This window comes from Gobius niger (genome assembly GCF_951799975.1).
Source record: "Gobius niger genome assembly, chromosome: 24".
Taxonomy (NCBI): Eukaryota; Metazoa; Chordata; class Actinopteri; order Gobiiformes; family Gobiidae; genus Gobius; species Gobius niger.
This window is the reverse complement of record NC_136875.1, coordinates 1,495,276-1,639,244: the sequence shown is the minus strand read 5'-3', so window position 1 is coordinate 1,639,244 and position 143,969 is coordinate 1,495,276. Positions and strand designations below refer to the sequence as shown.

The following is a 143,969-nucleotide window of genomic DNA, read 5'->3' as shown; positions in this document are numbered from 1 at the left end:
TTCACAGTTGTCTGTTACTTGTGTGTGAACGTTCAGTAAAAAAATCAAAATAAAATCTTTATGTTTAGGGTTGTAAACATGACAAAATGTGCAAAAGTTCAAGGTGTATGAATACTTTTGAGTATATAATCTTTACCTTCAGAGGCCTGCCCCGCACATGCAGACTGTGGTTGTGTCCTTGGGCAACACGCTCCACCTGCCGCCTGTGTTAGCGTGGCGCGTGAGTCGGTGAGTGGGCGTGGTCGACCTTTGTAGAGCATCACCGTCGAGGCTCCGCCCAGTGCTGGGAGTAAGAATCCATCCAGAATCTCCACAGAGACACAGTGAAAGCGCCACGCAGGCTAATCTGTGCTAACTCCTGATCCAAAGGGTGGAGATAAGAGAGAATATTGCTTGAAAAACGGCAACTTCATGGTTTATAAAGCTTTCCATAAATCTTCAGTTGAATTGTGTGTTGTATCTCCATGAGTTTCCACAGGCCGATCAGCTGCCATGGCGAGACTCGTCGTTTTGATGTGTTTGCTCCACCGACAAGGACCTGAGGCTGCAGTTGGACAACAAGCTGAGCTGGGCGGTTCAAGAAGGTTCTACTTTCTTACGGCTGGCCTCGTTCAGGCTCTGTTCTAAGTGACTGTATATTTTTTATCAGTCCGTTGTGTTCAGTGTCTTTTCTTACACGGTTGTTTGTTGGGGGGGGGGGGGGGGGCAGTAGCTACAAGGAAAAGGGACACTCAGAGGCTGAACCGGCTCATTAAACTGGGCCTGGATTCCGTGGAGAAGGAGGTGGAGCAAAGGACGCTGTCTAAGGTCAGGAATATGTGTGGGTGAATATGTATGCAGGTAGGTACAAAGGAGGGAATTCTTTTTCTTTTAATATGTATGTAATATCTGTATTGATATAACTTATCGTTGTAAACTCAACTTAATAAAATAATTGGATAAAAAAAATGTATTATATTGCTTTTTGATTTGATTATTAGCATTATTACTAGCAGTACAGACCCTTAAATTGTTGCTACGACGCCACCCTTGATTTTGTGGGCCAAGGGAGCCCAAGAATGAAACTAATCCCCACACATTTCAGTCACACAGGTTCGTTAACGAATAGGGACAGAGACAGTAAAGTTATAAAATATTATTTTGTTATTAAGTTAGAATAGTTGCCTTTTGTAATCGTTTGGGACAACAGCAGAGGGACATCACAAAACCGGCCCTCTTCCATTGAACCCCCCAGAGTCCCTCTAGTCCAACTGAAATAACAAAGAAAAGGGAAAAGTGTCTCTGTCCCTTTGCACATGCGCCCTGTGTATATTTCTCCTTTAGCTAGCTAAAATCTAAACATTGATCACCCGCTGAAAAATCTATGTTTTTGCCTTCAGCGCCCCCGCCTTAAATATTGGTGTCAGTAATCCACATGTTTGTATTTAGTCTGGTCTGACAAAGCCGTTTCTCTCTCTCTCTCTCTCTCTCTCTCAAAGCTGTGGCACGTTCATGGCCTGCAGGGTTTCCAGGCAACAGGTGCGGGGGGGGGGGGAGGTTCACCTGTGGCTGAGGGACGCACCTGCGCATGGCCACGCCCACTTCTGCGGCTGTGTCCCGAGAGACACAAAGGGGAGAGGAGAGACAAAGAAGGAAGGAAGGGATTATCCAGCTCGACCGCTAATAACACAACTGAACCGGTGCTTTGTGAGACAGAAACTGAAGTAAAAGCACTTAAAGGAGACTAAAACTAAAGTAAAAGCACTTAAAGGAGACTAAAACTAAAGTTCAAGCGCTTAAAGGAGACTAAAACTAAAGTAAAAGTGCTTAAAGGAGACTAAAACTAAAGTAAAAGCGCTTAAAGGAGACCAAAACTAAAGTAAAAGTGCTTAAAGGAGACTAAAACTAAAGTAAAAGTGCTTAAAGGAGACTAAAACTAAAGTAAAAGTGCTTAAAGGAGACTAAAAATAAAGTAAAAGTGCTTAAAGGAGATGAAAACTAAAGTAAAAGTGCTTAAAGGAGACTAAAACTAAAGTAAAAGCGCTTAAAGGAGACCAAAACTAAAGTAAAAGTGCTTAAAGGAGACTAAAACTAAAGTAAAAGTGCTTAAAGGAGACTAAAACTAAAGTAAAAGTGCGTAAAGGAGACTAAAACTAAAGTAAAAGCGCTTAAAGGAGACTAAAACTAAAGTAAAAGCGCTTAAAGGAGACTAAAACTAAAGTAAAAGTGCTTAAAGGAGACTAAAACTAAAGTAAAAGTGCTTAAAGGAGACTAAAACTAAAGTAAAAGCGCTTAAAGGAGACTAAAACTAAAGTTCAAGCGCTTAAAGGAGACTAAAACTAAAGTAAAAGTGCGTAAAGGAGACTAAAACTAAAGTAAAAGCGCTTAAAGGAGACTAAAACTAAAGTAAAAGCACTTAAAGGAGACTAAAACTAAAGTAAAAGCGCTTAAAGGAGACTAAAACTAAAGTTCAAGCGCTTAAAGGAGACTAAAACTAAAGTAAAAGTGCTTAAAGGAGACTAAAACTAAAGTAAAAGCGCTTAAAGGAGACCAAAACTAAAGTAAAAGTGCTTAAAGGAGACTAAAACTAAAGTAAAAGTGCTTAAAGGAGACTAAAACTAAAGTAAAAGTGCTTAAAGGAGACTAAAAATAAAGTAAAAGTGCTTAAAGGAGATGAAAACTAAAGTAAAAGTGCTTAAAGGAGACTAAAACTAAAGTAAAAGCGCTTAAAGGAGACCAAAACTAAAGTAAAAGTGCTTAAAGGAGACTAAAACTAAAGTAAAAGTGCTTAAAGGAGACTAAAACTAAAGTAAAAGTGCGTAAAGGAGACTAAAACTAAAGTAAAAGCGCTTAAAGGAGACTAAAACTAAAGTAAAAGCGCTTAAAGGAGACTAAAACTAAAGTAAAAGTGCTTAAAGGAGACTAAAACTAAAGTAAAAGTGCTTAAAGGAGACTAAAACTAAAGTAAAAGTGCTTAAAGGAGACTAAAACTAAAGTAAAAGCGCTTAAAGGAGACTAAAACTAAAGTAAAAGCGCTTAAAGGAGACTAAAACTAAAGTAAAAGTGCTTAAAGGAGACTAAAACTAAAGTAAAAGTGCTTAAAGGAGACTAAAAATAAAGTAAAAGTGCTTAAAGGAGATGAAAACTAAAGTAAAAGTGCTTAAAGGAGACTAAAACTAAAGTAAAAGTGCTTAATGGAGACTAAAACTAAAGTAAAAGCGCTTAAAGGAGACTAAAACTAAAGTAAAAGTGCTTAATGGAGACTAAAACTAAAGTAAAAGCACTTAAAGGAGACTAAAAATAAAGTAAAAGTGCTTAAAGGGGCTGGAAGCAAGTTCGCCATTTTATACTCACTACTGCCACCTCAGGCCATATGTGTAACTGCACCTTCTATATTAAGCTCGTGCATGACGGCAATTCGGGCCGAAGTGACACATTTTTGAGTGACAGTACAGGATTTTAGAGGCAGTTGTGGTGAACAGGTCTGAGCTCATTCTACACATCAGGACATGGCTGGAACATGTAGGGGGAGGAAAATACTTAATTTTAACATTTTTAAACTCCGTATAGTCCCTTTAAAGGAGACGAAAACTAAAGTAAAAGTGCTTAAAGGAGACTAAAACTAAAGTAAAAGTGCTTATAGGAGACTAAAAATAAAGTAAAAGTGCTCATAGGAGACAAAAACTAAGGTAAAAGAGCTTAAAGGAGAAGAAGACGAAAGTGAAAGTGCTTAAAGGATACGGAAACTAAAGTAAAAGCGCTTAAAGGAGACTAAAACTAAAGTAAAAGTGCTTATAGGAGACTAAAACTAAGGTAAAAGTGCTTAATGGAGATGAAAGCTAAAGTAAGTGCTTATAGGAGACGAAAACTGAAGTACAAGAGCTTAAAGGAGACTAAAACTAAAGTAAAAGAGCTTAAAGGAGACTAAAACTAAAGTAAAAGAACTTAAAGGAGACTAAAACTAAAGCAAAAGCACTTAAAGGAGACTAAAACTAAAGTTAAAGTGCTTAAAGGAGACGAAAACTAAAGCAAAAGAGCTTAAAGGAGACTAAAACTAAAGCAAAAGCACTTAAAGGAGACTAAAACTAAAGTAAAAGTGCTTAAAGGAGACTAAAACTAAAGTAAAAGAACTTAAAGGAGACTAAAACTAAAGCAAAAGCACTTAAAGGAGACTAAAACTAAAGTTAAAGTGCTTAAAGGAGACGAAAACTAAAGTAAAAGAGCTTAAAGGAGACTAAAACTAAAGTAAAAGTGCTTAAAGGAGACTAAAACTAAAGTAAAAGTGCTTAAAGGAGACGAAAACTAAAGCAAAAGCACTTAAAGGAGACTAAAACTAAAGTAAAAGTGCTTAAAGGAGACTAAAACTAAAGTAAAAGTGCTTAAAGGAGACTAAAACTAAAGTAAAAGTGCTTAAAGGAGACGAAAACTAAAGCAAAAGCACTTAAAGGAGACTAAAACTAAAGTAAAAGCGCTTAAAGGAGACTAAAACTAAAGTAAAAGTGCTTAAAGGAGACTAAAACTAAAGTAAAAGAGCTTAAAGGAGACTAAAACTAAAGTAAAAGCGCTTAAAGGAGACTAAAACTAAAGTAAAAGTGCTTAAAGGAGACTAAAACTAAAGTAAAAGTGCTTAAAGGAGACGAAAACTAAAGCAAAAGCACTTAAAGGAGACTAAAACTAAAGTAAAAGCGCTTAAAGGAGACTAAAACTAAAGTAAAAGTGCTTAAAGGAGACTAAAACTAAAGCAAAAGCACTTAAAGGAGACTAAAACTAAAGCAAAAGCACTTAAAGGAGACTAAAACTAAAGTAAAAGAACTTAAAGGAGACTAAAACTAAAGCAAAAGCACTTAAAGGAGACTAAAACTAAAGTTAAAGTGCTTAAAGGAGACGAAAACTAAAGTAAAAGAGCTTAAAGGAGACTAAAACTAAAGTCAAAGTGCTTAAAGGAGACTAAAACTAAAGTAAAAGTGCTTAAAGGAGACGAAAACTAAAGCAAAAGCACTTAAAGGAGACTAAAACTAAAGTAAAAGTGCTTAAAGGAGACTAAAACTAAAGTAAAAGTGCTTAAAGGAGACTAAAACTAAAGTAAAAGTGCTTAAAGGAGACGAAAACTAAAGCAAAAGCACTTAAAGGAGACTAAAACTAAAGTAAAAGCGCTTAAAGGAGACTAAAACTAAAGTAAAAGTGCTTAAAGGAGACTAAAACTAAAGTAAAAGAGCTTAAAGGAGACTAAAACTAAAGTAAAAGCGCTTAAAGGAGACTAAAACTAAAGTAAAAGTGCTTAAAGGAGACTAAAACTAAAGTAAAAGTGCTTAAAGGAGACGAAAACTAAAGCAAAAGCACTTAAAGGAGACTAAAACTAAAGTAAAAGCGCTTAAAGGAGACTAAAACTAAAGTAAAAGTGCTTAAAGGAGACTAAAACTAAAGTAAAAGTGCTTAAAGGAGACGAAAACTAAAGCAAAAGCACTTAAAGGAGACTAAAACTAAAGTAAAAGTGCTTAAAGGAGACTAAAACTAAAGCAAAAGCACTTAAAGGTGACGAAAACTAAAGCAAAAGCACTTAAAGGAGACTAAAACTAAAGTAAAAGTGCTTAAAGGAGACTAAAACTAAAGCAAAAGCACTTAAAGGAGACTAAAACTAAAGCAAAAGCACTTAAAGGAGACTAAAATTAAGGTAAAAGCGCTTAAAGGAGACTAAAACTGAACTACAAGAGCTTAAAGGAGACTAAAACTAAAGTAAAAGTGCTTAAAGGAGACTAAAACTAAAGCAAAAGCACTTAAAGGAGACTAAAACTAAAGTTAAAGTGCTTAAAGGAGACAAAAACTAAGGTAAAAGTGCTTGAAGGAGACAAAAACTAAAGTAAAAGAACTTAAAGGAGACTAAAACTAAAGTAAAAGTGCTTGAAGGAGACGAAAACTAAGGTAAAAATGCTTAAAGGAGACTTGAAAGAGACAAAAACGAAAGACTCTGTCGACTCCGCCTTCCTAAGCCACGCCCCCACGCGAGCACCGGAGTATGCAGAAGATGTCTCTCCTTCTGTGCTAACACTGTTGTTGATTGGGGCTGGTTGTCACACTTTTATTGTAGTGTCCACTGCTCATCAACACAACATCCCTCAGAGCCACAAAGACAGCTTTACCTGAACCGAGCACATTTTCTCCAGTTTGGCATTACCCATATCTAAAAGCTCCAAAAAAACAAAGCATCAAAGTTAGAAGCAGTGACAAAAAAGCGAGGAATAAGCAACAAAAACACCACACCAAGGGACAAAAAGAGCGACAAAAATGTGGAAAAAAAGCATCATTAAGCAACAAAAGAGCGACAAAAAAGAAACAAAAACGCGGTGACAAAAAAGTTACAATCAGTGTTGTAGGCCTTAGCTTTCAAATGAGGCATTACACTGTTGCTGTCCAGTCCAGAGGCTTTTAGATTGGGGTAAAGCCAAACTGGAGAAAATGTCGGGGGGTAAGAGGTGGCATCTCTTCCTTTTTTGTTTCTTTTTGCATGACATAGTTTTTAACCAACAAAGACAGAAAACACAGGGGGCAGGTCGTCACAGTGAGAGCGCTCGTCCATATTGTTGTTTCGTTATCAATGGTGTTTTATGGGTGAAATTATTATAATTAAAATACTCACTCAGCCTGATGTTCATCCCAGTGATTAGAAGTAATTTGTGATGAGTTTTCAAATACAGAAAACCAGCCGGTAATGCGGTAAACAAACGCTGAAGATCAAATCCTTAAAATGAATATGCTCATACAAAACATAGAGACACATCCATTCATTATTTCCATCATTATGAGGCTGTGTGACAACCAACCCCTGAGCCACCTGAGATGACCAGCAGCTGAGCGGCTGCTCTCAAATGACTTTAGCCTGAAATGATTGTTCAAATCAAAGTAAGATAAGATCATCTCACAATGGAGAAATTCACTTGTACAATTACAATGAGTGAAAAACGTTAAAGGACAAAAAGTATGAATGATAATAATACAAATGAGAACAGACTTCTAAAAATGTAGAATATCAAAATGTCAGAAATGTAGGAAATGAGCTTTTGTGGTGGTCTTTGAGTGTCTGTAATGGATTTGTGAGTTCTTATCATCGGTGTGCTTTGAAATGGAGTTGTCCTTTGTGAGTGTCCGTGAGTCTGACGGAGCGGAAGGAAGGAGCGGTTAATACCACCCGGCTGTGTTTACACTCACACACGCTGTAATCACGGCCAGAGGTGGTCAGTAACTAAGTACATTTAACTGCTACACTACTGTGTGTGTCACACTTTGTTTTCCTCGAGTTCACGGCTCAGCAACAGAAAATCCCACAAGACTCAGACCTGCATTAAATGAAAGCTTGAACCCTTTTCTTGAAGTAGACCTCACTTCCTTTTTCTGTTATATTGAGATAAATGTAACTGTCAAACTCAAGAACAGATGTGTTCATGACACTCATCTGAACTATCTGCCAAAGTGGCTTCTACAAAAGATAAAGTTCAAATCAAAACATATTAGACACAAAAGAAAAATATTCCCACCTCTACAATGACAGGACATTCTGAGTCATATACAGTGCCTCTCAAAAGTACTAATACACCTTGAACTTTTGCACATTTTGTCATGTTTACAACCCTAAACATAAAGATTTTATTTTGATTTTTTTTACTGAACGTTCACACACAAGTAACAGACAACTGTGAAGTGAAAGCAAAATGATACATGATTCTGTTATTTTTCAAAAAATAGAAAAGTGAAAAGTGGGGCGTGCATAAGTATTCATACAGCATGAATGAATACTTTGTGGAACCCCCTTTTACTGCAATAACAGCAGCAAGTCTTTTGGGATCTGACTCTACAAGATTTGCACATGTAGAGACTGACATTTTAGCCCATTACTCTTTACAAAACAACTCACGCTCTGTCACATTAGACGGAGAGCGTTTGTGAACAACAGTTTTCAGATCTTTCCACAGATTTTCAATAGGATTTAGGTCAGGACTTTGACTGGGCCATTCTAACACATAAATATGTTTGTTTTTGTAGATTTATCTTTGGGTTTAGGGTCATTGACTGGTGCTATGTGACTGAAAAAAGCAGAATACCCCATCTTTAAATAAATAACCATTTAAGCTGCCACTAGGGGGAAGCCTAAATGTAAAAAAGGAAAGAATACCCACCATGGGGGCTGAATTTCGGCCCTCGACCCAAATAACTTCAACACCCCTGACCGCGGTCAGAGAAGGAAAAGCCTTTATTAATGTACACTACAGGTTGTATCTATTTAAAGATTGTGTAAGGAGAGCTCATTTGCCCAAAGGTTTAGGAGGATCGTGTTTAGAGCGCGAGGCGTCGATGGCTGAGAATTTTTCTTTTGGGGTTTTGTTGGTTGTTATTATTAGTTTTGATTCATGTTTTGTCACTCATATGCTCCTCGGGGTGCCTTCTGCGTGCAGCACTTTTTTGTCCTTATATGGTGAATCAAAGGCGATGACATATGCTAATGATATATCATATATCATATGCTGTGAAGGATTTTCTTACTTAAAGGGATATTTCAGTATTTTGGACATAGGGCCTCATTTCCTAGTTATCCAGAGTGTTGCTGATTTCTGGAGATATTTTTTTGGGAATCCACTTCGTTATTTTATTTGAAGAGTTTCGTGGCGCTAGGCTAGTGCTAGTGCATTTCTATGGTATCAGCTAGCCTGCATTAAAAACAGTGTAACCAAATGTCTGTGTCCATAGAATACTTTTTGGAATATAACTGACCTGCATCACATGAATGATCGCATTTTGAGGGACTATTTTCTAGCAGATCACTCCGCCACCGCAGAGCTTATACAACCACGAAGCTGATGCTGCTCAAATATAACGTCTTATAAATGCAAAATGGTTCAAATGATTCTATGGACACAGACATTTATATGGTTAGTCTGGTGTTATAAGTGATTTGCCTCAGGTGCTCTGTGGAGCGGGTCGCACTGTTTTTAATGCAGGCTAGCTGATACCATAGAAATGCGCTAGCCTAGCATTAGCCTAGCGCCATGTAACTCTTCAAACATAAGAACTGCATGAATTACAAAAATAATAGCTCCAGAAATCAGCAACACTCTGGATAACTAGGAAATGAGGCCCTATGTCAAAAATCCTGAAACATCCCTTTAAGAACGTGTGGTGACTCTGCCGCAGTTTCCTGACTCTGTCTTCGCAAAAACGGACGTGAAGAAGTTTAAGAAGATGTTGATGAAGGAGGCCTGGTCTCCTCACGTCTTCAGTCCAAATGAGGAACAATACAAATACTCACAGAGCCCAGACCCGAGAGTGAATGGACCAGTTAAATGTTACATGGAAATATTTTATCATATCCTCCTCATCCTCCTCATCCTCCTCCTCATCATCATGCTCCTCATCTCCTCATTTTCCTCATCTTCCTCCTCCTCCTCCTCATCCTCCTCATCTTCCTTATATTCCTTATCTTCATCCTCCTCCTCATCCTCCTGTCTGATGGTGACCAAATGTGTTGTAATGTCCGACAGACGCTCTGCCTCCGGCTCAAAGTAGTGGGACGCAGACACACCAACTACAATACGAGAACTACTACTACTACTACTACTACTACTACTACTACTGCGAATGCGATTACTATTACTTCTCCTCTTCCTGTACGCCCGGGTGATGTCACAGTGATGTCACAGTGATGTCACAGTGAGCCGTTTGCTGGAAATGATCTCAGGCTTTTGAATGGAGTCACCACTTTCTCCTCTGAGTCATCCTATGTTTCCCCTTCCTCCTCCAGTCTCTCCTGCTCCTCCTCTGCTCCTCTAGTCTCTCCTGTTCCTCCTCTGCTCCTCTAGCCTCTCCTGTTCCTCCTCTGCTCCTCTAGTCTCTCCTGTTCTTCCTCTGCTCCTCTAGTCTCTCCTGTTCCTCCTCTGCTCCTCTAGTCTCTCCTGTTCTTCCTCTGCTCCTCTAGTCTCTCCTGTTCTTCCTCTGCTCCTCTAGTCTCTCCTGTTCCTCCTCTGCTCCTCTAGTCTCTCCTGTTCTTCCTCTGCTCCTCTAGTCTCTCCTGTTCTTCCTCTGCTCCTCTAGTCTCTCCTGTTCTTCCTCTGCTCCTGTAGTCTCTCCTGTTCTTCCTCTGCTCCTCTAGTCTCTCCTGTTCTTCCTCTGCTCCTCTAGTCTCTCCTGTTCTTCCTCTGCTCCTCTAGTCTCTCCTGTTCTTCCTCTGCTCCTCTAGTCTCTCCTGTTCTTCCTCTGCTCCTCTAGTCTCTCCTGTTCTTCCTCTGCTCCTCTAGTCTCTCCTGTTCCTCCTCTGCTCCTCTCGTCTCTCCTGTTCTTCCTCTGCTCCTCTAGTCTCTCCTGTTCTTCCTCTGCTCCTCTAGTCTCTCCTGTTCTTCCTCTGCTCCTCTAGTCTCTCCTGTTCTTCCTCTGCTCCTCTAGTCTCTCCTGTTCCTCCTCTGCTCCTCTAGTCTCTCCTTCTCCCTCCTCTGCTCCTCTAGTCTCTCCTGTTCCTCCTCTGCTCCTCTAGTCTCTCCTGTTCCTCCTCTGCTCCTCTAGTCTCTCCTGTTCCTCCTCTGCTCCTCTATCTCTCCTGTTCCTCCTCTGCTCCTCTAGTCTCTCCTGTTCCTCCTCTGCTCCTCTAGTCTCTCCTGTTCCTCCTCTGCTCCTCTAGTCTCTCCTGTTCCTCCTCTGCTCCTCTAGTCTCTCCTGTTCCTCCTCTGCTCCTCTAGTCTTTCCTGTTCCTCCTCTGCTCCTCTAGTCTTTCCTGTTCCTCCTCTGCTCCTCTTGTCTCTCCTGTTCCTCCTCTGCTCCTCTAGTCTCTCCTGTTCCTCCTCTGCTCCTCTAGTCTCTCCTGTTCCTCCTCTGCTCCTCTAGTCTCTCCTGTTCCTCCTCTGCTCCTCTAGTCTTTCCTGTTCTTCCTCTGCTCCTCTCGTCTCTCCTGTTCCTCCTCTGCTCCTCTAGTCTCTCCTGTTCCTCCTCTGCTCCTCTAGTCTCTCCTGTTCTTCCTCTGCTCCTCTAGTCTCCCTCTCCTCTGCTCCTCTAGTCTCTCCTGTTCTTCCTCTGCTCCTCTATCTCTCCTGTTCCTCCTCTGCTCCTCTAGTCTCCCCTGCTCCTCTAGTCTCTCCCTCCTCTGCTCCTCTAGTCTCCCCCTCCTCTGCTCCTTTAGTCTCTCCCTCCTCTGCTCCTTTAGTCTCTCCCTCCTCTGCTCCTCTAGTCTCTCCCTCCTCTGCTCCTCTAGTCTCTCCCTCCTCTGCTCCTTTAGTCTCTCCCTCCTCTGCTCCTTTAGTCTCTCCCTCCTCTGCTCCTTTAGTCTCTCCCTCCTCTGCTCCTCTAGTCTCCCCCTCCTCTGCTCCTCTAGTCTCCCCCTCCTCTGCTCCTTTAGTCTCCCCCTCCTCTGCTCCTCTAGTCTCTCCCTCCTCTGCTCCTTTAGTCTCTCCCTCCTCTGCTCCTTTAGTCTCTCCCTCCTCTGCTCCTCTAGTCTCTCCCTCCTCTGCTCCTCTAGTCTCTCCCTCCTCTGCTCCTTTAGTCTCTCCTGTTCCTCCTCTGCTCCTCTAGTCTCTCCTTCCTCTGCTCCTTTAGTCTCCCCCTCCTCTGCTCCTCTAGTCTCTCCCTCCTCTGCTCCTCTAGTCTCTCCCTCCTCTGCTCCTCTAGTCTCTCCCTCCTCTGCTCCTCTAGTCTCTCCCTCCTCTGCTCCTCTAGTCTCTCCCTCCTCTGCTCCTTTAGTCTCTCCCTCCTCTGCTCCTCTAGTCTCTCCCTCCTCTGCTCCTCTAGTCTCCCCCTCCTCTGCTCCTCTAGTCTCTCCCTCCTCTGCTCCTCTAGTCTCTCCCTCCTCTGCTCCTCTAATCTCTCCCTCCTCTGCTCCTTTAGTCTCTCCCTCCTCTGCTCCTCTAGTCTCTCCCTCCTCTGCTCCTCTAGTCTCTCCCTCCTCTGCTCCTCTAGTCTCTCCTCTGCTCCTCTAGTCTCTCCTCCTCTGCTCCTCTAGTCTCTCCCTCCTCTGCTCCTTTAGTCTCTCCTGTTCCTCCTCTGCTCCTCTAGTCTCCCCCTCCTCTGCTCCTCTAGTCTCTCCTGTTCCTCCTCTGCTCCTCTAGTCTCTCCTGTTCCTCCTCTGCTCCTCTAGTCTCCCTCTCCTCTGCTCCTCTAGTCTCCCCTGCTCCTCTAGTCTCTCCCTCCCCTGCTCCTCTAGTCTCCCCCTCCTCTGCTCCTCTAGTCTCCCCCTCCTCTGCTCCTCTAGTCTCCCCCTCCTCTGCTCCTCTAGTCTCTCCCTCCTCTGCTCCTTTAGTCTCTCCCTCCTCTGCTCCTCTAGTCTCTCCCTCCTCTGCTCCTCTAGTCTCCCCTCCTCTGCTCCTCTAGTCTCTCCCTCCTCTGCTCCTCTAGTCTCCCCTCCTCTGCTCCTCTAGTCTCCCCCTCCTCTGCTCCTCTAGTCTCCCCCTCCTCTGCTCCTCTAGTCTCCCCTCCTCTGCTCCTCTAGTCTCTCCCTCCTCTGCTCCTCTAGTCTCCCCCTCCTCTGCTCCTCTAGTCTCCCCTCCTCTGCTCCTCTAGTCTCTCCCTCCTCTGCTCCTCTAGTCTCCCCCTCCTCTGCTCCTCAGTAAAAGTATCCCTCTCTCTAATCCTTTTTCCATCTCTTCGTGGGTAAATATAGACCTGCACATGTCCCAGGGCAGGGGTTCTCAACACACCGGGACCCTTCGACGCTGGATCCGGACTTGGATAGTACCTCTGCTACTTTTACTCCGCTCCATTTGAAAGACATTTCTATAGTCCTATAGTCTTTTTGTCCAAAAGCCTAATAATGCACTTTCTGTGACCAGTAGGTGGTGCTGTGCATACACGTGTTTAAACGGATTTCTTTTTCCTTGATTTGTTTCGTATTTTTCCTTTTTTTCGTTCTTTTTTTTTGTTGCGTTTCGATCACACATTTTGGTCACTTTTTTGTTGCACTTTTGAGGCGTTTTTGTTACATTTTCATCAATCTTTTCTCAGATTTTTGTCACCCTTTTGTTGCATTTTCATTCTCGTTTTTATATCATTCTTGTTGCTCTTTTGACATTTTTGTCCAGATTTGGTTAAAGCCAAACAAATGTGCTCGGTTCAGGTGGGGGTTAAGAGGTTGAAGTGAATCCATTCTTCGTGCCCACAGACTGATATTTATGACATTGTCAGTTTTGCAGAAAGCGATATTTCAATAATGGATCAGTTGTGGATTAATGAACCATTTCATCTTCTTTATTATGAGATGCTTCAGCTGCAGCTCAGTGAAGCAGATCTGAGGATTATTACTGTCTCCTCAAAAAGAAAGGAGAGCACAGTTTTGTGTTTCTAAAACTGCGCTGGTTGAAAGGTCAGACCCTGTAGTTTAGTGTCACATGTGGCAGTACAAACCGAAACAGGCCTGTGGTAATCTGAGGTGTTTGTCTGGCAGAAACCGTCCTCATTGTGCCTTTATCTGCACAAGTGTGCTCTGAATCATCCACAAATCTCTTATCAGTGCGATGATTACACTTAATCTTTCATGAAATATCAAAGGTTTTCATACCTAGACCAAGGCATTCAACTATGTCACACTTTTCATCAGCAGAGAGACCCTTTTTCTTTCCCATATTGCTTGAAAATGATGATCTGCTTAATAAAGTGGAACCCCCTTTTTCTGTAGTTTTTCCCGTAATTGGGTTTAACCTGAAAACTAATCATCCCAGGTCTCTGAGATTAATGTCAGTGATTCATAGACCCCCGAGACACAATACCATCCATGAGTTTCATTATTATTATTATTATTTTTTTACCTTTTTGACACAAAAATACAATTTGCATAGTAATTCGGAACGCTGTGTATATAGGGAGATCACAGGCCACCTGATAAACTCCCCGAACCCACTCTTAACGTTTGGAGTAAACTACTATTTATTCTATTTTCTATCAAATGAATATTGCCTAACTAACACTATGAAACAAGGCTCACCTCTATTTTGGCCGTAGATAAAGATGCCGGGGAGTTGAGCTCAGAGCAGTTGTGTTTACAAACTAAAGCTAACCTTACCTTAGCCTTAAGTCCAAACTCTGTTTAGCTAGACAGAAAGACTCGTCCATGACGTGGTAGAAGTAAAGCCTCATATAGTTTCTGCTCCTCGTCTCCTGATAAGCCCATAAGTGATTTCAATGGTTCCTCAGCGGTGCAGTAAGCAGCACAACGAAGCATCAAGTGCGAGGCCTCGTTCTCCAGAGTAAACCTGTGGTCAGGGGCAGACCGGCCACATGTCCATTCTGGAAGAGCACAGAAGGGCCACTGGCTCTAGGGCCACCAGTCATGTTGAATAGACTGATAGAAGCCGCTTACTGTAGATTCGTCCCAAGAGTTATATATTGGTAATTCTGACCCCTTTTTAAATGTCAAAACAAATAACAAATGTATTAGAGAGCTCATAATAAGAGATTCCATAAGAAAGCCAGCATCTGTATTTGTATGGGACAATTTATTTAAGGATATTGAATGGAACTCTGTGTGGCTTTTACCTAAAAAAATCTTTGTTACCAATGAGATTTGTGAAGTATGCATCAAGATTTTGCACAGATGCTATCCTGTTAACAGTGTAATATCCAAATATCGTTTAAATGTTGACCCTTTTTGCTCATTTTGTCATAGTATTGAAGAATCGATTAGCCATCTTTTCTGGGAATGTTCTTACACACAAGTATTTTTGAAAGACATCAATCTGTTTGTGAATAGAAAACTTACCATATTTACAACTCAACCTTAAAGATATTTTATTTGGTATTTATCAAAAAAACCTACCCCCAAATAAACTTTTTAGTATGAATTTAATATTAATAATGGCAAAATATCATATCCATAGCTGTAAGTACCTTAACCAAAAACCAAAACTTGTTGTATTTGAATCACTAATGTCCTCTTATGTGACCTCCTTGAATTATTGCACAAATGCCAAAGCTCTGAAGACCAAAGTTCTATGTAACGAATTTGCACTGTAAAACTATTTATTTTTATATTTTAATGTATTTTTGTTTACACTGGAAACTGAATCCTTGCACACCTGAGCCTCGAGCCTTGTTTATGTTAATTTTGTATATTTTTCAAAAAAAAAAAAAAAACTCAAACGGGAGCGCGTCACGTGACCACAAGCAGGGGTGGACTGGGACTGAAAAACAGCCCTGGACTCTGACCAGCCTGGCCCAAATTAGCGTAATTGTGACACTTCCACAAATACATAGACACAGTCTGTCGGACCTGTTGGGACCGTCAGACTGGTCACGCCTCGGAAGTAAGAACAGCTGATAAGTGACACGTCACCGCACGCCGGTGATACTTCTGATGACGGCCTGCAGATGGCGGCTGAAACATGTAAAGGTAAAAGATCTTTAACATCTCTAACCTTAGTGTCTGACAAAACGAACAAAAACAGTGATACTAGAACACAAGTAGACACAATGAACGTTACGAAGTTTCCACAAATACATATTTTAACCTCTTAACGCCTTAACATTAACGAGTGCATTTTCCCCAGTTCGGCTTTTTATTATTTTATTTTTTTATTGGCATCATCAGCAAAAATAACTGGAAAGGTGGTCGTAGAAACAGAAGCAAAATCATTAATTTAAATAATAAATAATAATGGTCCCAAAATTAAGCCTTGTGGTACACCATACTCCACGGAATTCCTTTTAGATTCATGTTTTTTTATACTGGGCTTTACCCAAATCTAAAAGCTTCTCGACTGGAGATTAACAATGTAACGCCTCATTTGAAAGCTAAGACCTACAAAAGTGACGGAAACTTTTGGTCACGTCGCCACATTTTTGTCAAATTTTTGTTGTTTTTTGAGCTATTTTTTCTATCATTTTTTGTTGTGTTTTTCTCATGTTTTTGTTGACTTTTCATCCCCTTTTTCTCGCTATTTTGATGCTTTTCTTTTAGCTTTTAGATTTGGGTAAAGCTCGGTTGAGGCGGGACTGTTGGCCCTCGAGCCAGTGGCCCTTCTGTGCTCTTCCAGAATGGACATGTGGCCAGTCCGCCCCTGGGAGCGGGTCACACTGTTTTTAATGCAGGCTAGCTGATGCCGTAGAAATGCACTAGCCTTGCATTAGCCTAGCGCCATGAAACTCTTCAAATATAAGAACTGCATGAATTACAAAAAAAATATCTCCAGAAATCAGCAACACTCTGGATAACGAGGAAATGAGGCCCTATGTCAAAAATCCTGAAACATCCCTTTAAGTCGAGACGCTGCTGGTCGTTTTCATTATCTATAAAAGTTACAAAAATATTGTTCTTTTCTTGTACCTGAGCTGTATCCTGATCTTTCTGTTCTGTGTCTCCCCCCGGTGGAGCAGGAAGGCCAGTGCATGTCCCGCGAACTCTTCACCCTCATCAACCAGAACAGGTGCTCATCATATAATTAGAATATCATGAAAAACTGCATTTACTTCTGTTATTCAACTGAAACTAATACTACTACTATACTATAATACAGTGGTTCTCAACCTTTTGGAGCCGCGACCCCTTTATAACAGCTCGGGTCACACCGTGAGAAATAGGCCCACATCATTCTTGAAGAAACAAAGGAAAAAAAGATGAGAGATGAGAGAGAGGAGAGAGGGGAGAGAGAGGGGGGAGAGAGAGGGGGAGAGAGAGGGGGAGAGGAGGAGAGAGAAGGGGAGAGGAGAAGAAAGAGGGAGTGAGGGGAGAGGGAAAAGGGGGGAGAGAGGAGGAGAGAGAGAGGGAAGAGAGGAGGAGAAAGAGGGAAGAGAGGAGGAGAAAGAGGGAAGAGAGGAGGAGAAAGAGGAAAGAGAGGAGGAGAAAGAGGGAAGAGAGGAGGAGAAAGAGGGAGTGAGGGGAGAGAGAGGGAAGAGAGGAGGAGAGGAGGAGAGAGAGGGGGAGAGAGAGAAGGAAGAGAGGAGGAGAAAGAGGGAGCGAGGGGAGAGAGAGGGAAGAGAGGAGGAGAAAGCGGGAGCGAGGGGAGAGAGAGGGAAGAGAGGAGGAGAAAGAGGGAGCGAGGGGAGAGAGAGGGGGAGAGGACGAGAGAGGGGGAGAGAGAGAGAGAAGAGAGGAGGAGAAAGAGGGAGCGAGGGGAGAGAGAGGGAAGAGAGGGGGAGAGGAGGAGAGAGAGGGGGAGAGAGAGAAGGAAGAGAGGAGGAGAAAGAGGGAGCGAGGGGAGAGAGAGGGAAGAGAGGAGGAGAAAGAGGGAGCGAGGGGAGAGAGAGGGGGAGAGGACGAGAGAGGGGGAGAGAGAGAGAGAAGAGAGGAGGAGAAAGAGGGAGCGAGGGGAGAGAGAGGGAAGAGAGGGGGAGAGGAGGAGAGAGAGGGGGAGAGAGAGAAGGAAGAGAGGAGGAGAAAGAGGGAGCGAGGGGAGAGAGAGGGAAGAGAGGAGGAGAAAGAGGGAGCGAGGGGAGAGAGAGGGGGAGAGGACGAGAGAGGGGGAGAGAGAGAGAGAAGAGAGGAGGAGAAAGAGGGAGCGAGGGGAGAGAGATGGAAGAGAGGGAAGAGAGGAGGAGAAAGAGGGAGCGAGGGGAGAGAGGGGGAGAGGAGAGAGAGGGAGCGAGGGGAGAGCGAAAAGGGGGGAGAGAGGAGGAGACAGAGGCCATTCCACAGTGCCTCCACAATGTCTTCAACTCATTTTCTACTAGATTTGATTTTGCATTTGTCAATGAGGAACTCATTACATACACATATCATCATTACACCACATTAAGGCAAAACAATGTGTTCTTGTGTCACCAGGGGGAGAGGAGGAGTAAGAGGGAGCGAGGGGGGAGAGGAGGAGGAGAGAGAGGCCACTCAAGCAAGCCGTCCGTCTTGTATCTTCAGGGAACCATCTCAATAGGTTTCAAACACTGATGGTATATTTTGAATGGACATCGTGTTAGCCTAGAATCCATGTAACCATATATAATAGGAAGCGGACGGCGGTTCCTACGGTCTTACGTCCTATTGACGTTCCATTGAAACTTTTTCAACCCTCTCTAAGTCAATATTGAACAAAGTAGGGATGCACCGATACCACTTTTTCTCAAACCGATACGAGTACAAGTACTTTGATTTAAGTACTTGCTGATACTGAATACCTACGGTGTTTTTTCACTGATTGATCAACACGTGGTTACGGGGACAGGCTCTGACAGCGCTCTTTGTGTAAAAGTGGAGTTGAATCCACAGGGTTCTCATGATCACAGTAACTTACAGTAACTCTGGTTCTCTGAATGTGCACAGTCTAAAACGAGTTGGGCGACTCAGGCTAATTCTCAGTGGTCAGACAGAATTAACCGTCAGGTGCAGGTTTCAGTTAGTTTTAAATCAGCGGTTGCCAAACTGTGGGTCAGGGACCAGAGGTGAGAGAATGGGACCATTTGCATTTTACCATTTTAAAAAGTGGGGGAATAGACTAGCAGTCGTCCTAAATACCAGTCTCACTGTGGCTTAGAGGTTAGTGGTTCTCACACATGGGGGCGGGGCCTGAATTGAGGCCTGTATGTTCCACTTCTGCCCTGCACGACTGCACAGAGGAACTGTTTTTGACCGTAAATGGATTCGCTCTTTGTCGAATAGCCATGGGACGCGCACTGTACAAGGCATTTTCTTCAACAGACTTTTTGAAGTGAATAGACAGTTTATAGATTGACTTTTTCACAGCAGATTGGTTAGTAATTAGTTAATTTACTCATTTACATTTCCTTGAGTAAAGTAGGCGACACTCTTAAGAGAAGTTGTGTCAGAATTGAGCAGATGCCATTTTATTTTATTTTTTTATTCAATATTATTTTTATTGCACTGTCCATCATAGACAGAACAGCCCATGTCCAAAAGCTCCTCTGTGACTGTGCTTTACTAATTTGAGTCTTTTTACTTAACACTGATACTGACACATACATTAAAAATAAAATACAGTGTGTGATTATCAGTGTTAAACAGGGTTAGCCACATTATGCTAACTTTATTTACTTCTTTTATCAGAAAACCAGAGTCACACACCTGGGGGGAATGTGATATGCCCTTGCCTGAATACTAAATATGGAAGCTGGCTCCAACCAAATACAACAGAGCGGGCCCGCAACGGCGAGACGGCGAGCCTCGAATGCCTTCATTTTTACTATGGCTCCATCGGTCCAGCAATGGTTTCAATACATCAGTTCCTCAACTAGAATCATTTGTCATCATTTTTTTGGACAAGAATGAGACTGAAACTGCAAAGGTGTTTGTAGATTTTTTTTTAATTTACTAAATAGGATGATGTAAAAGGGATGGAGGAATTGAAAACTAATCTCAACATCTCTAAGCGCTGACTGGAGTTGGAAGTCGTGCTCTAAGTGTGCTCTTGTCGTAAAAGTATTATCTCTTCAAATATTTCTCCAAACGTGAACGTAGTCGACATATTTATATCAATATGAACTTGTGCAGAAGTGTTGAATGTAAATAATGAAAGTACAAGTCCTGAATGTTATATAACTCTACAGAAACTACTACAACCATGACTACTGCTGCAACTACCACTACTACTACTGCTACTACTACTACCACTACTACTACTGCTACTACTACTACTACTACTATTGCTACTTCACTCCCAGCACTACTGTAACATTTATACAGGGAGCTGCAAGTCAAATTGAATGCTTTGTAATACCATTTTATTGAACAAATGTTATATTTGCATTGCCACAAACATTTCTAAAGGTTTGGAAACAGAGGAACAAACTCGGGCTGAAGAAACTCATCAGTTATTGAAAAAGTTGCTCTGGTTTACACAGAAAATGGAAACATTGGCAGCAGCCCTAGATCATGCTCATAAGTGAATGTACTGCAGTAAAAGTACCCCATCCCACCTCCGGAGTAGCGAGTATTCCTGACAGTTTGCTTGAATGGCGCAACAACTCGACTTTTAATGTTCTTTATTTTGTCACTGGAGAAACGAGCCGACAAAGCCACACATTGTACAAAAAACATGTCTTTTAGTATTCTGTGAACTACTGTGAACTTTACTTTGAAGTACTTTTGAGTCCTGCATGTACAATGAGCTTAATGCAGGATAACTGTAGTATTCATGGGCAAATACTTTGGCCACACGTGTCTGTTGTCATCGCGAGAAACAGAAACTTTAAGTCTCTTTTTAACCAGCAGCGATATATGAACTCTTGTGTTCTTTCACTTGTTCTGAATGTGCTCCTTGTTTTTGTGTGGAATGGCCACAGTTTTAGGTCGTAGTAGATTTTAGTGGTGAATTCTGCACTTTGGTCGCGGATTCTGTCTCAAAGCTTTTGACTGTTCTTCATCCAAATGATTGTCACATTTTACAGATGAATGAAAAAAACAAACATGAAAGTGCATTTGAAAATAAAGTGCCCACATTTCTCACCAACATCTGAGTGTCTTTCTCCCATTTTAATGGACTCATAAACCATCAGATTACTAATACCCCTTGTGTTGCCTTCGCGGGTCATTTTGACCCGCTGTCATGTTCCGGGCATTTGGATGCAAGGTGACACAAGGGGGCGCCCTTCCAACCTTCTCAGTGTAAATGTGAGTTGACTTTCTTCAGAGTGAGACTTTAGGACAGTTCACAGAATGATATGTAAATTTTGCTACGCAATTGAGGGTAGGGGCCCCTTACGCTATGAATTTCTTCCCCCACACTGCGATTTCGCCCCATACGCTGTGTTTCAGCCAACGTACGGGGGATTTTCTGTTGTTCTTTCCTTTTTGAATCGATACCGTCGTAAAAATACCTGATTTAAATTTCACGAAAACAACATTTTCAAAAAATAGTGTTTTATTGTTTTAACATGGAATTATATTTAAAAAACAACATCCGTACAAAAAATATTTTAAGATTAAGATTATCCTTTTCTAGGATATACATTGTATTGCCTGCCTTTTTATTTTAAATTGAATTATGTAGGCTAATCTTACAGGGTATTATGCTTTTTTCAGTCACATAGCACCAGTCTATATCACACTACAATGATGACAAACCTTCTGTTGGTCTGTAAATGCAGTAAATTAGAATAACTGCCTTGTATAAAATGTCTCTCTTAAAATGGCTGTAGTGAATGTCTTGAAATCGGCCTCTGTCTCTTTAAGAACCTCTGAGCCTTTAGACACGCCCCCTCCACACGCTGTCTGTGGCATCAGTGGGGAGGGGGTTCTGCTGAGGAGCAGTGGTTGGTTACTCGGCTGGTGACGAAAGCTCGGAGGCGTCTCCAGGAGGTGGGGGCGTTCCTAGGAGGACTCAGGCAAACCTATCCCTAAAATGGCCGCCATCAGAGTTTTTACAGATTACTCCAAAATACGTGAATGTGCCAAGGCAACACTTGTTTGCATGTTTTTAATGAGGGAGTGACAGAATAACATGATGGAAAGCTTGAAAAAGTTGATTTTGCATAATACCCCCCCTCTAAAACATTAAAGATACTAAAGAGACAAAAAAACAAGTGAATAATTGTCTCCTTATGTAGTCCACAGAAATCGCACAAGTAGTCAATATTCAGATTAAACAGTTCCAGAACATGTTTTACGGGTATATTCTGTGAAGAATCTTGAAGAACACTTCCTTTATCTTGTTGGTTAGGCAGTATGTGTTTGTGACACACAGGCTCTTCCAATTGACAGTGCCATACAGACACCCACACATGTTGAGAGGAGTAGTGTTTCCATCCATCCATCCATCCATTTTCTTCCGCTTAATCCAGGGCCTGGTCATGGGGGCAGCAGTCTCAGCAGAGCCAAAACTTCCCAATCCACGCACGCCTCCTCCAGCTGTTCTGGGGGGACCCCGAGGCGTCACCAGGCCAGCTCGGAGTCCCACCAGCGTGCCCTGGGCCTTCCACAAAGCCTCCTCCCAATAAGACATACCTGGAACATCTCCCGCGGGAGGCGACCAGGGGGTATCCGGAGCAGATGCCCTAGCCACCTCAGCTGCTCCTTTCAACATGAAGGAGCAGCGACTCCCGGGTAACTGAGCTCCTCACTCAATCTCCGGGCCACCCTGCGAAGGAAACTCATTTTGTCCTTTCGGTCATTACCCAAATCTCATGACCATAGGTGAGGGTGGGAACGTAGATCGATCGGTAAATCGAGAGCTTTGCCCCGACTCAGCTCCCTCTTCACCACGACAGACCGATACAGCGACCGCATCACTGCTGACGCCGCACCGATCCGTCTATCAGTCTAAGGCTCCATCCGTCCCTCACTCGTGAACAAGGCCCCGAGATACTTGAACTCCTCCACTTGAGGTAAGGACTCCCCACCAACCTGTAGAGGGGAAGCCACCTTTTTCCGGTGGAGAACCATGGCCTCAGATTTGGAGGTGCTGATCCTCATCCCAGCCTCTTCACACTCGGCTGCAAACAATCCCAGAGTGTGCTGAAGGTCCTGATTTGATGACGCCAACAGAACAACATTGTCTGCAAGCAGCAGAGATGAGATCCTGAGGTTCCCAAACAGGACACATTAAGGCCCCTGGGCCTGGCTTCGCCTGGAAATTCTGCCCATAAAGGCAGAACTGGTGACAAAGGGCAGCCCTGGCGGAGACCAACACGCACCGGGAACAGGTCTGACTTACTGCCGACAATGTGAACCAAGCTCCTGCTGCAGTCATACAGGGAATCGATAGCCCTTAGCAGATGGCCCCAGACCCCATCCTCCCGGAGCACCCCCCACAGAGCATCACGAGGGATACAGTCTAACGCTTTCTCCAGATCCACAAAACACATGTGGACTGGTTGGGCGAACTCCCACGAACCTTCGAGCGCCCGATGAAGGGTATAGAGCTGGTCCAGTGTGTCATGACCGGGACGAAAATCGCATTGTTCCTCCTGGATCCAAGGTTCGACTATCGGCCGGATCCTCCTCTCCAGCACCCTGGAGTAGACCTTACCGGGGAGGCTGAGGAGTGTGATCCCTTTGTAATTGGAGCACAACCTCCAAGCCCCTTCTTAATGGCACTCTTTACATTTGTGTAATACAAAGTGTAGCGGCCAGCGGCCCTGTACCACTGTCTGCTAGGCTGGCAAAGTAAAAGGGTGTTTAGCACGCGTGAAAGAGCCCAGTACTCCTGTGTTAAGTGAAGAATCCTTTTTTATTTCCATATTTCAACAGCTTAACATCACGGTCAAAAACTGTTTGCCTTCACTCTGCAGCACTGAGGCCACTCCCTCCAGCCCTTAAATAGGCTCACCTGGACACGAACAGGAAGTGCAGTGCCACCTAGTGGCTGGTGGAACAAATACAGACAAAAGGCCTCTAAAATGGCTCCTACACACCGGCCCCTTAATTGTGTAGCACGGAGTGAAACACAATTACAATACCTTTGATTCAAGAGCCATTTTGATTTAAAGTTACATTTTCTTCACCAAAAGTTAGACATCCATTATCACAATCATATTTCAAAGGTACAAAAACATATGCCATAAATCAGTACACATCTTTATACAAATCTAAAATTACATTTCCATCTCGTATGTTTGAACATTTTCCTTGGTTTCAAATAGAACAGACATGGTGCTTTGTCATGAACTTCAGCAGTCAATGCATCGCTCTCCATTTGCAAAGAAAAGGCTGACCATATCGTAATTTCCAAAACTTGATTTTCAAAGCAAGCTGCATTTAACTTGACCAAACCACACTGAACAAATACAGAGATGACATTTTTATCACAGTCAAAATTCACAATAACCGGCTCATTAGTTTTACTGAGGTTTAACATACCCTCCTTGGTCTCAGTTTGGGGAAGCACGTCCTGTGGACTGTCCACCAACAGCTCTGAACTAGAGTCTGTTGGAGAGGCTTCCTCTGTCACAGTTGAAGTGATGTCTGCCTCTACGTGACACATACAGGTCCCTGCATCAGTACACGGAACCGCCACTGGGACATATATCGGTGGTCCCTCCCAGTCCACTTCTTCAAACGTATCCCCGGCCCCTGTTTCATCACAGGCAACACTCAGTGGAACGAATATCTCCGGCCCTTCCCAGTCCACCTCCTCAAAGCCATCACTGGCCCCTGGGTCTTCACAGGCATCCATTACAGGGACAAAGATTGCTGCGTTCTGCCGCGCCTGTAGTGAAGATCCTGGATGAACGCGGTGCTCCCCACCGCCGCGCTGATACCGTGTCCGCTCCTCGAGGTGCACAGCCCCGCCTTTGATCCTCGCGGTGCTCCTCTCCGCCTTCGCGCTGCAACTGCATCTGCTCCTCGGGCCGTACGATCCACCACCGCACGGTACCGGGTCTTCTTGCCGCGCTGCTATCGTACCTCCTCCTTGCAGTGCAGCGAATCTCCGCCGCACCGTTCCGTTCACGTCTGGGTCCTGCGTCCTCGCGAATCTCCAGCGTCTGGCCCTCCACCATGTGCATGGAGGCCTCGCAGTCCCACGCCCTCCCCGCAGCCGCGGTCAGGCTTCCTCCTTCCTACTTCGCGGGTTACACCCCAATGGCGCACCCGGTCGAAATGCAAAATGCCCAACAATACGCAAAGCCTACTTACAGCCAGGCGTTCCAACAAGTTCCTTGAGGCAAGTTTTTGACTAAATGTAGCGGCCAGCGGCCCTGTACCACTGTCTGCTAGGCTGGCAAAGTAAAAGGGTGTTTAGCACGCGTGAAAGAGCCCAGTACTCCTGTGTTAAGTGAAGAATCCTTTTTTATTTCAACAGCTTAACATCACGGTCAAAAATTGTTTGCCTTCACTCTGCAGCACTGAGGCCACTCCCTCCAGCCCTTAAATAGGCTCACCTGGACACGAACAGGAAGTGCAGTGCCACCTAGTGGCTGGTGGAACAAATACAGACAAAAGGCCTCTAAAATGGCTCCTACACAAAGGAAGGATGCAGGGGGGTTAAAATGCCCATGAAAAAATGCTGGTATTATATATATAGAACATACAACAAACGCAAGTTCCGGAAAAGGCAAAAAAAAAAACGCGTTCCAGAAGCTGCAACAAACGCACATTCCGAAACTGGCAACGAACACGCATTCCAGAACAGGCAACAAATGTGCGTTACGGAAAAAGCAACAAACGCACGTTCCAGAACATACAACAAACGCAAGTTCCGGAAAAGGCAACAAACGTGTGTTCCGGAAGCTGCAACAAACGTGATTTCCGAAACAGGCAACAAACACGCATTCCAGAACAGGCAACAAACGCGCGTTCTGGAAGCTGCAACAAACGCGCCTTACAGAACAGATAAACAAACATGCGTTCCGGAAGCTGCAACCAATGTGCGTTCCGGAAAATTGTAAAAATGCATGTTCTGGAACAGACAACAAAAACGCATTCCGGAACAGGCAACAAACGCGCGTTCCATAAGCTGCAACAAAGATGCGTTCCGGGAGCTGCAACAAACGCGCATTCCGGAACAGGTAACCAATGCGCTTTCCGGAACAGGCAACAAACGCGTGAGGTGGAACAGGCAACAAACGCGCATTCCGGAACTGGCAACAAACACGCGTTCCGGAAAAGGCAACAAACGCGCCTTCCAGAACAGATAAAAATACGCAAGTTCCAGAAAATGCAACAAACGCGCGATCCACAACAGGTAACAAACGCGCGTTCCGGAAAAGGCAACAAACGCGTGATCCACAACAGGCAACAAACGCGCCTTCCAGAACAAATAAAAATACGCAAGTTCCAGAAAATGCAACAAATGCGTGTTCCAGAACAGGCAACAAACGCGCCTTCCAGAACAGGTTAAAAAAATGCAAGTTCCAGAAAAGGCAACAAACGCAAGTTCCAGAAAAGGCAACAAATGCGCGTTTCGGAACAGGGAACAAACCCGCCTGCAACAAACATGCGTTGCTGCAAACAATGTGCGTTCCGGAAAATTGTAAAAATGCATGTTCTGGAACTGACAACAAACACGCATTCCGAAACAGGCAACAAAGGCATGGTGCGGAACAGGCAACAAACACACGGTCCGGAACAGGCAACAAAGCTGCAACAAACATGCGTTCCGGAACAGACAACAAGCGCGCGTTTTTCGGAAAAAGAGACAAAGGCGTGTTCCAGAAAAGGCAACAAACGCGCGTACCGGTGTAACAGGCCAGAGTATACCCCCATCTGGACTACACCCGGGGTTAAAGGGGCCTAGGCCATTTCATATCCCGGGTATAAAATGGCCTAGGCCATAATACACCCCGGGGTATATTATGGCCTAGGCCATTTCCTACCCCCCCAGGCCAGATTATACCCCCAATTATAACAGTATCTTAGGGTGATAGAGTGGGTTGTCCTTTAACCGGAAGGTTGGCAGTTCAAATCCATGCTCCTGCAGGTACAGGCTGTTGTTGTGTCCTTGGGCAAGACACTTTGCCTACCTGTGCATGAGTGAGTGAGTGAGTGAAGGTAGTGAATGAGTGAGTGAGTGAATGAGTGAAGGTAGTGAGTGAGTGAGTGAGTGAAGGTAGTGAATGAGTGAGTGAGTGAATGAGTGAAGGTAGTGAGTGAGTGAGTGAGTGAAGGTAGTGAATGAGTGAGTGAGTGAATGAGTGAAGGTAGTGAGTGAGTGAGTGAGTGAAGGTAGTGAATGAGTGAGTGAGTGAATGAGTGAAGGTAGTGAGTGAATGAGTGAATGAAGGTAGTGAGTGAGTGAGTGAGTGAATGAGTGAGTGAATGAGTGAAGGTAGTGAATGAGTGAGTGAATGAGTGAAAGTAGTGAGTGAATGAGTGAGTGAAAGTAGTGAGTGAGTGAATGAGTGTATGAATGAGTGAGTGAATGAGTGAAAGTAGTGAGTGAATGAGTGAGTGAAAGTAGTGAGTGAGTGAATGAGTGAGTGAGTGAATGAATGAGTGAAGGTAGTGAGTACTCACTCACTACCTTCACTCATTCACTCACTCATTCATTCACTACCTTCACTCACTCACTCACTCATGCACAGGTAGGCAAAGTGTCTTGCCCAAGGACACAACAACAGCCTGTACCTGCAGGAGCATGGATTTGAACGTCCAACCTTCCGGTTAAAGGACAACCCACTCTATCACCCTAAGATACTGTTATAATTGGGGGTATAATCTGGCCTGGGGGGGTAGGAAATGGCCTAGGCTATTTTATACCCGGGGTATGAAATGGCCTAGGCCCCTTTAACCCCGGGTGTAGTCCAGATGGGGGTATACTCTGGCCTGTTACACCGGAAGCTGCAACAAACGCGCCTTCCAGAACAGACAACAAACGCGCCTTCCAGAACAGGCAACAAACGCGCCTGCAACAAACATGCGTTCCGGAACAGACAACAAATGCTCATTCCGGAACAGGCAACAAGCGCACGTTCCAGAAATGGCAACAAATGCGCGTTTTTCGGAAAAAGAGACAAAGGCGTGTTCCAGAAAAGGCAACAAACGTGCGTTCCGGTACAGGCAACAAATGCGCCTTCCAGAACAGATAACAAACACGCGTTCCGGAAAAGGCAACAAACGCGATGCGGAACAGGCAACAAACGTAACTTCCAGAACAGATAAAAAAAAACGCAAGTTCCAGAAAAGGCAACAAACGCGCATTCCGGAACAGGCAACAAACGCGCGTTCCGAAAGCTGCAACAAACATTCTTTCCGGAACAGACAACAAAGGCTAATTCCGGAACAGGCAACAAACGCGCATTCCGGTAACAAACGCGCCTTCCAGAACAGATAACAAACGCGCGTTCCGGAAAAGGCAACAAACGCGCGTTCCGGAACAGGCAACAAAGGCGTGATGCGGAACAGGCAACAAACGCGTGAGGTGGAACATGCAACAAACGCGTGAGGTGGAACATGCAACAAACGCGCCTTCCGGAACAGATAACAAATGCAAGTTCCAGAAAAGGCAACAAACGCGTGTTCCTGAAAAGGCAGCAAATGCACGTTCCGGAAGCTGCAACAAACGTGCCTTCCAGAACAGATAAGATAAGATGATACTTTATTGATCTCACAGATGGAGAAATTGCGTTCGATGAGAGAGCATCCGGCAGCAGCACCCATTCAGTGCGCACCACTCTTTTTCCACTCTTTTTTTTCTTTGGTGAAAGATGGTTGTGTCGCGGCCGCCATCTTCACTGTTTTGGTCACAGGAGGAGGACTGGTTGATGGGAAATCCGTAGACGATGACCACGGCGGTGGAGCTCTTTCGCTTCAAAAAATCAATCAAAACTTTATTTATAAAGCGCTTTTCATACAAGGTTGTAACACAAAGTGCTTTACAGATTAAAAGCAGTTCCCGCCCACTCTTCCAAACAGACAACACTGCTCTCCCCACCCCCCTCCCCATAGCCACACACACGATGAGATAATGGACGTAATGCTGAGTCTGGGTACAGATGAACCAGGTAAGGAAATGCCATCAGAGGAGCCGTCTGCACCGGGAGCGGTACATCAGCCACAGCCACAGGGCACCACCACCGGACACCCCGCGGAGGTGCAGCAGAAGCACCACACCTCCATCCGGGCACCCAGAGGACAGCGCCCACACTGCCACAGCCGACCACCGCTCCCGGGGCAGAGGGCTCCCTCAGAGGAAACACTGGAAATTCTAAAAATGCAGAACTGCAATATGCAAATAATAACATTTGCAAAACATATATATAAAACTAAAAACTAGTATAATAAGATAATTATAAACATAAATAATAATAAAAATAACTGAATAAATAAGTAAGTAGAAATCAGCTAAAAGCTAAGCTAAAAAGGTGGGTCTTGAGCCTGCTCTTAAAAACTTGAACGTTCTCTGCAGCCCTGAGCTCCTCCGGCAGGTGGTTCCAGAGGCGAGGGCCGTAATACTGGAAAGACGCCTCGCCATAAGTCTTTTTGTTGACTTTAGGAATAACTAGGAGACCTCTGCCAGAGGAGCGAAGGGGCCGTGAAGGTTCATAGGGTAAAAGCAGTTCTGAAAGATAAGAAGGACCAAGACCATTAAGACATTTAAAAACCACAATGTTCTTGGCCACACAGGTGTAGTTGGCCGTGTGGGACAGACGCGCCTGCTTGATGATCAGGTTGTGTCCACGGTGATGTAGAAGTTCCTGTCCTCGGCCGGGTCCATGATCTCGTTGTCCTTCAGCCACTCCACCCGCATGACCTTGGAGGATGGAGAAACTGTAGCTGCCCTCTGTCTCCTCTGATCATCTGAAACGGTGCACCGCCTCCTGGGCTTGTCCCCGTCTCAGAGCGTGGTGTCCTGCACTGGTCAGCTCCACCTCGTCCTTCCTCTTCCTCCTGCACAGCTCCCTCCACACAGTCTATCACCACCTCCTCGTTGGTCCCTTTTGTTGTTTCCTGTAGCTCCTCTTGTGACGCCTCCTCCGTGCTGCAGGTGTGGGGGCTCTTGGTGCCTCTTCACTGTTCAGTGTCTCAGAAGAAGATGTTTGTAGATCTCAAATGGGTTTAGCTGATAAGCTAGCAGTTTGTTTACCTTCAAAAAGCTGCTTTCTTCAGGACCATTTTGGACTCTCAAAGTAAACAAATCCACCAAACCTCCACAAAAAAGACGTACAAAAGTATCCAGAAAAACAACGTGGTTCGCTGAAAAGGCAAACAATTCACTGAAAAAGGCAAACAATTCAGCTGCACCAGAAGAGAGGGAGGTCACTTCCTGTTTTCACGTCGCCATGACGATGATAAACAAACATTCGTTCCGGAAGCTGCAACCAATGTGCGTTCCGGAAAATTGTAAAAATGCATGTTCTGGAACAGACAACAAACGCGCATTCCGGAACTGGCAACAAACGCGCCTTCAAGAACAGACAACAAACGCAAGTTCCAGAAAAGGCAACAAACGCATTCCAAAAGCTGCAACAAACATGCGTTTCGGAACAGACAAACGCTCATTCCGGAACAAGCAACAAAGGCGCGTTCCGGGAGCTGCAACTAACGCGCGATCCGGAACAGACAACAAACGTGCGTTCCGGAAAAGGCAAAAGAACGCGCGTTCCAGAACAGACAACAAACACAAGTTCCAGAAAAGGCAACAAACGTGCGTTCCGGAAAAGGAAACAAACGCGATTTCCGAAATAGGCAACAAACACGCATTCCGAAACAGGCATCAAACACGCGTTCCGGAAAAGGCAACAAACGCGCGATGCGGAACAGGCAACAAACGCGCCTTCCAGAACAGATATAAAAAACGCAAGTTCCAGAAAAGGCAACAAACGCGCGTTCTGGAAAAGGCAACAAACGCGCGTTCCGGAACAGGCAACAAACGCAAGTTCCAGAAAAAGCAAAACACGCACGTTCTGGAAAAGGCTACAAACGCGTGTTCCGGAAAAGGCAACAAACGCGCCTTCTGAAACAGGCAACAAACGCGCGTTCCAGAACAGGCAACAAGCTCGCATTGAGAAACAGGCAACAAACGCGCGTTCCAGAACAGGCAACAAGCGCGCATTGAGAAACAGGCAACAAACGCGCGTTCCAGAACAGATAAAAAAACGCAAGTTCCAGAAAAGGCAACAAACACAAGTTCCAGAAAAGGCAACAAACGCGCCTTTCGGAACAGATAAAAAAACGCAAGTTCCAGAAAAGGCAACAAACGCGCGTTCCGGAAGCTGCAACAAGCGCGCCTGCAACAAACATGCGTTCCGGAAGCTGCAACCAATGTGCGTTCCGGAAAATGGTAAAAGTGCATGTTCTGGAACAGACAGCAAACGCGCATTCCGGAACAGGCAACAAACGCGCGTGCCGGAAAATTAAAAAAAATGCGCGTTCCAGAAGAGGCAAATAAACGCGCCTTCCAGAACAGACAACAAGCGCAAGTTCCAGAAAAGGCAACAAACGTGTGTTCCGGAAAAGACAAGTAACGCGCGATGCGGAACAGGCAACAAACGCGCGTTCCAGAACACACAACAGACGCGCGATGCGGAATAGGAAACAAACGTGCATTCCGGAAGCTGCAACAAACGCGCGTTCCGGAAATACATCTAACGCACGTTCCGGAAAAGGCAGCAGACGTGCATTCTGGATCGCGCGTCTGTTGCCTTTTCTGGAACTTATGTTTGTTATCTGTTCTGCAAGGCGCCTTTGTTGCCTGTTCTTGAACGCGCGTCTGTTGCCTGTTCCGGAACTTGCGTTTTTTTAATCTGTTCCGGAATGCGCGTTTGTTGCCTTTTCTGGAACTTGTGTTTGTTGCCAGTTCCGGATCGCGTTTGTTGCCTTTTCTGGAACTTGTGTTTGTTGCCAGTTCCGGATCGCGTTTGTTGCCTTTTCTGGGACGCACGTTTGTTGCCAGTTCCAGATCGCCTTTTTCTTGCAGCTTCCGGAACGCGCGTTTGTTGCCCGTTCTGGAACTTGCGTTTGTTGCCTGTTCTGGAACTTGCGTTTGTTATCTGTTCTGGAAGGCGCGTGTGTTGCCTGTTCCGCATTGCGTGTTTGTTGCCAGTTCCAGATCGCCTTTTTCTTGCAGCTTCCGGAACGCGCGTTTGTTGCTGCTTCCGGAACACGCGTTTGTTGCCTTTTCTAGAACTTGTGTTTTTGTCTGTTCTGGAAGGCGCGTTTGTTGCTTGTTGTGGAACGTGTGTTTGTTGCCTGCGCTGGAGCACAGGGGCCTACAGTCGACAAAGGTCTATCAGAATTCAATAACTAACCACAACAAAATACAATTTGTTGATATTCCTGTTGATCACTTTACATTTGTGGCGCAAGTTTACCAACCCCACTCTAGAGAGCTGAGCTAATGTCAAAGGGCCCATCAGAGCTTAAGCAGCCTAATAAAAAGCCATTTGTTTATTTATCCGTCAATCACATCATTGCAGCATCAGTTGACCAACCGCACAGCCATATAATAGACTATGGGCCCGATCTTGTGCATCAAAACGCAGACGATAGCGGGACATTTTGCGCTCAGTCGGAGCGCACTTTGTGATCTTGCCACTCCAGACTTAGCGCATTTACGTGGGTGGAGACGCACGCATTTTCCTCCAACCAGATCGACTCCGCGTCCAGGAGGGTGGTTGTGTGGGAGTGGGGGGCGAACATGTGCTTTTGTTTTGCTTCGCGTTCACGCCGAGCGCGGCCGATCCGCGCCACAGCGGACGCTGTAGCTCTTTTTCTCTCGAGACGTCAACATCGTTTAGCTCACGATGGGGTAAATAAAGTTTTTAGTTTGACCTGTGAGAGCCTAAGGCTTAAGAAAGAACGCAAGACAGCGCAATGTAAACCAGGAAGTGAATGTCAGCCGTGTTTCCATCAGTGCAGTCACCTCCTCTTGTGACGCCCCCTCGCAGGTGGCGGAGGCGAATGGCATATATACCGCAGCCACTCGGAAAATAATTCGCCAAGAGCCTGCGCCGCCCCGTGCGCCGCCACAAGATCTGGCCCTATGACAATTTACAGCCAGTTCCCATTTTGTTCGTATTGATTGTGGTAGTGGATGGCGATGAAGAGAAGGGGTAGGGGGGGGCCTATATTTTATGGTTAGCCCAGGGGCCTATGGGTAGGTTAAAGGAATAGGCCACCGTTTTTACATACTAAAATATGTTCTTACCTCACTTTAGTCGAGTTAATATATCCCCGTCTGGTCTTTGTCCGTGCGCTCTGCCAGGCAAACGGAGCACATACGCAGCCTCTCCCACATGTCACATAGCTCCAAAAAAGCTCACGATAGAAGCTACCAAGCTCTTCCACGTGTTCCCTATTTAAATAAAGTTACGTGAAGTGTTTTCATGCGAAGTATATTTACACAGAAATGTAACATGTCGATTTTATAAGCAAATAAAAAGGGGGACTATATTGTGAGGCGTAATGATACGAGGAGTAAAACGTCCGCGCAGTAACTCCTAAAGGTTATTGACGGAAGTGAGCGGGGGAAGTCTTTAGGAGTTACTACGCGGACGCTTTGCTCCTCGTATCATTACGCCTCACAATATAGTCCCCCTTTTTATTTGCTTATAAAATCGATATGTTTCATTTCTGTGTAAATATACTTCGCATGAAAACACTTCACGTAACTTTATTTAAATAGGGAACTCGTGGAAGAGCTTGGTAGCTTCTATCGTGAGCTTTTTCGGAGCTATGTGACATGTTGGAGAGGCTGCGTATGTGCTCCGTTTGCCTGACAGAGCGCACGGACAAAGACCAGACGGGGATATATTAACACGTCTAAAGTGAGGTAAGAAGATATCTTAGTATTTAAAAACGGTGGCCTATTCCTTTAAGGTGGCGCTGCAGGTAAGGTATGTGACAGTGAACCCAGATCGTGGCGCTGTATTTTCAGAGATTTTTGCAAACAAAAAGGCTCTGACTAACGTTCTTTACCATTCGGATGAATCGCATAAGCGTCTGACGGTGCCCTGTTACTGATGTATATCGCCTCTCATGTGTTCCGGTCCTGGTCCTGATGCTGAGCCGCTCGGAGGCTCCGCGCATGCGCACCGGCTCCGTATTGTGCTCGTCTTTGATAAGCGCCTGCGTCACATCCACAGCTGCATCTGCCCCGGACCAGGCCCAGACACGACAACACGACGGGAATCCCGCCTTTAAGCAGGTCATTCTCACGCTTGTTTACGTGTTCATTTCCGCGGCAGATTCTGTGGCGAAGTCGCAGCGTTTAGGACGTTTTTTCCCGCTTCGTATTTACGTTTTTTGGGGCAATTTGTCGAGGCCCACAACACGCACGGCTTTCCACACCGATAAACACATGTCTAAAGCTTCATTTCAGCCTTTCTTTTGTTCTCCTGTCAATCAAAACGGCGTCTTTCCACTGTATCTTCATCACAAATCTGTTCTCCCCGGTTTAGCTAGCCTGTATCATGTTATAGCCTATGTAGCTAGCTTATAACGGAGGAGAGCGGCTGCTTCGTGTTGTCGCTGACGCTCGTGTGTCTCGTGTTGAAGGTAAAATGGTGAAACTGGGCAGTAATCTGGTGGACAAGAGCAGCGGGAAGGGCGTGAGCGAGGACGGCTTCGACACCATCCCCCTCATCACCCCCCTGGACCCGGGGCAACTGCAGCTGCCCCTGGGAGACAAGGTACGATGACCTGCACAGGCCGAAGAGACGGCGAGGCACAAGGCAGACAGTGGCTATTTTATTGTAAATATGATGTTCTGTAGGTTATTGAAATCTCAATCATGGATTCAGGTAGGTTTAAACGTTTCATTACATTTCTTATTGGGAGCATGAACATTTGATTTGGACATAAATGATGTGAGAGATTTGATTTAACCCCTTAACCCCCACCTGAACCGAGCACATTTTCTCCAGTTTGTCTTTACCTAAATCGAGAAGCTTCTTGAAGAAAGTGTCAAAATGAGACGAAAAAGCAATGAAAATGCAACAAAAAAGCAAAATAATAGCAACAGGACAGTGGTGTAGTCTACGTGACACGCAGGTATACGCTTTATAACCACTAGAAGGCCTGCAGAATTTCAGTATAACCACTACAAAGTGGGAAAAGATACATATCACTCATTTGCACAGTGTTATTTTTGCGTTTTCTGTCCGTTTGGAGACCAGCACAAACTCCACCACAAACTATTTCCTCCCCTGAAAACGAGAGATCACAGGCTCATCCCTCTCTCTCTCTCTCTGTCTCTACCGACAGACCGACTGTTCCCTCTCAGCTCCGGTGCACATGAGCACAAAATAAAACCCGACCTGAGAATAGCTTATGATGATAGAGTCTTATTAACCGTCCTCACGGCGCTGGAGGAGTCGCGTACGTCTCAGCTCAGCGTCTCCCCATCAAAGACACTTTCCCTGTTCATCCCCGCTCTGGGAGTCGCTTAAAGCGCATTTCTCCCCCCCCCCCCCGCAGCAGCGCGTGAGAGCGGCCTCTGGCAAAGGCAGTGACAGGTGCAGGCGGGACACAATCTGTGTTACAAAGCGCTGAAGTCCACGGGAAAGACTGTTCCAAGTGTGCGTTTTACTCTCAGACACTGAGGCTGTCGCTTGACAGAGACTGAAAAGTGGATGTGCCCCGCCCACAGCGCTGACCGTGCGCTCCTGTTCATAAAAAAAAATGCCCTAAAAGAGTGGTTCTCCAGAAGCAGCGCATGGTTTTGTGTGTGGGGGAGTTTGCAGGCGCGAGAGCCCGGTGGTTGACTGGTGGAGGGGTTGGTGAAAGCAGACTGGGCTTTATTCATTGAAGTTTTCATTTTGGCTTCAGTCCCACAGCCTTATAGTCTAGCTACAGCCCTTGAATTTCAAGAACATTCCTATAGGTCTATTATTTGTTATTTCAATAACATTTATGTTCACAGTTTGGTTTAGAATCTATTTAGTTGTCTGTGATGCATTTATTATTATTACCAGTATGTGACGGGCTATTTTTTTCAGTGCCTATAATTGGCTATCACCCGTGCCTGCTGAAAATACAGTATACCCACTAGAAAACTGAAGACTACACCACTGCAACAGGAACTTGACAAAAGAGCGACAAAAATATGACAAAAATGTGACAAAAAAATGATGAAAAAGTGACAAAAAGGCGACAAAAAATTGACAAAAAGCAATGAAAATGTGGCAAAAATGTAATGAAATCCGACAAAAAGCGATGGGAAAAAAAGTGTCAAAAAAATGTCTAAAAAGTGACGACAACGCCAGGAAAAAGCTCCATTTAGATGTTTTGTAGATCTTTGCAATGAGGCGTTACACTGGCCTGTAGGCTGTGATCTCATGGATTTGGGTAAAGCTGCACTAGACCAAAGGCACTCGGTTAAGGCGGGGGTTAAGGAGTTAAACAAACATGAAAGCGATGGTTTTGTATTTGTATATTGTAAATACGGAAAAACAAAACAAAATTACAGACTGAAGTGAAGCGATTGTAAAGTAACAAAGGGACAGAATCATCAAACTGATCTTCTCTCCTGCTCCTTTTCATTCTAACTATGTCGGATTATAGGAAGTTTTGTTGCGGGGAGTGTCTTTATTTGTTACTTTTGAATGAAATAAATATTTGTGGGGGAAAAATAAGAAGTTGACCACAGTTTTCCCGTTTTGTCCAATTCTCTTTCCTCTGTTTGATGAAATGTTATCTGAAGAAAGGAAATATGCACATTTTTTCCTGTGTTTGTTTCCCAATATAAATTAAAATATGCTATTTTGGGCTTGCTTCTGCCGGTATAAAGCCTGTTCAACAATTTTGCTCAGAGAGATTTTGGATCTTAGAATCTGAAAAAATAAAAAAAAACCTCCATAAACCTAACAGGAATTGACTCTGTGCATAACTTCAAATCATAACAACGCCGCCCGAGATGTGACTTCCTGTTTCGATCCAGCACACCAAAATAAAAGCACAACCTTATTCATTAGTTCAACTTTCTTTTTAACTAACTATTAACAGACAAAACACTTAAAATGTGTGTATTTAATTTTATTCTTGTAATGTAACAAGTACCTGCTGAACTAATCAATGAGACGAGCCGTGTGCTTTATTTTGGCGTGCTGGAAGAAACAGGAAGTTGCTTCTTGGGTTGATATGACTTGAATTTATGCACAGTCAATTAGATTGGGAATATTCTGGGTGAGAAAACCTTCCAAATGCATTAAATTGAAAAGGGTTGGATTCAATTGGATTCAACTGGCTTCAATTCTGAATTTACTGGAAAACAACGACATTGCTTGACTCCTTTTGCTGGATTCATGGGAAATGCAGAAATTAGGCTCCAAAACACATTTTACACACTTTTATCTGACATTGTATTAACAATGGAATTATTGACTGTTTTCACCTGCAGCGTCTCCACTCCCTGGTCTTTTTCAGATGGTGGTGAAGACGAAGGCGGAGTACGACTTGGAGAAACAGAAAAAGTCTCGCTCCCCGAAGATCGCAGAGTTCTCCATCAGCGTCATCGAAGGAGTGTCTGAGCGGCTCAAGGTACGGAACCTCCCGCTGAAGGGGCCGCAGCTGTCGTCATGGCGATGATGCATGTGTCGTCACGGCAATGGCATTTGAAGCTCAGTACGTTTGTTAAGTGGTGACGTCACAGCTCTACTTCTGGGGTCGGCAGATGTGCGAGAAACTACAAAAAACTCTTTAATACCACAATCAATATTTCTGAAACTCAACAGAGAGTTACTGAACACACTTATATATCAGGCCAAAAACGCTGAACCTTCTGCTATAAAAGTAATATTCACCAAAATCAGTACTGCTGGGATAGTAGACATGTGGACAGTTAGCAAAGAAGCTACTCCGTTATGCTTTTCAGATTCCATTAGCCTGCTCAATGTATTTTGCCCAGTGTGAAATCATGAATAAATGTACAGATCTTTGGATACTTTAGATATAAATTAGCGTCTAAATGTGTCCTCTGAGCTAAAAGCTAAATGCTAAATCACGTTCAAGTTTCTGATTTTCATGGGTCAGATTCACACATGTAATGGACATTAAACGTAATCTTGTGATCCACATGATAGAGAAACCACAGAAAAGTGTCCAAGTACCGTGAAACCTGTCATTCTTGGCCGCACTGTTGCTTCTTCACTTTACTATGTAGTTAGCGGCCGTTAGCATTACTGTGGGGTTTGAAGCAGGAGCTTTACGGCTCACAACCCGAGCAAAGAATCCTGTGGAGTTTGAGGCTGTTTTAATCAAAGGACAGTCACTTCGAAACAGCAGGGAATTTAAAGTTTATTTAGTTATTTTGATTATTTGTCATCAGATTTGGGCAACTTTCGTTTGTCTAATCGTTAATGGCAGTTTGTGTCACTGGTATGTTAACTAATAATCAAAATTAGCCCATTAGGATATAGGAATAATTATTAACATAAAGCATTGGTTAACTTAAATATAACATGATTATATTTGAACAACACAACGCAAGTCATGTTGATGTGAAGGCTGCCATCTGCTGTTTGTATAGATCAATTACAGGTCAATTACAGCTTGTTTCATTAAAAACTTCACAAAATATATATGTATTTTTTAAATGTGGCAAAAAATATCACACTGTGTTTAGTAGCAATCCTTAATCCTTGTGATTATACTTGCATTTGTTGTTATGATGGGCTTCATCAGAAAAATGACCACAGTCATAATGCCAGTTCCATTACATTACATTGGCTGAGAGGGGCAAACAAAGCCGTTTTTCAGGCCGCGCAGAGAAACGCTGCAGTGTCGACATGTTGGTGCAAATGAACATTGGCCATTTTACACAAATCAATCGACTAAACATCAGATTTGAGCGGAGAATATTTTTCCTCGTTCTCCGTTTAAATTAACGGGCTTTGCGCTCGACCGGAAGCGTCTGTACAATGGAAGTGCCGAGAGAAAGCAAAAGTGGCAAAACCTGCCAACCAGCTCTTTAGAATGTTGTGATGTCACATGAGCGCAACCTTTTCAAAAGCGTCACAGTTCCATATTACAAGATGATAGACAAAAACAATCCATATATACACATATCTTCCTTTGGTAAGGTGTATGAGTGTGAGTGAGTGAGAATGTGTGGTTCCTCTTCTGTAGGTGACCCTGTTGGTGATCTGCGCCCTGGCCTTCCTCGTGTGTGTGGTTTTCCTGGTCGTGTACAAAGTGTATCAGTACGAGCAGCCCTGTCCAGAGAACTTTGTGTACACGGTGAGTACTGCATAACTACACTTGAAGAGAAACACCTTGGACTAAAAGCATAAGGCTGGGACAATATATGGTTTGTGTATATACAGTATTGTACAGTATCTGCTCAATACTCCTATATTTATATTACACGTAAGTCAAGACGCTGCGGGTCTTTTTCATTCCACTCTTTAATAACATCTCCACTTTAGTCGCTCCGACAGACTAATGAATAATATTGTTCTTTTCTTGTACCTGAGCTGTATCCTGATCTTTCTGTTCTGTCTCCCCCCCTGGTGGAGCAGCAGGGCCGGTGCATGCCTGCGGGGCTGTATGGGGCCTTCCCTCCCCAGGGGCCTCTCCCTCCCCAGGGGCCCCGCGGCCGACTCTTCACCCTCATCAACCACTACAACCTGAACCGGCAGAGCATCACGCGCTCAGTATCGCCCTGGATCAGCATCGTGTCTGAGGAGAGGGTCAGCGAGCAGGAGACGCACAAGCTGGAGTGAGAGGGGGAGGGAGAGGGAGAGAGAGGAGCGAGGGGAGAGAAGAGAGAGGGGGAGAGAGGAGGAGAGAGAGGCCATTCAAGCAAACTGTCTGAAGCAGATGCTGAGTTGCATCATGAGGGAGACGTCTCAGTAGGTTTCAACACAGCATTCCCTCAACTAGAATCATTTGTCATCATTTTTTGTGACACAAATTAGATTGAAACTTCATCCTTCAAAACTAATCTCAACATCTCTAAGCGCTGACTGGAGTTGGAAGTCGTGCTCTAAGTGTGCTCTTGTCGTAAAAGTATTATCTCTTCAAATATTTCTCCAAACGTGAACGTAGTCGACATATTTATATCAATATGAACTTGTGCAGAAGTGTTGAATGTAAATAATGAAAGTACAAGTCCTGAATGTTTTATAACTGTACAGAAACTACTACGACCACTACTACTACTGCTACTACTACTACTACTGCTACTACTACTACCACTACTACTACTGCTATTACTACTACTACTACTATTGCTACTTCACTCCCAGTACTACTGTAACATTTATACAGGGAGCTGCAAGTCAAATTGAATGCTTTGTAATACCATTTTATTGAACAAATGTTATATTTGCATTGCCACAAACATTTCTAAAGGTTTGGAAACAGACGAACAAACTCGGGCTGAAGAAACTCATCAGTTATTGAAAAAGTTGCTCTGGTTTACACAGAAAATAGAAACACTGGCAGCAGCCCTAGATCATGCTCATAAGTGAATGTACTGCAGTAAAAGTACCCCATCCCACCTCCGGAGTAGCGAGTATTCCTGACAGTTTGCTTGAATGGCGCAACAACTCGACTTTTAATGTTCTTTATTTTGTCACTGGAGAAACGAGCCGACAAAGCCACACATTGTACAAAAAACATGTCTTTTAGTATTCTGTGAACTACTGTGAACTTTACTTTGAAGTACTTTTGAGTCCTGCATGTACAGTGAGCTTAATGCAGGATAACTGTAGTATTCATGTGCAAATACTTTGGCCACACGTGTCTGTTGTCATCGCGAGAAACAGAAACTTTAAGTCTCTTTTTAACCAGCAGCGATATATGAACTCTTGTGTTCTTTCACTTGTTCTGAATGTGCTCCTTGTTTTTGTGTGGAATGGCCACAGTTTTAGGTCGTAGTAGATTTTAGTGGTGAATTCTGCACTTTGGTCGCGGATTCTGTCTCAAAGCTTTTGACTGTTCTTCATCCAAATGATTGTCACATTTTACAGATGAATGAAAAAAACAAACATGAAAGTGCATTTGAAAATAAAGTGCCCACATTTCTCACCGACACCTGAGTGTCTTTCTCCCATTTTTAATGGACTCATAAACCATCAGATTACTAATACTAATACTTTTTAAAACTTCAAATGTAAAAAATATGTATTTGCTGTAACTTTTGTACCACATAGTATATGATTTGCCTGTAAACAGCAGGAGGCGTTAGAGCTGCACGTTCTGAAGTGGAGACAGCGGGTTTTCAACATGTACTATTTTGTAGGACACGTATCTACGTCAGTAGTTTTAGCGTAAATTACTTTTACCTCTACTTGAGTTATATTATATTGAAGTATCTGCAGATGAGTAAAAAGACATTCATTCATTATTTGGATTTTCACTGCCACTGGGTGAGTTGAACCACACTTTATATTTTAAACATTTCTATTTTAATGAAATTGTTATTATTATTTATTTTTTTACTGCCTTAACTTACTTGCTGTCCCCCCGATCAGGGGGTTAGAGTTAGGGCAGGGGTGTCCAAACCTTTTTCATGGAGGGCCGCATATTGAAGCGTACACGGGGTGAAGGGCCGTAGATCAGTAGTTAGTGCCGCAAAACCTTCGACTAGCAGAGGTTTAAATTGTGCCCCATGCCTCTATTTAAGCTTAAAACCTTCATGCCAGCTCTGTCTCACAATAACATGTTAGTTGTTTGGTTAGAATTGTATAGAATTATTACATTTCAGATAAAAAGGTCCATCTCTGGTGATGTGTACCGATACAGCAAGAGGCCGAGGGCCACCATAAATTGGTCTGAGGGCCGCATTTGGCCCCAATTTTCACCTTTATCTGGTGGTTCAATTTAACCCGTAACCCCAACACGTGAGACACAAGAAAAGACAACATCGACTTTCAAAAGCAACGTCTGCAAAACCATATATTAGAATATTTTTAAAGATGCAAATAGAAAACATTGTAAAATGTATGTAAAATGTAACATTTTGTATTTATATGATTTTTTTATACTCAGTTTGCCCCTCTCTGCCTATGTTATGCTGCTGATAATAGGACTCAACCATTTCTTTTCTTTAGAGGCGCAGATATCTTTTAAAAATAATAACTGGTTGTATTTCGAACACGCTCGTACTTCCGCCTCAGATGGCGCAGTCACACCGGTGTCGTTTCCTCCGTAGCTGCGCGTGCAGTGGGCGGGGAACGCGCAAAATTTGAAAGTTTCCCGGAAGCGTCGTTTTCGTGTCAGAAACTCCAGAACACTGCTTCTCCCGCGACTCACGGCGATGGGAATATACGAGCGCGTAGAGCAGACACAGGACTTTTAGGTAAGTGTCATTTAAACCCTTTTATAAAGTATAAAACACGCACGAGCCTGAGCGGTCGTTCCTGTCTGTTAGCAGCGGTGTTATCGTTAGCACTGTTAGCTTTAGCCGCTCCACGCTTTGTTGACATTTCTCTCCTACTTCAGTGGCTTCAGTTCCTTGTGGCATGTGCTGTGTACGAGGTTTGACAATAATACAAGCCAGAGGTGAGTAGAGCAGCCACAATAGTTACTACAGTAAGAGGAACTTTAGTGAAAATAAATGTTACTCTAAGTTGAAAGTAGAGAGTAAGCAAAACAATAATGCATGATGGAGAAAATGCTGCCTGTACTAAATAACGGAGTTTAAGTTGTGACACATCCCACAGAATAACTCAACTTAAAATAAATATTATGTAAATATATATCAAATAAACCGTTCTCAAGATTTAATTTAAAGGAAAAGGCCACCGTTTTTGCATGTTTCTATCTTAGTTTAGACGAGTTGATGCGTACCTGTCTGGTCTTTATGCGTGCGCTCAGTCACGGCAAAACAGCAAACATGTTGTTAGAATTTAGCCTCTCCTTCTCTCCTCTATGGACCCAAACAGGGGTGAAGTTAGAAGCGACCAAGCTCTTCCACGTTTTGTCGAAGTGCTCCCAAGGTATTGTTACGCCCCTGGATCGTGTAGACGCTCATGTAACTGTATTTAAATGGGGAAAACGTGGAAGAGCTTGGTCACTTTTAACTTCACCCCCGTTTGGGTCCATAGAGGAGTAGAGGAGAGGCTAAATGCTAGCAACATCTTCAGTGTTCAGTGTTTCCCCTCGGGTTACTGTTTTGGCAGGGGGGCGGGGGTGGGGGGGGGGGTATGGTTACACGGCACGCTGCCGGGTAAAATAAAGTGTTTTTAGCAAATCTGTAAAGCATTTTTATGATGCATGAAGCAATACTAAGTTTGAGAAAGTTTGAGAATGTAGCATACTATTATTAGATTAGCCTAATGTAGGCGAGCATTATTTCATTCTTCCATGGGTGTTTGGATTTTCCTGACTGGATGAATGAGGCTGTTGCCAAAATCAAGGCCTTAAATGTCATTAAAAAGCAGTACATTGGATTCATTGACAACATTTTTTTTGCACATATTGAGAAATTAAATGTGTTCTTATTTTTTTTTCTGCATTTGTGACATTAAAATACAGTATTTGGCCAAAAGAGTGGCTTGCTTCTGCCTGTATAAGGCCTGATTTTGTACTTTCCTCTTTGGCCAGTAATTTTCACAAATCACGGTTTCAGATCTGTACAACAAAGTTTACTTTTACAGGTGACTGCAGTGGTAGGAAGAAGAAAATAAACGAGTTGACCTTTCAATGCAACAGAGAGCAGTGATAATATGTTTTTTTTTAACGTCTACATTGTGCATTTAGCCAGCAGTTAGCAACTCAATTTTAATATCGTCTCTTTTTCCACAAAAAAGAAACAATTTTTGATATGTTTTCCTGACAATTACTGTTTTTTCTAGAAGGGTTCATGACATCATTTAAATGTAAAGTTGGTTAAATTTATTTTAGATTTAATCAACTACATTTAAATGACGTTATTTTAAATTAAACAACTAAAAGTAGATGACATTTCTGTGAAAAGACCCAAAGTAAATGTGTTTTCTCCAGGTTTGGCTCCGTGCCTCTGAAGCGTCATGTTGAAGTTTAAATACATGAATCATGGCAGCAGCAGGTCGCTGTGTTCCCTCGCCGACCCCATCACGAGCCGCAGCTCCAGGCTCCACCAGCTCTTCCAGGTAACGCCTTCATTTTAGCCCACTTTTAACAGGAGAAACAGCAGAGGACGGTTATTGATTGACTGCGGAATTCTTCCGCAGTCAATTATTGGTTTTCATGTTCTTTATTATTATTCCTCTTCCATCTTTTTCCCGATTTTCTCCAGCTTTCAGCACCTTCATGCTTTGTGCAATTTATGCAAGTTATGCATCAAAACGTTCCGCATGTTGAGGAGAAGGTGCTATTACTTTTGGGACTTCTGCAATTTATGGTTTTTCCGCAATCGGCCGAAATGTCTGAGATTTTTCCCATTGACTTATAATGGGGCTGCCGCAAATCCATGCTTTTCTGCACTTTTTTCTGCATTTTATGCAATTTCTGCACTTTGTGCTTGTTCAGCTTCTGCAACTTGTGGGTTTTGAGAAAAAATTGTCCTTCTGCAGTTTTCCAGTTTTTTTATACGGGAGTTTGACATTTTTGCATTAGTGTGTATGTGCGAATCCAGCCAATCGGGAGACTCCAGGCCTTTCAGCCATTTGTGCAGCTTCTGCCAATCAAGCCCTGAGGCCATTTCAACAGTTTGACCAGTTTATGGAATGTAAAAAGTTTATGCAATATTAACAATTTATGCAAAGTAACCACTTTATGGGATTTAACCAGTTTATGCATTTTAAAGCGTTTATGCAACTTACATTATTTATGCAAATTAACCCATTCATGCATTTTACCACTTTATGCAGTTTATACAGTTCATGCAACATGACATTTTATGCATTTTACCAGTTTATGCAAATTTGATTATGCAATTTGAAAAGTTTATGCAATTTCTGCATTCGCTTCCTGCATTTCCGCAGTCAATCGCAATGGCGCAGCCATTGCATTTCTAGTTTCATCTGTCCTTGTGGCGGGAACCTCTGGGCACCGCACGATATAATGAGTGATACATGGCTCAAGATAACAATAACCTTTGTACAAAAATAGCCTACGATACATTACCATTTTTAAAGAATCATGCGATGTGTGACCTTTTATTAAACATACTACATATTATTGATACTTTACATTTGTTTTCAAATGCTGCTCTGACTGAATTCTTGATCATTATTGGCCTCTACTGACTGTGAAAACTAAGGAGCACTGCAGCCTCATTAATATGCACGACGTTTGACATTAATATGCATGACGTCGTTAAAAGTATTGATATTGAAATGCACGTATTGATATCTTAAAATGGCTATTAGAGGTGTGTATTGCCTAGTCTTTGGTGATGATTATTACGTTAATAACTAATCTATCAGCATCTATAAGCGTCTGTCTGTCTGTCTATATGACTTAAATGCTTTTCATTTAAGTGCATGTGACTGTGGTGTTGTATGGTGATTATGTAACTTTGAATGCAAAACAGATTTTTTCCCAACTTAGCTGGGGATACTCGTTTTCTAATATTTCTATAGTTGGGAGTCCTTGGTGATCAGTAATAACAGAACTGAGTCTGTTTTACATTCAAATTTAAAACCTGATCGTCACTCATCTCTGTGGCTCCTCTGTGCATTAGATCGGGAACATAACGACAACATGGGCATCACCGTGACTACAAAGTATAGAGCTCTCTCTCTCTTCGTTATCTTTATGTGTTAGCATAAAGCTGGACACACTTCTCCCTAGGGTTGGGCGATGTCCCTTAATTGGCGGTGGACGATGTTTGTTTCCTGTGAATCATCGATGATATCGTCCATCTCTCATTATAAGCATTTTTTAAAGACATTTACATAGCTTATGTATAGGCTGCATGTTATTTGTTTGTTTACTTTATTGTAGGGATGCACCGATACCACATGCTTGTACTCATACTCGTACTCATTCATGAGAAACCGATACCACTTGACGTGCGGCCAGACAGCTCACCTACGAGGCGCAGCTCTCAGCTGAGGAGAGAAGAAGCAACAAACTGGAGAATTCTTTAGTGTAAATAAATACAATATTCCACATAGAGCTGACTTTATTACAGACTGCGCTCTCTAAACCAGAGTCTAAATGTTGTTAGCGCTGCAGCGTCTGCAGTGTTTACAACATACAGGCTAATCTTGCTAACTCGCGGCTAGCAGTTTTGGCCATTCTGACGCCGTTTTATGCCCAGGGGTTTATTCATCTGAAAAACTAACCCAGCGACTAAAAAGTCCTCAGAAAATCCAAATTAAAGACATACAGCATGTTTATATTGAGGGAAAATGAGCTGCAGCAGAACAATGACAACTCGCTAAGTTACTACAAACACACGAGAGAGAGACCATTTAAATAACCATCTCAATACTATTGTTTAATAAAAATACATAAATGAATAAAGCTCAGGCATTGGGAGCTTTTGGACATGGGCTTTTCTGTCTGTGTAATAAAGTGCAATAAGAATTAAAAATGATATTGAATGAAAATAAAATAAATAAATAAATCAGCAGTCATCAGCACAATTCTAATATCACTGCTCTTAAATGTGTCGCCTACTTTACTTCAGGAAATGTACATGAGTAAATTAACTTTTACATTTACAAACCAATCTGCTGTGAAAAAAGTAAGAATGTTGAAGAAAATGCCTTGTACTCGTATCGGTATTCGGTATCGGCAAGTACTTAAATCAAAGTACTCGTATCGGTTTTAGAAAAAGTGGTATCGGTGCATCCCTACTTTATTGTCCCCGTAGGGAAATTTGTCCTCTGCATTTAACCCATCCTTCGATGCCGCTGGGGCGACCCGTAAGGAGCAGGGGTCGACAGCAGTGCCGCGCCCGGGGACCATCTCCATGATGTGGAACCAGGCTGATGGTCAGAATCACCTGGCTGGAGGATTCACCTATTGCACATGTTTTAAGTGGTAGGGGAAACCGGAGTACCCAGAGGAAACCTACGCAGACACGGGGAGAACATGCAAACTCCACACAGAAAGGCCCCGTCCTCATTTATGTTAGGAAAAATGTATGATTGCAGGATAAATGGATCTAAACTAAACATGATCTGAACAGAGTCATGGAGCACTAATTTTGCAACAGAAATGAGTTGAAACTTGTGCGTAAAAGTCTCAAAAAAAAGTGCAGGACCAAAGAGAGAATGCAATGAATATTTCCCCCATTGATGAGGGAATTGCACGATGTAATATCGCTATATATCGGCAAATCGATATTTTTCAACACATCTAATGGCTATTAATAATTGTCACAGCCCTAGTCTGTTCAGCGTCGCTGTTGTGTGTCCCCAGGGCCGTCTCCAGGTGAGCGGGACCCAGGCGGGAGGCTCTGTGTGCGGGGCCCAGGCAGGGGGCTGCTCCTTGGGCAGAGAGGAGCTGCTGGAAGCCTTCCTACTGCTGTACCAGGAGTGCTCCTCTCCAGAACTCATGAAGAACCAGTGCGTGGCCGACTTCGTCCACAAGTGTAAGAACCACTTACTCGGTGCTTCCATCTTAGCCTTGTTTTGCCTCGGCTTTCAGTGGTGGCGTTATGATTATAGATTAACTGTTTGCCACTGACTGTTTCTCATTTGCAACACGACAGCTTTTTCTCCACAAAAGAGAATGATTACACTCAATTTGATTGGGAATGGGAAAAGTGAACTGCTTAAAAATGAATAGTAATATTTTGCCCATTTCCCCCCTAATTTTTCCTCTTTTTTTAATAATGTTTTTGCCTAATTGAAAAGCTCATATAGAAAAAAAAGTCATACATAGAATAAGCAAACACATCTGAATAAATTAAGATTAACAAAGATTATAAATGAAGTGAATTAAAATTTGAATTAAAAAGAAGACAATAAAATACTGATACTTAGCATTTACACATACTGTACATGCATGCCCTGGGGCTTCACAATAAATCGTAACTCGCACCCGTTTTAATGTAAATTATACATTATTTGTACCTTCTGCTGCGGCATGGTCCTTGTTTGTCAATGACACTATTCAGTTTCATTGAGCACACCCTAAACGTGATCCAATCTCAATCAAATTTGGCCTATATTGTTTTCTCATAAAATAGAATAGATTAAAGGAGTGAAGTAAAGATGAAACAAGAACCACCCTTATGCACAGATTGTTTGCTTTTTGTGGCATTAAAATGTAGTATTTGTGCATTAAAATGGCATTACAATGATACTCACTCCTCCTCTCCCCAGTTACCGGAGTCATTGTGGCGCTGCAGACGCTGCAGCCGACTGCGCAGGACTTCGAGCATTGCACGGTGGTGGGACGCGGACACTTCGCCGAGGTCCGCGTGGTCCGAGAGCGCGCCACAGGAGACGTCTGCGCACTCAAGGTCATGAAGAAGGAGGTGCTACGCCGCCAGGAGCACGTAAGAACTTTTATTGACCTAAAGGGTCTGCTGATCTTTCATATGAAGAAAACTGCTCAGAATACAGCCATTTATGTTTAGATTCATTAAAATAGGTATTTCTGTAACAGTAAAACTTCATCTAAGCCATGGAGCGTTTTACTTTTTTTTTTTTCTTTTTTTTTTTTTTTTTATTGACATAAAACACAGCTTACAAATAGCACATAGACAAGGGGAAGACACATAAGGGTAGGGTACATATTTGATTATTCGTTCTTGGGTTCTGCATGGCGTGGATGTGTGGTGTGTGTGCTGAGTAGGTGTGCGATATGAGTAAGAGAGAAAACACAACAAAAAAGATGAAAGCAAATAATAAATCATGGGAAACAAAACGTGGAACATGAAAAATGATGATAGTAACAAATAATGATAGTAACAAATAATAGTAAGGACACAATAATAATGAGGTAAAGGTAAACTGAATGGGGTAATGGACATGAGGAAGGGTAAACATTCAAGATTGGAGGAAGAAAAGGGAGGGAACAAACAGGAAACTACAATATTAAGTTCTGCCCACCCCCACCTGCATCTCTGTCCTTGTGTGGTGCATTAAAAACTTTGTGGTATGTGGTGCAGTTAAAAACTCATAGGGTAGTACATGATGCAGGTGGGGGAGCCTTATTCCAGAGCTCCTTAATGTTTTATTTTATAAAATATAAAATAATTCATTTGTTTATTATTGTTATTATTATTCTTATTGACTGGCCTCCTTTCTTCCTCTTTTTATTTGTAAAATTATGATTCGGCCTATGATACTAATGATACTTAACATGATTTACCATGATTTTACCAACGTGGAATTTGTTATACAAGAAATAGTAGTAATAATAATAATAATATAAATAATAGTTGTAGTAATTGTGATAGTAATAATAATAATAATAATAATAGTAATAATCATAATAATATAATCACACTATAGTCATAGAGTAATGATACGAATATATGCAAACAAAATGATACAGATAACTCAATATAAAAATACAAACAAGACATATAAAATAAAATATATAAAATAAATAGAGGGATTTGAAGACAAGGAAGACAAAGTAACAAAAGGATAAATAATAATTATAATAAAAATAAATAAGTAAAACTAAATAAATAAATAAATAATGTATGTTCATAGGAAGAGATAATAACAGTTTACAATTTAGAGGAGTCGTGTAGTGATGTAGTAATCGATGACCAGAGGCAGACGGGTTCTATAGTGGGATGGTTGGGACAATTTTGTGGGTTCTCTAATGATATATGTTCACTCAACATGTTTTTCCACATTGCAATGTTTATTTTTAACCTTGATTTCCAATTCATGAGGATAGTTTTCTTGGCGATGGTTAGCGCTACCAGTAGGATGTTTTTATTTGGTTGTGTGGTACCTAGCTGAGTAAGCTCACCAAGTAAGCAAAGGGAGGGGGACATTGGGATGTGGCAGCCTAGAAGTGAAGAGATGGAAGATGTGACTGTTTTCCAGAATTGTAAAATGGGTGGGCAAAACCAAAGGGCATGGGTATAGGTGTCCGGTGTATTTTGAGTGCAATTGGTGCAAGTGTCCGATGAAAAACCCAGCGTTTTACTTTTATCGTGCTCATGCCTCGAGCTCTGCTGTGATTGACAGCCGTCTCCTTGGAGACGGGAAAAGGGACGGAGTCGGGACTCGTAATGGTTGATAATGGATTAACCGTTTAATTTTGAAATTGAACCCGTTTGTACTATCACCCAGGTGCCTGGTTGTGATTCAGGCACAAACCGCCTCACATGTCACTCCCGGAGTGCTCTAATGCTGAGCTGCAGTCAGCGGTTTGTCTAAACAGTCCGAGCTGAGTCCAGCTGATGTCAGCGTGCGCCCTGTTCCTCTCCAAACTCTCTTGTTAGTTCATGTGACATACTGGTCAGGTCGGCCCACAGTGGCAGTGCGGCTCAGTCGCAGCGGCTCAGGACCAACACCTGAACACAGTTTTGTTGTACAATGACAGCTAAAGCACTTACTTAGACGTAAAGTTATCACCGCGACTACGACGTATAAGGTCATTTCTTCGTTTATGTTTTTGTGCTTCTCGTGTTTATGGGCAGATCTAAAGACATCCTTTCTCCCCGATTTCTCTCTGTGTGACCAGCGCAGCACCCGACTGAACCTTGATGATCCATTAGGGCTGGGCATTTAATCTCAATCTCAATAATGGTCATGGGACTTTATAATGGACAGGTTTACAGTCATTTCTTGGCACAAACAGCACCTAGTTTGGGAGTTTGGACGACACCGGCTTTTTTGTGTTAAATGAAACTGGAGGAAAGCATTTGTTTTTGTTTGAGCTGATCAGTGTCAGGGAAAATAATCGTGATTCTTTTTTTTTCCAAAATGGCTCAGCCCTATGTTCCATGCTCTTTGTTTGTAAGGGCAGGTTTCTCGAACACCTCTTGTTTTGTTTCAGTGTGAGACATGTGTTCGGCTGCCTCATCACTGCTCGCTAAACGCCGTCATCATTACCCAGCCTTAAGTTTTACACGGGCTTGTTGCATTGTTGTTTTTTACTCTGCGTCATTTCAGGCATGCTTCTTGAGTGCCACATTGAGTGCCAAAAAAAAAAAAAGAAAAACTTGTTTTTGCTCTTTTTTTTTTAAATGTGTGTGTGTGATTTTGGTAGCTCTGTGATGAACAGAAGTGAAATGAATGATGATCAAAAACTTGATCACAATCTGGACATTTTATATATATTACGTTTCTTGTTTTTTTTTGTCTGAGGGGGCCTGGTGTTGTGTAGTGAACAGCTGTAAACCCGACACTTCTCTCTCGTTCTCTGGAGCATTTGACAAAGCAGAGCGGCTTCACATGGAGAGATCGGAACAGTTGAGATTTTACCGTTTTTTAAATGGTTGAAATCGGTCCAAGGACGACTCCTGCAATCGATAACACACAGTGTTTCAAAACGTGTCAACAATGTGGTTTTGACTTAAAATTGACTTGAAACAGCATTTGTCTCTTCCCAAAACGTTACTGTCCATGCAGAGAGGAGAGACGAGTCAATCAGAAAGGAGCGTGTTGCATAAAACACGCAATATCAGTGATTTTGATCAAAACTAGCCTCTGTTTAACTTACATACGGGACATAGAATAAAACTGTTTTCACCTACGGAGAGCTTCGAGTCTCACCTTTCTAACGAGCCATAGCATGTGTCCATAGCTATGACATAGAATACTTTGTGGTGCTACAAATATCATGAAAAGTGCTTTGGATTGTTGGCACTCCCAAAAACAGCGCAGCACTCAATGTGTTAAAAAAATGGCATGAAGATGAATTCAACACCATGTTAAATGAATCTGCATGTACCTTTGGGCCATGGCAGTGGAAGGACAGGAGAGAGTGCTCTGATGTGTGAGAAGCTGACTCAGACATACAAAAAACAAGATTTTAAGGAGAAAACTAGCGATGGCCAAAAAACTCCCCGCCCCGGAGCTTGTATCGCTCTTCCTGAAGCAGATGCTTCGAAACACTGCGCCGGAGCCTCTTTCAGTAACACCTGGTCACGTGACTGTCTCGAAAACTGCTTCATTCAGGTCATTGTGTTGGTGCCGCAGGTCATCTGCTCAGAGCGTCTCACTGAGCTGCCTTTAACGGCGAGGCCTAAACAGCGGAGGTTTCCTCGTCCATATAGTGATGTAAATCATTAGTGATAGATAAATAAATGTGCTGTGTTTCACCCATTTCCCATTGGCGAAATGATAAAAATTAATAAAACCTCATAGTCCTCTGACAAACAGCTGCTGAGCTGTTTCCTGCTAGTTTCCATCCCCGACTTGACCGTGGCCTGTGGGCTGCGTACTGCAGCAGGTGACGCTCCTTGGACCAGCGCGTGGAGACCGCGGGATGAGCGCGTGGAGGGCACCGAGTTGTTAATTAGTTTTTTCAATCAAATCACAGGCAGTATCTAGGCTATTTCTTTAAAGCCAAGAGTATTTATTTGCGATAATGATCATTTGTTTTTTATTAAAAAGTGATAATTATTGATTGTGGACGTCTGTCCTTTACGTCATAACTTGTAAATGTTCCCTTGAAGGCGCTCTGTCAGGAATAAGTCAGACAGAAGCTGGTCACTTCCCCGGAGCAGGGCCTGAGCTCAGGGTCTTGCTGAGCTTGATGCGTAAAAGCCGTGATGCGCTAATGCCTCCAGCAATGTGTGGGGCGGCCAACAACGCGCACCGCAGGCCCAGTTTATTTATTGATTTTTTTTTTCAACAAAAACGAACGCCAAGTCGCTCAACTAAACAGGCCCATTTTAATTTTACACCAGTGTCATTTGTAAACGCGCTGATCCGTCCGTGCCCGAAAATAAGTTCTCTCTTGTCCACAGCACTGTCCGCATTCAGTGTCTGTGGCCCGTGAACCACTCGCTCACCAGCCTCTCTCCAGCCGCTCACCATTTGCTTTCTTCCTTGCACCGCTCGCATTTGAACACCATCCAAATCAACCACATCTTGTCTCAGCCCGTGCTCTATTGTGATCGTGACTGCGATTTCTTAAAAGTTTACTTTGCGATCTTTGCGGCTGATGGCAACTTCAATTTTGGCGCAGAACAAATGGGGGACAAACTCGCTGCGGTCAATGTGCCAATTGTGACAGGCCCTTAACAATCTCTACATTGACCACTGCCACTGTACTGCCCCTGGGCTCGGGCCTGACTTTCTTCTGTCTGTGACGTTCACAGGTGGTTTTTCACGAAGACGAGCGGACGGTTCTGGCCCTGAACAGCGGTCCCTGGATCCCCCAGCTGCTCTACGCCTTCCAGGACACGGAGCATGTCTACCTGGTCAGAAATCACACTCAAATAACTCACACATGACTTTATGTAGCACAGGGCCGGGCAGGATGGCCCTTTGAAAATAAGAATTAGGAAATTGGGACAAAAATAAGAAAAAAATGGGACAAACATTAGTCAAAGAAAAGAGAAAACATCTGCATAATGGGGGGAAAATCATTTATTTTGAGCTGAAACAACCAAGTCACTTCCTTTAATCCTGTCCCTTGCCTTGACCAACAGCATCAAAACTTGGATCCAAAGATAGAAGATTTGTTTTTGTTCCTGCTTTCAATACTTTTTCGGTAGAACCAGTAGAACCTGAACTTTATTTCTGATACCAGACTGGTGTGGTTTAATGATGCCCGGCCCTAGTCCTCACAGCTACAGCCAAAATCAAACAAGTGTCTAATCTGATGGATAATTCTATATTTATTGCACATTTTGGTTTACATAAAATTTGTCCTGTTTCTTGAGTTCAAATCTCAAAAAATCAGACAGGAATTAGATATTGAAAAAACCTTCCAAATGTAGTTGAGTCCAAGCCTGTAAAGTTTGGAGTCTGTAGGAGCGACTAAAGTGGCATGTGTTTTTAAGACCAGCTGCCTTTAACAAGTTATTTCAAATGATTAAGGAGTTCTCTGTTTGTTTTATAACAAGTCGAGGGTCAGAGCCTGGTGCAGCTCTTGGAAACAGCTGTTCTCAGAGTGGTTAGCCACGATTAGCATCGCCTCGTCACTTTTAACTCCATCACATCCTTTTTAACTTTTGGTTAGTCAGAAGATCAGAAAGATGCGCTCCTGAAAACACCACAGGTCAGTGTGCAACGGCACGAGGCGGATCGGGTTGTCTACATCCTTAGCATCCCGCGGCACGGCTATGGCTTACTTATTATAACAATGACATGCTTCTTGTGCCTGTGTACAATCAAATCAAGGTGTGAACTCATAACCATTTATTTGTAATAATAAAAGATTGTTAATATCCACATGATCTGCATAAAATTGGAAATTGAGGCTATAGGAAAAAGAAAATGCCACCATCCCATAATACTTAGGCCTATTTCCATAATCCTTTTGTTAATTCATACTATTTCAGTTCCCCTTTTCTGTTCAAAATTATTATTATTTTAAAAAAAATGTTTGACCTTTATTTAACCAGGAAAGTCCCACTAAGATTAAGAATATCTTCTTCAAGGGTGTCCTGGCCCCAGAGTGGAACCTATTGTACATGTTTTAGTGGTAGGGGAAACCGGAGTACTCGGAGGAAACTATGCAGACACGGGTGAACATGCAAACTCCACACAGAAAGGCTCTGTCCCGGTGGGAATCGAACCCGTGACCATAAATTATAATTTATACAATCAAATTGTTGTTGTTTTTGAATTTCAAATATAAGTTTGACTTAAATTTCTATGAAATGCGACTCATCCTCAGTTGTCTTACATTTTGTGATTCCAGGACTTGAAAAGGTCTTAAAATGTCACATTGTGCAGGAACCCTGTTTGTTGCAAGAGTGGAATGACAACCTCATTTAGGAGAAAATGGCCCTAAAGTTTTGTAACGTCTGCACTTGTTTCCTCTGATGAACCTGATACTCTCACCCACAAATGGCTTTTACATCAATGTTAATAGAAGGAATCTGACCCAAATTCCATTCAGCACATTCAGGTCTACATTTGAACTCAAATAAAGATTGTTCCTGCCACCCGTCTGTCTGCAGCTGGTGCCTCCTCCATCGCCTTGATCTGTGACCAAGTGTGGACCGACATACAAAACACCTCTCTCCCCTCCCTCCCTCCCTCCTTCTCCCCCCTCTCTGTTGCTAGGAAACAGGGGAGAATGCTTGTTTCATTCATGCGGCTAAAGCTCAGACCGATAATACCCTCCTTCCGCCACGATTGTTCACAATAAACACAAAGCTTCAGGAAGAAAACAGTGGACGTGATTTAAATGAGCAGACAAATCTAACGTCCTCTGTCCCTGTGTCTCCACCAGGTCTTATTGTGCTAACGCTGTAGTTTGCAGCTCTACAAACATGCTCTGAAAGTCTGAAAATCCCTGCCCCAGGAGAGCGTCAGTGACCGTTTCAAACACGAGGAGTTAGTGCTGTATTTTTATCCCTTCTAAAGTCATTCATCTGGCCGATAGGGCCCCGGCTCTGACAGATACAGACGGCCTGACATTTCATGGTTAAAATTAGCCCCGCCACTGTCTCATAATAAAACCGCTTTTCCACTGGCACTTCCTGCTAGGGCTGGGTACAGATACATGATGCCAGTCTGGTATCAAAAAAAAGGTTTAGGTTTGGGTAGAGCGGGTAGTCTCGTGATTGGAAGGTCAAAGGTTTGAATCCCGCCTCTAGCACAGACATTGCCAAACATGAACTCTGCTTTAGTCTAGCGTTTTTTCCACCTTCATTAGGCACTCAAAGAGCTTTCCAGCAAGGATCCACTCACCCATTCACACACTCATTCATACACCAATGTACGCAGACACTGGGGGCAAGGCAGGTGAAGTGTCTTGCCCAAGGACACAACGACAGTGTGCCCCTGCAGTATTCGAACTCTACTATCTGTGCCACTGTCAATAGAGCTCATGTTTGGCAGTGTCTTTGCTGGATAAGGCGTCTGAAATCAGTCTGTGTGCATGAAGAAAGATTAACCAATGAGCTTACAGCAGCGGCCTCAAGACCCACCCCCTGATTTGCAAACATTAAGAGAAATACAGAAATATATACAAAAATAAATAAACATATAAATACAGAAATAAATACAAAAGAAATATATAAATAAATACATACATAAGTAAATATATAAATAAATAAATGCAGTTATTATAATAAATGCATGCATTTCTTTGCACAATTGATCTTTATTTTATTTATTTATTTATTTATTTATAGATATATTTATTGTTTCGGCAGCCACGGTCCTCCATAGTGATTTGCCTCAGGTGCACTGTGGAGAGGGTCAGACTGACTGAGGGTCAGACTGTTTAATGCAGGCTAGCTGATACCATGGCACTAGCCTAGCACCACGTAGCTCTTCAAATATGAATTGCCAAAAAAATATCTCCAGAAATCAACAACACTCCGGATAACTAGGAAATGAGGCCCTATGTTAAAAACCTGAAATATCCCTTTAAAAGAAAGGCTTCTCATGCTACCTTAAAAACACATTATAAGCGGGGAGTATATCATTCATAAACGCAATGTGAAACACGTCTTCAAAGGTCCTGGCAAAGGATTTTCCCGCTTGTAGTGCGATCTATGCATCTGTCCCTGCAGCACAGAGGGAGGAGACGATGAGTGCGGTGAAGCAGGGGCGGAGCAGAGAAAGTCGGGGGTCGGGAGCATGGATGTATTATAATAATGGTGGGGGGGACAAAATACGGTGTCCTATTTACAGTGTTAAAATATAATGAGTTTTGTAGATTGCAATATCAATGCAAACGGCTGAAATAATACATCTAAAATGCAACAGAATGCTGGAAGTTGCATGGATGTTTTAATTCCCTGCTTCCCTGTTATAGGCTTCCCTGTTTTTTTTTTGGACTGTGCTCCTAAATTTCAGAATTAGGAGCACAAGCGCTACCAAGAAAAAAAGTTAATTTCGAGCCCTGCAAGCCGAGTTTTTCCATGGACCAGACCAGGGTCAAAGGGACTGGCAGGTACACGAGCAGACACTACACACAGGCGAGCTTTTTTACTGCCAAGGCCAGGGCCAAACCGGTCTGACCAGGTATAAGTTTAGGACTGACCTCTGGCTGTGGCCAACGTGACCAGACGCTGGCCTCTTATTGGCCAACGAGACAGAGAGGACCGCCCTCACTATTAACACGCATGATTCCATAAGCCCCATCAGAAGGCAGCATTGTTCCAAATTTGTTCTCATCGTGGCTTACAAAACCTTTAATGACTTTCTGTTCAGTGGGCACATATGTGGGGGCGCCGCAGCTGAAAGACAATTATCCAGTGGGAGGCACGGACATATTTGCCTAGTTCACTTACTTTTTATTATTTTGGTGTGTATTATTGACAGTGTATTTCAATTCTTATATGGGCTTGGCCTCCAAGATGAGACGCAAGTCAGGTATAAAAAATGTCCTTCTTTCAGCGGCGTCCCCTGCCCTGATCCTTCTCTGATGTATTTTTAGCTGCTGTTTCCAGTGAGAGCGTCGTCGGCGCCGCAGGATCAGATAAATCAGAGGATCTCTGTGTGTTACGTAACAGCGTATAACTATCGGCTCCCTAACGATCCAGTCTCTATAGGCGTCTGCTGCTGCTGCCGAGGCTTTGAACAGAGACCACCACAGCCTCCATATAAACCACAATGCACTGGGAAAGTGGGCGAAGTCTTTGAACTAAACACACTAAAACATCCGTGAAAACGGATGTTTTAATCACGTGTGGTGTATTTTTCATGAATAAACCACTTAAATATATATTGTTACGGTGAATTTACATATATTTACATGTATATATGTATATATTATGTAAATGTGTTTCTTTTTTTTAAGAAGTTAGTTAAGCCCGTTGGTGTTTAGGCAGCCTCCTTAACAGGAAAGCACTGTGGGAAACCCTGGATGATCTACTCAAGCAAAAGAAAGGCCTACTCAGTCATGTTTAAGCTGCACAGAGCGCAGCTAAACGTAGCATTAGCTGATAGGACAGGGCGATATGGCCTAAAATCTATATCACAATATAATAAAAGAAATATCATGACATTTGACAATATAATTGACAATGGACAAATGACTTCAAAATCCCAGCCTTTTGCCAATTGGGAAGATTAATTCAGTGATATTTTATTTTTTAACAGTATACTACGTAATTTCCTTGCAAATATGATGTACTCAAGCAGTTTACATCCATGATTTCATTTGACTTTTTAGCACCTGTCCCGTGTTCTACAGTCAGTGCTTATGCTGCTCTGATGGAGCTGAGCGTAAAATAAATGATATCGTGTCCACAACGATGTAAAATGTTGATGATTGAACAATGATATCAAAAAAATTATATTGAGTTAACGATATGCCATACAAAATGGCCCACCCCTTTTAGCACTGCTAACTGCTCAATATGCTATGGCCCAGCCCTAGTGAGAGACTATAGATTACATTGCGGTGCTGTACAGTAGAATAGCAGTTAGGGGCGAGGGACAGGATACATACAGCCTATATTTTAGTCTTCTCTCCGATGGTAAAGCTCCTTTGTTTTTCACATGTGCTCTGTAAACTGCATTTCAAAATAAACGTCAATCATAGTTTCAGCTTAATACTTCTTAGAAAATCTGCCAAAATTTGCGGTTAATTAATGATTCATCCAAAATGATGGGTTCCTAATGAGATGTTGTGTTGCAGTGATGAGCTTTGACAGCCAGAGCCTGAGTGTCTCTTTGGAAACTAAATGTTTGGAGATGCGTTGGTGAATGGTGTGATTTGGGAGCTCTTCAGTGAAAGGGGCTGTTCAGACCAAGGGGAAAGGCTCCACACACTCCGAGATAGAATAAAAAAAAACAAATTACCAAAAAAAATAACATGTGGTGGTGCTTGGTGGATCAGCTGGGTTTGATCAAATGTGCTCCCGTTCCATGTACTTTTTTTTTTTTACTGTACTAGCAATACGTAGATATTGGTACTGTCAATCGATTAAAATATTGAATCGTGATTAATCTTCTGAATGTCATAGTTAGCTCGCGATTAATCGCAAATCAATTCTATATATCCAGTGAATTATCATTTTAATGCTCTTATTGCTCTTATCGGGTACCTCACATATACGGCAAACTTCAAGTGTGGGAGGGTCGGGTTAGAAAGCCCTGACAATATAAACTGCTCTCTTATCAATAAATGCCAGCTTCAGATACCTGTATGTTGCTTTGTAGCAGCTTTTCTCGTATTCTGATGTGTTTGTCTGGCAGAAACCGTCCTCATTGTGCCTTTATCTGCACAAACCCGAGTGTGCTCTGAATCAGCCACAAATCTCGATGATTGAGCTTAATCTTTCATGAAATATCGAAGGTTTTCATAGACCAAGGCATTCAACTATTTCACGCTTTTCATCAGCAGAGAGACCCTTTTTCTTTCCCATATTGCTTGAAAATGATGATCTGCTTAATAAAGTGGAAGGTCCTTTTTCAGTAGTTTTTCCCTTAACTGGGCTTAACCTGAAAACTAATCATCCCAGGTCTCTGAGATTAATGTCAGTGATTCAGAGCCCTGAGACACGACACCATCCATGAGTTTCATTGAAAACCTTTTTTTTTTTTTTTTTTACCTTTTTGACACTGAATATGGTTATTTCCTTTGTGGGGGACAGCTGCGGCTAAAGACAGGAGAAATATATACAGGTCGAATGTGCAGACAAAGAGACAAAACTTTAGGGCTTTTTTCATTCCACTCTTTAACAACATCTTCACTTTAGTCGCTCCAGAAGACTCCACACTTGCAGTACATTTTATCGTCATAGTTATGTCAGCAATCTATGGCAAAAGTTTCAAATTGATACCTTCTATCTGTGTGTAGGCGATGGAGTACCTTCCCGGAGGAGACCTATTCTCTCTGATGAACAGGTACGAGGGGCACCTGGACGAGAACATGGCTCAGTTTTATTTGGCTGAACTCACCGAGGCCATAAACGCCGTCCACCAGCTCGGATATGTGCACAGGTAACCACCAGGGGGGCGCCGTGACGCGATGAGCTCAGGAGCGTCACTCCACGTCTGATCCCGTGTCTGTTTCAGAGACGTCAAACCGGAGAACGTCCTCATCGACCGTACGGGACACCTCAAACTGACCGACTTCGGATCTGCCGCCAAACTCTCTGCCGACAAAACCGTGAGTTATATTTTCATTCAAAGGGATAAATGTCACCGATAATGTTTCTTGTGTTCTTTTGTAACAAGTGAATTTCCACAGTGGTATTGGCATAAAAACGTGACTAGTCGGCACAAATCAGGCGCGCAGAAAAGAAAAGAAAAAGAGAGTCAGATTTTAGGAGGAGAACGGGAGTTTATGAGGAAGTCCAAGGAGCTGGGGAGTCTGTGGAGTCTGATGATGGCATTGGCGTGGAGTAAACAAATTACAGCCGCTAACACTGCAGGAGTTTACCAGAGCTGTGCAATTAATCGAAATTCGATTACGATTTCGATTACAACAGTAAACGATTACAAAATTAGCATAATCGCAAAAAATCGCTTATACATTTTTTTTTTTTTTTTTTTTTAATGTATTTTTATTATTTTAATAAATTTTTTAAGTTTTTTTTTTTCAAATTTTTAATTTTGGGATTTTTGTCACTTTATTGCTGGATTTTTGTCTTTTTTTTAATGGATTTTTGTCACTTTTTTGATGGATTTTTGTCACTTTTTTGATGGATTTTTGTCTTTTTTTGCTGGATTTTTGTCACTTTTTTGGGGGATTTTTGTCACTTTTTTTATGGATTTTTGTCATATTTTAATGGATTTTTGTCACTTTTTTGCTGGATTTTTGTCTTTTTTAATGGATTTATGTCACTTTTTTGCTGGATTTTTGTCTTCTTTTTTTTTTATTTTTGTCACTTTTTTGCTGGATTTTTGTCATTTTTTTAATGGATTTTTGTCATTTTTTTATGGATTTTTGTCACTTTTTTGCTGGATTTTTCCATTTTTTGCTGGATTTTTGTCACTTTTTTGCTGGATTTTTGTCTTTTTTTTAATGGATTTTTGTCACTTTTTTGCTGGATTTTTGTCATTTTTTTTATGGATTTTTGTCATTTTTTTAATGGATTTTTGTCACTTTTGCTGGATTTTTGCCATTTTTTTGCTGGATTTATGTCACTTTTTTGCTGGATTTTTGTCTTCTTTTTTTTTTGGTCACTTCAAATCAGGCGCGCAGAAAAGAAAAGAAAAAGAGAGTCAGATTTTAGGAGGAGAACGGGAGTTTATGAGGAAGTCCAAGGAGCTGGGGAGTCTGTGGAGTCTGATGATGGCATTGGCGTGGAGTAAACAAATTACAGCCGCTAACACTGCAGGAGTTTACCAGAGCTGTGCAATTAATCGAAATTCGATTACGATTTCGATTACAACAGTAAACGATTACAAAATTAGCATAATCGCAAAAAATCGCTTATACATTTTTTTTTATTATTTTTTTTAATGTATTTTTATTATTTTAATAAATTTTTTAAGTTTTTTTTTTTCAAATTTTTAATTTTGGGATTTTTGTCACTTTATTGCTGGATTTTTGTCTTTTTTTTTTATGGATTTTTGTCACTTTTTTGATGGATTTTTGTCACTTTTTTGATGGATTTTTGTCTTTTTTTGCTGGATTTTTGTCACTTTTTTGGGGGATTTTTGTCACTTTTTTTATGGATTTTTGTCATATTTTAATGGATTTTTGTCACTTTTTTGCTGGATTTTTGTCTTTTTTAATGGATTTATGTCACTTTTTTGCTGGATTTTTGTCTTCTTTTTTTTTTATTTTTGTCACTTTTTTGCTGGATTTTTGTCATTTTTTTAATGGATTTTTGTCATTTTTTTATGGATTTTTGTCACTTTTTTGCTGGATTTTTCCATTTTTTGCTGGATTTTTGTCACTTTTTTGCTGGATTTTTGTCTTTTTTTTAATGGATTTTTGTCACTTTTTTGCTGGATTTTTGTCATTTTTTTTATGGATTTTTGTCATTTTTTTAATGGATTTTTGTCACTTTTGCTGGATTTTTGCCATTTTTTTGCTGGATTTATGTCACTTTTTTGCTGGATTTTTGTCTTCTTCTTTTTTTGGTCACTTTTTTGCTGGATTTTTGTCTTTTTTTTTTATGGATTTTTGTCATTTTTTTATGGATTTTTGTCACTTTTTTTGCTGGATTTTTGTCACTTTTTTGCTGGATTTTTGTCTTTTTTTAATGGATTTTTGTCACTTTTTTGCTGGATTTTTATCATTTTTTTAATGGATTTTTGTCATTTTTTTATGGATTTTTGTCACTTTTTTGCTGGATTGTTGTCTTTTTTTGCTGGATTTTTGTCACTTTTTTGATGTTTTTTTTTAAAGGCAACAAATAATCGTTTGAATAATCGTGATTTCAATTATGACAAAAATAATCGTGATTATTATTTTTTCAATAATCGAGCAGCCCTACCAACTCGTCAGATATTGGCCCGAATATAGCTGTGCGGTGAGCGGTCACATTCACGTGCTGCCCGCAGAGGGGAGGGAGGTCTAGGTTTGAGTCCGAGTCTCCGCCTTCACAGCAAAGTTTTATAACCTACTAGGCTTTGTAATGTATTGAGTTGAAAAAGCCTGCAATATATCCATCAATGAAAAAGCTCAGAAGCAGCAAACAGTAGAGGTACTTGTCAGGGAGGGAGAGGAAGATGCAGCTAAGGAAGGAGGCGCGTCCCACACAGCGCAACAGCCTCAGCGTCAGCCTGTTGTTGTAATGTAAGCCTTATCTTTTACAGAAAAAAGGGAAATTGTAGTTTAGGAGACAACAGTGGGTTTGAGTGTAGGTTAGCTGTATGTCCGGTTTGTCATTGCGGGATCATACGCTCGTGTCCATGTGTGTCTTACATACTGTTGAATATTTAACAAATGTGCAGGAGGCGGGACTCGGCGTGTTTTGGTCTGGCCGCCTGCTCCCAACGGTGGCTGTGTGAATCCTGACCGATACCACGAGATTAGTGTCTGGTCCTGCAAGTCCCTCGGGATTTTTTTTATTTCAAACCCAACAATAAAAGAATAGTAATTATAATCATACTTGCACCATGATGCATCAAATCGTGGGTCCTGCACCGTGAGCCGAACTGAACTGTGAGATAGCCGAACCGTTGCACCCCTACTAACCATCCATACAGCCGCTGGGTCACTGAAAGGTGAAATACACACTACTGTAATATCTTTTTTTTTACATAAAAAGTTGCACCTTCCAATTGTAACTGGCGCTTTAATAACTAAACGAAATGACACATTATCTATCTACACTAAACTGCCATAGCTTTCTATTCGGAGATAAGGCCATGGTCACGTTGACGATGTTCTAGAACGTCATGTGATAATGTGAATTGGAGCAGGGGCAAATACAACTCAGTGGGACAGACAGTTTTGGAAAGAAATGTCCAGATGTTTTCCCTGGTCATTATTTGGAAGTGACTGGATTCACAAACCTGCCACATTCAGTCCTTGAATTATTTGGAAAATTGTCTCCTCTTTTGGGTGCCTTTTATTAGACGGTCATGTGACCTCGGTACATATGTGCTGCGGGAGAAGACGCAGGACTTTGGGACAGTTGTTTCATGGATAGGTCCAGCTGAGATATTAACCAGAAACCAACACTGTTACCATAGTTACCACAATAGGATTCTTAGCTCTCCCGATCTGTCCCTCAGGTGTGCTCATCAGCCGTGCTGCCCGTGGGGACGCAGGACTTCCTTTCCCCAGAGGTTCTGTCCTCTGCTCTGGGCTCTGGCAGCTCGTACGGAGCAGAGTGTGACTGGTGGTCCCTGGGCGTCGTGGCGTATGAGATGATCTATGGGAAATCGCCCTTTTCTGACACCACCAACGCCAAGACCATCAGCAACATCCTCAACCACCAGGTAAACCGGTTAGCATCTGTGAGTCGCTGCTTTTTCTGCCCCTGAGTCTGGAGGGGTTTCTCTGCAAATTAATGCAAAAAAACCCAAACAATATTCAGAAAACTTTATTGATCCCAAAGGGCAATTCATTTGTAGCAAACATTTCACAAACACATCACAGTCTTAGGACATTACTGTAGAAGCAAACGCTATCAATCAGAAATGTAAAATGATGACATTTGATAACGTAAAACACATACTTAATCTTAATGGTCTTGTTCACGCTGTAATATGTCAGTTGGTACAAAAATATACCTAGACCTGAGACTTTTCTCACAGAAGCTGAAGCTCTGGCTAAAGGACCATCAATGGTGTGAGACTGAGCTGTTGGATGTACTTGGGAAATGAACTGGTCAGATACTGTATGTTTTACTGTTGTGTGATGCTTTTTACTGATTTTCCGTCTTTTTTTTATTGGCAAATTGGCCTCTGTTAGACACGCCTTATGTACATAACATCGGCCACCTAGTTGGCAATGTTTTCGTACTGTCCCTGTCAAATAAACTAGTAAATAAAATAAACAATAGTTCGATAACGATAATAAAATTGAGCACATTTCAAATCGTCTTTCTTAATAAACACGCTCCATTCAGAATTCAACAGTTCAGTGGCAGAGAGGACATGATGTCCAGAAGGCATGAGTGAAATCTCTCAGACAGTGTAGGCCTTTGTTTAACTCCAATGATTTTAGAACAGGTTTGGACAATGTTTTGCAGTTTGTTTTTAACACAAACTACAGGGCCATGATTCATTTCCGATCCTGAAAGTAAAGAAAGGATCAGACAACGACAGAACATCACATTACAGCAGCTTGACATCATGAGAGGGACGTGTTACTCTTATTTATTAAAATTGTTTCTTCTTCAGTGTGTAATTGAAGTTATATTTTATTATAAAAAACAAATCGTGATCAAATTGAAATTGTGTTTTTATAATAAAAAAAAAATCAGTCATTTTAGCCTGCTACAATTGCAAGACTGGGACTGAAGGGGACTGAAGGGGACTGAAGGGGACTGAGGGGACTGAAGGGACTGAAGGGGACTGAGGGGACTGAGGGGACTGAAGGGACTGAAGGGGACTGAGGGGACTGAGGGGACTGAAGGGACTGAAGGGGACTGAGGGGACTGAAGGGGACTGAAGGGGACTGAGGGGACTGAGGGGACTGAAGGGACTGAAGGGGACTGAAGGGACTGAAGGGGACTGAAGGGGACTGAGGGGACTGAAGGGACTGAAGGGGACTGAAGGGGACTGAAGGGGACTGAAGGGGACTGAGGGGACTGAAGGGGACTGAGGGGACTGAAGGGGACTGAGGGGACTGAAGGGGACTGAAGGAACTGAAGGGGACTGAAGGAACTGAAGGGGACTGAAGGAACTGAAGGGGACTGAAGGAACTGAAGGGGACTGAAGGAACTGAAGGGGACTGAGGGGACTGAAGGGGACTGAGGGGACTGAAGGGGACTGAGGGGACTGAAGGGGACTGAAGGAACTGAAGGGGACTGAAGGAACTGAAGGGGACTGAAGGAACTGAAGGGGACTGAAGGAACTGAAGGGGACTGAAGGAACTGAAGGGGACTGAGGGGACTGAAGGAACTGAAGGGGACTGAGGGGACTGAAGGAACTGAAGGGGACTGAGGGGACTGAAGGAACTGAAGGGGACTGAAGGGACTGAAGGGGACTGAAGGGGACTGAAGGGACTGAAGGGGACTGAAGGGACTGAAGGGGACTGAGGGGACTGAAGGGACTGAGGGGACTGAGGGGACTGAAGGGGACTGAGGGGACTGAGGGGACTGAAGGGGACTGAAGGGACTGAGGGGACTGAAGGGACTGAGGGGACTGAGGGGACTGAAGGGGACTGAGGGGACTGAAGGGACTGAAGGGGACTGAAGGAACTGAAGGGGACTGAAGGGACTGAAGGGGACTGAAGGGACTGAAGGAACTGAAGGGGACTGAAGGGACTGAAGGGGACTGAGGGGACTGAAGGGACTGAAGGGGACTGAAGGGGACTGAGGGGACTGAAGGGGACTGAAGGGACTGAGGGGACTGAAGGGACTGAGGGGACTGAAGGGGACTGAAGGGGACTGAAGGGACTGAGGGGACTGAAGGGACTGAGGGGACTGAAGGGAGTGAAGGGGACTGAAGGGGACTGAAGGGACTGAAGGAAGTGAAGGGGACTGAAGGGAGTGAAGGGGACTGAAGGGACTGAAGGGACTGAGGGGACTGAGGGGACTGAAGGGAGTGAAGGTACTGAAGGGACTGAAGGGGACTGAGGGGACTGAAGGGACTGAAGGAACTGAAGGGACTGAAGGGACTGAAGGGGACTGAAGGGACTGAAGGGACTGAAGGGGACTGAGGGGACTGAGGGGACTGAAGGGACTGAAGGGGACTGAAGGGACTGAAGGGACTGAAGGGGACTGAAGGGACTGAAGGGACTGAAGGGGACTGAAGGGGACTGAAGGGACTGGAGGAGACTGAAGGGACTGAAGGGGACTGAAGGGACTGAAGGGGACTGAGGGGACTGAGGGGACTGAAGGGACTGGAGGGGACTGAAGGGACTGGAGGGGACTGAAGGGACTGGAGGGGACTGAGGGGACTGAAGGGGACTGAAGGGGACTGAAGGGACTGAAGGGGACTGAGGGGACTGAAGGGGACTGAAGGGACTGGAGGGGACTGAAGGGACTGGAGGAGACTGAAGGGACTGAAGGGACTGAAGGGACTGAGGGGACTGAAGGGACTGAAGGGACTGGAGGGGACTGAAGGGACTGGAGGAGACTGAAGGGGACTGAAGGGGACTGAAGGGACTGAAGGGACTGAAGGGGACTGAAGGGAAGATGGTCTTAAGACCCTCTGTCTGTGGTGTGTTTCCTGCAGCGCCCCCTGGCGTTCCCCGCTCAGCCGCGGGTCTCAGACGCCTTCATGGAGCTGGTGAACGGCCTTCTGTGTGGAGCGTCTCAAAGACTAAGCCACGAGGGCCTGCGCTGCCACCGGTTCTTCAGCGACGTCGACTGGACCCACCTCCGCAAAGGTCTGCACCGCTTTAGAGAGAAGCCGATTTTGATACGATTTCAAACTTTTTCAAATATGTTTAATTTGTCTCTGATCCAGTCTGTGTCAAAAGTCCTGTTTTCTGTTTAACAGAAGCCACATGGAGGCCTCTGTTAAACAGAAAACAGGACTTCTTATGGTTTTCTTTCAAAAATGCCACTCTGTCATAAAGGCCAGATTTGTGCAGTGTGCGAGTAATAGTTGTTCTGTGGACAGTTTCCCCCACCTGAGCTGTAGCTCTCTGCAGTTCATCCAGGGTCATCATAGGCTTCTTGGTAACAGCTCTGGTCAGTGCTGTCCTTGTTCGGTCAGTAAGTTTAGGAGGACGGCCGGGTCTTAGTAGGTTTGCAGTGATGTCATACTCTGTCCATTCCTGATTAACTGTACACCGAGATGTTCAAAGCTTTGTAAATCTTTTTATAACCTAACCCAGCTTTATACTTCTCAATAACTTTATTCCGGACCTGTCTGGTGTGTTCTTGGACACCATGATGCTTCTGCTCCACAATAGTCTCTTCACAGACCTCTGAGACCATCAAAATTCATTTCCCTTCATGATTGGGTGTCACTTAGTGTGTGTCTTTCACATAAAATATCAATTCTATATTTCTGTTTGTGATCCATAGCATGGAAAAAGGTCGAACAGTTAATGGGGTATGGATAATTATGCAGCCCACTGTATATTGTCATGTGCGTGTTGTTGCACAGCATTGAGGAAATATCTGTTAAACATGTTAAGACCCTAGGAAGAATAGCTACTGCTTAGTTTCAGTGGCTAATGGGAATCTAAATAAAGAAACAACCATGAGTCATGCACAGTGAACTGAGCTAAGCAATGAGAACCATTACACTCTTATTTTTTACTGAAACTGACTAAAACTAAGCTTAAACCTGTTGCCTTTTAAAGAAAATACGTCCCGCCCACGGAACATGCACCATCAAATGCAAACCTATACTCACCACACTCACATTGCCCGACATGTTACTAGTCAAAATGATAGATTTGGGTAAGACAAAGATCTCCCTATAAAACGCATGGACATATCCATGTCAAAATTGATTGACTTGGTAGTATTTTTATAGGCTCAGAGTGTGTTTTGGTTGGTCTATTGCAGCTGTGGACCTTTTTTTCCATCAAAAAATTCTGATGTCATACTGATTGTTGTGGCTACAATTATGTAGATTCCATAAGGGACATTAACAGCAATCGTTTTAATTTGGAGACGTCATTTTACAAGGGAGTGAATCAAAATGACCTACTTCAGTAAAGGGTTAAAGTTTTCATTAGGGCTGGGTACCGCTACAATTTTTTTGATGCCAGTACTTTAACAATACCGATACCTGAACAATACTTTTGTCGTTGCCTATATTTACATATTTATCGTCTAGAACTATAAAACAGAACAATAATGTACAATTATTCCAGAAGACTATTTGTATCATTTGTTTTGAACTAAAACAACAAAGTCACTTTCTGGACCAACAGGCGTCAAAACTTGGTCTCTAATGATTTTATTCAGTACCTGCTTTCGATACTTTTAGTTTTTCTGTACCAGCCCAGCCTTTATTTTCCTCGACTAAAACTGGATTCAAACTATCACATATAGAAAATGCGACTAAGACTAAAAAGCATTTTCAGCCAAAAGGCTAAAACTAAGAGGGCTGCCGAAAACAACACTTTCGCTATTTGTCACAAACGTGACAATTCATGAAAGTTTTCACTTTCATAACACTTGGAACAATAAAACATACAAGAGACAGACCTATTTTCACATTATTTCACTTAAAAATAAAATACAATTACAACAAATAAATAGCCTAGGTTTGTTATTACAATAAAGATAGCACTAAAATAGGTATAAAGGATTTATCAATGTTCCAGCAAAATTTAGATTTAAGCTTCACAAGTGTGTCCCTGTTCTTCACAAAATGTAGAGTGTGGGGATATTTACCTAAAAACTGGCAATTGCAACCAATGGTTTAGATAGAACCACCATATCATCTTATCATGCTCTTGTGGCTCTTTAAATATTTTGAGAATTGATTGATTAAAGTAATGTGGAAACGTTCTGGTTTCCTCCTGGTCTAATGTGGAGTCAGTCCTCAGTTAGACCTAACGCCATTCTGGTTTACATTAGACATTTTGTAGAAGAATTTGAATACAAAATGTTGCAAACCTCTAGCCTCAATGAACACTTATTTACCAAACGTTTCATGAGTTGTAAAGTGAAGTTAAAGTTAAAATTGTAATAATGCAATTTCAAATGGTAAATTGGCTGCAACACAGCCACAAATAGAAAAACGCCGTTTCCCAGCTTCCACTATGTTATGATAGTGGGACTGACAAAGTTACTTACCAAAGGCTCTTTGACAAGGGCAGTGGCGTCCTCATTCTGGTTGGTCCATGGGCCTTTGATGACACAGTCTCTCAAGGTTTTAATGCTAGCATTACTCTGCAAGCAAACGTGGCTTTAATGACATGGTTAAAGGATGCATTAGCCCGAATGTGGCCATACTGTGGTTTAAGGAACACATGCACATCCTGTTTAGCTTTTAAATCCTCCTGACCCACAACTTGGATCAGTACTGAGAATAAGAACTTGTGATTCTGCTGCTGAGTGGAGCGCAGGCTATAACTCCCTTGAAACTGTCAGCTTTATGCTAGCTCTCTGCTAAAACAAGTGACTTATTAACAACAAGGAAATCAAAGCAAACTTAGGAAGAAACAAAAATCGCTGAACTGTTTTCTGCACCTGTTTCCTCCTCCCAAGTTGTTCCGTTTAGGCTCCAGTCCTCGTCCTGGTGATTTCCCCAGGGTCTTAAAACCCACACATTTAACCACATAAAAAAAAAAAAAAGACACTGCAATTGCCATGTTAACAAGCAACATTTGAGTTATGCGGCAGATGCTGTTTGCAGCAGACCATGAGTAAAATGGGCATTTAAAATCGGACGTATGTCTGGGCATGATGCATGTTCGGTGCCAGCGGTGCAGCTTGTCCAGCCTCTTACTGTTGTCACCATTTTCCCCCAAACTTGATGTGTTAAAACATGGCAGAAGTCAACAGTGTATTTCTATATAAGGCTAAATGTTGAGATTACGCCACAAGCATCACTACACATTTCTAGAAAACTCTGACGTTCATCTTAACAAAACATCAGCGAGCCTGGGGAAGCCTTGACATTTAGCTAAATCATCTCTCAAATCTCTCAACATTCACTTGCAAGTCACAGCAGCTAAAACAGAGTCGTCATTTACCATAAACATATAAATATTTTCTTGTTAGTTTATTATATGATGATGAAAGACTTACTCTACATGTAGTGATGCAAAGTCTACACTGCGTTCCAATTCTGCAAATTACATTTTTCTAAGATTGTCTGTCAACTCAAATGAGAGTCAGCATAATTTTCAAGTCTTTAACTGGTAGAGGATCATTTAAATGTGGTTGAAATCTCCCAGTGAGAACAGTATTTTTTTCAAAAATAAATATAGTTTAAACCTCAAAATCCACTGTTCCAAATTATTATGCAACTCATCGTTTCAATACATTTTAAAGCTTGTAATTAACTGAAAATGGTCATATGTTGAATTTGTAGCATTAGGAGGTCATATTTACTGAGCTAAAAAAAGCTATTTTAATCAAAAAAATCTTAGCAGGTCAAGTATTTTACCATAGGAGCCCTTGTGTGATAGCAGCTTACCTGCATGCTGCTTTGTAGCATCTGTTCTCTTAATCTGATGTATTTGTCTGGCAGAAACCGTCCATATTGTGCCTTTATCTGCGCAAACCCGAGTGTGCTCTGAATCATCCACAAATCTCTTATCTGTATGATAATTGCGCTTCATCTTTTATGAAATATCGAAGGTTTTCATACCTAGACCAAGGCATTCAACTATTTCACGCTTTTCATCAGCAGAGAGATCCTTTTTCTTTCCCATATTGCTTGAAAATTATGATCTGTTTAATAAAGTGGAACATCCTTTTTCAGTAGTTTTTCTCTTAACTGGGCTTAACCTGAAAACTAATCATCCCAGGTCTCTGAGATTAATGTCAGTGATTCATAGAGCCCCGAGACATGATACCATCCATGAGTTTCATAAATTATTATTATTATTATTATTATTATTTTTCCTTTTTGACACAAAAATACAATTTGCATAATAATTTGGAACTTGGTGTTACTCCCTGCTGCCCTCTATCGTCCTGGAGAAAGTTACTATGTTTTATTGAACTTGGTGCTAATAATACACATTCACATAGACTTTATTTAGATAATTAGTTAATTCACTTTTTGCATTTTTTATCGTTTAAATAACTCAAGAATGACTTTTTTAAGCGCACCAGACTCGGTAAATGAGCCCAGACGCGAGGCCATTGTTGATGTTAAACATTAGCCTTCCAGATTTTTCAGTGAAGCCAATGTGGACAGAAAGGATGATCCCAGTGAAATGTGTGACAATGCATCAGGTATTACCTAGTGTAGTCACGTCGTATAGGGATCGTCATGTGGCTGCGATCACATGACGTCATCGAGGATGGGTCAAATGCGGAGAAGGATTTTCCCTGCGGGAATTAATCAAATATACCATAACAATTTAGGGAAAGCATTTGGACATTTCGTTCCAAAACTGTGTTTTCCCATTTAGGCCTCTACTCCAACTCAAATTATGATGTGACAATTTAGAATGGTGTCAAAGCAACCAAGTCCTTGCTCAGCGCTGGCGGGAAACACTGGTGTGTGGAGTTGTGTTTGAACAGAGGCTTCTGCTGCAGCAATGGGAGAGAGAGGTAGAGGAGAGGGAGGAGAGAGAGAGAGAGGTAGAGGAGAGAGAGAGGTAGAGGGGCAATAGAGGAGAGAGAGGTAGAGGAGAGGGAGAAGAGAGAGAGAGTAAACGGAGGAGAGAGGGAGAGGTAGAGGAGAGAGAGAGGTAGAGGGGCAATAGAGGAGAGAGGTAGAGGGGCAATAGAGGAGAAAGTGGTAGAGGAGAGGGAGGAGAGAGAGAGAGGTAGAGGGGCAATAGAGGAGAGAGAGAGAGAGGTAGAGGGGCAATAGAGGAGAGAGTGGTAGAGGAGAGGGAGGAGAGAGAGAAAGAGAGAGGTAGAGTAAACTGAGGAGAGAGAGAGAGGTAGAGGAGCAATAGAGGAGAGAGTGGTAGAGGAGAGAGAAGGAGAGAGGTAGAGGAGAGAGGGAGTGGAGGGAGAGAAAGAGAGAGGTAGAGTAGACGGAGGAGAGGTAGAGGAGAGAGAGGTAGAGGGGCAAAAGAGGAGAGAGGTAGAGTAGACGGAGGAGAGGTAGAGGAGAGAGAGGTAGAGGGGCAAAAGAGGAGAGAGGGAGAGAAAGAGAGAGAGGTAGAGGGGCAATAGAGGAGAGAGGGAGTGGAGGGAGAGAAAGAGAGAGAGGTAGTGCCGAGGGGGGAGAGAGAGAAAGAGAGAGGTAGAGTAGACGGAGGAGAGGTAGAGGAGAGAGGTAGAGGAGAGGGAGGAGAGAGGGAGAGAAAGAGAGAGAGGTAAGGCCAAGGGGGAGAGAGGTAGAAGAAAGAGAGAGCAGAGGGGAGAGTGAGGTAGAGCAGAGGGAGAATGAGGAAGAGCAGAGGGGAGAGAGAGTGAGGTAGAGGAGAGTGTGAGGAGAAAGAGAAAGGAGAGGCAGAATAATAGAGAGAGGGACAGAGGTAGAGAGAGTGAGGAGAGAAAGAGGAGAAGCAGAATATTAGAAAGAGAGAGATAGAGGAGAGAGAGGTAGAGAGGTAGAGGAGAGAGAGAAAGAGGTAGAGGAGAGAGAAAGAGGAGAGGCAGAATAATGGAGAGAGAGAGGTAGTGGAGATAGAGATACAAGAGGGATAAGGAGAGAGAGGAGCGAGGCAGAAGTAGAGGAGAGAGAGTGAGAGGTAGAGGAGAGAGAAGGAGATAGGTAGAGGAGAGGGAGGAGAGAGGGAGAGGAGGGAGAGAAAAAGAGAGAGGTAAGGCCGAGGGGGGAGAGAGGTAGAGGAGAGAGAGGTAGAAGAAAGAGAGGGGAGAGTGAGGTAGAGCAGAGGGAGAACGAGGTAGAGGAGAGAGAGAAAGAGGTAGAGGAGAGAGAGAGAGGAGAGGCAGAATAATAGAGAGAGGTAGAGGAGAGAGAGAAAGAGGTAGAGGAGTGAGAGAGAGGAGAGGCAGAATAATAGAGAGAGAGGTGGAGGAGATAGAGATACGAGAGAGATAAGGAGAGAGAGGAGCAAGGCAGGGATAGAGGAGAGAGAGTGAGAGGTAGTGGAGAGAGCTGGAGGAGCAAGAGAGAAAGAGGAGAGGCAGAGTAGAGAGAGAGGTAGAGGACAGATGGAGAGAAGAGAGAGACCTAGAGGACAGAGTGATGTAGAGGAGAGATAGAGAGAGGTAGAGAAGAGAGAGAGAGGTGTAGAGGAGAGAGAGGTAGAGAAGAGAGAGAGAGGTGTAGAGGAGAGAGAGGGAGAGAAAGAGGAGAGAGAGGTAGTGAAGAGGGAGGAGGGGGAGCATTCCGCGTGTCTCCCTCTGCTCACACTGCGCTCGCCGCTGCACCGCGCTCTTCCTCATTGTCTCCCTTTATTCACCCGTCTGCTTTTCTTTTTTGTTTTGCCTTTCCCCCTCTCCTCTCCTTCTCCCCCCCCCGCAGCCGTCCCTCCGTTCGTGCCCGTGCTCCGCTCCGACGATGACACGTCTAATTTCGAGGAGCCCGAGCCGGACCGGGAGGGAGGCCCCCTGCGCGGCGCCCAGCGGGGACCTCCGCCGTCGGGCTTCGAGGGGCGCGACCTGCCCTTTCTAGGCTGGTTCTTCTGCCGCGCGCTGACGACGCTGGCCAAGGCCGAGTAAGTGCAACACGTCTCTGCGTCGCCGCCGCCGCCGCCGCGCTGTGGCGTTCCCAGCAGCCAAATGGGAGACCCCTGCGCACACACACACACACACATGCACACACACACACACACACACACACACACACACACACCTCCACAACAGTCTGCTGCTACAGGGGACACTATTTACCCAACCCTACCATCATTTTGACATAATCCGTAATACAAGGTCTTTTAACCCTCATGGGCATTTCATCATTGATTCCAGCACCATCTCCTTGTTACATCAGCTGATATTTTCACCATGTCTTACCTTTATTTTCACGTAAGTCCATCAAAAGAATGTAACGTCACCCTTATGGATATTTTACCATTGACTCCACGCAAAATGACACAGTGTACCAGCAGCCAGGCCAAATCTGACCATCAGGAAAATCGGCTTTTTTCGGCATAAGGCGAGACGCTGCAGGGGAAAAATTGTGAGATATAAATGTGGAGCTGCTTTTTCATTTTTTTTTCATTTTCGGATAAAAATTAGGCATTTTATGCATGAAAATGGCCAAAATGTTTGATATTTTCATCAATGATAATGACAGAGATGGGTTTAAATGCATGGATTTATTTTGTGACATATTAGTTACAAAGATTTGCTCATTGGGATTTTGATCTTCGTTTTGGAATAAACTAGTGAAATAATATGTAAAAAAAAAAAGAAATCTGTAAATTCAAATTTCTCCGTTTTTTTTCTCAATAATAATACAAGCAGAAATTGGATATGGAAAAATGAAAAAATCTTCCAAATGTATTTGAGTGGAGCCTGTAAAGTGTGTGTCTTATGGAGCGACTAAAGTGCAGATATTGTTAAAGAAATGAAAACGGCCCTAAAGTTTAGCCCTGTGTATATTTCTCCTGTCTTTAGCCGCCGCTGTCTCCCACAAATGAAATGACCATGATTGGATTACAGCGTCAGCTCGGTCACAGCCGTTACTGCTACACGTGGATACCAAACATGTCAGTATTTGTGAATGAACAAGCGTGGGAAAGACCACGTTTTTGTGGTAAAAACGATGCAGATTGTTCACATTAGTCTTCACTCTTCTGGCCGATGCATCATAAAATCACTAACTTGTTTACATGGCATATTTGGTATATATATTGGTTAATACGCTTGTCAATCACGTCCATATGGAATTTGAAGAAATCAACCCTTATCCCAGATACACGTCTTTGTAAAGAATAGGAAAGACGTTTATTCTGGCTGAACAGACTAGCAAGTTTAGGTTCTTTTGTTTGTTTTTAAAGTATTCATTTTATACTTTGTTTATGTCATTAGTTTAAAGCTGCCCTCAGCTTTATTCCTGGATATTTTTTTGCCAGTAGGTGTCAGTAGTGAACCCTGCTCTGCTCCCCCCCTCACCAGGCTCTCAACCTCACCCCCCACTCCCCCTCTACACGCTGCTCTTGTGATGTGTTCAAAGACCCAAGGGAAGTATCAATCATCTTTATCAGCAGAATGTAGCAAAGTAAACATGTGGAGACTAACATCAGAGTTGCAGTTCAGCAGATAAATAGCAGTCTGTTTTTTGAGATTTCGAATGTTAATGTTACATTTAGAACTAAGTTTACAGTGCAGAGCTTTTCTTTCCCACAACCCTCAAACACCTCATACACTTTCCGGTGTGTGCTTCATAAAAAGACTTCCCTGTAGATGTTGGATTACTAAACAAACATCTTTTTGTAAACTTCTGTCATAATGATGAGGTTGCAGCTTCTGCTGTGATCCCTGCATGTGTTTGTGTTTACATGGAGCGGGGCGAGTGTGGGGAGCTGAGCGTAACATCGTTTATATATCTACATAAAAAAATCCTATCGGTGTAACAATATGCGATACAATCTGGCCCACCCCTAGTGCATGAAAACGTTATTTTTTCCGAAAAAATGTTGCCACATAAAGCTTAAGTGGCGACGCTTTAGGGCATGTTGATGGAGTAAACAACTTTCTGATTGGATGAGAGTCACAGACGGATATCTATGAAATTTACAATGTTCAACACTACATACTCTAACTTTAAAAACATGTAGGTTTTCATCAAAATACAAAATAGTCATGCCATTTTTGCTTTATTTGAATAATAATAATTCATCGGTTTTAAATAGCGCTTTTCTGGACACTCAAAGAGGCTTTACATGGCATTATTCATTCACTCCATACTTGGGGGTGGTAAGCTACTATTGTAGCCACAGCTGCCCTGGCACGAGCCAGACTGATCCTCCATGTTCAGAGATACATGGGGATACAGTCTGGAATTGTGCGATTTGAATCTCGCTGACTCCGGCAAAACCAGGCAGAGCCAATCATAGCGCGGGAGGCGGGAGTTAATGGTTCGTCATCTTCCGTGCTAGGATTTCCCATCAACCAGTGCTCCTCAGGGCTTTATCAAAAACAGTGAAGATGGCGGCTGCGACACAACGATCTTTTCCCAGTGCCCTTCCTTCTGTTGTAAATGAGCTGGACTTACCTTAAAGCCACAGCAGAAGCTGCTCTGAGGACTTTCACCCGAACGTTTACTCCACTGCACGTGTTGACTATAAACAATCATGGCGGAGGACGTGAACGCAAAGCGTAAGTCACTTTGTGTTTGATTGGTTCACTCTCGTTCAAACTGCGATCATTAGCCCCGCCTCCAGTCTCCATTTGGAAATTGCGTCCTATCACCACAATTCCACTGTCTTTTGTATGTATTTATAAATACATAAATAAAGTCAGTCTGGCTTTAGGCCAGGCTAAGCCACAGCTGCCCTGGGGTAGACAGAGGCAAGGCAAACAGTCTGTGCCATCAGCCCCTCCGACCACCACCAACCACTCACTCACTCACTCACTCACTCACTCACTCACTCACTCACTCACTCACTCACTCACTCACTCACTCACTCACTCACTCACTCACTCACTCACTCCTTTCACCAGGCTTCCTGGTGTTACCAAACGGTCTCCCATCCAAGTCCATTACATTTGACGGGCTGCTCCTGCCTGTATAAACCCTATGACCCGAGAACATTACCACCAACAAGTCCAGTCTTTACCTCAGCTCGTATCCACAAAACACCTCTTACAGCAAACCAAGTCTCACTTTAAACCCGCTTTATTATTGTAGAGTAACTGTAATCCAGTACAGTCTTCTTCATCATGATCTAAGTCTTCCTTCTTTGTTCATACAGAGTTCATAGCTTCTCTAAAATAACATCACGTGACGTTCCGTTTGAACAGTTCACGTCGTGTCTTTTAGATTTGTTTTCAAATAACGGTGTGCTCCTCATTCGGCTGCTGTTGCTCTCCTGTGACATCACTGGCCTTCCCTCTGGGCCTTTTTGTTAGCCTTTAGTCACAAAATTACCTCAACTTACATTATTTATCTGAATTTATCCGAAGCGAATTGTGGTCAAATCAAGGCCTTAAACTCTATTCCTTTGGATCATAAATGTTGTTAAAAAGCATTCAATTTGGTTCCAACACACTTTTATCTTTAAATTAATGTCTTATTTTACCTTATTTTTACCAAAAGATCATAAGCATGATCTATGCACATCTAAACAATGGCATGTTTTACTGAAGGACCCAGACCAAACAGTCCCTTTACGGCGCTTATTTATGACGCTTTGTCGACTTGGGACTTTTGTTTCCCAGACTTATCCATTCACAAATACTGACATGTTTGGTGTCCACGCGAGGCACGGAATCCCCACGACAACACTGTATTTGGAATTGGAACTGATTTATCAAACCCAAAAAACAAGGAGGGATTTTTGTTTTACAGATTTTTTTTAACTAGATCCAAAGATCCAAAATCCCTCTGGGGAAATCTTTGGAACTAATGAAAGCACACATCTAAACCTGGCTCTGTCCATCCATTATTTATATTCCCTCTCAAAACATCAGCACATTTGGCCATGTTTACACATAAAATGCCATTGTTTTTCGCGTGCCTTAACTGTCCAATGAACCGTACACGTTATACCATTCTATTTCATTTCCGTCTTCTGTCTCTGGACCAAACCTCCCCGTCTGCGTTTCTATTCACCGCACCTTCATTTGAACCTTAGAAACGACCGAAACAGCAGCTTCTCCCCGTCGCAGCTCGCCTCTGGTGCGGTTTTGGCGATCCTGCAGCACAGAACGTGTTGGTTTTGTCGCCGCGTATGGAACGGAGACTCGTTAGTATGCGGCGTGTGGCTGTTCCCTAAAGCACACACGCCCTCCCCGCTCCAGCCGCTGTTACCCCCCCTCCCTCCCTCACCCTGCCGCTGCGTTTCGTGGGGTCGTAATTACGGCTAATGGACGCGGCCTGGCCAACCTCCGCGTCGTAAACAGCGAGCGGTGGATTTCGGCGTAGAAAGGGATGGAGAGGGGTTTTTTGGCAGCGCTGGCGCAGGTTAGAGAGAGGCTCTGGAGACTGCGGATCATTCACGAGGCGGAGGAGGGGAGAGGGTTGCGGAGAGAGGGGGAGGAGAGGGGAGGGGAGGGGGAGAGAGCGAGGGGAAGGAGAGGTGCTAAGAGAAGTCCTGTTCATTACCTACCATTGAAATTTCAGTGAGAGAGGGACGGGGAAGAGAGAGGAAGAGGGAGGAAGGGGAGAGTGTGGTTAAAGGAGAAGGGGGAGAGAGAAAGAGGGGACAAGGGAGAGAGGGGGAGGAAAAAGAGGGGGTGAGGAGAAAGAAGAGACGAGGGAGATAAAGAGAAGGGAAGAGAAAGAGGTGACAAGGGAAGGAGAGAGAGAGAGAAAGGGGGAAGAGAGAAAAGAGAAAGGAGGGGAGAGAGAAAAGGGAGAGAGGGAGAAATAGGTAGAGGGGGGAAGATAGGTGAGAGAGGGAGAGCAGGAGGGAAAGAGTAAGACGGAATGAGTGACAGAATGCTCAATGTGGGAAGGGGTACGAGGGGGAGGAGAGGAGAAAGTAGAGAGGGGGAGGATCTGGAGGGACGAGGGGGAGGAAAAGGAGGGGATGTGGGAGAGAAAGAGAACATGTAGAGAGGGAGAAAGGAAGAGGGAACTATGCAGAGAGAGGGTGAGGAGAAAGAAGGGATGAGGGAGAGAAAGAGAAGGGAAGAGAAGAAGGGGAGAAAGAGAGAAAGGTGGAGGTGAAAGAAGGGATGAGGAAGAGGGAGAAAAGGTGAAAAGGGAGGAGGCAGGGAGAGAAACAAGAGAGAGAAAGGAGAAATAAGTAGAGGGGGAGTGAGTATAGGGGAGAGAATGGGGAGACAGAGAAGGATTGAAAGAGTGAGACGGAATGAGTGACAGAATGCTCTATGTGGGGAGGGGGCGGAGAGGAGAAAGTAGAGAGGGGAGGGATTGTTGTCAATGAAAATAGTGGTAGGACGAGCTCGTCTAGAGTTCTGTGACTGACTCATTCTTAAAGGGAGGGTCTGCAGCTCGACAAAGCGCTGTCTGTTCTGCAAACGGCGCAAGATCTCACTGCGATAAATGCGCCACACCGAACCCGAGAGACTTTTGCACGGGAAAATATCCGGGAAAAGCGTGCGATGAGGGAGTGCAGGCGACCGGAAGGGCATCCGGAGTTTGTCCGTGGGCTGCGTCTGGTCGGGTATTTTTATCTCTGACTCACTGTAACCGCGCTCTCTGTGGCTCATTCATGTCCTCCATTCACAGATCTGCGGCGGGAAACTCTGACGCCGTTTGGATCACCGGACATTTTAGCATTCATTAATTAAAGATCAGTAAGGAATATGGCCTCTGCAGAGAGCTAAACATCCCTGAGTATCAGTGCTCTTACCGTGTTCAGCACTTCATTTTTCAGTCTCCTCTCAGATGTTACTGCTCCTGGACCTGTTTAAATGTGCACTGTGATTCCTTTTGGCTTTACATCTTATCCACTCATAAAGTTTTTCAACCCTGAAACTGGATGTGGGTGTTTGTGCTGCACAATATGAGCACTGAGCTGTCCCTGGGCATTAAAAGTGCTGTGAACTCTAGGTGGGGCAGTTGCACGCGGTGTTGGGTTTACATTTTTCACCATCAGACCTACTTCAATGCATTTACTGCTGTCAGACTGAAAATAAGTATTTCATCATATCAGCAAATACTCACAGAAGTTAAACTAACGTTGCAGACAACTCTCATGGATCCGGGGCTGGACTGGCCATCGGGAGATTCGGGATAAGGCCCGTTATACCTTACACCGGCCCACTATTAGCGGGAAAAGCCATTAGAATCTCTATCATTACATAGATGCAATTATACCACTCCTCCAACAGAGGGATGTGACGCCTTTTATACCCCTCTGGTGGCGCTTTCTTGAGTCATGGTTCACAGATAATCTCGTATAATGAGCCATGGGCCTCTGGGACATAACACTCATGCCCCTCACATTGCGAATATAAGAGGAAATAGTTTATTGTAACTCCCTCCAGGACCCACAGAACCTTAGACCTCTATTTTTTATACATTTTAGACAAATGTTTGCAAAGAAGTGCATGCTGGGAGTTGTCAGGTGACTCCGTCTTGCCCCTCGTCGTCAGTGCAGTTTGTAAATCTTCTAGTTTCCATTGAAAGGATTTACAATGTTTGGCCCTTTTTGGGACTTCTATTCTCACTCCACACCTCTCTAACTCCGCGGTGAGATTTACCATTTCATCTTCATCTACAGTGGGATCACTTGGTTGGTTTTGAGAAGTTTATTTGTGTTGCAGTCGCGAGAGGAACTTCATTAACGGAACGCACATTTTAAGATTGTTAAGTCATTTTACAAAAGTTCCTTCAAGTTGTAAATGACAAGATTAAAGTGTTGAGTCTCTGAGGTGTGAGCTTGAATTCGGCAGAAACAACATGCAACTATTGTCCTCGATTCGTAGCTTATACTGTTTTAGTTCAAGCCAAGGGCTTATTGTTTTGCTCATCACCTCGACTATTGCATTGAATATGAGTTAGTGCAGCCCTGCATGGATCAAACATGTAACCACAAAGACACAAGACAAAAGTTTTCACTATGAACTGTGAACAAACTGTTATATAATGTCATTTAAAGCTGCAGAAAGATGTGGAATACAGAGTAAACATTAACCCACTGCACTCCCCACAAACCTGTCTCGTCCTGACATCTGTTCTTTCAAACTCCACAAACGTCTTCTTTTGTCGCCTATTTCAAAGTAGTCGAAATAAAAGTAGAATATTGACGTAATACCGGTATTGGCAAGTTTCTCCACAGTGTTTAGAGAGACCGCGTGCAAGGGAATGTGCTATATTAGGAGCCTCTGCGCAGGCCTCAGCCTGCTTTTGGAGATCATTTTTGGATAGAAAGCTAAAGGTGAAATGAATATTGTTTTTGTCTTGATGCGTTGAAGGTGGGTCCCGAAGCTGTAGTCCAGTTGCCGGTCCGGCACCGTTGCATTCCCATTAAGCACTGCTAGATGCGCCACCATGTGCGCCACACTCGCTAACCCGCGCCGCACCTCCCTCACCTCACAGCACACCCCACATGACCCCCGCACCATGTAAACACCAACACGTGAACAAGAGAAGCGGAAGACGCAGCAACAGTTAGCGGCTAACAGTTTAGCATTATGATAGAAGTTTACAAAAAGCATCTGACCGACCTGCTCTGATGCAGCTGAAATCCATTATCTACAGGAGCTGTCAGGTCTTTTTCCTCCTCACAAAGCAAAGCAGCACCGGAGCATGAGGCGTTCAAGGGTTGCGTGAAAAAAAAGTTCTGCGCTGTCAACTTAGTTCTCTGAAAGTTGCAGTTTAGCAAACAATTTTGAGTCTCAAAATGTGTACTTTGCTATATATCTTATTTATGCTGATGAGGCAGTTTTAAAATGCTGCAAATTAGCTTGAACTACGATGTAAAAGTTTGTCTATGTTTTTGTATCTTAAGTAAATTGTTGTTTTCTGGCAACCTAATGTTGGACTACTATGGTTAGCAAACCAAAGCTAACTTAGCAACACTCTTTCCCGTTTTTACACTTGCATCGAGGATCAAAACAATGCACCGTCTTGTTTGGAAACATTTAGTTCACCTCATAACCCCCACTTTAACCAAGCACATCTTCTTCAGTTTGGCTATACCCAAATCTAAATGCGTTTTTATTACTTTTTTTGTTGCTTTTTTGTCACGTTTTCATCCTTGTTTGCGTGTCGTTTTGCCGCTATTTTGAAAATGTGCTCTGTTAAGGTGGGGTTGTATTTTGAGTTGCTAAATGTATTCCAAAAGGGCACAAAAGCATTCTTGAGGGTATTCGTAACATATTCTTAATGAGTATTCTTAACCTCATGCATAGTTTTCTGCTCAGTGCTGTTGGCGGGAGTCACAGTATGTTAAAGTTTGTATAATCCTTGCTGTGCCCAGGTCGGTGTCAGCGGGGCTCAACTCTCCGGCCAAAACCAACTCTATGGAAAAGAAGCTGCACCTGAAATCCAAAGAGCTGTTGGAGACACAAGACAAATGCCACAAGGTCAGTCCTCACGTTTCTGCTTTTGTTGGGAGATACATGAGGTGCTCCATGAAGGGTTAGGTAGGAGGAGGTCCTGCCTCAGGCCCATAGTCGCTGCCTGTGTTTCAGATGGAGCAGGAGATCTCGCGGTTCCAGCGTAAGATGACGGACCTGGAGTCAGTTTTGCAGCAGAAGGACGTGGAGCTGAAGGCGTCGGAGACTCAGAGGAGCATCTTAGAGCAGGACCTGGCTACGTATATCACAGAGTGCAGCGTGAGTAGTACTAATACTACTACTACTACTACTACAACCACGTATATCACAGAGTGCAGCGTGAGTAATACTAATACTACTACTACTACAACCACATACATCACAGAGTGCAGCGTGAGTACTGTAAATACGACTCCTACTGCTAATACTACTACTATTGCTACAACTACATAAGTGAGTGCAGCGTGACAAGGCAAAAGGATCAGCCGAAAGTATTAGCAATTCTTCAAGACTTTTCGATCAATGTCTAGATTTTTGACAGCCCGTCACATATAAACACGCTCTTAAAGACACCGTTCATTTCACCAAAGGAATTCTGGATCAGGATTCAAGTTTTTTACTCTCACTCCTGCGTGAGCTACCCCGAGTTTCTCTCCCCTGCTGCCCTGTGACCTCTCTGTGACCTCTCTGTGACCTCTCTGTGACCTCTCTGTGACCTCTGCCCTCAGAGCCTGAAACGCAGTCTGGAGGAGGCCCGAGTGGAGGTCTCCAAAGAAGACGACAAGGCCATGCAACTGCTGCACGACATCCGCGAGCAGAGCAACAAGCTGCAGGAGATCAAGGAGCAGGTACCGACATGAGACTTCCTGAAATCAACTCATACAAATCCACCGTGTTATTTGAAGTATACTTTTCATCGACCAACATGACGCTAAAACTGAGACATAGACCTGCAGATGTTTTGGTTGACTCCTATAAACAAAATGGAAAGACCCTCATGTCATTTAAATTCAAATGAACCGGTGTGTGCTCTGACCATGTGGTTGAACAAACATGAAGCACAATGTCATTACGTACGTTCGTATTCAACCACAGACGTGGAGAGGCCTCTGTAGGACATTTACATTTAGTCCAATACATTAACAGGAACATCTTGTTGTCTTAAACTAAATTGTTTTGACTTAATGTGTCAAAAAGGACACCGCTGTTCCCACTGAGTTTGAATCTTGACTGAGAGTGTTATTTTATTTTTAAAGTAAGGTTTCCTTTGCAGCTGTGCAGATACGAATCCAAAGTACCTCATCAAAGCTCCAGCTCCCCTGTTCTCAAGCAGAGGTTGAAGTTAAGGCTTCTAAAAACATCGAAACCCAGGGGCCGGTACCTGAAATATACCTTTTTCGGTACCTGTACAACATTATTCATTTGCTAGAACCATAATATGATAAGATAATGTTGTTTAAACCGAGCGCATTTCCTCCAGTTCAGCTTTACCCAAATCTAAAAGCTTCTGGCCAGAGTAACGCCTCATTTGAAAGCTCAGACCCACAAAACTGATATCAAGTCAAATCAAACTGGAGCAGCAGTCCAGCACAGCTACAGGGCACTGACTCACGAGAGACACCACACCTCCACCTGAGCACCCACAGGACAGCACCCACACAGCCACAGCCTGTCACTGCTCCCGAGCCAGAGGGCCCCTAGAGGAGACACTGGGAGAGCCAAAAAAATGTAAGAAACCATCTAAAAACCCTATATAATACAAACAGATCTTTGTTTTTTCACATTCTTTTTCATCTCAGTTTTTGTCACTTTTTAGTTGCTCATATTGTTGCTTTTTGTCACATTTTTGCCACCTTTTAGTTGAGTTTTTATCTCTTATTTGCTGCACTTTTTTGTTGACATTTGACATTTTTGTTGCTCTTTTATTACTTTTTCGTTACTCTTTTTTTACTCGTTTTCTTCTTGTTTTTGTCATTATTTTGACGCTTCTTTTCAAGAAGCTTTTAGTTTTGGGAAAATGTGCTCAGTTCAGGTGTAGGTTAAGAGGTTATTGTGTGTTTCTTTTCATGCTTTAATCATTATCAGTCAATACAAAATGCAGTTTCAAAAGGATTATCACATTTATTAGGGGAAAGAAAAAGTGAAAAAGTAAATACCCCCTCTGTGATTGTCTGTGACTAACCACATTTTTGGAATAGCTGAGTACACTTTTTTTTTGGCCACTTCCAAGCCTGATTACCTCCAAGTTAGTTGAATCAAGAAAATGTCACATTTAGACTGTTCAGACAAATAGACAAAGAAAGAAGCTACAAAATCTCATAAGAAAACCTATAACTCCACCAAATGAGTCCAAAAGTGCAACGACGACCCATCCAGGAGGTCACCAAAGAACCCAGAAGGACGTCTGAAGATCTGCAGCTTCACTGAGCTCAGTCAAAGTCCATAACTGTTAGCTAGACACGGAGCAAAAATGGCCTCCACGAAGAGTTCTGAGGTGAAAACCACTGCTGACAAATAAGAACCCAACAGCTCGTCTCTCATTTGTCAAAAAGCATCTGGATGATTCCCAAGACTTTTAGAGAAATGATCTGTGGACCGACGAGACCAAAGTTGAACTTTTTTTTCATGTCTGCGTCAAAAAGAACGCCATGCCACAAGTGAAACATGGAGGTGTCAGTGCGACGGTCTGGGGCTTCGCTGCTTCAGGGCCTGGACAACCTGCCGTCATTGATGGAATAATTAATTCTACCAGGAACTCCTGGAGGAGAACGTCCAGCCATCAGTTTAAGCCCTCAAGCTCACGCGCTCTTTGGCCATCAGAAGGACAATGATCCCAAACATACCAACAAATCCACCTTTGAACGGCTCAAAAACAAATGAAAGTTTTGGAGTGTCCAGGTCCAAGTCCAGACTTAAATCCATTTGAGATGTTGTGGTGTGACCTCAAAACGGCAGCTCATGCACAAGAACCCTCCAATATGGCTGAGTTAGACTCATTCTGCAAAGAACAGTTTGCTAAAATCCATCCTCAGCGATGTGACAAACTCAGCAGTTATCGCAAACACGTGACCTCAGTTTCTGCTGTAAAGAGCGGCTCAACCAGTCATTCAGTTCAGGAGGCATTTACTTTTTCACACACGGCCAGAGAGGTTTGGGTTTTTCTTTCCCTTAATTGATGTGCTAATCATTTTGAAACTGCTTTTTGTATTCACTGATAATGTCCTTGTGTGATATAAAAATGGACTTGATGATCGGAAACATTTAAGTGTGGTAAATATAAACAAATGACAGAAATCAGGAATGGGGCAAATACTTTTTCACGGCACTGTATCTCAGCTAGAACCACCAAGTCACTTCTTCTGGTGCTGTTTCGGGACCACCAGCCATCAAAGCTGTGACTCCTAAAGAGAAATCATTTTTTCGGTCCAAAACATTCATTCCAAAACTCTCACCCATTGAGTTGTATTGGTCCCTGATCATATTCTACAATGTGAGCTTCGGACCCAAACCAAGGCGGATTTTTTTTTTTTACAGATGTTTTCACCAATAACTAATTATTCAAAAGGTAAACTAAGATCCAACATCAGTGTGTTATTTTTCACCCATGGACAAAGCTTTGACACAAGCCGCTCTTCATTCATCGGCGCTGTTTTGGTGTTTTGGCAGGAGTACCATGCTCAGCTGGAGGAGATGCAGGTGTCCATCCGGCAGCTGGAGGAGGACCTGTCGGCAGCGCGGCGCCGCAGCGACCTGTACGAATCCGAGCTGAGGGAGTCGAGGCAGACCGGCGAGGAGCTGAAGAGGAAGGCCGTGGAATACCAGCAACGCATTCAGAAGGTACGGCTTTGAGACGCTGAGGAATGTCATTCAGACACTTTGGATTGGATTGAAAATGAAGCTAAAATAAAGACATTGATCAACTATTCGGTCTTTCCCTCATTCCTCTGTTGGAATGTTCCTGCAGTGACAGGCTCTGCTCTCACCGTGTCGTCTCGTTTTCAGGCCAAAGAACAGGGTAAAGCTGAGGTGGAGGAGCTTCTGTCCAAACTGGAGAAGGTACCAACCCCACACCCACTCACTCCAAAGGTATTCATCATCAGCAATGTAAACTGTGCTCTCTCCTTCATCAGACCAACGCTGAGCAACAGGTGAAGATCCAGGAGCTGCAGGACAAACTCTCCAAGGTATGTCTCCTCTGTGTCCACAGCTCAGCACACACTACACGGTTTTTATGGCTGATTTTGCTGTAATTCTCAGTCGTGGTGAGTTTTCCCGAGTCGTAAGGAGATGTGAATCATGTGTCATATGAGAGACGTGTCACTCTCGTTCGATAGAGTATAGAAACTAAAGATTTATTGCTTATTACCATAATCATTTCGGAGGAAAACAAATAAGAAATGAATAGCCCCAAACTTGATTTTCTCAAACTGACCTCCTCTTGCGTTTCTGAAAAGTGCGGACTACGTACGACAGGTACAGACCTAGTGCGGCGGTGCGTAATGTTTTGATTTCTATAAATACCACGTTTGGCGCAGAGCTGTTCGTACGGACGGTTTTGGCCTTCTTTTGTCCTGTTTTCTCAGTTTAGCCGCGTAAAGGGATACTTCAGAATTTTTGACATAGGGCCTCATTTCCTAGTTATCCAGAGTGTTGCTGATTTCTGGAGATATTTTTTTTGTACTTCAAGCAGTTCTTATGTTTGAAGAGTTACGTGGCGCTAGGCTAATGCAAGGCTAGCGCATTTCTACGATATCAGCTAGCCTGCATTAAAAACAGTGTGACCCGCTCCACAGTGCACCTGAGGCAAATAACACCAGACTAACCATATAAATGTCTGTGTCAATTGAATAATTTTAACCGTTTTGCATTTAAAATACCTTTATATTTAGTAGGGATGCACCGATACCACTTTTTCTAAAACCGATACGAGTAAGAGTACTTTGATTTAAGTGCTTGCCGATACCGAATACCGATACGAGTACAAGGCATTTTCTTCATTCTTACTTTTTTCACAGCAGATTGGTTTGAATTGTGCTGATGACATTTTTTTTTTTTTTATTGCACTGTCCATCAGACAGAAAAGCCCATGTCCAAAAGCTCCCAGTGCCTGTGCTTTATTCATTTATGTGTTTTTATTTAACAATAGTATTGAGATTTTCGTCTTTACTTCAGCTCCGTGTGTTTTCTTGTGTGTTTTGTAGCATCTTAGCGAGCAGCTACAGCGTTTTCATTGTTCTGCTGCAGCTCATTTTGGCTCAATATAAACATGCTGTATCTCTTTAATTTGGTTAGTTTTTCAGATGAATAAACCCCTGGGCATAAAACGGCGTCAGAATGGCCAAAACTGCTAGCCGCGAGTTAGCAACGTTAGCCTGTATGTTGTAAACACTGCAGACGCTGCAGCTCTAACAACATTAAGCTCTGGTTAAATCCAGCACAGACTCTGGTTTAGAGAGCGCAGTCTGTAATAAAGTCAGCTCTATGTGGATTATTGTATTTGCACTAAAGAATTCTCCAGTTTTTTGCTATCGTCTCTCCTCAGCTGAGAGGTGCGCCTCGTAGCTGCGCCTCGTAGGTGCGTTGAGTATGACTACAAGCATGTGGTATCGGCCTGATACCCGATACTGGTATCGGTATCGGTGCATCCCTAATATTTAGGCAGCATGAGCTTTGTGGTTGTATAAGCTACGCAGCGGCGGAGTGATCTGCTAGAAAATAGTCCCTCAAAATGCGATCATTCATGTGATGCAAGGTCAGTTATATTCCAAAAAATATTCTATCGACACAGACATGTATATGGTTAGTCTGGTGTTATAAGTGATTTGCCTCAGGTGCTCTGTGGAGCGGGTCACACTGTTTTTAATGCAGGCTAGCTGTTACCATAGAAATGTGCTAGCCTTGCACTAGCCTAGCGCCACGGAACTCTTCAAATATAAGAACTGCATGAATAACACAAAAAAAAATCTCCAGAAATCAGCAACACTCTGGATAACTAGGAAATGAGGCCCTATGTCAAAAATCCCGAAATATCCCTTTCACACCGTTTTACAGAGCCATCTTTCCTTTTGAGCCAGCGCTATAGGAGATGATGGTAGCGAAGCCGGCGCAGGCTATTGAAAATGAGGGGCGCGCCGTTTATTGAGGAGGCTCGGTTCATAGATTACACACAGGTAGTCTCTATTTAGTCATTGGGTCAACATGTGATTATTCAGAAATCATCAGGCAACTTCTGAAGGTAATTGTTTGCACTAAAAGGAAAGAGGTTTTCATTTGCATATCCCGCTTTTCAGATTTGATTCATGAAAAAAGTTCAAAATCATGTATTAAGTAAATTTCACTTTACGATTGTAAACTTAATGTGTGTCTTTCATGTAAAGTTTCAACTACATATATTTGTGTTTGTAGACCATAGCGTGACAAAATGTCGAAATGTTAATAAAATGACTCCTTGTTTTTTGGATTCAAAGCTCAAAAATTAGGCAGGAATTAGGTATTGAAAAATCCCTGTGGAAAGCACTTCCAAATGTTGTTTAAAGTTTGGCCCATAGTCGCCCTCTGTCATTAGCCCCTCCCTGTGTCATTAGCCCCGCCCTCTCTTATTAGCTCCTCCCTCTCTGTGCAGGCGGTGAAGGCGAGCACCGAGGCCACGGAGCTGCTGCAGAATGTGCGTCAGGCCAAAGAGCGTCTGGAGAGAGACCTGGAGCGGCTGCGCGGGAAGAGCGACTGCAGCGACACACTCAAGAGGAGGCTGAGAGAGACCGAGGTACTCCGGATGCCCTCCCTCCATCATGCACTGCTCTATTAGCGTGGTGTATGTTTTGTAGAAACTTCCTGTGCTGTATTTCATTGTAAGAAGGGGGCCTGAACTGTATGACCTTTGCGCTTTTTACTTGTACTGCAGGTTGTGTAATAATGTTGTGTACTTGTACTGTGGGTAGTGTTGTCATTGTAGTAACGTTGTGTTTTGTATTGTGATGTAAGCAGGAGGGCAGGAAGACGCTGGAGAACCAGGTGAAGAGGCTGGAGATGGTGGAGCGACGAGAAAACAAGCTCAAAGACGACATTCAGACCAAATCCCAGCAGATCCAGCACATGGCAGACAAAATCCTGGTGAGAATCACTTCTACTACTTCTACTACCACTACTGCTATTATTACTACCACTAGTACTATTACAACGGCTATTACTTTTATTACTGCTAAGGCCATCCCGCCTTTGCTGTGCCCGATCCCGTCAGATCTCAAAGCTAAGCAGGAAGGGCCTGGTTCGTACTTGGATTGGAGACCGTTTGGAAACACCAGGAAGCCTGGGTGAATGTAGTCAGTAAGTGAGTGAGTGACTGGGTGGTGGTGGGAGGGGCCAACGGCACAGACTGGTTGCCTCGCTTCCGTCAGTCTACTCCAGGGCAGCTGTGGCTACAATAGTAGCTTACCACCACTAAGTATGGAGTGAATGAATAATGCAATGTATAGAGTCTTCGAGTGTCCAGAAAGGCACTATGTAAAACCAGTGCATTATCACAGGGTTCCCGCTGGGACTTAAAAAGTCTTAAATTTGCTGAAAATGTGGGTCTAGGTCTTAAATTTGAAGTGTGTGTTTTTAAGACCAGCCCCTCTAACGAGTTATTTATAGAATTAATAACTCAACAGGTTTCTGTTTGTTTTATAACGAGGGTCAGAGCCTAGTGCAGCGCTTAGAAACAGTTTTCAGAGCAGCTAACGCTGTTAGCCACATTAGCATCGCCGCGTCACTTTTACACTGTAGATCGTGGGGTAAAAGTTTGAGTGTGTGATTGAGAGATCTGTATATATTTGGGGGATGGGAGGCTGTGCCAGGCGTATTGTTTTAAATGTTGTAATGCTCTGTAAAGCACTGTGATACCTTTCAGTATGAAAAGCACTATAAATAAAGTTTGATTTGATTTCATTACTATTCCTGCTACTATTATTGCTATTACTATTACAACTATTACTATTATTAATATTACAAGTAGTAGGGGACTGCTATTACTACTACTATTACTTGTACTACTACCACCACTACTCCCACTACTATTACTATTACTACTACTACTACTTGTTATCAGTGGCATGCTTCGGAAGAGCACGCTGCTGCTGTACGGTCATGGCAACGTGTAAACAGGCGGCAACCTCCCTCTCTCTGCCTTTTCTGCGAACTGCATCTGTGGTTTGTGTGCTCCACATTGATTTACTGGATACTTTGTACGTCTGTGCCATGTTTTTGTGGGGATTGGTGGATTTTTTTTACTGCAAAGAGTCCATAATGGTTCTGAAGAAAGCAGCTTTTGTCTTCTTCTGACACACTAAAGAGGCACCAGGAGCCTCCCACCCCACAGCAGCACAGTGGAGGCGTCACAAGAGGAGCTACAGGAAACAAGGAAGGGACAAAGGAGGAGGTATCCGGGCGAGACTCACAGCTAAGCCACACATGCCTTCGATTGTTCTGACTAATGGACATCACTGGAGAATGAAACAGATTAATTGCTAAGCTCTTCCCAGAAGATGATAAAAGACTGTGGAGCAGAGGGAGCTGCGCAGGAGGAAGCGGAAGGAGGGGGTGGAGGAGCTGACCATCAATCAATCAATCAAACCTTATTTATAAAGTGCTTTTCATACCGAAAGGTATCACAAAGTGCTTTACAGATTACAACATTTAAAACAATGCGCCTGGGACAACCTCCCATATACATTTTATATATTAGGATTAAATAAATAGATTAGACAGTTAAAGGCTAAGCTAAAAAGGTGGATCTTAAAAACATGAACGTTCTCTGCAGCCCTGAGCTCCTCCTCAGCCCTGAGCTCCTCCTCAGGTGGTTCCAGAGGCGAGGGCCGTAATATTGAGTCTTTTTGTTGACTTTAGGAATAACTAGGAGACCCCTGAGGAGGAGCGAAGGGGCCGTGAAGGTTCGTGAGGTAAAAGCAGTTCTGAAAGATAAGAAGGACCAAGACCATTAAGACATTTAAAAACCATCAAAAGAACTTTAAAATCGATCCTGAAACACACGGGGCCAATGCAGCGATTCTAAAACCGGTGTAATGTGGTCCCGCCTCCGGGTCTTTGTCAGGACACGAGCTGCTGAAGTTTGTAAAAGTTCTTTTTGGGAAGACCAGAAAGCAGGGCATTACTGTAGTGGATACGACTGGTGATAAAAGCATGCATGAGCGTCTCCGTGTTGGCCCGAGAGAGAATGGGGCGACTCTGGCTATGTTCTTTAGATGGTAAAAACCTATCTTTGTGATATTCTTAATGTGTGGAATAAACGCCAGCTCAGAGTCAAAGATCACACCCAGGTTCTTCACCTGTGAGGAAGGATTCAGAGACAGTGACTGTAGTTTGGGTAAAAGTCTCTCTCTCAGGGCCGATGATTAACATTTCAGTTTTGTCCTGGTTAAGCTGGAGAAAGTTTTCTGCCATCTAGAATTTGATATCTATACCAGTGCAGGATAGGGCTGGGTACCGCTTTTCTTTTTAACAATACCTGCTTTTCTGTACCGGTGCCTAAACTGTACATTTTGCAATACCTATCGTTCAGGATGTCATGAAACCACACAGAAAGAACACAGGCCGCAGCAACGTCACCTGTAAATTTGCTTTTTGAACAGAATTCCCATTTGAGCAGTGATACAAAGAGAGAAAGGACTTCATTACCTCATGAGCTGCAGGGACAGATCAGATTTACATCGTGACACGGTTACATGTCACTCCTCTCCTCTGTGGACCCACGGGGGTGAAGCTCTTTCCATATTTAAATACGGTTACGTGAGTAAATTTAGTTACACGATCCAAGTATAGTCACTAGGGCTGTCACGGTCTGAAAATTTTTCCTCACGGTTATTGTGACGGTTTTCGGTATTATCGCTTTGTTTTGTTTTTATGTGCGTTATTATACGGCTCTTCACAACGTAAGTAGAAGCTCCGTTGATTTGAATGTGATTTCCCAACGTTCTACCGGTCATTATTTTCTGATAAAGGACCTCTGAAAAAAATAATGACGCTGCCAATGGCAACGGAGTTCATGCTTTCATATCACTCTGCGCGTACGTAGTAGCGACACTATCTGTCCCGTCACTGAGAGAGAAGTTGGGGGAATTGCTCGTGAAGTTAGCGTGAGTCTGACTTTCAGACTCACCTTCAGGCCGAAACAAGACCCCTCCGCTTCGCATCGGGGTCCGGTTCGCCCTGTCGGTGCTTATTTTCCCGATAATGACCAGCGTTCTATACATTATCCCTTACTTAATATGTTCAGAGAGCATTGACAGTTCTACACAAACTGAAATAGTTTCTATAAAGTTTAACAGTGCTTGTTACATAAAAAAAAATACAGACAAAGCCTTCACATCAAAGTAAAGGAACGATGTGTTGTTGATGTTTCGAGGATATTACATGTACTATTTATAGCGTCAGAAACGTCTATATCAGGAAAATTGTTGTTGTCCTTCCAGTGAGCTTTCGCTTTGCAGTTTGGGAAAATACCATCATTATTAAATTCATAAAACTGCAACGAGAGTGAATCTATTAGAATCTGCCACCAGGAGCCCCGTAACGCATTGTGCCATCGTGCGGAGGTATCCGGACACGGCTTATGCTGGCGGTGGCGCTGCAGCCGCACTATGAGGCGACTCATTACATTCTCCCTCAGCCCAAAGTCCCACATCAGCATTTCAGCTAAAACGCTAACGTTAGCTTACTGCTATAGAGGGAGACGGTCACGCTGGAGAGTCAGGAGGTTCGAAGTATTGCTGCATTTGGAGACACTTTTTCCTGCACGCTCCGCAAACAGGAAAACTGTCTCTATCAACTGTCCTTCAGTTGGCTGCGGTAAAATATTTTTTCAAAAACAAGACGGTAATTATTATTGTCAACATTTTTACCGGGGTTTACCGCTACACCGGTAACCGTGACATCCCTGATAGTCACACAAAATTCAACGTGTCGATTTTCTAAGCGGATAAAAAAGGGTCCAAATAATGATCAGGGAAAAATGTTTGAATTTTTCAGTTTGGACAGAGATAATTAAGCGATGTGTTGGCTGTGATTGGCTGACAGATTGACTCCAGCCTCATTAGCGCTGAGACTGAATCTGCTAGCGAGCTCCTGGTGAGAGAAGAGGATTAATGGCATTATGCAGTTAATACCACTACTACTGCTAATGCTCTTGCTAATACTCCTACTGTTACTGCACTGTCTGAGTGAGGGGAAGACACTGTGGGAATGTACACTTTGGAGACTTGAAAATGATCAGGACCCGCAGTTTTGGACTTGTGGACTTCCAGCTGTTTCATGCAAGTGTCATGTACTAGTTTTAGTAGTGGAAGTACTTGTAGTAATTGTATCATTAGCGGTTCTCATTAAGGTTAGTAGCTTCAGCTGTGCTGTACTTGTGCCCATCAGTGACCCAGGGCTCTTAGTCTCAGTCAGTGCAATATGTGCAGTGTACTTGACAGTACTAGTCAGAAGATTGAAGGTTTTGTTGCTCTTATCTCTGTAACCATGATGTAACAATAATTTGACTATTTTCAGTTATTATTTGAATACTAAAATATTGGCATTTCTTGTGGAGAGAGATTCTACATAAGGTTTCCATTCATGTTTAAACTGAAAAAAAGAGTTGTTTGCCTTTAAGAGACAGTATTTATGTTACAAATTGCTTTGTTCTGTTTAGCAAACTTGTATTTGTTTGTTCTCCACACTCGAGCGGTAGTTTCTTTAATGTATGCCAATATAAAAGAGAAATATCATGAGGACAATGTGTTGTTAGCGCGTGTATACTACAGTGTATACTACAGTGTATACTACAGTGTATACTACAGTGTATACTACAGTGTATACTACAGTGTATACTGTACTTGTGTTCTTTTAAATGTGTCTAAAAGCCTCCTATGGACAAGTGTTGCAAATTAGTACTTTTGCTATAGCACTAAAAGCAATGCTATTGTAACAGCTAGAAGCCGACCGATTTATCGGGCCGATATTTGAGGATTTTGCAATATCAGCTATTGGCCGATCTAGCGCCGAAATAAGACGATATTTCCAGGACCAAAAATGAAAGAGACTTCTCTGCCTCAGGGGAGGTGAGAATCATCGCAATGAAAATTGGTTAGTTTAGTTTGATAAACACAAGTTTGACTAAACCTTCATCAATATGGAAGTGGTGCATGTCATGAAGTGCAGAATCTGGAGAATTCAATCGCTGAGTTAGTTTAAGCATCCACTATTGTATTTTTGTTCGCTTCGCAAAATGCTGCAGCTAGTAGCAATGGGACAAAAACTATGATTGAATCACCTAAAGTTATCGATAAACCTTGCTGCCCTGGTGTGCATCCAGATTATATCACGTCCACCGCGGTTCTACAATTTACACCGGTGTCTAAACATTGCACTGGTGAACCAGTGAACCATATGATATTTGCCAGCCCCAGATTTTACTCAATTACCTCAGACTTTCAGGGTTTGGAAAACAGAAGAATAAAGAAGGAAAAGTGATGTTTTACAGAAAGTTTGCAGGTTCTTCTATAGTTGCATGGATTCCATGTGGTCACAAGAGGTAGAAATAGTATCCGAGCATTTGCAGATTTCGCAGTTGTCATGAAGAAACAACATTGGAATTGTGTGTGTTCAGGAGCTGGAGGAGAACCTTCGCGATGCCCAGTCCACGGCTCAGAGGATGGAGACGCAGCTGGTGCAGAAAGAGCGGCTGTTTGAGGACAAGATCAAGGTGAATGTTAGCTCGCTTTATGGACTGTTTATTGACAGGGACAGGTCACCAGTGGATTCCATTGAAGTGGTTTTGTTGCTGATATTTTGATGTGAACGTGTGCAGGTGTTGGAGGCCCAGATGAAGGTAGACCTCGCTGATAAAGAGACTCTGGAGGCTCGACGAGCTCAACAGGAGGAGGAGACCAGAGAAAACTGCAAAGTGCTGAGCGAGCAGAAGGCTGTGAGTACTACACCACTACTACTACTTTGCCTGGCCTGCCAAACGACATACTTCTTCATAGATATTTCAAAGACATGTAGGGAGCAATCATGATCTCAATCTTTTCCACGCTTCTTCATTCACAAATGCTGACTGAATATTTGGTATCCACGTGTAATCCACTGTAATCCAAAAACTTTAGGGCTGTTTTCGGTCGACCGATACATTGGCCGGCCGATATCAGTTAGAGCCCTTCCACAACTTCCTAGGCTTCAGGGGAAAGGAGAAACATTGCAATGAAAATGGGTTACAAGTTTGTGCATCTCAGGTCATATATTTATTTTATGTCTTGGATAAATCGCCCAATGCCCCTAATAAAGCGCCCCCTGCTGTCACAGTTCAATACTGATGTATTTTAAACGTTTAGAAGCTTTATACACAGGATTATAGCTAAGACATTTGACCTAAAATGACAGAAAATGTGCAATCCATTTTTCCCCATATCCAATTGACTCTAAATGCAGTTCTTTTCCAATTCACCCACCTTAATATGTCTTTAAAAAGCTTTAAACTGGTTCCAGCAGGAATTAAATCTAATAATGTCCCTCATTAACTCGATGTTCAATGAAATCCAAAATTTCTGCCCAAAACTCCTTCAATTGCAGGTTTTGCTGCATTTTTCTGTACATTTTGCTCAAAGTCAACCTGCTGTGTCCAGACCATGTAAGATAGAAGAGATAACTGGTGTTCCATTCAGCCCCATTCATAGCAATGCTCCTGAGTGGTCTGTGAAATGAACATGGCTGCTCAATCTCCTCTTACGAAGCATGTTCCTTAAAAGGGCCAAAAGGCGGGAAGCCCCCTGGCCACCAGGGGGTGGTATTACAGCTCCCACCATGAGGACCAAAGGGCTTTCTTTGCACATTGGTCCAGTCTTTTTATTCTAACTCATCCAGTGAGTCCCTAGCAGCTAGCACATCTGCTTTATCAGTGTGCTGTAGAGTGATGATTATATTGAAGTAGTAGATACTGCAGTACTAAAGTACAAATCCTTAAATCCTAATCCTGTTAATGTGGAGCTGAGGATAAGGAGCTTTATTCTCAGGAGAATCCGCCACACCTCAGCTCAGCCTCAGCTTTTCCTTCAAATGAACAAGTCTCTTCTTCAGTCAGCGGCTAAGTGCCAAGTACAAGTATACATGAGTACACGCCACAGAGTACTGAAGGCTCAGAATGCAGCTTTTGAATTGGTGATAAGGCATTGATGGAGAAACTGATGCAGTGGTGATATGTGAGAGTTCACAGCTGCTGGTCAACGTCATGTTCCACATTTTAAATGGAATATTGTGCCAAAGAAAAAACCTCTTCTGCGGCTTTTATCCACCAATAATTATCAATGATTGCTGTTGTGCTCTGAACTTAACCCTGGGTATGTTCAGGACCCACAATAACCCACAAAAGCCATGACCCCAATTAGAATAGAAATTCTTCATTTAATGTACTATACTGTATTACACATTTTTGACAAATTCAGATGTGTACTTAGATGTGTACTTAGAAACTAAACAGAAATTATAGAAGGTACGATTACGAATATGAAAACTTAATAATTTGTCTTTGGCATGGGCTTGAAAAACATACACATCAATATGCAGCAGCAAAAATGCGGTGCATCACGTGGCATGTCTTGTATTGGCCTGCCAAAGTCATTTGTCACTTAATTAGGCTCCAAAAGTGAATAAAATAAAAGATTACACATTAAGCATTATTTTTATTTGTTAGCAGCAGTTTTTGCAGCTTTTTTTTGTTGGTTTCTTGACAATTTGAAAAAATCTTCCAAACAACAATTTCAAAGTTTACTTCTACTCTAATTATCACCCACCTCGACATATGGCACACCATTCCCAGTTTAAGTTGAAGCCAAGGCGACGGTAGTTAGAGCACAATAGCACAATATTAATCGTCCTATTGTCCGTCGTGTCCTCAGACCATTAACGCCATGGACTCCAAGATGAAGAACCTGGAGCAGCGCATCGCCGAGCTGTCGGAGGCCAACAAGCTGGCAGCCAACAGCAGCATCTACACTCAGAAGAACATGTGAGTGACCACAGGCATACGTGTGCACATCACCACTGTCCTCAGAGATCACCTTCAACAGAAACACAGTAGAAATAATCCCAGCTTGGTCCATGTTGTGCATGTGCAAGCTGGGACGTGAATATGAACATGGTTCCCACAGGGTGTTAAATTGTCTCAAAAAGTCTACATTTGTTGTGTCTTCCTGCATTGCGTAGGCTTGTCGTCTCCTGGCAATCCATCTCGTGCAATTTACCGCCGTCGCTGGCGGAGATGTATTCTTCACTGCAAAGGAAAGCCTTCGAAGCACCCGTTTCGGGAAATGACAATGTATTAAAGCCAGATCAAGTATCGATACTACAGCTTTCATATCAATACTTGTATTGTCAAGAAGCCCGCAACTAGAGCTGGAAATCTTTGCCCGAACCCGACGGGACCCGTCGGGACCCGACGGGTTCGGGCCGGTTCGGGCATAATTTTTACCATTTTAGTCGGGCCCGGGCCGGTCTCGGGCTTGCGCTATGACTTTCGCGGTAAATAAGCGGTCATATGATGCGTTACAATCAGCGTGAGAAAGGTGCCAAAATGGATGCTGAGGAGGTGAAACGGAGGCTAGCCTCTGGTGACTACATTTTGGCTGACCCAGCAACGAAAGCAAGATCTGAGGTGTGGAAGAATTTTGACCATATACACGATGAAAATAATAAGCCAGTGGGTTACGTTAAATGCAAAAAATGCGACGCTTTGTTAAAGTATGACAGCAAAAAAACAGGAAATTCATCGCTGACAAGACATGTTGATCGGAGCTGTTCAACTTCAAAACTTGCCCAGGATCATCAACCCACAATAAAAGCATTTGTTACAGCATCGACAAGACCCATACCTTTAAAAGTAAAACAAACGGTGACAGAGAAGTGTGTCAGCTTTTGCTGTAAGGACATTAGGCCTTTTAATGTCGTAAATGGCGAAGGTTTTGCAGAGATTGCGCAAGAACTAATTAATGTCGGGGCTGCGTACGGGAGAGTTCCCGTAGATGGTGTTATTCCCTGCCATAAGACAATTGCGAGCAGGTGCATTGACATGGCAGAAGAAAAGAGGGCAGCTTTAGTGCAGACACTTAATACTCTGCTGAAGGATTTCACCGTAGCAATGACCACAGACATGTGGACAGATGATTACCGGAAGATTAGTTATTTGACAATCACATGCCATTTCATTAACGAAGATATGGAACTGGTGAATAAAACCCTGACGACTGCAATGTTCCCTTTGGAGGAGGCAAAAACAGGAGAAAATATCAGACGGGAGATATTGAAACTGCTGGTGACTAAGTTTGGACTTCACGCCTCCTCTCTCAACAAAATTGTATGGGTAACTGATGAGGGAGCAAACATTAAATTAGCTCTGCGGCCATATCAGAGATTGAACTGCATTGACCATGTCCTCAATACGGTGCTGCGCCATGGACTCGACATCGCTGAGTTATCCAAAGCCGATGGTGCTCCAGACATAGGAGACACACTTACCGCTGCTAAAGCGTTAGTAAAGTACGTGAAACAGTCGGGGCTGGCTGCACAACTTACAACAACGTTGCTGCAAATGGGAGACACCCGTTTCAGTACAGTGTACCTCACGCTGACTTCTATCCAGGCCGTTTATCAGGAGCTCCATGAGAAGCTGGAGATGCGCGGGGAGAGCGCACGCTTGGACAAAATAGCACCTGACACACTGAGCTTTTTGATAGACTTTCTGAAGCCATTCTATGAAGCCCAGCGGGAGCTTGAGGGAGACAAATATCCAACACTTAATCGTGTGTGTCTCTGGAGTGAGAAATTGAAACGCCACTGTCAACCTAATGCGCTTGACTCCCCTCAGCAAGCTTTCGTGCGTAAACGGCACGAAGACTGGCTCATGCGTAAAGTGGTGCTCCAGGACCTCCACAAGATCGCCACTTTCCTCTGGCCAAAATTTAACCAGATGAGAATGCTGTCACCCTCAGACAGGAATGCATTATATGCTCATGTCCGCACTCTTCTGCGTGCCATGGATGAAGATAGGGGGCCTACAGATGTGGACTTTGTGGCGCTCCCTGAGCCTGAGGTCGAAGCGGAACCTCCACCTCCTCCAGCAAAAAAAGCGCATTTTGCCGAATGGGAAAATGTACAGCAAGCTGACTGGGAAGATGACGAGGTCAATTGCTACACCGAAATGGCTGTCATGGAAAATGATATGGATGTTCTTGACTGGTGGAAGATCAACAAAGCATCCTTCCCAAAATTGACAAAGTTAGCCCGATCAGTGCTATGCATCCCGGCCAGTAGCAGCAGCAGCGAAAGGGTGTTCAGTGCTGCTGGACGCACCATCAGTCAGCGCAGAACCGCGCTGAAGCCGTCAACAGTGGATTCAATAATTTTCCTCCACAAAAACTTGTAGCCTTGGTGAGTAAAGGTTTTTGAAAGTATAATTTAAAAGTATAATGTAGAGATCAAGTTTGTAGGCTTATGATGACACTGTTCTTTTATTAACTTTCAGCTGCATGTGCACCTGCACCGTCACGTTGAGGCTGGACTGTGGAGAGAGAAGTGCCGAGGCAAATGAGCCTTTGTCTATAATTTCGTTATTGCCAAACACCCATCTTAATTTAGAATTGGTGTTAATTTCATTTAATTTCGTTTGAAATACTTTTTATTGGCATGTTGGGAATAGCCTATTCGAATTCAGTGATTGTGGAGCAATCACTGAAAAGTATTATCCTTTTGTTCTCTTTCTGTTCACAATTTAATACACCTTAGACACAAAACGAAAGTGTAGATATGTTGTGGACATTTTAACATTAACTAGGCCGAAATTTCACGCACGCACGCACGCGCCATGTAAAGGGAAACACTATCGACGTTGTGAATCGTGGATATAATGTCAGTTTTGTGTAACTTTTTGTGTTATTTCGTTATTGCGATGTATAATAATCTTAATCTAGAATTGTTCTGGGTTTAATTTGGTAAACAAAGACTCGTTTTTATAGGCGCATATGCCTGTTTGTGCACACCGAGGCAAGGTGTAGGCTATTAGATGCCTTTTGTACCCGATACGATGTTAACGGAGAACTTATTTTACGTGTGTGTTCAAAGTTCAAACATGGCCTTTTTGTCGTGAATAAAACAAATCTAAAAATGTTTATCTCAAAATGTCTCATTCTTGACAAAAGTATAGGAAGAAGAGCTGCGCTGAGCGCTCCTCTCCTGGCGCTTCTGCTGCTGAAATGAATGCATTGCGCAGGGGCTCTAACCAGGCATTAAATAAATAATTATTTACGTCGGGTTTTTCTCGGGCTCGGGCCAACAATTCAAGTTAATTGTTCGGGCTCGGGTCGGGATCGGGTTTTATGCCTACGGGCTCGAGTCGGGTCGGGCTTGATTTTTTGAGCCCGTTTCCAGCTCTACCCGCAACAATATATTTCTGTATCGATTTTCGAATTCGAATTTTCGAATGGATGGATGGATGGATGGATGGATGGATGGATGGATGGATGGATGGATGGATGGATGGATGGATGGATGGATGGATGGATGGATGGATGGATGGATGGATGGAGGAATAGATGGATGGATGGATGGACGGATGGACGGATGGACGGATGGATGGACGGATGGAGGAATAGATGGATGGATGGATGGACGGATGGATGGACGGATGGATGGACGGATGGATGGATGGATGGATGGACGGATGGATGGACGGATGGATGGACGGATGGACGGATGGAGGAATAGATGGATGGATGGATGGATGGATGGAGGAATGGATGGATGGATGGAGGAATAGATGGATGGAGGAATGGATGGAGGAATGGATGGATGGATGGATGGATGGATGGATGGATGGATGGATGGATGGATGGATGGATGGATGGACAGATAGATGAATAGATGGATGGATTGAGGCTGCAGTGGTGGATTAGCTGGACTTCTAACAGTGAACAGTTTCATTGTCTTTTTTACTAATAAATGTGCTGTTTAATCATGTCTTCATGAACATATTAAGTTGTTAGCGCTTCACTCCGTGATGTCGTAGCCTTTGAGCTCCGCACACAAACATGCGCTCATTGTCTGCTTCTGACATTCTTCAAACATTCCAATTTTTCGCGTCTCCTTTGCAGATGTTTGTGTGTTGCAGATGTTTGTGTGTTGCAGATGTTTGTGTGTTGCTTGGCCAGGTGAAGGGGTGACATGGGGAGCCTGTACTGCTAGATGCTAGAAATGAGGAGTTTGTTTTTGCTGATGGGTTAGCTGTAGTTTACAGTTTGGATGGATGGATAGCTGAATAATGGATGGATGATCAGGACTTTACAGATGTTTATTGTTTTTGTAGGAAAGCCCAGGAGGAGATGATCTCGGAGCTCCGGCAGCAGAAGTTCTACCTGGAGTCTCAGGCCGGGAAACTAGAGGCTCAGAACGCCAAACTGGAGGAACATCTGGAGAAGATCAGCCAACAGGAGCAGAGCAAGAGGAGCAGGCTGATGGAGCTGGAGAGCCGGCTGCGAGAGGTGGGTCCCAACCAAGCTGCCTTTTGTTATGCTGTCAGTTGTTATGGCTGAGTGTAGCATTAGCTGCAAAATCAGTCCTGACTCCAGTCAAAATCATAGTGGGTGTGCAGACTATATCACGTCAGCGGTATTACTATAGTCCCTATCAAAAGCCAAAATACCAACTATCTGCATCGTCATGCACGAGCTTAAAGGGATATTTCAAGGTTTTTGACATAGGGCCTCATTTCCTAGTTATCCAGAGTGTTGTTTATTCTGGAGATTTGTTTTTTTTTGTAATTCATTCAGTTGTTATATTTCAAGAGTTTTGTGGCGCTAGGCTAGTGCAAGGCTTGCGCAAAAATCCTGAAATATCCCTTTAACATAGAGACTGCAGTTACGGAAGGAACAGGCCACAGTTTTTCCATACTGAGATGTGTTCTTTGTGCGTGCGCTCAGTCACGCAAAAACACCAAAGATGTTGTTAGCATTTGGCCTCTCCCAACATATTCCTTTAGCTCAAACGAGAGTGAAGTTGGAAGCTACCACGCTCTTCCACGGGCATGGACAAAGACAAGACAGGTGCGTGTAAACTCGTCTAAGCTCAGGTAAGAACATATCTCAGTATGGAAAAACTGTGGCCTGTTCCTTTAAGATCCAATCATGCAAACCTGCTGCTGAGCTGCAGGTTCACAGACTGTTATTATCTGCGGTGGAGGTAGGAGTGAAAAGCCTCAGAGAATCTAAATACATACAATAACAGCTTTATTTATAGCGGCCTCTTATGGACTGGTGCTGTGTAATTGAAGCTCTCAGTCTTCCAGGTGTTCTCTGTGCTCCGCCCTCAGCTTCATCTGCCCCTCTCCTCTGTGTTTGCCTCTGAATGCAGGCAAACATGAAGATATTGCATTCCTTTGAGTGTGTTTTAATCTCTTCATAGCTGGATCGGTGTCAGTTCTGTCTGACTGTCGAAAGAGCCGGTGCTGGAGCGAGTTTTGAGATCGGTGCCAGTTTGTAAACGGGGGTGACAGTAATGAGCGTGTTCCATCTGTTCTGGAGACTGTTGGCTAAACAAATGTAGCGATGGACAATCAGGCGCTTCCTTTTTGTTTAAACATAAGGTACAGTGCTGTTTTCAAGACAGCACTGAGGCAAAGTGTGGTCATTTGTCTTACTGTTGTGAACTTGAAATGCGTTTATTACAGAGCCTCTAATTATTTTCTAACATGTAGTTTTCTATTTAAGACAGACAATTCCCAAGAGAAGCCACAATCTTGCAAAATCCTTCTTCTAATTGAGATTCACACTATGAAACCTACTGCAGTTTTAACTTTTTAAGTGTTTTTCTCACATTGACGTCACATTACTGTTAGTTTAAAAGAAGAACACGTGTTACAAATGTGTTTCTGTTCTTTTTAAAATAGCTTCTTGTTAAAGCCATTTTACAAAGAATGAAAGAATTTACTGTATCTGTAAAATGCAGAGTTTCAGCATAAGATGAATGTGGCAGCTTTGATTTCCTCTGTCCTGACTGACTTTTTTCTGATATTATTTTCTGGCTTATTCTTGCACGTGTTTGGTAGATGGGGCTGCAGCACGAGGAGGAGAAGCTGGAGATCAAGCGGCAGGTGTCGGAGCTGAACCTGTCGCTGCAGGAGCGGGAGTCCCAGATCAGCAGTCTGCAGGCGGCACGCATGGCCCTGGAGAGTCAGCTCCAACAGGCCAAAACAGAGCTGGAGGAGACGACCGCCGAGGCTGAGGAGGAGATCACTGCGCTGCGGGTGAGAGGGGGAGGAGCCTGGGGGCGGCACACAGTCAGGGAGTGGAGGCGGTTTGGGCGTTTTCATGTCCACAAGGTCAGATTTAGGCACTATCAGAGCCACATGTCACTTTGAGTGATGGGATTCATGGCTTGAGTAGTAAAGCATCCAGCATATGTCCAATTAACTTTTTAGCACATCCTCATGCCTGAAATAGCTGTGCCAGGTTTTGAGGAAATCGGCCAATAGTGACAGTCTCATGTATAGGTAGAGGGTGCTATTCTGGGCATTCCAGTATTCCATATGTTTGGCCAGGATAATGCAAACAGTGTTTTACATTTGGGTTTCTGATGTCTAAAGTGCTCAAAGATGTTAAACGTAGGGCATCTCTAAATTCATTGTGTACAAATTCATTTATGTAGTACATTTAATAGATATACAATATATTACTTCATTAGTATATTTCTCATTACCGAAATATGACTCTGTCATCACAGCAGGTTCTCAGTTGTTGCGGAGGATGACAATGGTCTTGTGGAGGATGAGTGGTGCAACATTTTTGGCTAATTATGCTAGCTAGGGATGTATTGATCCACTTTTTTGAGCTCCCGATCCGATATTTTGACACTTCATCTGTCCGATACTGATTCGATACTGATCCGATACAGTCTTTTTGTATTATTATAGTTTTATATATTATATATATTATAGCCTATGGATATTACAGTAGTTTAACCTTTTCTTTTCTTTTTTATAAGCATGTAAGAGGTTTTGGCTTTTGCTTTGAATTTTAGTTTAGAAGCAGGTCTTAGCAGCAGGTTAACGTTAGTAGACAAATGAATTTATATCCTCCTGTGTGATGTGGATGTTGTTCTGTTATGATTGATTGTACAGTTTGTGTGGTTTTATTTTGGCAGCATCTGAATTCTGTTTTGAAATGTGTCTTGTAAGCCCATGGGGGCTGGGCACTTGCTTATGTGCAAGACATAATAATAAGAATAAATCCAATCAAGTAAATCAAATCAGTATCCTAGCTTAGCGATAGCATGAAGGCCGTGAATCTGTGGTCCTGGATCTGCAGCGGCTCCAGTCTGCAGGTACCATTCTGCTGCATAAACCTCAAAGCGCTGCGGTGCAGTAAACTGGCAGGAGCCGCTGCAGATCCATGACCACAGATTAACGGCCGTCTTGTTTCGGACCCGTCCACTCATCAAATCTAATCAAATCCAATACTCTCAAACTACCCCGATCGGCTACGAAACCGATACTGAAAATCCGATCAGTCTTTCTGGAAAATATAGTGCAATATTTTGTATTATTGATATAAGATTATGATTATATTTTTAGAAACATTTTTAGAGAGGGCGGCGCCCCCTATTGATCAGCTGCCGTTGGTTCCCTATATCTTAAAACAATGACCAAAAATAGTTGCGAAGAATGAGAAATGTGTGTTTTGTTATTTTCCCTTCTGTTTCACTAATACAGACCTAATGCAATAGGTGTATTAATTGTAAGAATTTACACATTTATATGGATTATTAAAAAGACAACCGTTCTCTATGACCAGTAGCAGCGCTCGACAGAGCAGATAATGTTTGTGGCTGTGCGTAATAATTCGGGACATTAATTGTCACGTCGTTGTTGTTATGTGTAAAACCTACCATTCATTTTAAAAAAACCTGTTCAAAAGACGGCAAACAGAAAACCGGGAGAAATATACACGCTCATATGCCGACGATAATGAACCGTTTTCCACTTTATTCGCTCCTCCACACTCCAAACTTTGGACTCAACAACATTTGGAATTTTTTTTCAAAGGGATTTTTCAATATCTAACTCCTGTCTGATTTATCAAGACTCACCTTAGCCTGGACTTCACTTAAACGTGGCACAAAGAACGCTGTAGTTACAAAATCGTAGCTTTATCTTTGTGCTGCTTTATTCCAAATGTCCCTCAGGAGGACTTTAGTTGCGTTGCTGTTTTAAAGACTGAATCCTACAGTCTGCTCTATTGTTCATTTGCAGACCGTGAACAGTTGGTTTTTCTCTCCACAGAATCACAGAGACGAGATCCAGAGAAAGTTCGACGCTCTGAGAGACAGCTGCTCCGTGAGTGCTTCCCTTTAGCACGTTCCACACCAAACGCTGAGCCAATGTGCCACTTCTGCCCAAAAATCTCGCCCAAAGTCCTCCACAATTTTTATAACAGTTCAACACAACTCATTTACTGTGGAGACGCAACAAAGGAAGAGTTAAAGCCACCCCGCGCAGCATTTCACCCCATAACAGAACACTCTGCTTTAATTAGTTTGAGTGTTTCTTGGTTTATCATGAGCGGTAAATGTGATTAAGTTCAGTCAATATGCTGCAGGTTTTGATTACATTTTTTATATAAGTCTCTTGTAGTTTATATTTTAGGCATTAAAAAGCATTCACTGTGACTTGCCGCTTGCCCTTATTATTGTGTGTTCCAGGCAATCGGTATTCTGGTAACTGGTACTGGAGGTTCTTAGCTTTCAAATGTTCACACAAACTTATGCTTGTGTTGAGCAGCTTTAAGCAAACCAAGTTCAGCTGTAGTGATTTTTTAAAGCGCTAAGAGTTTTCTACGAACTTTAACTTTACTCCATTGATCCTCAAGCAGCGCAGCTTTAGCTTTGAGTGGGAAAAGCCTTTCGCAGCAAGAAAACAAATCGTTGTAGCCCGAGCAGATACAGAGATAAAACCATAGACTAGCTCCTCCTCACTCCTCCCCGTTTACCACAATGACCTTGTCGAGGGGGAAATCATGGCGGATTTACAGACTCCTCCGCCCCAGCTCTGACAAAGCATGTGACTGAAAAGGGCATAAGGGCGGGATCTTCACTGTAGACTCCGCCCTTGTGAGACGTGTAGCTCACGCTGCTCCAATAGATACAGACGGCATCTCTGGAATCGCCCATATATGGTCATTTTTTAAAACAGTTAAGGGGGAAAACAATTTTGAAAAAATCTAAATTTTGTCTAATTATGCAAACGCTGAATTCTGAATATAGTTTCTACTAAATAAAGAAACAAAGACATGGGGAGGAGCAAAGTGGTTCAACAGCCCATAAATACATGAATAACGGAGAATGCTAACTTTATGCTACATGTTAGCATCGGGCTAATGCTAACGTTAGCTAGCGTTTTTTCACTTCTACAGAACAATCTGCTGTGAGAAATTATCCATATGGGCCCGATTTACACTTGACTGTATTTGTATGTGATAAAAAAGTTCATATTCCACCAGAAAATGGCTAAAAAGAGAGAAAAAGTTTCCCAAAAGGTTCTATTTTCCCCCTCGGTGAGGCCACGCCCCCTTCTATGACGAGATGCCGTCTGTATCTATGCTAACAGTTCGACCCTCATTAGTGCAAGATTTCTAAAATGTTTCTTACGAAAACCAGCCTGGTGCCTTTTAAAGTAAACTAACCCAGTGTTATCACAGGAGGAATATCTCGCTGTATCAAGTTCCCAAAAATTAGGCACCAGTTGTTTTTAACGTGTCTAAAGTGCAATGCTTTCCAATAGGAGACTAGGGGCTATATGGAGGTGCTACAGCAATGGCGGCCTCTAGTGGCCTCTAGTGTCGTCGTCATAAAGCAGAGCAGCCAGCGGCCTTTGTATAAAACTCCAATAGTAGATATATAAGTTAAAAGGCACTGTTGTTTCAATGTGCAAACCTCCAAAGATGAGCGGCCCATCCAAGAGTCCAGGACACAGTGGTCAGGTCAGAGCCTCATGTCTGTGATAAAATGCAGCGCTCCATGATTAACAGTGTCCAACGCAGAGTCAGTCACCAGAATGGAGAGCAGACCGAAAAGTGGCAATAACGTCACATCCCTAAAGTTCCTTTTCCATGTCCCACCATCACCCTGTGCTCGTGTGCCCCCTCTGCAGGTGATCACGGACCTGGAGGAGCAGCTCACTCAGCTGAGTCAGGAGAACGCCGAGCTGAACCGCCAGAACTTCTACCTCTCCAAGCAGCTGGACGAGGCCTCGGACGACCGCGAGGACCGGCTGCAGCTGACGCAGGAGGTGGACCGGCTGCGCAGAGAGGTGGCTGACCGCGAGATGCACCTCAATAACCAGAAACAGGTAAATAAAACACCTCAATAACCAGAAGATGTTAAGGAGAGAACTAGACAAAATCTCAACATTGCGTCACCTGCAGCGTCTCTTCTTCAAATGTTTCCTTCCCTTACCCGGCTCCAAATTTTCCATTTCACTAAAGCGTCAAATGTCCCCTGCTTCTCAGAACATCGAGACGCTGAAGACGACCTGTAGCATGCTGGAGGAGCAGGTGGTGGAGCTGGAGTCTCTGAACGATGAGCTGCTGGAGAAGGAGCGGCAGTGGGAGGCATGGAGGTCCGCGCTGGAGGACGAGAAAGACCAGGCCGAAAGGAGAACCAGGGACCTCCAGAGGCTGCTCGACTCCGAGAAACACAACAGGTACTGGCCCAAGGAAATGGAGTTGATGAGACTAAAACTATGACTAAAAGATGCAGAATAAAAACTTGAAAAACTCTGTGACACAGTTTGAAGGAGCCTTGTATAATTTCAATCAATCAGTTGTTTTGCCTCACAGGACTGTACAAACATTAAAGCAATCAAGCAAAACAATGTAAAGTTCAGGCAAATGAAGTATCCAGGCAAACATAAAGTCCAAATAAACGGCGGCAGCACGTGGTGAGGAGCCACGCGGGTGTCCCCTGTACTCAGACTCTGCAGCACGGCGAGGAAAAACTACACAACTCGGTGGGAGAAAAAAAGAAACCTGGGGGAAAACGACAGAAGAAGAGATCCACTCCCATGGACGGACAGGCTATAGAGACCCAGGGCCGATGGAGTCCCTAAGGAGACGGGCAAGGACTGCTTAAGAACGTCCAGTCCTTGTTGGAGCTTCAGTTCTTGTCCAATCCCTCCGTGGACAGTGCTGAAGACCGTGACACTAGCGACCCTCCGTCTGAAACACAGGGGGGGACAGGGGACACCATGTACACTGCGTTCCAAATTATTATGCAAATTGTATTTTTTGTATTTTTGCTCTTTCACTGACATTAATCTCAGAGACCTGGGATGATTAGTTTTCAGGTTAAGCCCCGTTAAGGGAAAAACTACTGAAAAAGGCTGTTCCACTTTATTAAGCAGATCATAATTTTCAAGCAATGTGGGAAAGAAAAAGGATCTCTCTGCTGATGAAAAGCGTGAAATAGTTGAATGCCTTGGTCTAGGTATGAAAACCATCGATATTTCATGAAAGATTAAGCTCAATCATCGTACTGATAAGAGATTTGTGGCTGATTCAGAGCACACTCGGGTTTGTGCAGATAAAGGCAGAAACCGCACAATATGGACGGTTTCTGCCAGACAAACGCATCAGATTAAGAGAACAGATGCTACAAAGCAACCGACACGTATTTGAAGCAGCTGGTGCCTCTGGAGTCTCCCGAACCACCAAATACCTGTTAATGTTCCTCCACCAGCTGAAACTGACTTAGGTTGTCAAAGCATTTTATGTCTCCATAAACCCTCACTCTGACCTCTGACCTGTGTGGCGTTGTCCAGGCTGCGTGCGGACCAGCGCAGCTCCGAGTCTCGCCAGGCGGTGGAGCTGGCGGTGAAGGAGCACAAAGCAGAGATCTTGGCCCTGCAGCAGGCGCTGAAGGAGCAGAGGCTGAAGGCCGAGAGTCTGTCCGACACGGTGAGTTTCGCGCGGTCCCCAGATATATAATAATAATAATAATAATATGTATTTCAATGTTGTTCTGATTTGTCCCGTGTGCCCTCAGCTGAACGACCTGGAGAAGAAGCACGCCATGTTGGAGATGAACGCCCGCAGCCTGCAGCAGAAACTGGAGACGGAGCGGGAGCTGAAGCAGCGGCTCATGGAGGAGGTACAGTTTCACAGTGAGAGGTTTTGATCAAGTGGTTCAGATGACCATCTTAAAGGCTTCAAAACAGTTAATACAGTATAAAAAAAATCTATGAATTCAACCTTATGGAAAATGATTGACCACTTGAATAAGGGTTGTTTGTCTCTGATCCGCAGCAGGGGAAGCTGCAGCAGCAGATGGACCTCCAGAAGAGCCACATCTTCAGACTCACACAGGGCCTTCAGGACGCTCTCGACCAAACAGACATGTTGAAGACCGAGAGGACCGACCTGGAGTACCAGCTCGAGAATATTCAGGTGAAACTGGACTGACACAATGGCAATATCAAAAAATATCAATATCATCATCAAACTATTGCAGACATGAGGTCCAATGAAAAAAATAATAATAATAAGACACATAAATGTTTAGACTTTGATGTTGGTCAAGCTCATAATAATGATAGTCTCACAAATGATGAACTGACAAAACTGCATGGAATGTGTTGATCCCAGCAGAAACAAATAAGTGGCTGGAATTCTCCCATCGAGGCCTTTTCAGCAGAATTCTTAGACAGTCATTGTATGCCACATTAAGTTTTCGAATGCTCGACCGTTTATAGGTGGACCACAGGTAAGGGTTAGAGTTAAAGCCTCATTGATGATTAGACAAAAATCGTCCAAAATCATATAGTGGTTCTATGCTGTTGGGTCAGGACTGGAGCCAAAAGTGGGTCTCCAGCCTCTCTCCGGGAACTTTCTTTCCAGTATTTATCAACAGGAAATGTACAAATGCCTTCATTAGTCTGACTGATGTTGAGTTGTTTTGATGATGATTCCAGCTCTCCTGTTTTATCCAAGTTTCTTTTGAATGTTGGTATTGTTCACTCTCCTTACCATTGTGTTTGTACAATGTTATTTTTAAAAAAGACCTCTCTGTCCGTTCTCCTTCAGGCGGTGTACTCCCATGAGAAGGTGAAGATGGAGGGCACCATCTCTCAGCAAACCAAACTCATCGACTTCCTCCAAGCCAAGATGGACCAGCCGACTAAGAAGAAGAAGGTCTCACTCACTTTACACGCACTCTTCTCCAATCACTGTCAAAATCCTTTACCTTAACACATTGAGTGCCGCACTGTTTTTGGCATTTAGTTGTAGAGTGCCAACAATCCAGACCATTTTTCATGATATTTGTATCACCACAGCGTATTCTATGTTATAGCTATAGACACATGCTTGGTTCATTTGAAAGGAGAGATTCTAAGCTCTCCAGAGCTGAAAACCGCTTAATTCTACGTGCCTCAGTTCCTGAGAAATCCTAAGCTAAACAGAGACTAGTTTTGATCAACATCACATCATTTTTTTCTAGAAACTGAGATATTGCGTGTTTTATGAAACATTCTCCTTTCTGATTAATTCCTCTCTCCTCTCTGAACAGGCACTAATGTTATGTGAAGAGGCAAATTTCTAATTATCTGTGTTTCAAGTCACTTTTCAAAGACAACATTGTTGACACGTTTTGAACACCGGGTGTTGCCACAGATCGATCACTTTTTATTGCGTGTGCATTTAAACAGCCTGGTTCTTGGAATGAAGACTTTAACAGGATGTTTCTCAGCCGTCCTTGGACCGATAGTAACCATTTAAAAACTTAGAGAAATGTTCAAATCCCAACTGTTTTTCCATCTCTCCATGGGAAGCCGCTCTGCTTTGTCAGATGTAACGTCTTTATAGGACTCCATATTGTACAGTCAACATCGACTTGCTCTCCTACAGAGATCAACACATTTTCACAAGCTCAGCAACCATACAATTGTATAAAAGCTAGTGGTGGGCCGTTAACGCGAGACTCTTATCGCGCGATAAATAAAATATCGCTGTTAATCTATTCTCAAAGCTGGGTTGGGAGCTGGGTCTATACTCTGCTATGATGACTTTCACCGTGATATTTTATGCAGGGCTTAAAGTATTCCGGCCTGAGGCCTCTGGCGCAAGCAAAGTGTATCAGACTGCAAATTATTTGTCCCGTTTTTCCGCGCATTTGTGAAAAACTCGCCTTTCCCGCACTTCTTACGGTCCATGAATGCATCTCACGCGCAGCCTCGCTGTTACGTGATTTCTCTGAAACCAAAACAACTGCCACGCGGAGGCTGGAGCTACTTTTGTTATGGATTAAGTTTTGCCAAATGGACGCTATGACCAGACGAGCGAGAATCGGATAAAGAGGCGAAGAGCAGCAGGTTCTACGACTGATCCACAGTGAGTTTATTTACTGTTTCTGTGAGAACAGTCGGGCTAACGGGGTCGCATCACCCGCGCTAAAATAAGGGCCTGCCCCGCTACGTGCCTCCTTCTGCAGCCGTGCGCACGGTGAGACAGGTGTGCACGGTGAGACAGGTGCGCACGGTGAGACAGGTGTGCACGGCTGCGTAAACCTCCCCGAGCTGCTGCCGCTGACCCGCTGTTAAAAGCGAAACGTAACGCCTTCATACTGAACAGAGCCTCGCACTGTCACAAATACCCGATTCGAGTGGAGTCTATGTTCCGCAAACGCGCACGTTTCAGCTCCAGCCAAATCTAACCAACAGCCTGATTAACAAACTATGACACTTAATCCTTTACTTACTAGATTATTTTCAAAAATATTGAACTTTACATTTTGGTCTATACTTGTATTTTACCTCCCATATATTAAGTGTTTGCACAAATTGGGAATACATTAGGTCCAAGTGCAGAGTAAATGTGTAATAAAAAAGTTTAATAAAAAATATTGGCCTAGGCTACATTGCCTATATACAGTAGCCTCTATCTAACTTTTTTCTTTTAAAGCACCGATAAGAGCACCATTAAAGTCCCGGATCTGTTTTCTGTAGCAGGTCATAGTTGCAGAAGAGGAGATTTAGTTTGTCACCAGAAAATTGATTGACACAAAGCTACTGACTGTGCACAGTTCATCAGGACCTCTAATGTCGGCCTACAGTTCAAAATGAATGTTTAACTGAATAAACAGTTAGTAAACACAAGTGCATCTTCTTGAACATGAATTATTTTCATCACCAGTTACCATAGTAGAACGTTCTCAAGTTTGTGATGCATTTTGGAAACAGGAGATGAGCCCCTGGTCTAACCTGACTTGCGAAACTCGTTCTCAAAGACTTACTTTTAGTCATTATTTGGGTAGCACACATATTCGGAATGGCTTCGGCAGAATTCAAGCGAGACATTTTAATCTAGATTAATCTAGATTAATTTCAGAATTAATCTAGATTAATCTAGATTAAAAAAATTAATCTATGCCCACCTCTAGTAAAAGCTCAGTTTTTTTCTGATACAGTTCTTTTTTCACCTCATTTTGGTGCTGATTAAGTGGTTGTTTTGACACAATTAGCTATAAAACAAAGTATTTGTGTTTAAATGTAATGGAACTGTGCAAGTTGAACAGTGTACTAAAATATTGCAATAATGTCCACATTGCAATATTACGTAGCAATATTGCCTATTGACTTCTGCCGTGCCCTCCACTTCACGGCAGAAGTCTGTTCCTCTCCCTGACCACTCAGTTAGTCCCTCCCTTCTCACGTTTATGCTTCCTGTCTCAGGGCATCTTTGGGCGGAAGCGGGAGGACGTGGGCACCACCACGAACGGTGCGCTGACGCCGCAGCCCTGCGTGCCGCTGCCGTATGGAGACATGAAGATGGCGCTGGAGAAGGAGAGGTCGAGGTGCGCCGAACTGGAGGAGGCGCTGCAGAAGATGAGGATAGAGCTGCGTTCGCTCAGAGAAGAAGGTAAGGACAATAAGGATTGGAATAAACATTCAATCCATTTAAAATCAGTCATTATGATCGAAAGGACACAATAACAGCATGAAAAGATTCAAGTGAAGTGTTTCTACAATTTTTAACCTCTTCTGGCGATTGTAAGCTGTCCTTTTGAGCAGAGTCTGTCTCTGTTTGTGCAGCGGCTCATTTCAAATCCCAGGAGCAGCACATGGCACCATCGACTCCAGCTCAGGCCCGACACCAGATCCTCATGACGGCCATCGTCAAGTCTCCAGAACATCAGCCCAATGCCAGCAGTCTGCTCCACCCCTCCACTCGCTCCAAGGAAAGCTCCACTCCTGAAGGTCAGTCCCACATACGACTAAACCCCTGAGGATCAGTCCCACATACTCCTAACCCCCTGAAGATCAGTCCCACATACTCCTAACCCCCTGAAGATCAGTCCCACATACTCCTAAACCCCTGAAGGTCAGTCCCACATACTCCTAACCCCCTGAAGATCAGTCCCACATACTCCTAAACCCCTGAAGATCAGTCCCACATACTCCTAACCCCCTGAAGATCAGTCCCACATACTCCTAAACCCCTGAAGGTCAGTCCCACATACTCCTAACCCCCTGAAGATCAGTCCCACATACTCCTAAACCCCTGAAGGTCAGTCCCACATACTCCTAACCCCCTGAAGATCAGTCCCACATACTCCTAAACCCCTGACGATCAGTCCCACATACTCCTAAACCCCTGAAGGTCAGTCCCACATACTCCTAAACCCCTGAAGATCAGTCCCACATACTCCTAAACCCCTGAAGGTCAGTCCCACATACTCCTAAACCCCTGAAGGTCAGTCTCACATACTCCTAAACCCCTGAAGATCAGTCCCACATACTCCTAAACCCCTGAAGTTCAGTCCCACATACTCCTAAACCCCTGAAGTTCAGTCCCACATACTCCTAAACCCCTGAAGTTCAGTCCCACATACTCCTAAACCCCTGACGATCAGTCCCACATACTCCTAAACCCCTGAAGGTCAGTCCCACATACTCCTAAACCCCTGAAGTTCAGTCCCACATACTTTTAAACCCTTGAAGATCAGTCCCACATACTCCTAAACCCCTGAAGTTCAGTCCCACATACTCCTAAACCCCTGAAGTTCAGTCCCACATACTCCTAAACCCCTGAAGTTCAGTCCCACATACTCCTAAACCCCTGACGATCAGTCCCACATACTCCTAAACCCCTGAAGGTCAGTCCCACATACTCCTAAACCCCTGAAGTTCAGTCCCACATACTTTTAAACCCTTGAAGATCAGTCCCACATACTCCTAAACCCCTGAAGATCAGTCCCACATACTCCTAAACCCTTGAAGGTCAGTCCCACATACTCCTAAACCCCTCAAGGTCAGTCCCACATACTCCTAAACCCCAGAAGGTCAGTCCCACATACTCCTAAACCCTTGAAGATCAGTCCCACATACTCCTAAACCCCTGAAGGTCAGTCCCACATACTCCTAAACCCCTGAAGGTCAGTCCCACATACTCCTAAACCCTTGAAGATCAGTCCCACATACTCCTAAACCCCTGAAGGTCAGTCCCACATACTCCTAAACCCCTGAAGGTCAGTCCCACATACTCCTAAACCCCACAGTTTTCCAACCCTAAAGACAGGGGTTGAAAGAGTGTCCGATACAATACTTGTATCACAGAAAGCCATATTGCGATATATTGCCCCAGCCTTAGCATCCAGATTGTACTATCTAATGTCTCAGCCTCTGAATTCCGTCACATGTTTGTTCCTGAGGTAGTTTCACGTCACGTTGGATCTGAACGTTTTGATTCAGGGATGTGACGATGAAACCTGCGTCTGTGCTGTTGGAGTTTGTCAGAGTGAATCCCCGATGTTCCATGTTTGATGGTGTGATATTGTCAAAGACGCTTCAGCTTTTGTGCTACTCACGGCTCTTACTGCCACAGGTTCTGGGCTCAGTGACCGAGTCGTTAGCACTGCCTGGTCACAGTAAGAAACTGAAACGTAGATCTATTCCAGGGTTGAAAGAGATTAAATAAACTGTGCCAAAATGAAGGTATGAAATGTAATTGAAAAGCATTGCACTTGGTTCTGGCAGGCTTTAAATCTGCATTTCTTTTGAAAATAATGGCACTTCTTGATTTTTGTTTCTCCATAAGTTCAACAAAAATGCGGAATGTGCCGATAGCGATAGATGTTTTTTGCTCAAAGCTGAAGTGTCGGTCCCTCTGTGCTCCTTTGTCTAACGTGTGACGGTGGCTCTGTTCTCTCTCTGCGCCTCACAGAAAAGAGGAGAGTCACCTTTGAAAGTAAGTCCCTCCCAAACCTCCTCCTCCTGCATGAGCTGTGCGGAGCCGTCGTCCCACACGCACTGCGTCTCAAACGTGTCGGTGCTCTGTCTGTTCTCATGTCGAGCTCTGCAATGTCCGCCCGGCATGTGTGACGAGAGATGGGCTAATGTCTGGAATGCATCTGAGCAGGAATGATGCATGACTCCACATCAGAATCAGCAGAGTCTTGTACAAATAAATCGATGTTTGAAGTTTCTGACATGTCACTGGAAACGTGTCCCAAACATTATATGGGATGTAAAGACTTCACTGGAGGAAACACCTGGAGTTAGTGGTAGGGCTGCCCCCTTTTGGTCATTTTGTTGTAGTGATGGGCGAAAAAAGTCTTCTGCGACGCTTCATTCTGTTTGAACACCAACCTCTTGTGGACAAACGTTTTTGCTACAACTTCTCATAAACCTGAAGCACCAACACATGTGTGCAAAAAAGTTTAATGGCATTTTCATTGTCTGCACAAACAGCCAGATATTGATGTGTGAATGAAATGATCAAATCATTTTTAACTGCACAGTAGCCTGGGGACCATGGCCGAGATTATCGCACGGATTTGTGGACCAATCACAGAACGAGGAGGGATGGCAAGACGATGACACACTATTCGACATACGGAAGCTTGTAGTTTGATTACGCATAAAAAAAAAAGTTTATTTGCAGATCCAACATGACAGCAGCAGACACGGCGGCATTTTCCAATCAAGCTTTAGATCGTGTTCTAAATAGTTTCGCTCAAAAGTTTACAGCGGGTACATCATAGGTCATCGAATACGATGATACGATTGGCGATGAATCATCACTTTTGGCGTTACCACTCTGCTGCTGCGAGGCAAGGGCAGGACAGCAATGTGCTTTATTATTTCATTCAGTCAGAGCTAATAGCTGTAGATGATGCTCCTTACATTTCCGTTGCCTGGCCAGCCATCCACGTGTGCTTTTGTATCTGTTCAAAAGCAGGACTAAAGAATAGGAAAAGCGTGTATTCTGGCTGACCCACAGCGGCGCAGACAACCTGCACCACATGCACGTGGTTAAATGGGAAGCAAAGGAAAGGCAGCCCATCTATTTATCACTAATGATTTGCATCGGACCAGAAAACATCCACGGTTTAACGGCTCACTGTTCAAAGCTGTCCAAACCTCATGGAGCCGATGAGCTGCTTTGATACCAAAACAGGCTCTGGCGCAGTGTTTCCAAGCAGTCTGCTTCAGGAAGAGGGATGCAAGCTCCAGAGGGACGGGTTTTTTGCACATCACTATTTATCTGACAAAACGATCAGGCGCAGCAGCACATGGAGCTACTGTGTCTTTCTCCACTTCGTTCTGTTTTTTCTGGGGCAAATAAGATGAGGAACTCCACGTATTTTTAACGATGATGGAAAAATAAATTACTGCTTCATTTGCATAATATGGATGTATGAAGACAGCACTTCCAAGTATTAATATGTTATGAGAGCAGTTCAGGTCAAATAAAATGTTGTTTTCATAGTTTTTGTTAGTCGACTAATTGCTGCTCAGGAGATGTTTTTGGTCGACAAAGGATTACTTTATTCTGGGACAGCCCTAATAGTAATACAAATACCTCAGTGATGAGCACAGATGTTTCCTGCTGAGAAATCTTTACATCCAACATCATTATTTCACATGTCGCCAGTGACTCCATCAGAAGCTCACAGTGAATTTCAAACAAATCCATTTATTTGCGTGAGACACTGACTTTTTGCCTCTGGATTGAACGTGTGCGTGTTTGTGGTCTGCGTTTCAGAGTTTGGGCGCCGCGTCAAAGAGCGAATGCACCACAACATCCCTCACCGCTTCACCGTGGGGCTCAACATGAGAGCGGCCAAGTGCGCCGTCTGCCTGGACACCGTGCACTTCGGGAGGCAGGCCGCCACCTGTTTAGGTCTGTGACACTCCGAGCTTTAATGTCATGTTAAAAAGAGACCAGACTCACTCTTTACCATGTTTATTTGATGACGTTTTGTCCACTTGGGATTGTGTCTGAAATCACTCCGACACATATTCACTTACAAATACTGACATGTTTGGTATCCATGTGACACACGGAATCCCCCTCACAACACTCCATGATCCACATATGGTCTTTCCTTTGTGGAAGACGCCAGCTTGGAAAAAGGCTCTGGGGATATCCACGCACATGTGCAGACAAAGTTACTTAACTTTAGGACCGTTTACTCCAAATGAGTTCTTGATTCCACTCTTAAACAACATCTCCACCTTAGTCGCTCCTGCAGACTTTACAGGCTCACACTCCACTACATTTACAAGCTTTTTCTCTGAGATGTTTCAATATCTCATTCCTGACAGATTTATTAAGCTTTGAACCCAGAAATCATGGAGAAATTAGAATTCTAGCTGGGATTTTTTGCCTTATTATTCCCAATTATGTGAGTAATCTACCGAAGTTTCAAATTCATTGTTTTTGTCTCTATTTACCTTGGTGCTAAATTTAACTAAAACTGTATCAATATTCAATTTAAAAAGTAAATGCAGAGCAAAACTTCCAGATTAATCTGCAAAACAAAAATATTAAATCTGTAACAGATTTTAAATGCCTTGGATCTGCGACCCCCAACTAAAAATTGATTAACATTTTAAGAAAATCTCAAGCTATACAAAGCAACCTAAACTTATTAGACATTACAATCCAAACCAGGCCGCCGTCTGTACATGACACTATGATATTCTATATCCTACTGCATGACAGCATGGGCCCAGGCTGTGCAGTGTATATAGGGACATTTTTAGAATGAAATTGAAAATGTATTGCTTACTGTAGTGTAGAAAGTTGAAAATTAGCACTGGCTATACACTCTTTATTATAAGATTGTTTTGTACAGTGTTTAATTGCAATGTCCCTGTGATTACAAATATTTATATAAACATGCAGTGTCTCGACTTAAAATAGGTCCTACAGAAATATATTTTTTTTCCCGAAGGATTTGTTGATATCCTGCTTTATTGAGTTTAAGTTTTTTTCTCTAGAATATGAGTTTTTGCATTTTAACCCACCAGTAATAACTTGTTTATTCAAAAACTTGGAATAAGACAAAGATATATATAATAAGAAAAAAGGACTAATCCATGACTGTGTTATGTGGCAGAGTGCCTGACCCTGTGCCACCCCAAATGCTCGCCCTGCCTCCCTGCCACCTGCGGGCTCCCGGCGGAGTTCGCCACCCACTTCTCAGAGGCCCTGTGCCGGGACAGGGCCAACTCCCCGGCCCTGCAGACCAAAGAGGCCAGCGGACACGTGCGGCTGGAGGGCTGGATGAAGCAGCCCAGGTCAGTGCGCAACAGAGGAGGCCACATGTTTCATACTTATTTAATGATATTGTCTGCTTCATGTTTGTTCTTCCACATGATACAAGGAGCTTTCAAATCCTTGTTTTAGTCCCTTCTTTTACTTTTGATTTAGTTTTAAAGAGTCAACCGAAATATCTGCAAGTTTTAGCCACATTTTGTCTCATTAACTACTTTTCATTCCGATTCCATCCCATATTTCTTTTTTGCCACGTTTTGTACCTTTTTTTGTAACTTGTTGTTTTTTGTGATTTATTGTTGTGTTTTCATCCATGTTTACGTCTTGTTTTTGTAGCTATTTTCATGTTGTTTTTTTAAAGGGGGGGGTATTATGCTAAATCGACTTTTTCAAGCTATACATCATGTTATTCTGTCACTCCCTCATTAAGAACATGCCTGAAGTGTTGCCTTGGCACATTCACGTATTTCTGAGTAATCTGTAAAAACTCTGATGGCGGCCATTTTAGGGATAGGTTTGCCTGAGTCCTCCTAGGAACGCCCCCACCTCCTGGAGACGCCTCCGAGCTTTCGTCACCAGCCGAGTAACCGACCACTGCTCCTCAGCAGAACCCCCTCCCCGCTGATGCCACAGACAGCGTGTGGAGGGGGCGTGTCTGAAAGGGTCAGAGGTTCTTAAAGAGACAGAGGCCTATTTCAAGACATTCACTACAGCCATTTTGAGAGAGACATTTTATACAAGGCAGTTATTCTAATTTACTGCATTTACAGACCAACAGAAGGTTTGGTCATCATTGTAGTGTGATATAGACTGGTGCTATGTGATTGAAAAAAAGCATAATACCCCCTCTTCAAGCTTTTAGGTTTGGGTAATGCCGAAAATATTTTTTTCACACAATCACTAGTAAAGTCACAACATTGCCATAACAATATTGTACCGTTTCGTTTTCATTTGTCAAAACAAGGCAAAAAATAATGAATTAGGATGAAAACAAGGGTCCAATCAATGATCATGCAGATCATCCGTAATTTGGTGCATTGGTATTATTTCATTGGTTTAGGGTCAGTTAAAGGTCGTGACCATTCCAATGGACGCAGGAAATATTATTATACCCACTGACGTTTTTATTTTCATACATGATGTCCAAATATGTCTTGTCTTGTGAATTTGTGTCTCGGCCCTGTATCATCTACATTAACTCATTGTTTGTGTGCAGAAACGGGAAGCGGGGGCAGCAGGGCTGGGAGCAGAAGTACGTGGTTTTAGACGGAACCAAAGTGTCTGTGTTCGACAGTGAGCCCAGAGAAGGTCCGTACTGTACTATTCCTGAAGGATACAGTGGGCTGCATAAGTATCTGTACCCCTTTAACTTTTCAACATTTTGCCACAATATGGTCCACAAACATAAATATATATAATTGAAATTTTATGTGAAAGACACACACGAAGTGACACACAATCATGAGGTGAAATTAAATGTATACATGATTTTAGCAGGTTTTTTTATTTTTTAAAAAGTGTGGTTTGCAAAAGTATCTATACCCCCCTGAGTTAATACTTTGTGAAACTCAGACTGGAATTTTTTCCTTATTCTTCTTAGCAAAACAGCTCAAGCTCAGTTTCAGATCTTTCTACTGATTCTCGATTGGATTTGGGTCTGGACTTTGACTTGGCCTTTCTACCACATGGATATTTTTTGTTTATGTTTAGGGTCATTGTCTTGCTGGAAGGTGAACCTCCGCCTCAGTTTCAAGTCTTTTCCAACGTGTTTTCGTCCAAGATTTCCCTGTATTTGTTTGAACCATCTTCCCTGTCCCTGCTGAAGAAAAGCACCCCCAGAGCATGATGCTCCCACCACCATGTTTGACAGTGGGATGGTGTTTTCTGGGTGATGTGCAGTGTTACATGGCAATTTGCATTTAGGCCAAAAAGTTCCATTTTGGTCTCATCTGACCAAAGCACTATCTTCACATGTTTGCTGTATCCCCCATGTGGCTCCTGACACACAGCAAACTGGACTTCTAGTGGTTTTCTTTTAAAAATGGCTTCTTCTAGCCACTCTTCCATAAAGGCCAGATTTGTGTATGGCTAATAGTTGCTCTGTGTACAGTTTCCCCCACCTGAGCTGCTGTAGCTCTCTGCAGTTCATCCAGGGTCACCATAGGCTTCTTGGTAACAGCTGTGGTCAGTGCTGTCCTTGTTCGGTCAGTAAGTTTAGGAGGACGGCCGGGTCTTGGTGGGTTTGCAGTGATGTCATACTCTTTCCATTCCTGGTGTATTTAACTGTACACCGAGAGATGTACAAAGCTTTGTAAATCTTTTTATAACCTAACCCAGCTTTATACTTCTGTCTTTCACATAACATTTCAATTATATATATACTGTTAATGGTCCATATCGTGGCAAAATGTCAAAAAGTTAAAGGAGTAGGGATACTTATGCAGCCCACTGTATTTCAACACTAGACCAGAGTATCTAGAGAGTATTTTATTTAGATTTGAGTTGTCATGTTTGCAGACTGCATAAAGGCCGAGGAGGAGTTTGAGCTGTGCCTCCCTGATGGAGAAGTGACGGTGCACGGAGCTGTGGGAAACTCCGAACTTATCAACACGGCCAAGTCAGGTACTGGTTTAACCACGGTACCAATTCTCACAAGCAATTTTGTTGTTTACCATGTAAAATATGTTCATCATTTAATTCTTAAGTGAGTCATCTACAGCAAAAGTTTCAAATTAATATCTCTAGGGAAAAAAACTCAAAATATATATCCCTAATTTATCAAATTGAGAATAATCAGAGCTGCTCTTTCATGTTCAAGTAATTGAATGAATTGTGTCAAAATAAAGGCAAGACCCGGCAGGTGAACGTATTGAGTTTTCACACAGTGGTCGATGTCGAGTATAAACATGACCAACCTTACCCCGTACGATGCCAATTTCACTTTGCAAAGCCGGCTTTCCCTCGTGCGTGCATTCATTCATTCACAAATATTGACAGATTTACATCCACATGTCCGGAAGGCTCCTCAGGATGGCGCTATAATCCAAATATGGTGTTTTTCCTTCTGCGAGATGGTCAGTATGGAAGAGCGGAGAAACTTTACAGTCTTGGGCTTAACACTGTTTTGAAGTTTTTCAGTTCTGATGGATTTTATAATATCTAATTCCCAGCCTGATTAAATCAGCTTTGAAAACAAAAAAATAAGGCAAAATTGTAGTTTTTCGAGATTTCATCACTTACAAAGATTCAAAATCCCTTTGAAAAAATCTTTGTCAAATAGTCAATTAAATGAAACCGAAATATAAATCTGGCCATCCTTTATATATATTTCGTCACTGCAAATATCGGCAAGCTTCACCATATTACGCACAAAACACCTTGTTTTTGTGTCGTCCGCTGTCCGGGTGAACGGGTAAAAACAGTAAAGCAGCGTCTCGCCTTTTCCAGTTGTGTCCAAACTCTCTCTTGACTTTCTGCGCAGACATCCCGTACGTGCTGAAGCTGGAGTCTCACCCCCACACCACGTGTTGGCCCGGGCAGGCGCTGTACTTCATGGCACCCAGTTTCCCGGATAAGCAGCGCTGGGTGGCGGTGCTTGAGTCTGTGGTGGCAGGCAGCAGAGCGCCCAGAGACAAAGGAGAGGCAGACGCCGTAAGTACCGCCATGAACTTTGAGAATCCGGTCACAGGCAGGCTGCTGCCAAGGCAAACGTTACCAATTCTAACGTCCAGGTGAAATAGTCTTTCTCAACTGGCCAAGATTCAAGGCAGCTCAATGTTTGAAAGATATAATGGATTAAAGGAATAGGCCACCGTTTTCCGCGCAGTAACTCCTAAAGACTTCCCCCGCTCACTTCCGTCAATAACCTTTAGGAGTTACTGCGCGGACATTTTACTCCTCGTATCATTACGCCTCACAATATAGTCCCCCTTTTTATCTGCTTATAAAATCGACATGCTACATTTCTGTGTAAATATACTTCGCATGAAAACACTTCACGTAACTTTATTTAAATAAGGAACATGTGGAAGAGCTTGGTAGCTTCTATCGTGAGCTTTTTTGGAGCTATATGACATGTGGGAGAGGCTGCGTATGTGCTCCGTTTGCCTGACAGAGCGCACGGACAAAGACCAGACGGGGATATATTAACTCGGCTAAAGTGAGGTAAGAGCATATCTCAGTATTTAAAAACGGTGGCCTATTCCTTTAAGAAAAGTGACTCCTGAGTGGTCATCATTCAAGTGTATATATTTCCATAGTGTATGGAAAATGTGCTCTTAAGCTCTTGGCACACTTCGGTTTAGGGCGCAGTACGCTGATTTACTTGACTCCGTTGTACTTCTGTGTCCATAAGAGCCTGTTGGCGTTTAAGGGCCTATTTCACCGGCCTGGAGAATAGTTGGAGACTCGAGTTTCCACTGGTCATGGAGATGTCTCCAAGACGTACCCTGGAGATAAGGCAAGTCTCCAGGTAGTCTTGGTGAAAACAAACAGGTTTGATCAGCGGAGTCTCCGCATGGTCTCTGGGAGGTCTACGCTGTCTCAAGCAGTTGTGGCCACGTTGCAAACCCTGTTGTCCTCGACCTGGGAGACGTTTCTATGACGCTCATGTCTCCGAGACCCATCGGACCAAGGAGATCTCAAAGAGACGTCTCCCCATGTGACGTGCAGTCTCCACTGAAATCAAACATATTAGTTGTCACCGAGACTACCTGGAGACGTCTTATATACATATCTGTGACCAGCGGCAACTTGTCTCCAGCCCGGTGAGACAGGCCCTTTAGACACACATAGCAGCAGTAGTAACATTGTGAAGTTTATACAGGTTTGTTGAACTGTGAAATTGAAGTGTATTTTACGTTGCTTAAATAGTTTAGTTGGTTTTAAATGGAAAATGGAAAAATGTGTAGAGTTGTTCATTAAAAGGCCATTTGTAGATTGAGTGAATAAATTGAGTAAATCAGCTCACTTATGTTTATAAAAATCTTTCCAGATATGTTCCCATGCTGCTACCTTTGTTCTATGACCCACTTTTGAAGCCAAAACCACCAGTGGAGAGGCACTCAGTTAAAGTTATCGTTCTTTAACCTATACATGCCTTTCAGTCTCGTGACTTTTGTTGTTCTGGCCGCTATCTTGGAGACCGCTAGCTAGTGTTTATCATATGAAAAGGAAATCCATTTCTCCCCCTCTCAGAGCACAGCCTGACCTCTCTCTCCTCTGTGCTGTGTCTCCGGTGTGTCTTCTTCTTCTCCTTGTTGTCTTGTGCCGTTTCTGTCCCATTCTGTGGCGCTCGTTCGGCTGTAGGCAGGTGCTTCTGGGAGTAAGAGGCAGAAGACCCTCTCCCCCCTGGTGCAGGTACAGTGGGTCATCCCGCCGCATGTTTGTGCCGGTCCCCAGCCCTGTCCAAAAAAAACCTTGATGTGAAGTGACATGCTGCATGTGGCTGCTCCCCGCACTGCTTTACTACACTGCTGATGGATTACAGCACTCGTTCTGCTGCGTCATACGTGGATATCTACCTCCCCCTAGTGTTTAGTGGTCAGCTTGTTCCATGGCTTTGTTGTGGGATTTTCTTAAAATGTTGTTGTGCAGAGGATGATGATAAATAATCTTATGTCTCGTAATTTCACTTCAGTAAAACTCAATTTAAAGTGACTATATGGCTATATTTTCTGCTAAGAGTTTGACTGGACTGAAATCACTTCCACTCCCGCGCTGCTTATCTACCTTCATGTTGTTATGGATTTTCTTTGTTATTTTTTTTAAATAAAAAGTGAAAAAACAAAAGCACTTAAACAGGGGAACAATATAGGCAAGGTTTGTTTGTAGTGCACAATTCATATACAAGGCAAATCACAGTGCTTCACGGCTACATAGAATTATAAGAAGGCTGATAAACTGAAAACCGCTCACTGGAGTAGAGGTTGACCGATGTGGGTTTTTCTAAGGTCAATGTTTATTAGGTACTTCAGAGGATGCTCGTTTGAAAGAGAAACATCAGCAGATTCCTAAACAGAAACACTGTAAGTCTCTATACTTTTCAGCTCCAAAGACCTAGGGAGTTGTGGAGGGGCTCATTTTAAAGCTCTGACTGAGCTTTCTCTAATGCAAAAAAATGGAAAGTCAGTTTCGGTTAGGCTATATGTGCCTTTTATGTGAATTCTAACGGCCAATAGTCAATATTGCAAAATACCCACAAACTCGTATGTCGACCCCTTCTCAAACCTGGCTCAAACATGTCAGAGATGTACTTTGGTGCTAGACCTTTAAAAGATTTGTACACAAGGAGAGATGTTTTAAATTGTATTCTCGATCAGCTGATGAACAGTTGATATCTAGCTATTTAGCTATAATCTGGTGCTGTACATCTGTGTCTCTACGAGTTAAATGTCTCTGTGCACTGTCCCTTATATAAAGATTAAAGACAATTACTTGTCTTCTCACCCATTTACTCTACTCAGTACACGCAAGGGTTTCCACTATATTGGACCGCAGTCATTGTGAGCGGCGCTCCCAAGGATAAGCATGCTAGAATACTCATAACTGAAGGAAAAACAGAACGGCGTTAAAGTTTTGTTAGCCATGAGAACAACGTGGGCAAATATTTGGTATATTTTGGTGGGCTTTATGGAATTACTAGCTGGTCTCCACTTTTGATATTCTAAGATTATGAGTTATTACAAAGAAATATATAGTATAGTATGGGATGGGATGGGATGGGATGGGATGGGATGGGATGGGATGGGATGTTACGCATGGCACTGAAGGGAACCAGCCAGGCTTTTCCCGGGTTCTTCGGTTTCCCCTACCTCCAAAAACATGCTGGTCAGGTTGACCCACACTATTTCGTTGTACGCTTGTGCAATGACAAATAAAGTACTTACTTAAAGAAAGGAATGGAAGCTCATTTGACACAAGTAGACCAAAGCGCTTCACACAGTTTTAGCTGATTTTTTTCTTCATTCACTCCACATACTCGTCTAATGTGGCACAAACCTGGCTTGTGGCTGCCCTCTGCTGGTAGTGACCCGTTTTAACCCGTCACTTTTTCCTCTTGCTTTTGCTCTGAAACAGAAGCTTCTGGGAAACTCTCTGCTGAAGCTGGAAGGAGACGATCGACTGGACATCAACTGCACCATGCCCCTCACTGACCAGGTAATGCCCCTCACTGACCAGGTAATGCTCCTCACTGACCAGGTAATGCCCCTCACTGACCAGGTAATGCCCCTCACTGACCAGGTAATGCCCCTCACTGACCAGGTAATGCCCCTCACTGACCAGGTACATCTGTTTCCAGAACGTGCTGATGTTGATACATCTGTTTCCAGAACGTGCTGATGTTGATACATCTGTTTCCAGAACGTACTGATGTTGATACATCTGTTTCCAGAACGTGCTGATGTTGATACATCTGTTTCCAGAACGTGCTGATGTTGATACATCTGTTTCCAGAACGTACTGATGTTGATACATCTGTTTCCAGAACGTGCTGATGTTGATATATCTGTTTCCAGAACGTGCTGATGTTGATACATCTGTTTCCAGAACGTGCTGATGTTGATACATCTGTTTCCAGAACGTGCTGATGTTGATACATCTGTTTCCAGAACGTGCTGATGTTGATACATCTGTTTCCAGAACGTGCTGATGTTGATACATCTGTTTCCAGAACGTGCTGATGTTGATACATCTCTTTCCAGAACGTGCTGATGTTGATACATCTGTTTCCAGAACGTGCTGATGTTGATATATCTGTTTCCAGGTCGTGCTGGTGGGCTCGGAGGAGGGACTGTACGCTCTGAACGTCATAAAGAACTCCCTCACTCACATCCCAGGACTCAGCTCTGTTTTCCAGATCCAGATCCTCAAGGACCTCGACAAACTACTCATGATCACAGGTCATTTTTACATCTACTGAATCACAGGTCAAACATTCCGACTTTTGCATGCAAAATATTTTGGCCATGTTCCCTTGTCAAAAATAGACCGTGAGTAGCATTTCTCTTCACTAGCACAGTTCTAACTAACCCCTTCCACTTTGGTCATTGTTCTTTCTTCGACTGATGAAGCTCCATTTGGATTTCCTGGATTTTGTTGCAGCCCAAAACACATTTTCCTGTGTCCATAAGGGCACTGTTGATTCTTTTGCATGATGTTGGTTAAAAATGGTGGCTTGTGTTTTGTTTTCATGAAGTAAATAAAGAGGTGGAGTTGTGAAATTTCCCAAAACAGCATTGCAAACTCATCTTGTAGTTTAATTCAGTCATTAATTATTCGATTGCTGTGTCTGGTTGGTTGGGCAGTTAGCTGGTTAACATGACGCTGTGCCCACAGGAGAGGAGCGGGCGTTGTGTCTGGTGGACATTAAGAAGATCAAGCAGTCTCTGTCTCAGTCTCACCTGCCGTCGCAGCCCGACCTCAGCCCTCACATCTTCGAGACCGTGAAGGGCTGCCACCTCTTCTCCTCCGGGAAGGTACTGAAACTACTAGTACTACTGTTTCTTCTACTACTACTACTAAACCTCCCGTCTGCTCAGATCGATAATGGCATGTGTATCTGCGCCGCCATGGCCAACAAGATCACCATCATGAGACACAACGAGAGCCTCAACAAGTTCTGCATCAGGAAGGTACGGCTTCATCACTTCAACCACACTACATTTGGAAAGCATCAGGAAAGGTTTTTCCCATTTAGTAGTCAATGATGTTGATGCTTTTTCTTTATACAGGGACAGGGAACGATTTAACATTGAGGAAAGTATAATACATTGTGCCAGGTTTTAGCAAAAAGGGGAATTTCCACCTGTAGGCTCTACATTGTTTGACATATATTATTTAAATTTGATTTTAGTCAGGATTCAGTCAAGTAAGTCTCTTCCATTTTAGTCTTCATATGAATGTAGTCGATGGAATTTAAATGTCCTGTAGTCTTCATTGTATATGAACATTAGGAATGGGAATTTATACGTTTTTATTGATATCAATGCCAGTGATCATTTTTCTTATCAAACCAGTTCTGTATCGATTCTCATATCGATTTCAATTAATCAATTAATTGCCCTCGGGCAAGCGTTTTAGAGTGTTAAAGACTCACACCAGCAGAGTGAGGAACAGTTTTTACCACCAAGCTCCGTCACACCTTAATAACTCTTAAGCATCACATTGTAGCTTCTACTACTGTTTTTGGTTTTTGTTGTTTTTGTCAGCGAGTGTTTATATTATTTATTTTTGAGACTTTGAGAGCCAAAATGAGAAGTAAAATATGGTAAGACGACAACAATTAGCATAAACCCCCCCCACATATTTACATATTGTGTAAATATGTCGGTCTGTGAGCATGGACCACACGGTGATGGAGGAGGAGAAGATGAACTCGATGATGGCCGTGTAGAACTGCACCAGCATCTTGGTCCGGCAGCTTAAGTTTCCTCAGCTGCCGCAGGAAGAACATCCTCTGATGGGCTTTCTTGTTGAGGGAGCTGATGGTTGGCTCCCATTTGAGGTCCTGGGTGGTGCCCAGGAAACGGAAGGAGTCCACGATAAAGATGGGTTGTGGGAGAGTTTGTCAGGGCGAGGAGGGTCTTTTCTGAAGTCCACGATCTTCTCCACTGGTTGTTGTGGCTGCACCAGGACGCCAGCCGGTACACCTCTCTCCTGTAGGCGGACTCATCACTGTCCGAGATGAGCCCGATGAGGGTGGTGTCGTCCGCAAACTTGATCAGTTTTACGGACTGTTGGAGGTGCAGCAGTTTGTGTACAGGGAGAGGAGCCATGGGGAAAGTACACATGTTCACATGTTTTTTCCAGTGTTTGTAGTCCGAGTGTCAGAGTCTTTGGTCCATCAGGAAGTCAGTGATCCACCTGCAGAGGGAGTCGGGCAGGCTGAGCTGGTAGAGCTTGTCTCGTAGCCATCCAGGCAGCTGTTGTGTCTGAATGATACAAACGAAGGAGACATACAGTTCTGAGGGATTGCTCAAGTATAATAATCATAATATTGTGTGCTTCAGGTTACATGGACAAAGTGTCACGGAAGTTCACATGTTTTTAGTCCTTTCCTTTACTAGTCAACCAAAATACCTGCAAATGTTCTCTTAACTACTTTTACTTTAGGTTTATGCCGGGTGTACACTGCCCCTCTGAGCCGAACAATCACTTGTCATGGAAAACATTTTTGGTCGTAGCTCAAAATCGCAGGACTTGGGTCGTGCAGTGAGACAAACATTTCAAAAAGAACCGTTGTGCGACCAAAGACGAGCTGCATCAGGTAGTGTCTGATGTGTGTTTCCCAACAAGGTACTTGGGAATTATTTCATATGAAAAAAGAAGGTGAATTTCATTATTAATTTAAATCCAACATGCGATTAAATACTGAATAATCTTAGTTTTTTTTGGTCACAAACTAAGACTGTAAGTTTTTTACAGGTGCATTAACAATACATGGTCTACGATACCGTTACCTTTTTTTGTAACCTCTTCTAAAATATTTGACGTCAAGAGCCAGAAAACAGAATAATGTTTAGAATATATTCAAATTTACAATGTCGGGTTTATCTCCAATGTCTAGAAATGTGTGGAAAAGGGTAATTGTGGAAAACAAATAAGGAAGAAATTGATATATAAATTGGACATGAAATGAGCACTCACTCTGTATTAGACATTTTTTGTACAGTTTTGACAGATTATTGGCAGAGTGAAATAACACAGGTTTCACCGTTAAGTACCGTTAAGGCACCGGTACCAAAAAGCAGGTATCGTTAAAGTAGTGGTACCCATCCCTAATGACCAGCGACCTTTTGTTTCCCAGGAGATCGAGACGTCGGAGCCGTGCAGCTGCATCCACTTCACCGGCTACAGCATCATCATCGGAACCAACAAGTTCTACGAGATTGAGATGAAGCAGTACGTCTTGGAAGGTTTGTCACCGCAGACCCACAGCCGCTTTAATATGGACACCCGAGAGCTTAGGACAACTCGACCGTGTGCATAATCAATTCCAAACATTAAACTACTTTTACAACAAAATCAGAATTCACTTCAAAGTCACTTGTGTGGCTATGCGACAAGAGGAGTTCACCAACTAATTTCCTGATTGGTTCAAAGTGTTTAGAATAAAAAGAAAATACATCTGACTTGTCAAGAGTGTGAAGAGTTGTAGAAAGTAAGAAAGAAGGGATCAAAGGGCAACATCCTGACACTTTTTCCGAGTCAACGTCTCCTTCCTTGCCAGTGTCAGAACCGTCCCCAAGCAGAAACTCTCCAAAAACTCACAAGTTTAATGCATGCAAGAATTTTGAAGCTGCTATCACACAAGGGCTCCTATGTTAGAATGTAGCTTGACCTGTTAAGATGTTTTTGATTGAAATAGCTTTTGATTAAAGTCTGGTAAAGTCTGAAAGTTGTCCCTCTGTGCTGCAGAGTTCCTGGACAAGAACGACGTGACTCTGGCGTCCGCCGTGTTCGCTGCCTCCTCGCACAGTTTTCCCATCTCCATCATTCAGGTGACCTCCGCCCCCCAGAAAGAGGAGTACCTGCTCTGCTTCCACGGTCAGACACACGCCTTTATCGCCCCACACCTCAGAGGTGTTTTTGCAAGAACATTCAGAGGGAGAATTACTCATGATCGTTTCTCCTGCACAGAGTTCGGCGTGTTCGTGGACTCGTACGGTCGCCGGAGCAGAAGCGAAGACATTAAGTGGAGCCGCTTGCCGCTGTCCTTCGGTCAGTCTTATCACAATAGCAATCGCAGGCTGATTTCATCTGAGCTCTTCTGATTTCGTGTCATGTTGTTTCGCTTTAGCGTACAGAGAGCCGTACCTCTTTGTGACCTACTTCAACTCACTGGATGTGATCGAGATCCAGGGACACGCCGCTCTGGGGTCAGGACTCCTCATTATTCACTTTCTGTCCCTCTTACTGCCTTTTTAGTGTTTTTTTATGTTGCATTTTGTGTTCTCATTTGCTCATTTCTAAAACTGGGCTGGGTCACAGTGGTCAATGTTGAGAATTTTAGTATCCGGGATGCAGGCTTGTAGGGCTGTGCAATTAATCGAAATTCAATTACGATTTCGATTACAACAGTAAACGATTACAAAATTAGCATAATCGCAAAAAATCGATTATATATATATTTTTTTTTTTTCTTCAATTTTTTTTCACTTTTTTTTCAAATTTTGGGATTTTTGTCTTTTTTTTGATGGATTTTTGTCTTTTTTCTGCTGGATTTTTGTCTTTTTCTGCTGGATTTTTGTCTTTTTTTTTTTGATGGATTTTTGTCTTTTTTTGATGGATTTTTGTCTTTTTTTTTGATGGATTTTTGTCACTTTTTTGATGGATTTTTGTCTTTTTCTGCTGGATTTTTGTCTCTTTTTTTTGATGGATTTTTGTCTTTTTTTGATGGATTTTTGTCTTTTTTTTTTTTGATGGATTTTTGTCTTTTTCTTCTGGATTTTTATTTTTATTTTTTTTTGATGGATTTTTGTCTTTTTTTGATGGATTTTTGTCTTTTTTTGATGGATTTTTGTCTTTTTTTGATGGATTTTTGTCACTTTTTTGATGGATTTTTGTCTTTTTCTGCTGGATTTTTGTCTTTTTTTTTTTGATGGATTTTTGTCTTTTTCTGCTGGATTTTTGTCACTTTTTTGATGGATTTTTGTCTTTTTTCTGCTGGATATTTGTCACTTTTTTGATGGATTTTTGTCTTTTTTCTGCTGGATTTTTGTCTTTTTTCTGCTGGATTTTTGTCACTTTTTTGATGGATTTTTTGTCACTTTTTTGATGGATTTTTTTAAAGGCAACAAATAATCGTTTGAATAATCGTGATTTCAATTATGACAAAAATAATCGTGATTATTATTTTTTCAATAATCGAGCAGCCCTACAAGCTTGTCACCTTTCAACAAAAATCAGAGCTTTGATCATGAAAAACGTTATTCATGTGAAGATCTGCCACTAAAATATTTGTAGAGGGGTAGGGGGTCTGCTTCTGCGCCCCTGTGCTACGCTCATATTAACTAACATAAATGATAACCGTTCACCTCCAGTCCGGCTTCAACATCAGGTCGGCGGCCGCACTGTAATGCTGAGTGAGGTGAAAGTTTAGTGTTTATTCCAACATGTTCAATCGTTTATGACTGTTCAGGCTGTTGGTGCTAATGCAAAATAGCTTTCGCCTCATGTTTGTAATGGTGTTTGTCTAATCACGATTCACGAGCACGTATCTGTGTAAATAGGCTCCAGGGTTAGAGTAGGTTAAAGGCACATCACCCTCAGGTGCGCTATGTAGCTTCACAACTGTTATTAAAAGTAACCAAACTACAACGTCAGCTGTGCTTTAAGATTTGTGTCTTATCCTGGCTGTGTCTACTGCAGGCACTGCTTACTGCACTGGGAAACTATTGGCACTAAAGCATTGCCAACCATTATTTTCAAATGGACAAGAAGTCAAATGCATGCAGTAAAAATCCAAAGAAGTACATATCATACATTTTGGGCATTATTACACAGAAAATGCCTAACCTTTTTGAAAATATCTTCCTGAATAATAAGTCCTGGATTGTCCAAACGGTCTAAATGTCTCCTGTTGTTTCGCAGGCCGCACTCGTACGCTCACCTGGACATCCCGAACCCGCGGTACTTGGGCCCCGCCATCTCCTCGGGCGCCGTGTACCTGGCCTCGTCGTACCAGAACAAGCTGAGGGTCATCTGCTGCAAAGGAAACCTGCTGCAGAGCGAGGGGGCGGAGCTACAGCGCCAGGGCTCCGGCCGCAGGTAAACACACCCGTCCGCAGCCGCTCTTTGCTCACGGGGGACTCACACGGGCATAATGAACTGCTTTTCTTTTCTCACCTCACACTGGGGTCCACTGCACTGAGGTGAAGACTTGGCACTGAAACACGGCGGTGGCGGCACAAAATTGACTCTCAAATCCAAAACCGTTGATTCACAGAGCTTTTTACTATCTTACAGGAGGAAGAGCTCAATATCATCGCTTTTTATCTGTGGAAAATCCTGAAACCAAACCGTGAAATGTCAAATTTTAACTTTAAAACAATGTAAATGAAGAAATCCTCTGTATGTAGACCTTCACCAAGGCATTCAATCTGAAATGTACTTTTGTGCCATAAATCTTTCTTTCAAATGTAGTGGTGTAAAAGTAATTAAAGCTGCAAGCGGCATTGAACGGCCCTCGCGTGTGTAGCTTTCTTATTGCCCTGGTGTAACCCTCAGTAAACATTTAAACATCTTAGCATCTCCATGTCAATATATGTTTTAAACTGCAGAGGGCGGTACCTCCATGAACACCGTCAAACACAAACCTTACAGAGGGCGCTAATGCACTGTCAAAGAAGAATAACTTTTTTGATCAGGATGCCATGATTGTTTTCTCTGTTAAATTTGATACATTTCCAAGGAACAAATATTTTTGAGGGGACGCTAATGCTCCCAATGTCACTTTTTCACATTTGCTGTATCCAGGGGTGAAGGGTCAATACTAATTAGTTTTTTAATGGGGTTTTGTATGTGTGACTGTTTGACATGATGAGTTCCTGTGTGAATGGAGGACAGAGCTTCAGGTTGTTTTCATGTGCCATGCTGGGAGCACGAGCCTAACAATAGTAATTTGTGGGCTCTCTTTTAAAAGCACAACTCACTAACTAAATCTAAGTGAATATGTACCTCATTTTGAAGGGCAGAACCTGGAGAATTCAATCGCTGTTTAGTTTTACCCTCCGCAGTACACTAGCGACAGCATGCTAATGCCAGTGGCAGCTTATCATGGCTGGGACAGAAACCAATTGGATCATCTTAAGTAATGAAAGGAAATTGGCGCTGTTGGAGCGGCCAAGTGTTTGTATTTTAGTTTATTTAAATACTGTTAAAGAATAACTGAACTGATAACATATTTGTAATGATCAAATCACTATGGGGCAAGTTTATTCGTGGAGCACAATTCACACACAAGGCAATTCAAAGTGCTTCACAGTTGCATAAAATTACAATAAAACAGATGCAATCAATAAAAACATCAACATAAAAATGATCAACGACAGTAAAAGGCAGGAGTGCAGATCAAATACTTTCAGTCATATACTCGGGTAAAAAGAACTGTTTTCATCCTGAATTTGAACATTGTCAGAGTTGAGGCCTGTCTCACATCCTCATGAAGACTGTTCCAGATTTTAGCGTTAGCCTCACCGTGTTTAGTCCTGACTCTGGGAACCACCAGGAGGCCCCTCCCTGAGATGGTTCATACGGCTCTAACATGTCAGAGATGTACTTTGGAGCTAAACCATGAAAAGACTTGTAACAAGCAGAGCTGTTTTAAAGTCTATTCTCTGAGTGACAGGAAGCCAGTGCAGAGACCGGAGCACTGGACTAATATGGTCGTATTTCCTGGTTCTGGATGTTCTGCAGCTCTGACAGTGAGCAGCCGTTACAGTCGTCTAACCTGCTGGAGACAAACACATGGATAAGTCTCTCTAAGTCTGGTTTTGACACTATTCCTCTGATCTGAGCCATGTGTTTCAGATGGTAAAAAGCTGCTGATGTTCTTGCTTTGATGTGGCTGTTTAAGTTCAGGTCTGAGTCCATGATTACTCCCAGATTTCTAACCTGATTTTTTCTTTTTTACTTTTTTTGTTATTCACCGTGAATTCATGAATTCATTACAGTAACTACTGTAATGAGAAAATCTTGTTAATATATCATGATCTTAGAATCATTATGAATTCACTAAAACATTTACATTTTTTAACAAAAACATTACTAATCATAATTATGAAGTTTATATTATCGTGTTTTTTAAGCAAATTAGTTTGCGAGTTTTACCTTAATACAACATATACTGCTGTAATGGACTCATCCTAGCTAATCCTTAGTTCATTCATAAATTCATGATGATTGATGATCGTCCCATTACTAAAGTGATACACTTTTATGCTTTGGACAATAATCAATTTGTTTATTGGACAAAACAAACACAAATATCAAAGACATTACAACTGCGTTTTAAACATTTCCATGTGCTGTTGCGCTCTCCAAGTTCTTGATCAGATATGTGTGTTCCATTTGATAACTGCCGGCCTCGCTGCATTCTGGCTTTTCCTCCTGCTTTTCATGCATCTTCTCCAAATCTAGGAACTTTTTCAACTTTGCCTCTAACTCACTCTTCTTTCTCCTGCCTTCCAAAACCCTTGACTGAAGCTTTTCACCAGCTCCATGTTTTCTCTCTGAAGCCACTTTTGCCTGACCATAGCTGTTAGATTTTGAGGTTCCCTAAATCTAAAATGTCCTCCCTCGCGTGGCACCAAGCCTCCTTTTGCAGCCTGATAGTTTTGCGTAGTTCCAAATGCTGCTTCCGATCTTCGAACCTGTGCTGAAGCTTGGTTAGGTCCAGGTAATTATTTTCGGATGCATCCGGCTTCAACTCGACGGACCGCCACAACTCCTCCATCTGCTCCTTGAATGGGGTTTCCTTTTGAATCCACTCTTCCTCACTCTCTTTCCTTGTACTTTTTCAAACGAGCTTTTCTCAGCAGTCGCATGCTCTTTCTCAAAGCCTTGCCAGTTTTCAATAAGTGTAATTATGTCACACATAATCACATGTGTGACATAGTACACGTATGTCCCCCCTGCAGTGAGGGGGCAGGAGCCAGCTTTTCCTATTAATTGTATTACACTTTCACAAGAAAAATATTTATAAATATATGCCAAAAGGTTTTTAAAACATATTACTAAAAGCATAAGGAACCACAGCAACTTTTGTGAAAATCGTTTTTTGGTAGCTGTCATTTCGAACATCTCCAAATCTAAATGTTTTGAATTATTTTAATGTGAGTCTGGGTTTGAACAATTCAGGGAAAACTTACCGCACCCCCTCTGCACCTATTAGTGCACTAGATGATTTTTTCAATCTACTATCTGCTTTGAATAACTCTACACTCCTTATATTAGGTGAAATTGTGCTGTAGAATGATCTGCAAAGCATCAATAAAACAATTTGTTTTAGTCCCATTTAAAAGTGAATGTGTTTCAGCGGGGGGCACATCAGTGTGGTCACGTTAATAGATTCAGACCCATTTAGTGTGTGAGTGCTTAAAGGGGGGGGTATTATGCAAAATTGACTTTTTCAAGCTTTACATCATGTTATTCTGTCACTCCCTCATTAAAAACATGGCTGAAGTGTTGCCTTGGCACATTCACGTATTTTTGAGTTATCTGTAAAAACTCTGATGGCGGCCATTTTAGGGATAGGTTTGCCTGAGTCCTCCTAGGAACGCCCCCACCTCCTGGAGACGCCTCCGAGCTTTCGTCACTAGCCGAGTAACCAACCACTGCTCCTCAGCAGAACCCCCTCCCCACTGATGCCACAGACAGCGTGTGGAGGGGGCGTGTCTAAAGGCTCAGAGGTTCTTAAAGAGACAGAGGCCTATTTCAAGACATTCACTACAGCCATTTTGAGAGAGACATTTTATACAAGGCAGTTATTCTAATTTACTGCATTTACAGACCAACAGAAGGTTTGCTCATCATTGTAGTGTGATATAGACTGGTGCTATGGTGCTGAAAAAAGCATTATACCCCCTCTTTAAGCCTTAAAGGGGGGGTATTATGCAAAATGGACTTTTTCAAGCTTTACATCATGTTATTAAGTCACTCCCTCATTAAAACCATGCCTGAAGTGTTGCCTTAGCACATTCACGTATTTTCGAGTAGTCTGTAAAAACTCTGGTGGCAGCCATTTTAGGGATAAAACGCCTGATTCCTTCAGGAAACGCCCTCGACCTCCAGGATACGCCTCCGACCTTTCGTCACCAGCCGAGTAACCAACCACTGCTCCTCAGCAGAACCCCCATCCCCCCAGTGTCTAGCCCTAAGATGTAAACAGAGTCATCATGGAGGATTAGCTTCATGTGTTGTGAACCGGAGTTACAGCAGCTCTGAAACTTTTACAAAGACACACATCAGTGTTTCTGTTACCGAAACACCCAGGATTCAAACCGGTGACAAGAACGCTTATTTCAGCGGCTGGTTCTGCGCTGGGCCTTGATGATGCACAGAGCCTCCGGAGAAAGCTAATGCTAAGCTAAACCTTGAGTCATCACGTGGAAACGCGAAATATGCACAAATAAAGTCAATAAAACCACCACACACATAAAGAACCGTTTAACAATGATCACACACGGAGCCTGGCTTGTTGATTTGGAAGTTTATTGCTCACATTTCATCTACAATGGGTCATAGCCGAGTGGCTTTCTCCCGGAGCTAACAAGCTAGCCGCGACAAGCTAACGGAAAATTCACTGAATACAAGCAGCATATTATGCATTGAAAACGTCACTAAAACAGGCAACTGCTTGAAGCAGCCTTTATGATGATCACACACGGAGCCTGGCTTGTTGATTTTGTAGTTTATTGCTCACATTTCATCTACAGTGAGTCGTAGCCGAGTGGTTTTCTCCCGGAGCTAAGGCACTATTAGCCGCGACAAGCTAACAACCTTCACCTTCACAACATTCATTGAAAACAGGCAGCATATTATGCACAAATAACGTCAATAAAGCAGGCAACTACTTGAAGCAGCCTTTACGATGATCACACAATGAGCCTGGCTTTACACATTTGTGGTTTATTGCAGACTTTTCATCAACAATGAGCTGTAGTCGATTATAACAAGCTAACGGGTAACCTCGAAAAACCATTGTCCACCTGCACAGATAATGTCCGTCTTTGAATCGTATGGGCTCCTGCAGATCCTGGTGTCGTCCATGGGGGTATAGTTAGAGATCCATAGGGCATGGCAGATGCAAAGAGAGAGCCTCCAAACAGCAGTTCAGGCAAGAGCCCCTTCCAAGCGTCCGGTGTGGAAGGTTCGTCTTCAAATCACATCCTGTGTGGCCATTGTTCCCAAAGTGATAAACAGTAGGTCCTTTCCAAAAATAAAAAATAAAATGCACCGATCGTAGTTTCAATACTGCGGAGAACGTGTTGTGATGCCACAGACAGCGTGTGGAGGGGGCGTGTCGGAAAGGGTCAGAGATTCTTAAAGAGACAGGGGCCTATTTCAAGTCATTTGCTACCGCCATTTTGAAAGAGCAATTTTATATAAGGCAGTTATTCTAATTTACTGCATTTACAGACCAACAGAAGGTTTCGTCATCATTGTAGTGTGCTATAGACTGGTGCTATGTGGCTGAAAAAAGCATAATACCCCCTCTTTAATCTTTCCATCCCGGTGGCCTCTAGGATGCTCCAGTGTTTCTGGTTGGTTTTCACTAGGGATGTCATGATTCTACATGTTTGTAATGATAATAATAATGCTTTTCCAGACGCTCATAGTCGCTTTACAATTTTGTGCATTATTCATTCACACTAACCTCGGTGGTGGCTATTGTAGCCACAGCTGCCCTGCCCCACCACCAACCACTCACTCACTATATTTACCCAGGCTTCCTGGTGTTCCCAAACGGTCTCCCATCCAAGTACCAACCAGACCCGTCCTGCTTAGCTCCAGATCTGACTGGATTGGGCACAGCGAAGGCGAGGTGACCACATATTTGTGTCACAATAACAAAAGATTTTAGGATTATTCACAATTATCAAAATTAAGATGGAAAATACTGAGCATTTCTCAAAGGGTTTTACAGTACTGTCCAAAATTCTAGCTGGAAATGGGTGATACCCCCATAGGTGACACAGGCGCATCACTCCAGTGCTCCACTGGTACTTTGTGTTAGTGAAGCTCATTGATGATTAGAAAGTCCTTGTGCAGTTACATGCAGTCGGTTTAAACAGACAAAATGCCAGTTCAGGAGAATATTGAGGCCTGTAATGTCTTTTGTCCTGTGTCCCTCATTAACAGTTAAACATTGTGTATATTTGGAGCTGCTACTGACTCCAGTCCGATCTATTCCGGTCCGGGTTAAAGCGGCTGCGTTAAAGGCTTACAGCCATTATCCCCAGAACAACTGTCCCTTCGCCTGACGAGTTCAGGATCATGCCCCTCTGTATTTATACACACACATCAGTCTCAACCGGACCCGCACAATCAGGCTCACAGAGTTCAGGATGGAATGTCAGAAATTCACTGTTGCCATGGAAATCAGTCATGTTAGTGGGTTGCGGCCTAAACCTTATACAGTGTAAAAAGTGAAGAGCTGTAGAACAGCTCCGTTAAGGTCAGCACACACGACTTTTAGGCCCAATTTTTCTCATTCTCAGTCGCGCCGAGTCTTCTCGAGTCGTGTCTAGTTGAAGGCAGTCGCACAGAGTCATGTCTCGTAGTGTGGGGGGGTCACGACTGGAGTGGCGTTTGAATCGTGTAGTGTGTGTAGTGTGGAAATCAAACATGTTTGATTATTAAGCCCAATTCTGGACGCACAGGGGAAACGTGGGGGATTCGTCCCCAAAGCGAACACACAGAAGGCAACGGCTAATGACATTTCTCTGTGAAAACAGTGGCACAAACAACTCATTTCATGGCCACACCCCCATGCCAAACAACACAACTTTATATCACCAAACGTTCACAAGAAACACCTTTTCCAGCTACATTTCAACCGCAAAGAGTTACTGAGTTTGGAGACGGACTTTCCAGCTACTTTTCTCCATTAGCTTCTCTCCGCAGTCTCCTCCACCTCGCGGCTGAGGTCCGTCTCCTTTTCTGATTAAATCCACTGAAATGCGTCCCTCTTTTTCGTGTTGCCAACTTTTATCTCCATTGAGTGCCTAAAACGGAAAAACTCATTTTTGCTGTTATTTTTTTTATTATTAAAAAATGAGACACTCTAATACACCTTATGTGTGATTTTGGTAGCTCTGTGATGAACAGAACTGAAATAGATGACAATCAAACATTTGTGAAGTCACGATCTGGACATTTCATATGTACACTGCGTTTCTTTCCTTTTTTTTGTCTCTGGCAACACATGGTGTTTCAAAACTTGTCAACAATGTTAACTTAGATTTGGGGCGACAGTCGTGCAGATGGTAGAGCGGCTCGTCTCGTGATCGGAAGGTCGGGGGTTTGAATCCCACCTTCTGAAAGTGCACACTGTCGTTGTGTCCTTGGGCAAGACACATTGCCCCCAGTGTCTGCGTACATTGGTGTATGAATGAGAGTATGAATGGGGGAGTGGATCCTTGCTGTAAAGCGCTTTGAGTGCCTAATGTAGGTGGAAAAGCGCTATATTTGAGACCATTTAGTATTTTATAGTTTTATAGTTGAGACCATTTACGATTTCTCAGGAACCGAGGCACGTAGAATTAAACTGTTTTCACCTGCAGAGAGCTTAGTGTCTCACCTTTTAAACCAGCATGTGTCCATAGATATAACATAGAATACGCTGTGTTACAAAGATCAGGAAGAATTGTCTGGATTGCTGGCACTCTACAGCTAAATCCCCAAAACAGTGTGGCTCTCAATGTGTCAATGTGTTAACAGAACTATAAACGAGTTGAAGGCTCGTAGCCTGCAGCATTGAACTGCGTTGTTGTGACAGCGATGACGCTGTTGACCAATCAGGACATGTTTTCCACACTCACAAACAGGGACCTATCTTTGCAGATTTCAGTTTTTGAAGCCGGAGGAGAAATGGTGCCATAAAGAACAAAGATTCTGTGTTATAATACATCAGCTGTTTGACAGACTCTTGTATTGTGGTCGCTTTTACCATTCTCAGTCGTTAAAAGTGTGAACCCCCAGACGTTGTATAGTCGCACTAAATCCAGTTGTGTAGTGTGGACCCCCCATTCTTTATAAAATCTTTTTAAGACTGAAAAAATCGTTCAGTGTGTGCTGACCTTGAGCTGCCTTGTCATTGTAAATGCAAGAGACTATAGTGAACAAAGACGTTATTACAGAATAACAAATACTAGCATACTTGCGTTTAACATTTCTTCACTACCGTATGTTACAGATTTACAGTAGTAACTCTGCAGCTACACCTCATTCCTATTTATTATGTAAATGATTTTTTTTCTCAGATTTTATAATTGTCAACTCAAATGACAGCATAATTTTCAAGTCTGTAACTGTTGGAGGATCATTTGTTTAGTTTATTTAGTTTATTATTGGGATCCCCATTAGCTAGTCTTCCTGGGGTCCTTGTTCAAAGCATACATATACAAAAATATTGTCAATATGACAGACAACAGACATAAAATACTGCAAGCAACAGCAGCTGCAAATACCTGTTTGCTGCTTTGTAGCAGCTGTTCTCTTAACCCTTGTGTTGCCTTCGCGGGTCATTTTGACCCGCTGTCATGTTCCGGGCATTTGGATGCAAGGTGACACAAGGGGGCGCCCTTCCAACCTTCTCAGTGTAAATGTGAGTTGACTTTCTTCAGAGTGAGACTTTAGGTCAGATACCATGAGTGACAGTAACATGAGGCTAAATACAGTGAGCTCTTTGTTTCCAGTAAAAAGGCTGAGGCCTCATTGCTCTTCAGTCACAGACTGAGAAGTGAAGAAGGAAGTCATGGAGCTTCTGCTTTAGCCAGAACTTCAGACTTCTGCTGCATTTAAGAGTCATATCATATTCTGAAACTCAAATATGTAGTAAAAACATAATATATGGACAATTATTATTACAGCCTCAGCCTTTTTACTGGAAACAAAGAGCTCACTGTATTTAGCGTCATGTCACTGTCACTCATGGTGTCTGACCTAATAATAATAATAATAATAATAATGCATTGGTTTTATATAGCGCTTTTCTGGACACTCAAAGACGCTTTACATTGCACTATTCATTCACTCCATACTCGGTGGTGATAAGCTACTATTGTAGCCACAGCTGCCCTGGGGTAGACTGACGGAAGCGAGGCAACCAGTCTGCGCCATCGGCCCCTCCGACCACCACCACTCACTCACGCATTACATTCGCCAGGCTTCCTGGTGGTCAAACTGACCCGCGAAGGCAATCTGATGTGTTTGTCTGTCCTTATTGTGCCTTTATCTGCACAAACGTGTGTGTGCTCTGAATCAGCCACAATTGACAAGAGGATGATCACACTTTATCTTTTGTGAATTGTCGAAGGTTTTCATACCTGGTCCAAGGCATTCAATTATTTCACACTTTTCATCAGCAGAGATCCTTTTTCTTTCCCATGATGCTTGGACTTGGTGATCTGCTTAATAATGTGGTTAATCTGGTGAAATTTCCCTTCTCTACTTCAGCCCGAACAAGCGCGGCCCCCCAACCTATAACGAGCACATCTCCAAACGGCTGGCGTCGAACCCTCTAGACCCGGGTACGCCACACCGCTACCGAGAGGCCCGCACCGAGTTCCGCCGCGAGCGCTCCCCCAGCCGGCCGCCGCTGGAGAGGGAGAAGTCGCCTGGGCGCCTGCTGGAGTCACGTGGCGTTGGAGGGTCCCCGGGCAGGGCACTGACCGATCCACGAATGGATCGCTCGCCTGGCCGGGCCATGGCGGCGGAGCGGTCCCCGGGGAGGGCCATGGAGGGGCGCAGGGAGCGGTCGCCAGGCAGAGGGCTGGACGGGCGCAGGGAGCGGTCACCGGGCAGAGGACTAGACGGGCGCTTTGAGGAGAGAGACCGACAGCGGCTGCACACGGGCTCTGGACGCACACCCATCAACCCCGTCAACAAGGTAACCACACCCCCATCAACCCCGTCAACAAGGTAACCACACACCCATCAACCCCGTCAACAAGGTAACCACACTCCCATCAACCCCGTCAACAAGGTAACCACACACCCATCAACCCCGTCAACAAGGTAACCACACCCCCATCAACCCCGTCAACAAGGTAACCACACACCCATCAACCCCGTCAACAAGGTAACCACACACCCATTAACCCCGTCAACAAGGTAACCACACACCCATCAACCCCGTCAACAAGGTAACCACACACCCATCAACCCCGTCAACAAGGTAACCACACACCCATCAACCCCGTCAACAAGGTAACCACACACCCATCAACCCCGTCAACAAGGTAACCACACACCCATCAACCCCGTCAACAAGGTAACCACACCCCCATGAAGTTAACCACGCCCCCTGTAACTGTAACATGCTCAGATGTCTGTGCGCTCTTAATATGACAGCATGTTCAGAGACAAACTTCATCTTTTTTTTCTTCAACAGTTAAATATCTGCTCAACTTTTAAAATAGCGTCATGTTGAAGGCTGTGACCAAAAGTAACGGCACTGATGCAGTGTTTTTGTTCAAGTTTTATCAGCTGCACTTCTCCTCTAGGGGGCGGCATTACTGTCTTCATCTGTATCTGAACTCAGACCACTCGGATCATCTCCCAGTTTACGTGTCCTAGTCGGAAGTCAGAAATGAAACAGTTTCCAGTTTCCTGGAATGCAGAATTAGAGCTAAATGCAGCTTGATTTAGAGCTAAAGAAGAATAAAAAGATAAAAAATGGAAGATAAAAAATGAAATTAAATCACTGATCACTTCAGCCTATATACCGGTTAACAGCCTTTCCAACCCCATTCATATCTGTATCACACGCCAAAATGTATGTATTGGTTGGGCCGTACTTAAGTTTCCTGTTCGGTCCAATTTAATCATTACCTTAACTTCTCTTTTGTATTTTCTTCCAGGTGTGGGACCAGTCTTCAGTCTGAGGGGAGATTCGTCCCACTGCCAGAGATGGAGACACACACTGAGAGAGAGAGAGGGGACATAGTGGAGAATGTTACAGAATCAGGGTCCAATGAAAACACAGACTTTCCTCCAGACAGAGGTGGAGGCGCAACGCAAAATACTCTATTTCCTCTCTGCCACAAAGTGTTTACCACAAAAAGATAAAAGTCAAAGTACTGCGTTCCTCTCCACCTCTCCCGCAGTGTTACAAAGCACATTCGTAGCAAGAAAAAGTGAAAATCTGTTGCGCTCCTGTCCACTCTCTCAAACCCTCTCGACAATGCGGGCATTACTACGACGGCCACTACTTCTACTATGACTTCTATTGCAGTACTACCACCACAAATACCAGTACTGCAAAAGCTACTGTGTGAGCTGTGGCACAATCAGCTGAAACAATCATTTTCAGTAGTACGATTAGAAGCCGGAGCACAGCGCCCTCACCTGTCCACACCTGACCACACCTGACCACACCCGCCCTCTCACCTGCAGTGCTCATTTTGTCCACTTGTTTGTTTCGTCAGCCCACGTTTCATGATAAAAATACTACAGAAAAGATGAATGATGTTTAATACTATGACTACGCTGGATAAAATGACTGTCTGAAAACATCTCAGTTTTAACATCACAGTAAAAAACAGACTAAACTCTCCCTTTACAATCTCTTTTTAATGACCCTAGAGAGCCGGGGGTTTCCATGAGGTCACTCCAACATGGCAGCGCTCCCTCGTCTTTCCCACGCTTATTTATTCACAAATATTGACATGTTTGGTATCCACGGAATCCCCCCGACAACGCTCTGTTCATCCAATATGGTCATTTCCTTTGTGGAAGACGTCAGCCGCCAAAGTTTAGGGCTTTAGGGCCGTTTTCTCCAAATTAGGTTTTCATTCCACTCTTGCAACAACATCTCACTTAAGTAGCTCATACAGACTAACATACAAACTTTTGGCTTGGACATAACATTTGGTCACATTAGCTTTTCCATATTAAATTCCTGCATGATTTAATGAGCTTTGAACCCCAAAGCTCTTTACCGCTGATACTGAAACATTAAACATGACCCAAAATACCTCTGAGCAAATATTTGCTTTGTTACTTACATGTTACAAAATAAAACCATACATTCACACCTGGCTCTATCCATTGTTTACATTTAATCACTGAAAATACAGGCAATTTGGCAATGGGTCAAAATGAACACTGCTTAGTCCCACCCTGTCCACACCTGTGCCGCCTGCCCTCTCCCAGTGCTGCCCTGTCCTCACCTGTCCTCTCCTGGTCCCACCTTGCCCACACCTGTACTCTCCTGTCCTCTCCTGGTCCTACCCTGTCCTCACCTGTCCTTTCCCGGTCCTGCCCTGTCCTCTCCTGGTCCTGCCCTGTACTCACCTGT

At 43.2% G+C, this 143,969-nt stretch overlaps 2 protein-coding genes across 8 annotated transcripts; both read left to right on the top strand.

Moving 5' to 3' along the window:
- Positions 1-33,721: 33,721 nt before the first annotated feature.
- Positions 33,722-38,940, top strand: LOC306982555 (neuronal vesicle trafficking-associated protein 1-like). Its single transcript, XM_079582529.1, has 4 exons — positions 33,722-33,885; positions 36,620-36,733; positions 38,321-38,431; positions 38,713-38,940. The coding sequence occupies exons 1-4, from the start codon at positions 33,757-33,759 to the stop codon at positions 38,914-38,916; spliced, it is 558 nt and encodes a 185-aa protein (XP_079438655.1). The 5' UTR covers positions 33,722-33,756; the 3' UTR covers positions 38,917-38,940.
- Positions 38,941-43,155: 4,215 nt separating this feature from the next.
- cita (citron rho-interacting serine/threonine kinase a) lies at positions 43,156-142,730 on the top strand. Of its 7 annotated transcripts, XM_079582459.1 has the most exons (49): positions 43,156-43,272; positions 46,526-46,670; positions 47,407-47,582; positions 52,326-52,427; positions 58,943-59,085; positions 59,161-59,254; positions 62,782-62,988; positions 65,896-66,049; positions 72,700-72,892; positions 81,239-81,344; positions 81,453-81,596; positions 82,046-82,165; positions 84,984-85,154; positions 85,320-85,373; positions 85,448-85,501; positions 87,940-88,080; positions 88,302-88,427; positions 93,961-94,056; positions 94,162-94,278; positions 96,245-96,354; positions 100,702-100,876; positions 102,439-102,636; positions 104,671-104,724; positions 106,537-106,734; positions 106,895-107,088; positions 108,205-108,340; positions 108,429-108,533; positions 108,689-108,829; positions 109,466-109,573; positions 112,111-112,297; positions 112,471-112,635; positions 114,602-114,625; positions 116,426-116,563; positions 117,786-117,966; positions 119,160-119,251; positions 120,461-120,565; positions 121,425-121,594; positions 123,251-123,301; positions 125,021-125,101; positions 125,709-125,844; positions 126,281-126,420; positions 126,484-126,576; positions 128,751-128,859; positions 129,362-129,490; positions 129,584-129,664; positions 129,744-129,822; positions 131,537-131,713; positions 141,125-141,557; positions 142,531-142,730. In XM_079582459.1, exons 1-49 carry the CDS (start codon positions 43,171-43,173, stop codon positions 142,552-142,554), a joined length of 6,459 nt encoding a protein of 2,152 aa, XP_079438585.1. In that variant the 5' UTR covers positions 43,156-43,170; the 3' UTR covers positions 142,555-142,730. The 7 variants fall into 7 exon arrangements, with proteins under 7 accessions (XP_079438585.1, XP_079438580.1, XP_079438579.1 ...); XM_079582454.1 differs by lacking the exons at positions 43,156-43,272; positions 46,526-46,670; positions 47,407-47,582; ... (3 more) ...; positions 62,782-62,988; positions 65,896-66,049 and adding an exon at positions 70,835-70,892 and having other exon boundaries at positions 72,526-72,892; XM_079582453.1 differs by lacking the exons at positions 43,156-43,272; positions 46,526-46,670; positions 47,407-47,582; ... (3 more) ...; positions 62,782-62,988; positions 65,896-66,049 and adding an exon at positions 70,835-70,892 and having other exon boundaries at positions 72,526-72,892; positions 88,299-88,427.
- The last annotated feature ends 1,239 nt before the right edge of the window (positions 142,731-143,969 follow it).

Coding starts and splice junctions, on each gene's coding strand:
- LOC306982555 (XM_079582529.1), top strand. CDS start 33,757: ATGGTGAAACTGGGCAGTAATCTGGTGGACAAGAGCAGCGGGAAGGGC. Junction 33,886..36,619: donor AGCTGCCCCTGGGAGACAAG/GTACGATGACCT, acceptor GGTCTTTTTCAG/ATGGTGGTGAAGACGAAGGC. Junction 36,734..38,320: donor GAGTGTCTGAGCGGCTCAAG/GTACGGAACCTC, acceptor CCTCTTCTGTAG/GTGACCCTGTTGGTGATCTG.
- cita (XM_079582459.1), top strand. CDS start 43,171: ATGTTGAAGTTTAAATACATGAATCATGGCAGCAGCAGGTCGCTGTGT. Junction 59,255..62,781: donor AACTCTCTGCCGACAAAACC/GTGAGTTATATT, acceptor TCTGTCCCTCAG/GTGTGCTCATCAGCCGTGCT. Junction 88,081..88,301: donor GGAGGCTGAGAGAGACCGAG/GTACTCCGGATG, acceptor TGATGTAAGCAG/GAGGGCAGGAAGACGCTGGA.